The 144,179-nt window shown below is 42.9% G+C and overlaps 6 protein-coding genes across 12 annotated transcripts in view; 2 read left to right on the top strand and 4 right to left on the bottom strand.

Annotated features, from left to right (window-relative positions):
- Nucleotides 1–31,988, bottom strand: part of LOC106588464 (E3 ubiquitin-protein ligase RNF19B) — a 32,542-nt gene extending 554 nt beyond the window's left edge. The window contains exons 1-9 of the mRNA XM_014177529.3: nt 31,712–31,988; nt 15,410–16,740; nt 11,133–11,332; nt 10,624–10,768; nt 8,726–8,888; nt 6,113–6,368; nt 4,128–4,317; nt 3,720–3,854; nt 1–3,366 (exon numbers count right to left, since the gene is read on the bottom strand). The exon at nt 1–3,366 is cut by the window's left edge and continues 554 nt beyond it. Coding sequence (XP_014033004.1) covers nt 2,937–3,366; nt 3,720–3,854; nt 4,128–4,317; nt 6,113–6,368; nt 8,726–8,888; nt 10,624–10,768; nt 11,133–11,332; nt 15,410–16,095 — 2,205 coding nt within the window. The 5' untranslated portion in view covers nt 16,096–16,740; nt 31,712–31,988 and the 3' untranslated portion in view covers nt 1–2,936. The remainder of the gene's footprint in view (nt 3,367–3,719; nt 3,855–4,127; nt 4,318–6,112; nt 6,369–8,725; nt 8,889–10,623; nt 10,769–11,132; nt 11,333–15,409; nt 16,741–31,711) is intronic.
- A 625-nt stretch (nt 31,989–32,613) lies between these two features.
- LOC106588465 (adenylate kinase 2, mitochondrial-like) lies at nt 32,614–37,893 on the bottom strand. Of its 2 annotated transcripts, XM_014177531.3 has the most exons (7): nt 37,714–37,893; nt 36,222–36,347; nt 35,889–35,999; nt 35,589–35,683; nt 35,226–35,298; nt 34,235–34,439; nt 32,614–32,830 (listed from the first exon to the last, which is right to left on the bottom strand). In XM_014177531.3, exons 1-7 carry the CDS (start codon nt 37,810–37,812, stop codon nt 32,823–32,825), a joined length of 717 nt encoding a protein of 238 aa, XP_014033006.1. In that variant the 5' UTR covers nt 37,813–37,893; the 3' UTR covers nt 32,614–32,822. The 2 variants fall into 2 exon arrangements, with proteins under 2 accessions (XP_014033006.1, XP_014033005.1); XM_014177530.3 differs by lacking the exon at nt 32,614–32,830 and having other exon boundaries at nt 34,078–34,439.
- Nucleotides 37,894–39,596: 1,703 nt separating this feature from the next.
- Nucleotides 39,597–43,311, top strand: LOC106588291 (C-type lectin domain family 4 member E). The gene is made up of 7 exons (XM_014177125.3): nt 39,597–39,840; nt 40,822–40,908; nt 41,235–41,357; nt 41,808–41,861; nt 42,270–42,421; nt 42,720–42,850; nt 43,050–43,311. The coding sequence occupies exons 1-7, from the start codon at nt 39,774–39,776 to the stop codon at nt 43,240–43,242; spliced, it is 807 nt and encodes a 268-aa protein (XP_014032600.1). The 5' UTR covers nt 39,597–39,773; the 3' UTR covers nt 43,243–43,311.
- A 12,160-nt stretch (nt 43,312–55,471) lies between these two features.
- Nucleotides 55,472–64,621, top strand: LOC106588466 (C-type lectin domain family 10 member A). 3 transcript variants are annotated; one of them, XM_014177532.3, is made up of 9 exons: nt 55,472–55,621; nt 59,137–59,223; nt 61,805–61,927; nt 62,278–62,349; nt 62,462–62,536; nt 63,016–63,078; nt 63,427–63,590; nt 63,701–63,828; nt 63,928–64,621. In XM_014177532.3, the coding sequence occupies exons 1-9, from the start codon at nt 55,552–55,554 to the stop codon at nt 64,103–64,105; spliced, it is 960 nt and encodes a 319-aa protein (XP_014033007.3). In that variant the 5' UTR covers nt 55,472–55,551; the 3' UTR covers nt 64,106–64,621. The 3 variants fall into 3 exon arrangements, with proteins under 3 accessions (XP_014033007.3, XP_045565653.2, XP_045565652.2); XM_045709696.2 differs by having other exon boundaries at nt 55,498–55,621; nt 59,143–59,223; XM_045709697.2 differs by lacking the exon at nt 59,137–59,223 and having other exon boundaries at nt 55,484–55,621.
- Nucleotides 64,622–79,211: 14,590 nt separating this feature from the next.
- Nucleotides 79,212–89,029, bottom strand: LOC106588482 (C-type lectin domain family 4 member E). The gene is given in 8 exon segments (XM_014177572.3): nt 79,212–80,023; nt 80,026–80,050; nt 80,150–80,277; nt 80,388–80,551; nt 81,648–81,742; nt 82,097–82,219; nt 85,228–85,314; nt 88,872–89,029. Coding segments are annotated over 4 exon segments (459 nt in total). The 5' UTR covers nt 80,529–80,551; nt 81,648–81,742; nt 82,097–82,219; nt 85,228–85,314; nt 88,872–89,029; the 3' UTR covers nt 79,212–79,858.
- A 17,938-nt stretch (nt 89,030–106,967) lies between these two features.
- On the bottom strand, nt 106,968–141,708 carry LOC106588467 (zinc finger MYM-type protein 4). Of its 4 annotated transcripts, none has more exons than XM_014177533.3 (28): nt 141,139–141,708; nt 138,922–140,788; nt 137,047–137,196; nt 136,786–136,847; nt 136,445–136,597; nt 136,141–136,192; nt 135,038–135,302; nt 134,666–134,855; nt 134,221–134,424; nt 133,803–133,953; nt 133,519–133,634; nt 133,161–133,331; nt 132,817–132,967; nt 131,465–131,637; nt 130,979–131,129; nt 128,515–128,649; nt 128,218–128,255; nt 119,116–119,251; nt 118,699–118,811; nt 118,253–118,454; nt 114,514–114,723; nt 114,035–114,159; nt 113,693–113,870; nt 113,290–113,441; nt 113,096–113,210; nt 112,611–112,868; nt 108,735–108,867; nt 106,968–108,512 (listed from the first exon to the last, which is right to left on the bottom strand). In XM_014177533.3, the coding sequence occupies exons 1-28, from the start codon at nt 141,169–141,171 to the stop codon at nt 108,278–108,280; spliced, it is 5,919 nt and encodes a 1,972-aa protein (XP_014033008.3). In that variant the 5' UTR covers nt 141,172–141,708; the 3' UTR covers nt 106,968–108,277. The 4 variants fall into 4 exon arrangements, with proteins under 4 accessions (XP_014033008.3, XP_014033009.3, XP_014033012.3 ...); XM_014177534.3 differs by having other exon boundaries at nt 136,445–136,588; XM_014177537.3 differs by lacking the exon at nt 137,047–137,196.
- Between the last annotated feature and the right edge of the window lie 2,471 nt (nt 141,709–144,179).

The following is a 144,179-nucleotide window of genomic DNA, read 5'->3' as shown; positions in this document are numbered from 1 at the left end:
GGGTGCGGCCATAGAGTTACATTAGAAGTGCCCATCCAAGAAAGCTCAAGGTCATTGGCCACAGATAAAATGACGTCAAATCTCGTTATATCTACCGTAGCTTTGATTGGACTGATCATGTCAATATCATACTTTCAAAATCTTAGCTAGCAAGCTAGACAAGCAGTCATCATCAAGAATCACATTGACAATCTACTGGCAAATCCTTTTCAATCCTTGTCATATAAAGAAAAATTATAGATAAAACGTATCGGTGCTCATCTGTGATAGGACATAAACATTACACAACAAGTTGGACATCGCAAATTCAACAATGAGTGATTTGGAAGGAATCAGTGGCTAACTGCAAGCGTTGCAAAGCAATCACTAGCCTGCTATTCAGTGGAGAGGGTGTGTGGTCCATGTCTGGGTTTAAGGGTCTCTTTTCCAAGATTAAAAGGATAAACATTCATGCTGTCAATCCAGCATGACTTCTGCCACGTTCAAAACATCTGGAAACTAGGAACTGGGAAATCTCAGACTTCAGTGAGTTCAAGACAACTGGGAAAAAACTAGCTCCGACTGGAAAAATATGTTTTGAACGGTCATCAAACTCAAAATTCCAAGTCGGGAACCCAGGCCTCTTTCTAGAGCTCCAACCGGAAGATCACTGGAGGTCATGATTCAACCTTGTTTTTTTCAGAGTTCCCAGTTGTCTTGAAAGCACCATAAATCCAGAGAATGCCAGACTTTGATGACAAAGTTTGATAAGGAATGCTGTGCCAACTTCCTTGGTCCCTTTCCCCCTCATAACTTAGCCTACTGTTCTGACTTGGTAGTTCACATATAGCCTATAGCCTGTTTTAGATAAATGTAATCATTGAATATTGTAAGAGCTTTCATTGTCTGCTTATATGCCCTCTTTATTTATCCTACAGTTTGACTTGGTGTACAGGGAGAATACTGTAAGAACGGACCCTGTTCTGAATTCTGTAGCTGTACATTTCAAAAGTCCAGAACAAATAGTTCTATTGACTACGTCCGTATTAGCTCGCTCATCAATGTCTTAATCAAAATTACAGATTGCCTCTTATCCGCTCGTCGTCCCCTTATGCCATAGTTTGTACATCTTAATTGTCAGAAGAAACCACATTTGTTTTAAGCAAGTCAGCCATATCAGCTATGTTTTTTTAAGAGGCTGAATGAACTGTTTCGCTGCCGGACAAGGCTCTGCTGATACCACTGCTACACCTGGCTAAGGATTCACTCCATGGTGCTGAAAAGAAAGCTCTGCTGTTGGGACAGCTTTATGTAGACCTTAACAGTTTGTGGGCACCGTTTGTCACCATTATAGTGCTGTTAATGTATTGTTTAGTGTTGTGTAGTAGCTTTGCTGGCATGCATCTAAACATTTTGGGGGAGTTTGCCCCACCAAGATTTACATGCTAAAATCGCCACTGTCCACATCTAGGTGTGTTATTAATGGTAAATCCTCCTTTTATATTTAGGAAGTTCTGTTTCAATCCGTGGTACATTCATGTGGTTTCTCATAGGCAGAAATAAGCCAAAACTGAATTACATCAACAGACCATACTAAGCTCTGCCCAATCGTATGATTTGACCCAATAAAGCTTATTTGAAATGAAACAATGTTCCCATATAGAGATTTCCCATGATGTCTATAGTAAATGGGGATATGTTTAAGAACTGAAACTGAAGCACATGGTGTGTAAACAGCAAAAATAAGCTCTAGTAATTATTCTTGAAGAAATTAAAATGAGTCTGCAAAATGTTGTTACACTGTAAAAGGTTTCTGAAAATCAACATTTGGCTATGATTGTACAAATGTGATTTTAAGCAATGGACGAACACTTGACAATGAATAGCAAAAAAGCTGAATATTTAAATAAAGTGCACAAGTGCTCATTCATAAATTCACTCGATAGTGGGACAAACAAATACAATCACAAGAAGTCCTTCCATTCTACTATCATTTTCTACTGAAAATGTATATTGTGTCTTTGTCTTTATAGTCTTTGTGAGTGAGTAGCACACACTTTCAATCTCTCATTCACATTCACTCATACTCTCTCTCTCACACACCATTCGAGTGGGTCAGACAGCTAGCATGTCAGAAAGCCAGTGTTCGTCAGTGAGTGCGTCATCACTGTCTGTAAGGCAGGCAGTCAGTCATTCAAGTGGAACTGTCTGCTGGTTAAGTACTTGTCCATCTTCCACGGCATCGGATCTCATTAACCCCTAATTTCTTCTTCTCTGTGCAGGTGAGATTCAAGTGCAGATCGCATCTAAAAGTCATGTCTCTGTACAAACTACTGTAAACTCCACCAGTGTATTAGGTACGTATTATGCTTGTAGGCCTATACACCCATACAAAACGCAGTTCATGCAGACTCATGGACACAGCAAATAATTCAATTTCAAGATCATTCAAGATCATTGAATTATAAATAGGGGGAAAAAAAGGAAATCAAGCCAACAAAGTCCAGTACAAATGCCACACTCACACATCCCTTAAAACATCCCTTTCCATAGTACAAACCCTATTCCCCACAACCCTTCACTCATTGGTGTACTTGGTGACATTTCACCTTGTTTCCTATTTTTTTTGCAGTATTTCTTGTGGCAAATTTGTACGTCTTGTTTAAAAAAAAAAAAGTTTGCTTAAGTAGCCAAGGCATTTTTGCACCAAGAAGTAAACAAAAATTGTTGTATTAAATCTCAGAGAGGTAGAACCCTGCCAATTCTCTGCAAGGAGATCGACATGTTGATAGAAAGACACACATGTAGATAGGTGTTGTCTGCAGGTCAGATGTTTTGTAAACAAAAAAAGCAGCAAAGAAATTACTGAAACGCTCAATCAATCAATGGAGAAAAGCTAAAACAAAAACATTTTGGATTTGTGCAATCTTTGAGAGGTCTAAAAGTCAGTCGGACTCTTAAACATAGAGGATGACGTTATCCGGGGGACAGTGCAGGCTGTCGGAGGTGACAAGGGGTCTGCAGGTGGCCTGGGGTTGAGAAGGCCGGCAGCTTTTAAGATGAGGCGAATCACAGTCGTCTGACGTCAGCTCGGCGATGTCGTCTGATTGGGTGTCGGACATCTCCAGGTCGCTGCGGATGCTCTCGGGCTGGGCCAAAGTGACATCGCGAAGCCCCTCCCTGAGCGACGCCCCTGGCGACAGGCCTAGTGCTGAGCCAAACAGAGCCCCGCCCCTTCTGGAGCTGCAGTCCTGAGGCTCCTCCCCCCCTGAGCCGGTGCATGCTGCCATAGCAGCAGGGGGCGTGTTTAGGTCTTCCTCACTGGTCAAGCAGAGATGGCTGGGTTTAGTCTCGATGTCCACCTGGATCTCCAGGTTATTACAGTCCCTAGGAGAACAAAGACGTTTAGATTCACTAGTCACCATATCATCTGCTGTATCCAGTGTCACCTTGCCTACCATTATAAATTAACTCAAAGTTGGTTTTAAAACGTCTGTCAGGAACTAAATCAATGAAAAAATATATATATTTCTGAACCACAAAGTGCTACCTGCATACCACACAGACTAAAGACAAGTCAGACTCAAGAGAGATTCAAGGAAATTGAGGAGTTGCATCAGAGACAACAACGGCAGACCGATAGAAACAGATTGAGACTAGATTGTAAATCAAGGAGGAGGAGCAGATTTTCTCAAAATCGTGTGTGTGTATGTAAGAGAGAGGGAGATTGTGACACTCACCTGTCAGGTAGTGTGTAGGAGGAGATAATGGAGCCTGCCATGCCCCGGGTGCTGGCACAGTCACTACCCGCTCCCAGACTACCTGTCTCTCTCTGGGCATCGTCCTTCCCCAGCTTCCCTCCCTGGAGCTCCAACCTGAAACAACACAAAACATGATTATTATATGGTCATACCAACAACAGTTATTACACTGTTCAACATAATATCACATTACATTTACAGCAGAGGTTATAAGAGCAATCCTCATACAACCAAGATACATAACTTTCAAAGGGACAACAACAACTGTAGTTAGTTTGTTTAAGTCTTACTTGGCCCCTATTTATACCGTCTCCCTGCTTACAATACACATTCCCCTCCATAAGACGTACAGAACAGGTTCTCTTCCCTGCTGGGTCCCCTCCATACCTGTTGTATTTGCCAGTCCTGGCTCCAAGGGCACCCCCTGCCAAAGTGTTAAAGTGGGGGGTGTCCCCCAGGGCCCCGGGGGCCACAGAGAGACCATCACTGGGGGAGGTGGTGCTGAGGCCGCTGGCTGCCCCCTCCAGGCTGCTCTCACCCAGGCTGGGGGACTTGAGGGCCCGCCACGCATCAGCCACTGGGGGACAATTATTTGATATTTTTATTTGATGCATGAGATATTTGTCAATTCGATTCAATATTTCTTATCTCAATTCATTTGCAGTTTAATATCGTTTGTAACATAAAAGAGAGACATACAGTTGAAGTCAGAAGTTTACATACACTTTAGCCAAATACATTGAAACTCAGTTTTTACCAATTCCTGACATTTAATCCTAGTAAAAATTCCCTGTCTTAGGTCAGTTAGGATCACCACTTTATTTTAAGAATGTGAAATGTCAGAATAATAGTAGAGAGAATTATTTATTTCAGCTTTTAATTCTTTCATCACATTCCCAGTGGGTCAGAAGTTTACATACACTCAATTAGTATTTGGTAGCATTGCCTATAAATTCTTTAACTTTGGTCAAACGTTTCAGGTAGCCTTCCACATGCTTCCCACAATAAGTTAGGTGAATTTTGGCCCATTTCTCCTGACAGAGCTGGTGTAACTGAGTCAGGTTTGTAGGCCTCCTTGCTCACACATGCTTTTTCAGTTCAGCCCACACATTTTCAATAGGATTGAGGTCAGGGCTTTGTGATGGCCACTCCAATAACTTGACTTTGTTGTCCTTAAGCCATTTTGCCACAACTTTGGAAGTATGCTTGGGGTCATTGTACATTTGGAAGACCCATTTGCGATCAAGCTTTAACTTCCTGCCTGACGTCTTGAGATGTTGCTTCAATATATCTACATCATTTTCCTTCGTCATGATGAATCTATTTTGTGAAGTGCACCAGTCCCTACTGCAGCAAAGCACCCCCACAACATGATGCTTCACGGTTGGGATGGTGTTCTTCGGCTTGCAAGCCTCCCCTTTTTCCTCCAAACATACCAATGGTCATTATGGCCAAACAGTTCTATTTTTGTTTCATCAGACCAGAGGACATTTCTCCAAAAAGAACGATCTTTGTCCCCATGTGCAGTTGCAAACCGTAGTCTGGCTTTTTAATGGCGGTTTTGGAGCAGTGGCTTCTTCCTTGCTGAGCGGCCTTTCAGGTTATGTCGACATAGGACTCATTTTACTGTGGATATAAATACTTTTGTACCTGTTTCCTCCAGCATCTTTGGTGCACTTTTCGCACCAAAGTACATTCATCTCTAGGAGACAGAACGCGTCTCCTTTCTGAGCGGTATGACGGCTGCGTGGTCCCATGGTGTTTATACTTGCATACTATTTGTACAGATGAACGAGGTACCTTCAGGCATTTGGAAATTGCTCCCAAGGATGAACCAGACTTGTGGAGGTCTGCAATTTTCTTTCCTGAGGTCTTGGCTGATTTCTTTTGATTTTCCCATAATGTCAAGCAAAGGGGAACTGAGTTTGAAGGTAGGCCTTGAAATAAATCCACAGGTACACCTCCAATTGACTCAAATGATGTCAATTAGCCTATCAGAAGCTTCTAAAGCCATTACATCATTTTCTGGAATTTTCCAAACTGTTTAAAAGGCACAGTCAACTTCGTGTATGTAAACTTCTGACCCACTGGAATTGTGATACAGTGAATTATAAGTGAAATAATCTGTCTGTAAACAATTGCTGGAAAAATTACTTGTGTCATGCACAAAGTAGATGTCCTAACCGACTTGCCAAAACTATAGTTTGTTAACAAGACATTTGTGGAGTGGTTGAAAAACGAGTTTTAGTGACTACAACCTAAGTGTATGTAAACTTCCGACTTCAACTGTACATGTAGGTAAGAGTTGTTGTTGTATTTTACAGTATTAAGTCTATTAAAGCAAAAATTATAGCTATTGAAGTCTTGCTCACCTGTGATTGGGCCATCGTCCTCGTCAAAGTCGATCCGCATGCCACGCCCCTTTCCTCGGCTGACACCACAGCCTCCTCCACGGCACAGAGAGATGGGCACAACACCATAGACATACGCCAACATGATGGGCACACCAATACCCACGCTGACGGCTGCAATCACAGGAGCTGTGATGATTGACAGGGCCACTCCCCCTGTGATGGCCAGGTTCCTCCTGTGGCGACTGGTCTTCATCCCGTCATAATGGGCGTGAATCTATCACAAAAAAAAGATAGATCTTAGTGAAGGTGAAGGGAAGTTATACAGGTAATACACATCCTGAACTTTCACAACGGTCAAACAGTGTAGCCTGGTCCCAAATCTGTGTGTGCTGTTTTGCACAATGAGTTGGCAAAACAGCACAAACCGATCTGGGACCAGGCTAGCAAAAAAGGGCTGTTGCAGATAAAATGTCTGTACTGTGATTCAGATACAATTATATTATAAAACACTTGGGAGAAGTAGGTCATATGTCGTGAAAGGGGATTTCTTTTCTTTTTTTTCACAGACTTACAGTGCCTTCGGAAAGTATTCAGACCCCTTAATTTTTTACACATTTTAGACATTTTTGCTAATTTATTACAAATAAAAAACTGAAATACCTTTATTACATAAATATTCAGACCCTTTGCTATGAGACTCGAAATTGAGCTTAGATGCATCCTGTTTCCATTGATCATCCTTGAGATGTTTCTACAACTTGATTGGAGTCCACTTGTGGTAAATTCAATTGATTGGACATGATTTGGAAAGGCACACAGCTGTCTATATAAGGTCCCACAGTTGACAATGCATGTCAGAGCAAAAACCAAGCCACGAGGTCAAAGGAATTGTCCGTAGAGCTCCAAGACAGGATTGTGTCGAGGCACAGATCTGGGGAAGGGTACCAAAAAAATGTCTGCAGCACTGAAGTTCCCCAAGGATACAGTGGCCTCCATCATTCTTAAATGGAAGAAGATTGGAACCACCAAGACTCTTCCTAGAGCTGGCCGCCTGGCCAAACTGAGCAATTAGGGGAGAAGGGCCTTGTTCAGGGAGGTGACCAAGAACCCGATGGTCACTCTGACAGAGCTCCAGAGTTCCTCTGTGGAGATGGGAGATCCTTCCAAAAGGTCAACCATCTCTGCAGCACTCCACCAATCAGGCCTTTATGGTAGAGTGGCCAGACAGAAGCCACTCCTCAGTAAAAGGCACATGACAGCCCGCTTGGAGTTTTCCAAAAGGCACCTAAAGACTCTCAGACCATGAGAAACAAGATTCTCTGGCCTGAATGCCAAGCGTCACGTCTGGAGGAAACCTGGCACCATCCCTATGGTGAAGCATGGTGGTGGCAGCATCATGCTGTGAGGATGTTTTTTAGCGGCAGGGACAGGATCGAGGGAAAGATGAACGGAGCAAAGTACAGAGAGATCCTTGATGAAAATCTGATCCAGCATGCTTAGGACCTCAGACTTGGGCGAAGGATCCCTTCCAACAGGACAACGACCCTAAGCACACAGCCAAGACAACACAGGAGTGGCTTCAGGACAAGTCTCTGAATGTCGTCTCTGAAAATAGCTGTGCAGGAACACTCCCCATCCAACCTGACAGAGCTTGAGAGGATCTGCAGAGAAGAGTTCGAGAAACTCCCCAAATACAGGTGTGCCAAGCTTTTACGTCATACCCAATAAGAATAGAGGCTGCAATCGCTGCCAAAGGTGTTTCAGCAAAGTACTGAGTAAAGGGTCTGAATACTAATGTAAATGTGATATTTCCGTTTTTTTTATTTGATAAATTACCAAAAATGTCTAAAAACCCGTTTTTGCTTTGTCATTATTGGGTATTGTGTGTAGATTGATGAGGAAAAAAACTATTTAATCAATTTTAGAATAAGGCTGTAACCTAACAAAAATTTTGAAAAAGTCATTAGTACCACCATCAAAGTTACTTTACCTAGGCCTATTACAGCATTACATCTCTGGTTGAGAGTGGATGGTAGGGAGTTGGCTGAGTACAACTGGTAATACTCTGAAAGGTATTTCTACAGCTGGTAAGGCTTAGGGGCCTGGAACAATAAAGTATGTGTTGGAGGGCTATAGTACATCATTCAAATGAGTTTAAATTCAAACTCGCAGTTACATTGTATTTCCACAAGGGTGCGCTAAAGAGATATCCTTCAAATGAGGTAATTCTGCAATTCTGTCATGACACAACATTTCTTCACAACTATGTTGTTTCCATAGAACAGTTGTAGCGTCATACTGAAACTAAAAAAAAGAGTTTCCTATGGTTTGAAAGCTCATCTATTTCAGGAATTGTATTTCTCAATTACTGGAATATAAGGAGGAAATGAAAGTACCACCATGAAATTAAACATCAAATTGACACTAACTAAATGTTTAAGAACAGCACGGTCACATTTCATTTCTACAATGGATTGCTTTTCTGTTAAACTTCATGAAAAGTAAATACTTTCATTATTTTCCTTTTAATGTATATGCACTCACAGTAAACCACTCTAGATAAGAGAATCTGCTAAATGACTGAGTGTAGTCCTAAATGTGAGTGGGGGGGTTCAGTAAGGGGTTGCCCACCTTGCGCCCCACATAGACGGGGAGCCCAATGACCATGGCAGGCACAGCGATACCAGCGATGAGGGTGATGCCCACTGGGGCTCCGATCAGAGTGCCCAGCTGCCACAGGATCTTCTTCTTACGAGTCCACGGCTTCTTTCCCCAGAACGTACACCCTGACGGACTGAGAGAAAGAAGAGAGAGAGATGGAGGGTGGGATATGGAGGGTGGGAAAAAGTAAGAAAAAAGAGAAACGATGGAATGGGTAGAAAATACAGAGAGAGGGAGAGAGATTGTGAAAGAGAAAGAAAAAGGAGGAATGAAGAGCAAACATATAGAAAGAAAGGGGGAGAAATAGGTGAATAGCAAGGGCAGAGGGGTAGACAGAAGACTGATTAGTTCTGGAAAGGGAAAGGGGGATACCTAGTCAGTTGTACAACTGAATGCCTTCAACTGAAATGTGTCTTCCGCATTTAACCCAACCCCTCTGAATCAGAGAGGTGTGGGGGGGCTGCCTTAATCAACATCCACGTCTTCAGCGCCCGGGGAACAGGTACACCGCAACAACAGAGGAGTTGAGGTGAGGTAAGGCTGTGTCATTATGAATTCAGAGCCCTCTGCTAAACGTCGCACAGCAGTGAGACATGCATCACTGCCTGTTATCCACTGTTACAGGATGCTCATATGATGTAAGGAAAATCTGTGGAAATGTTCATTCATTTTACTGTATGAATATATACTGAACAAAGATATAAACGCACAAGAAATGTATTTCTCTCTAATTTTGGCCACAAATTTGTTTACATCCCTGTTAGTGAACATTTCTCCTTTGCCAAGATAGTCCATCCACCTGACAGGTGTGGCATATCAAGAAGCTGATTAAACAGCATGATCATTACACAGGTGCACCTTGTGCTGCAGACAATAAAAGGCCACTCTAAAATGTGCAGTTTTGTCACACAATACAATGCCACAGATCTCAAGTTTTGAGGGAGTGTGTAAATGGCATGCTGACTGCAGGAATGTCCACCAGAGCTGTTGACAGAGAACTGTATCTTAATTTCTCCACCATAAGCCGCCTTCAACGTCATTTTAGAGAACTTGGCAGTACGTCCAACTGCAGACCACGTGTAACCACGCCAGCCCAGGACCTCCACATCCAGCTTATTCACCTGTGGGATCGTCTGAGACCATCCACCCGAACAGCTAATGAAACTGAGGAGTATTTATGTCTGTAATAAAGCCCTTTTGTGGGGAAAAACTAATTCTGATTGGCTGGGCCTGGCTCCCCAGTGGGATAATACAGTGGGATAATACACCAAGTATCAATTTCAACAATTTTACTGAGTTACAGTTCATATAAGGAAATCAGTCAATTGAAATAAATAAATTAGGCCCTAATCTATGGATTTCACATGACTGGGCTGGGGCGCAGTTTATTTATTTCAATTGACTGATTTCCTTATATGAACTGTAACTCAGTAAAATTGTTGAAATTGATATTTTGTGTAGCCTTATCAAAAACAATAACACTTTTAACTCAGTTATGTTTGTGTCAGTATTTAGTTTGATCTTAATTCCATAAAATGTGTAGGTATTTCTTTTTTAAAAGAATTTCTGGAGGAATGAAAAAAAAGCACCAGTAATGACAATCATGCTTTAAAATTGGGTGGATGTCATGTAGGCCTAAACCTAATGTAGCAGGCGTAAACGAAGGAGTTCCGGAGTTCCCACATCCGCTTTTCAACAGAAATGGAAGCTCGACTAAACTTGCTGTATCCCTAAAAACCGTATGCATCCAGCTGTTGGCAACTCCACTAAGGGTGGGTAGGCCTATACGTATTTTTGGCACATGGAAAGTAGTCTACTACTACGTTACATACTGTGTTGACGCGAACTGCCGTAGTCTTGAGAGTTACCTGAGGTAGTGCAGGTCAGAGATCTCCTTCATGCAGAGCCAGCAGAACTCACAACCACACACTGCACAGGTCATGTGGTTACAGCTGCCGTCGTTCATCTTGATTATGTAGGCACCACATCGTGGGCAGGGCTTGATGTCATCAGCTAGAGACGAGAGAGAGTGGGTAGGTTGATTAGTGGGAGGAGGATTCGGGACAATGTTGATCTGAGGTCAGTTTTATGGTTTCCCGTTAGGATTTGGGGAGGGAAAACTCATTCTAGATCTGTGTCTAAAAGGGACTTCTACTTTTACCAGAGACAGAGGAGAATTGGTTTGGAGACATTGACTGCCAACAGCTAGTATAAGAGACAGGCTGAGACAGATAACAGGTTGTGGTAAGGGCTAATTTATACAGACTTTTTGTTCTGTCCTTTGGAACCTGAGAGGTCTGAAAATTGCTTTATGAGAAGAGGGCGACTAATACAGAGACATAATAATAACATTATGAAGAGTCATCAAAGTACTTACCAGGCCCGTGCTCCTGCATGTAGCTGGGTGAGTGGTTGCTATGCGTGTGCAGGAAGAACGCCCTTTGCTGGCGGGCCGAGTCACAGGTCTGGTTGGGGTGCCACGCCTGCTTGCAGTGGTAACAAAACTCAGCCAAGCAGCCCTCTCTACGACACACCAGCCTGGGGCAGCTGGCACAGCCCGAAGCGATCACTGCAAACCTGGCAGAGGGAGAAAGAGGGAGATGTTTGATTTTCAGAAAACCTTTATAGGCACAATTCGGCTAATGCGAAATCAATTGCAAAGTGAAAACTACATCACTGCACTGAGAAAGAGAGAGGGAACACAGCAGCCTTGGAGGAAGTGGTTAAGGTCAAATGTAAATACACTGTAGCCGGACAAATGGTTACATTTACTGAGCCGTGGAGAGAGTATGTTAGAACAAAGGGTAAGAGTTAAGGAAAAAGAGAGGCAGGAGAAATAGGCAAAAGGTGATTTCAGGCTGTCTAGAGTAACCTAAATAAAGGGCATGAGGGGAAAACGACCAAGAGCTAAACTTCATAGCATATTATCAGAATTGCATCTACACAACCTGATCTCAGAGCATTTCGTATTATTCTGTATGTAAATCCGAGACACTCCATTTAGTATGATATGTTACGGTATGTATTATTTTCTGGATGTCCATCACCCATTTCGTATGATATGTTTACGAATTACAATTCTTATTACATATGTTACGAATTCGCAAATCGTACAATATATTATGAATTTGCAAAGCGTAGTACATGTTACGAATTTGCTAAACATATGATATGTTAAGAATTCTAGCTAGGTGGCTAACGTTAGCTAGCTGGCTAACATTACCTAGGCTAGGGGTTAAGGTTAGGTTAAAGGGTTAAGGTTAGAGGAAGGGTTAGGGGAAGGGTTAGCTAACATGCTAAGTAGTTGCAAAGTAGTAAGTAGTTGAAAAGTTGCTAATTAGCTAAAATGCTAAAGTTGTCTGTGATGAGATTCAAAGTCACAACCTTTTGGTTACTAGATGGTCGCGTTATACGCCCACCCATCCACCCCGACCAACTATTATTTTTGGGTTAATCAGTTTTAATATTGCAGATAGATTGTGGCTTCCATCAATGTAATTGTCTGCATCATTTCCAATCCCCCATATATTTTTTTGTAAATATATTTTCCTTTATTATTTTCCCTTAACCCTACCATCCCTCCCCTAATTGGAGTAAACTAATGGACAGCAACAGTTAGGCTTCTACTTCCAGCTTATAAATACTATATAAATTGTACGGACACAGTGTATTTTACAATAGTTATCTTTTGTTTGTTTTTAGTCCCATCCTTCAGCTCCACTCAACCCCTCCCATCGATCTCTGAAGACCATTCAGTTTTGATTTCTATTTGCCATATATTTTTAACTGTGCTGTTTCACAAAAGTTCTGAACCTGTACACATTTTACAGACACAGTATATTTTACATTAGTAATCTTGTTGTTTTTAGTCCGACCCTTCAGCTCCACTCAACCCCTCCCATCTATCTCTGAACACCATCTGTCTTATGTAACCATACCAAATGTAACATATCATACTAACTTGAGTGTCCCGGATTTACGTTTACTATGTTACGTTTAGTCTATGAGACCAGGCTGATCTGCATGACACCATACACAAACATCTCAATACCAGTGGATGCTGCTAAGGGGAGGACAGCTCATAATAATGGCTGGAACAGAACAAATGGAATGGCATCAAACCATGTGTTTAATGTATTTGATACCATTCCACTTATACCACTCCAGACATTACCACGAGCCCGTCCTCCCCAATTCAGGTGCTACCAACCTCCTGTGCTCAACACAGGAAGTAGGCTGCCACATCACCATGAGGGGAGGCAGGGTTCTTATATTTTCGACAATGTAACAAGATCATTAAGCACTGTATGTAAAGATGAAATGGTATTTAATCTAATACAACACTACTAGTGAGTGACAGTGTTCAAAGACAGACTGAGCAAAACTGAATTTAATTCGGAAGTTACTCTCTTTCTCATCAGAAAACAATGCTAAAAATGACATACGATCCGTCACACAACTATTGCTTTGAAAGTAGGTACTGGTATTCAAGCTGAGCACTCAATCTTATTGACCACCGCTCTCTTAAAGGCCTCCAGCATTCCATTACACAGGCAAACCAGATGTCAAATACCGAAACTGTTGAATCCCTACTCTCTCTTTCAAAACCTCAAACTAGGGGAAATGTTTCCAGCACTATGGGTTTTCCCCTTTAACACAGTTTCTAGCAGCCCCTTAAATCCAGTTTGAGCTAGTTTCTTTCCCAATGACTGTTTGTTTATTCAATCTGGCAACATGTCTTCAAGCCGAAGCTCAATGACTTGTTGTAACAGAGCAGAGACACAAGTTGCCAAGGCAGCCTTTTCCCTGTAGGAACATTCCATGTTAACGCTGCATTTGAGTAGTCGGTTCTGCTGCGGTGGAGCACGATAATGACTGACATCATGGCTTTGACCGGTGGCAATCTGAGGAGTACAATGCTTACAAGCTGCACCTTCGGAGCAAATGCACTCTGACAGCCACATCTAGTGTCCAAGATTTCATTGCTTTAAATGGTGTGAAACGGCTTTGTTTTCAACATTACAAATGTAATACAGATACAAAAGTGAGATAGACAGAACCCTCAGAAACACACATACACTGTCTGTAACTCTGTACACACACACACACACACTCAGTCCAGTGAGTGTGTAATGATCACTTCAATTATAGAAATCCCAACCTCTCTGTTACCCCTGGTAACACTGGCTACCTCTATGCCACATCACTAGTCACCATAGCAACCGACAGCCTGCGGAGCGACCGGTGGACCGATCACTGATCTGATTGGTTGTCTCTCACTGTCAATCAGGTAGAGTGAGGTCTGATTGGGGAATGGAAAGGGAACTGACCGATGAGACGAAAGGACAATGAAGCTCAAGAGTTAAAGGAGCCGTTCACAAAAGTAATTGATTGAGTCTGTGTATCTGTGTGTGTCTCTGTATATGTGTGTATGTGTGTGATCATTCTAGTGAGAAAGAGATAAGGAGTCTGTGGTTTTTGTGACAGTGAAAAACAGATTAAAAAAGAAGAAGTGAAAGACAAAGAAAGAAAGAAAGAAAGAAAGAAAGAAAGAAAGAAAGAAAGAAAGAAAGAAAGAAAGAAAGAAAGAAAGAAAGAAAGAAAGAAAGAAAGAAAGAAAGAAAGAAAGAAAGAAAGAAAGAAAGAAAGAAAGAAAGAAAGAAATTGAGACAAATATATCCCAGCGACTCTATTGCCAGAGACAATCCAGGCCAATTTACAATAACCAAGACCACATATTCCTTACATGACAATGTAGTTAGTACCATTATAACATACATGTGTATGGAATCTGCACTCTTCAAGTGGGTCAATGATGAGACATATACACGCGTGCACCTGCGCACACACACACACAATGTACTGCTTTGGAAACCTCCACTCTAGGTGGCACAAACCACACTAGACCTTTCCATGGTAGGACTGTAGGAAGGGAATGGTAGTGTATTGAGTCACTCTGGTTTCTTTAGAATGTAGGTCATCTATAGTCCAGCCCACTGTCTAGGTCCTTCCCCTTGTCTGACAGGATTCACATTATCAAACAGACATGTTTCCTTTGAATATAACCATCATAGAGAATCTGTGCTTTCCCTCCCTCCCACACACACACACACACACACACACACACACACACACACAAACATGCTCATACCAGCTCATCAGAAATTTCCCCATATCACATTAAACGATCAGCCTCCGAGCATTGTCATTCCCCTTGTAACCACATAATAGTCTGACATTCTAACCCACTTAGAGAATTCTAGGCTATAAACCTTTCCTTTCACCCTCATAGTGCCAACTGTCACCTCTGCCAGAGCCAATAAAGCTTGTTATAATACTGTAGGTCATTCCAGTTTACGACAATCAGCCTCGGACTTATGATATAATTTGCAGAACACTGCTTTGAAAGCATGACTCTGCAAAAAAAAAAAAGGTTATGGTTAGTGTTCAGGGTAGGGGTTAGGTAAAGGTAAGGTTTAAGTTCGGGGTTAGGGGTTGAAATCCTATTTGTGGTCAGAAAGAGCTTTAAGGTTCTTCCACTCCTTCCTGCATGGCTAGACAGTGATGACTCTATAGAGCTAGGCTTAAGGTTCAGGTTTACACCCAGGTTCAGATTAAGGTTAAGGCCAGGAAACAATGAGAGTTGATTCTTACCCGCAGTCGGGCGCGGGACACCAGCGGCAGTCTGGGTCGGAGGCCAGGCAGCGTCGCAGCAGAAACTCCTCATACTTCTCCAGCAGCGCTGCGTCTCCCAAGATGTCCGCCACCTGATGAGGCGCCAGTCGCTCCGAGCACTCGGGGCAGCTGAGGTGGACGCGGCTCTCAGTGATCTCGATGCGCAGGTACTGGCGCAGGCAGCACAGGCAGGAGCGGTGGCTGCAGCCCAGCAGCTCAGGGAGCTGTTCGGGGGGCTGGGGCACCAGGCACAGGGGGCACTCCAGGAAGTCTGCTGGAGGAGAGGCGCTGGAGGTGGTGGAGCTGGAGGACTGGGGGGGACCCAGGGAGGTCTGGCTAGAAGAAAGGGGCTCTGCTGGGGTGGAGGTCTGAGCAGTGGCTGGGCCCTGGGGAACGTCCGTGGTGGTGTTGGTAGGGGCTGGGTTAGGTGTGGAAGGGACTACGGGGGGAACAAGGGGGGCGAGTTGCTGTTGTTGATGCTGTTGGTTGTGGAGCTGGGATAAAGGGGTGGCTGCCCCTGTTTTGGCACTCCGGGAACCCCGTTTGCTGTGGAAGAGGCTGTGGAAGGAGATGCGTCCGTGGCGTTTTCCCGGTGCCCGGCATTTGGGGTTGGGAATGCCGCTCACCGAGGAGTGGGGGGATTCCGAGTCCTTTTCCGATCCCATTTTCCCAGAAAGTGACACACGGTAGTGTCTTTCCTTTTCCGCTCTTATTATAGTCTTATATGACCGTAAGGAAGCTTGCCTCACACACACTAACACAAACACACTCCAATTCACACTCGGGAGTACTTGTCCTCGGGTGAAACCAGAACGGAATGTCACTGATACCCAGTTGGAAACCCTTTTTCTCTTCCTCTTAAACCCACAAATGGAACGATAGGCGAGAAAACGAAAGAGAAAGAAAGAAATAGACAAAATTCCCCTTCCCTCCCACTAGCTTTCACACCTCTCACACTCAGATGCTCCAAATCAAGAATGTGAGAAAAGTCACAGGTGTGCTTTCGTCCAAACCGACATTGGGGTCCAAAATTACAGTAAACTGTTACTGTAAACCACAAAGAGGAGAATGAATACAACAGGAAACGTCACTGTCACTCCTTAGTAAATGGTTCTCAATTCAAACGAGGAGGAAAAAAATATAGAGGAACGTTATAAAATGTATAGAACGACCTCTTTGTGGGTTATTCAAAATGTCTTAAATCCTTCTTGGTGGCTGCTCCGGTCCGATTTTCTTCTGTAGTCCTTTTCTCTCTTTTTCTTCTCCTCTTCTCTTCTGTGTGTGTGTCTCTCACTCTCTCAATCAACCGTCTGTGAGGTGGAAGAAGAGAACAGGAAGTTAGCAGAGCAGAGAGCACAGGGAGCATGCTCAGTATGACACACCTCTCCCCTCCTTCCTCATTCTCTCTCTCTCTCGCTGTTATTACTTCACAATTAACTCTTGGCGCAGATAGTCAGGAAGAATAAATAAATGACACTATGCACACACATAGACACCTGGCATAATCACTGATAAAGACATGCTCATTGACTCACACTTCCTCATTAGATACAGCCATTTGGAAAGCGAAATACTTGCATTTTTTACTTACTAATGATGATGAGATAATGTGTCTTGAAGAGGAAGCAAACTTATTCATCAGTCCAATTAGCTCCTATATTATTTATCCTCTCATTCCTTCTCTTTCTCTCATCTGCTCTTCTCCTTTGTCTCTCTCCGTCAATATGAAACCCTCTCTCTCACACACACACACACACACACACACACACACACACACACACGTCGCAAGCTGCTCTCCACTTCACACTGCGCTTCTACTGCGGTTGCCATGACGATGCGCACTAGGAGCCGAGCAAACAGCGACCCACTCAGTGACTGTGGCACTTATGTATGCACTGACACACACACACACAAATAACACATGTACTCTTGTCATTTACTCATATATATAATGCAGACACTGGTAATTATAGCACTGATTAATGTATGTGTGTATTGATACAGTGTTATAGGTGAGAGGGTGTGTGTATGCAGAAAGTAATGTCATGCTAAGATAAGAGGAAAGGGCAAGAGAGAATCAGAGGGAGGGTTATGAGGGTTGATATTCAGAATCTGTGCCACTGTCTTTAAGGTAGCCTATATATACCCACCTTCTAAGCACACACTGTGTCATAACAGCGTCATAACTGTGTCCTGGCCTGTTTTCCTCCTCCTAAAGTATGCCTGGTCTATGACAGGTCTATGACAGGTCTATGACAAGGCAAATCTGATTCTGATTCCAGTAGTAGCCTTTGAGTGCAGGAGGCTGAGAGACAGACACAGACAGAGGATCAACCAGTATGAGTCATAAAACATCAGACTTCGGCCCTTGTTGACAGAAGGGTATATAGGAAAAGGGCTGGGCTAACATAGATACTGCATATAGCTAGCCCTGATTGATTGAAATACTATTGGGTCAGTGATTGACAGATAGCAGCACCAATCGATAAGAGACTTTGGCTGAAAGAACTGGATGTTGTCTGTTTGCTTGCTCTCTTGCCTTGCACAACCCTTAATAACAGCCAATAGCCACAGTTAAGACAGGTTGACCCATAGGGATAGCGTTAGACAAAGGCTACAGGCTATCATCCCAGGTTGTGTTGAAAGAAGAACATTTAACTATATTGATGAAACTGTAGTAGATTTCCACCACGTTACAGACGTACACACACACACACACACACACACACACACACACACACACACACACACACACGCGATGAGGTGGAAATAAACATTCTATGTTATCCCAGCAGCAGTGCAGTAACCATGGTGCCTCTTCCCTCCCTGATCTGCTTGGCTGGCGGGGTGAAGTGAAAGGGCCACTGTTGAATCATGGATAGCTACGGAGTATAAAAATAATGGCAATTTATATACACTATATATACAAAAGTATGTGGACACCCCTTCAAATTAGTGGATTCGGCTATTTCAGTCACACCTGTTGCTGACAGGTGTATAAAATCGAGCACACAGCTGTGAAATCTCCATAGGCAAACAGTAGAATGGCTTTACTGAAGAGCTCAGTGACATTTAACGTGGTACCGTCATAGGATGTCACCTTTCCAACAAGTCACTTCGTCAAATTTCTGCTCTGCTAGAACTGCCCCGGTCAACTGTGAGTGCTGTTATTGTGAAATGGAAACGTCAAGGAGCAACAACGGCTCTGCCGCGAAGTGGTAGGCCACACAAGCTCGCAGAACGGGACCGCCGAGGGCTGAAGCATGTAAAAATCTTCTGTCCTCGGTTGCAACACTCACTACCGGGTTCCAAACTGCCTCTGGAAGCAATGTCAGCACAATAACTGTTCATCGGGAGCTTCAAGAAATGGGTTTCCATGGCCGAGCACCCTCACACAAGCCTAAGATTACCATGCACAATGCAGAGCGTCGGCTGATGTGGTGTAAAGCTTGTCGCCATTGTACTCTGGAGCAGCGGAAACGCGTCCTTTGGAGTGATGAATCACTCTTCACCATCTACCCCAATGCATAGTGCCAACTGTAAAGTTTGGTGGAGGAGGAATAATGGTCTGGGGCTGTTTTTCATGATTCGGGCTAGGTCCCTTAGTTCCAGTGAAGGGAAATCTGAACGCTACAGCATACAATGACATTCTAGACGATTCTGTGCTTCCAACTTTGTGGCAACAGTTTGGGGAAGGCCCTTTCCTGTTTCAGCACGACAATGCCCCCATGCACAAAGCGAGGTCCATACAGAAATGGTTTGTCGAGATCGGTGTGGAAGAACTTGACTGGCCTCCACAGAGCCCTGACCTCAACCCCATCAAACACCTTTGGTATGAATTGGAACACCAACTGCGAGCCAGGCCTAATCGCCCAACATCAGTGCCCGACCTCAGCTGTTCCAACATCTAGTGGAAAGCCTTCCCAGAAGAGTGGAGGCTGTTATAGCAGCAAAGGGGGGACCAACTCTATATTAAATTACCATGATTTTGGAATGAGATGTTCAATGAGCAGGTGTCAACATACTTTTGTCATGTAGTCAGCAGAATTGGTAATTGCCCTCTCATCATACACTCTTAGAAAAAAGGGTTCCAAAAGGTTCTTCGGCTGTCCCAATAGGAGAATCCTTTTTGGTTCCAGGGAGTACCCTTTTCTGTTCTACATAGAACCCTTTTGGATTCCATGTAGAACCCTCTAGCGATGGTGGAAAAAAACAGATAGTTACATATCGGGATATTATTTTTGATGATATATCATACCGTTTTGACAATATCGCAAAATTATTTTTGCGCTAGTTTGCTGTACCTGCAACAAAATTCCAATAGTTTTCCTTTATAGCTTGTTCTCCATCTTCTTTTTAAACAGGGAGCCAATTAGCTTTCTGCACTTTTATTTCTATGACTCATCAAAACTCGTTTTCTCATGGCTCTCTCCTGTCCCTCTGCAGGAATATGTTTGGAACAATGAATCGCTAAAAAATAAATTAAATTAAATAAAAATCACAATACTGAATCACAATATATATCAGATCGGCACCTAAGTATTGTGATAACATTGTATCGTGAGGTCCCTGGCAATTCCCAACCCTAGAACCCTCTGTGGAAAGGGTTGTACATGGAACCAAAAAAGGTTCGACCTGGAATCAAAAAGGGTTCTTCAAAAGGTTCTCCTATGGGGACAGCCGAAGAACCCTTTTAGGTTCTAGATAGCACCTTTTTGTTTCTAAGACTGTACCCTCAGGTTGGCACTAGCCCCTACTCTCCTATGATGAAACATAATTGCAATCTGTGTGTGTGTGTGTGTGTGTGTGTGTGTGTGTGTGTGTGTGTGTGTGTGTGTGTGTGCGTGCGTGCGGATGATAGCTTTATATAGCCCTGCGTGAGTGCCTTTTTATGTCTACATGACTCTGTGAGAGTTGCCATACACCCAAGTGTGTGTGTGTGTGTGTTCGTGTCACTTCAAGCTGAACTTGATGACAAAAATAGATTGTCCCTGGAAACTGTGTAAAAGTGTACTACACTGACTGTCAGAAAATAATTCTGTTCATATGTCTCCTATGAGATTCCTTTTCAGAGGTAAAGGAAAATGCGTGATTCTGTAAAAGGCTTTCAAGAGAAAAAGCTCTTATGAAAATACCCTTTTTCCCTTTGGTAACAAATTAAAATGTTAAAAAGCATAAAGAAGTTCCTCATCTGGTTCTCCTTCAATCTATACTGAACAAAAATATAAACGCAACATGCAACAATTTCAAATATGTGACTGAGTTACAGTTCATATAAGAAAATCAGTCAATTGAAATTAGGCCATAATCTATGCATTTCACATGAGTGGGAATACAGATGAGTCTGTTGGTCACAGATACCTTTAAAAAAAGTAGGGGCGTGGATCAGAAAACCAGTCAGTATCTGGTGTGACCACCATTTGCCTCATGCAGCGCGACACATCTGCTTCATATAGAGTTCATCAGGCGGTTGATTGTGGCTTGTGGAACGTTGTCCCACTCCTCTTCAATGGCTGTGCGAAGTTGCTGGATATTGGCGGGAACTGGAACATGCTGCTGTATACGTCGATCCAGAGCATCCCACACATGCTCAACGGGTGACATGTCTGGTGAGTATGCAGGCCATGGAAGAACTGGGACACTTTCAGCTTCTAAGAATTGTGTACAGATCCTTGCGACATGGGGCTGTGCATTATCATGCTGAAACATGAGGTGATGGCAGCGGATGAATGGCACGACAATGGGCCTCAGGATATCATCACGGTATCTCTGTGCATTCACATTGCCATCAATAAAATGCAATTGTGTTCGTTGTCCATAGTTTATGCCTGTCCATACCATAACCACACCGCCACCATGGGGCACTCTGTTCACAACGTTGGCATCAGCAAACCGTTCGCCCACATGACGCCATACACGTGGTCTGCGTTTGTGAGGCCGGTTGGACGCATTGCCAAATTCTCTAAAAAGACGGAGGCGGCTTATGGTAGATAAATGAACATTAAATTATCTGGCAACAGCTCTGGTGGACATTCCTGCAGTCAGCATGCCAATTTCCCCCCCCAGGTGGATGGATTATCCTGGTAAAAGGAGAAATTCTCATTAACAGGGATGTGAAGAAATGTGTCCACAAAATTTGAGAGAAATAAGCTTTTTGTGCGTATTTGGAACATTTCTGGGATCTTTTACTTCAGCTCATGAAACATGGGACCAACACTTTCATGCTGCGTTTATATTTTTGTTCAGTGTGGGTATTAGAGCTGTACTCAGTTACTGTTCTGTGTAAATGGCATTATATAACTTTCATTACATTAACAAATGTGTCATCTCTGGCATTAAGAAAGTATTCTTGTCAAGTAACAATATATTTGGAAGGGTTTTGATAGTTTAAGCATCTAGTATCCAAAGTTAGACCTTTTCGGATAATTTTTGTGGGATATAAAATTAATGTAGCCCCTACATGACTTGGGAGAGAGAGAGAGAGACAGGGAGACATAAATAGAAAGAGGGATGAGTGTGAGTGAGGAGGCATGGCAGATGGGCATGAACAGGCTGAAGACTCAACGGTCTAGGTTCTGTGATCGGCACACGCTTTTTCCCTCACTTGTCCTCCCACTCGACTGCTGCTCGCTCGCTCGCGCGCACACAAACACACGCACACACGCACACACGCACACACGCAATCTCTCGCTGTGATGTACAATTACCCTAATGACATTTTATTTAGCCTCTAAGCAGCTCTAGTTTCTTGTCTTCTGAATTAAAAACCTCTCAGACATGTCAGATATTGTTATGCTTGCTGCTGCAAGGTGAGTCAACTGTATGCAGAGCCTCTTGACAGAGACATTACTCTTCTTGGACATTAAGTGGGGCCAGTTTGTGCTTTCAGTTTGTTTGGCCTAGTCTCAGCAATTCTATTTCCACAAGACACTGAAACTGTACAGTCTAAGTACTTTAGGATCCTCCATCCTTCCCAGGAACCCTATGAACCTACATACTGCCTCTATGCACGCACACACCAACTTACTGTAAGTCAATTTGATATAATACCGATGTGCCACTGAAAAACCCGATAGTTGTTACACAAGCCGCTGAGTCAGAGCTGTTTTGGGGTTACACTTTACAAAGCCTCTGCAAATACATAATGCAAAATGAAGACAATAAAACCATGGGTCTATTTTTGACCAGGGACTTCCAACCAAAGTAAAAGGGAAGACTGGGGATGTCCCTATTATACCGTTGTGCTATATTTCACCTTGGCAACTTTGATTATGCTTAATAAAATCAATATGTTTTGTGTGTGTGTAAATGTCATATTATTCAGGGATATAGTCGATATTCAGAGATATGGCTGACACAAACTAACACAAAGGGGCATAGTAGGCTTCTGATACAGTACTATACTCCAGTAGGCTTCTGATACAGTACTATACTCCAGTAGGCTACCGATACAGTACTATACTCCAGTAGGCTTCTGATACAGTACTATACTCCAGTAGGCTACCGATACAGTACTATACTCCAGTAGGCTTCTGATACAGTACTATACTCCAGTAGGCTTCCGATACAGTACTATACTCCAGTAGCTTCCGATACAGTACTATACTCCAGTAGGCTTCCGATACAGTACTATACTCCAGTAGGCTACCGATACAACTCTATACTCCAGTAGGCTACCGATACAACACTATACTCCAGTAGGCTACCGATACAGCACTATACTCCCGTATGCTACTGATACAGTACTATACTCCAGTAGGCTACTGATACAGTACTACACTCCAGTAGGCTACTGATACAGTACTATACTCCAGTAGGCTTCCGATACAGTACTATACTCCAGTAGGCTACCGATACAACTCTATACTCCAGTAGGCTACCGATACAGCACTATACTCCAGTAGGCTACCGATACAGCACTATACTCCCGTATGCTACTGATACAGTACTATACTCCAGTAGGCTACTGATACAGTACTACACTCCAGTAGGCTACTGATACAGTACTACACTCCAGTAGGCTTCTGATACAGTACTACACTCCAGTAGGCTACTGATACAGTACTATACTCCAGTAGGCTACTGATACAGTACTATACTCCAGTAGGCCTAAGTAATTAAAGCTCACCGTCACACAAACAATCCAATTCATGTCACTGTGTGGTTGTTCACAAAGACTGACAGCCAGTGGGGTAGGCAGACGAGCTGGTAAACCCTCTGTAAGCCCTGAGCTCTAACTGAGGACTGAGGCCTGTGTCTCTGGGATGAGTCTCTGGGAACTCAGGTTTACTGGTTTAATAGACTAAATTCATTAGAGCAGAAGGGCGCAATAACAGGTTAATAAAGGGCCTCCCGAGTGGCGCAGCGGTCTAAGGCAATGCATCTCAGTGCTAGAGGCGTCACTACAGACCCTGGTTCAATTCCAGGCTGTATCACAACCGGCCGTGAGTGGGAGTCCCATAGGGCGGCGCACAATTGGCGGCCAGCGTCGTCCGGGTTAGGGTTTGGCCGGGGTAGGCCGTCACTGTAAATAATAATTTGTTATTAACTGACTTGCCTAGTTAAATAAAGGTTAAATAAAAATAAAAACAATAAATAAAAATAATGAAGGTGGTGACAGCAGCATGAGGCAGTGAGATGCCTCTCAGTGTGTTGTTCTCTTTATCGACATCTTTCAATCTCTCCTGGCAGAAGTTAAGATAGAGGGAGGTAACAGAGTGAACTGCCCCTGTGGCTACGACACAGTTACACCTCTCTCTCAACCTCTCCCTCTCGTTCCTCTCTCTCTTCCCCTCTCTGTGACGAGGCCATCGCCGTGTCTCGCTCACATGCTGGGCAGGCCAAGACTGCTGCCGCCTTCAAACACCAGGCCAGTTGAGTCATGTCGTGATGTGATGAGACTAGGTGAAAACTGGGTTAAAAAGGAAACATGTCCTTCTGTTCAGCTAAAAGCGCCATTATCTGGCTACCTACTGATTCATAGTGTTTGGCGGTCATTTGGAGGCCATTTGGAGCCCCCCCACACTATCAGTTTTATAAGGCAATGGAAGATGTGGGAGTTTTAAAAGGAGTTGAGAGCCAGAGACAGTCGTTGGCCATTCTGTGGAAGCACCTAGAGAAAGCAGACTTTGTGTTTCCTCTGAATTTACCTCAGAACTGAAGCTGGCAGAGAGGAGTGGTCAGCCAGTCTCGCATCCCTTTTCAAAATAAATGAAGCAACAGGAATACCCTGGAATAACCCCATTACAAGCACTCGAACACACACGCCACGCACCCACATACTTATACACCCAGTCATTCACACACTGACACATCGTCAAACAAAAACACACACGCACACACACTTATGTATTGCATAAGAGATACACACGTATGAATGCCCCTCTGATTCAGTGAGATAAAAAGGGAGAGTCAGGCTACGAGGTTCTATAATTAGAGGAGCATTCAGGAAGCAAACTGCTGAGTTGTTGAATGTTTAATGTGAAGCCTGGAGGCGTCAGAGTGGCAGAGAATAGGCCCAGGTCCCAGCAACCACAGCCCCCTGAGCCCCAATCCACCAACACAGACCAGGGCCTACCAACCAACCAGTGGGTATGAAAGACAGGGAGGGGCCGGGTAGTTTGAGGGAGAAAGAGAAGGAGGTGAGAAGGAGGTGAGACATGTCAATGAGGACAGTGCATGTGAGTGGAGATAGATACAGTATGTCACACAGGCCTAATATGGTTGAATGTTAGGCTGACTTCCAGTGGACTGTAACCTGAAGCGGCCTTAGCAAACTATGATTACGAGAATAGTTCTAGTATGTGGGACCAGAGACCACAAATGAAGTCAGTGTTTCCAATAAATAGAGGTAATATAGTTGTGGGGTAGTGAGTGTTGACTTCCCTATTAGTTGTTGAGGACAGACGGTAACTAGAGCAAGCAGATGAATACCAGGCTTTCATGGTTGCATGTCGTCACCTCTTTCCTCTCTCTCTCTCTCTCTCTCAATGGAATGATATTAATATCCTGGCCTCAATAATGCTTTCGGGACAAACAGGGGAGCGGTGGGACAAGGAACGAATGAGTGAGAGGGGAGAGGAGGAAATTGAGAATGAGAGGGCATTCGACATGACGGGCATTTTGGAATAGAGATGTCAAAGAACGCTCAGAGGTGTTAAACAGTAGCTCACCACTTCCTACAGGCTACTGTAGCAACATGCATGTACATAAACAAACACAGATGCACACACAGTAGTTATGTACTATGGTACTCTATCATCAGCCTTGACTCACTGTTAGATTACTGTGCACTTGTTTTATACTCAAGAATGAGGAGCAGTCAGAACATGCAAAATAATATGGGATATATACACAATATATTCAAAGGTATGTGGACACCCCTTCAAATGAGTGGATTTGGCTTTTTTCAGCCACACCCATTGCTGACAGGTGTATAAATTTGAGCACAGAGCCATGCAATCTCCATAGACAAACATTGGCAGGAGAATGACCTTACTGAAGAGCTCAGTGACTTTCAACGTGGCACCGTCATAGGATGCCACCTTTCCAACAAGTCAGTTCGTCACATTTCTGCCCTGCTTGTGCTGCCCCGGTCAACTGTAAATGCTGTTATTGTGAAGTGGAAACGTCTAGGAGCAACAACGGCTCTGCCGTGAAGTGGTAGGCCACACAAGCTCACAGAACGGGACCGCCGAGGGCTGAAGCGAGTAGCGCATAAAAATTGTCTGTCTTCAGTTGAAACACTCACTACAGAGTTCCAAACTTCCTCTGGAAGCAACATCAGCACAAGAACTGTTCGTCGGGAGCTTCATGAAATGGGTTTCCATGGCCGAACATCAAATCAAATTTTATTTGTCACATGCGCCGAATACAACAGGTAAATTAATGTAAAAAATTATAAAAAGTAACACAATAAAATAACAATAGCGAGGCTATATACAGGGGGTACCGGTACAGAGTCAATGTGCGGGGGTACAGGTTAGTTGAGGTCATTTGTACATGTAGGTATGGGTAAAGTGACTATGCATAGATAATAGACAGCGCGTAGGCCAGTGGCGCCGCCAAGGGGTGGCCAGGGGGACCACGGGGGGCCACGGCCACCCTGATTCAATCGCTGGCACCCCCACCGAGTCCCCTCGCAAGTTGCATATGCATAACATGCTTCTATCTGATATTTTACATTAGGTACTATTCATTTAAATCAATAATGTATATTTTTCATAATAGTTCATGTGAAAGAAAATAACAAATGCATAGCCAGCCAGACGCTTTTGACCGTCCGGAACTGCGTCACACTCCGACCCGTCACCCCTTCCCGGCCTGCTACTGCACAGTGCACTGCCAGATGACAGTCTGCCTCATGGACAGCAGCAGCTGAGCTCAGCCTCGTGTCTCTGATAGCATCATCGGAAGCTAGGCTAGCTGGCAGATGCCTGCAGAGTTGAGACCACCAGACTGCTAACGGGTAAGTAAGTCATACAATACAATACCAGTTATAGTAAACTGTTCGTTTTTTGACGGTGTCGAATTACCTAGCTAGCTAGCTAGCTAGCTAGCTTATGTTAGTTAGCTAGTTAAATTAGGTATTGGGGAGGCTTAGCTAGCTATTTTATGCCTTAAGGTTACTCTGCAGCATAGAGAGTGTTAGCTAACTATAGTTAGAGTTATCGTAGCTTTCTAGAATGACTTTCAAACCACTTGATGAACTTAGGACTGCCAGAGCATCTAGCTAGCTGACGTTATGGGCTGGTATAGCGTTAGCTACAGTGTCTAATCGTAGCTAGTAAGCTATGTCAATTTGCAGACAATGAAGAGAAAGTCCACGGATATCTCTTCTTTCTTTAAGAAGAAAAGTAGTACAGGGGAGATACAGCCGACGGGGGACCAGCAGCAGAGGGTTAACGTTAGTGAGGATGCAGTCGAATGATGACAACATCATTGAGCAAGCCAATGAACAGGCAGAGGCAGCGAGAGAGCATGGCAGCACATGACAGCGACAAACTGGCACAGGCAGCATCAGTGACAGAGCACAGTGAAGAACACCAGACAGCAGCACGGCATGAAAGTGCGGAACAGGCAGCAACAACAGTCCCAGAGGTCGACCACCAAGCGAGGCAAGACCCAGCTAGAGCTATTCAACCTGTTCCTGGACCAACAGGTGAAGTTATGACAGCATGACAGTGCCCCTGATAATGAAATGGATGGCTAGAGAGTAATGTTATCTGGGTCATGACATAATCACATAAAGCCTTCCGATTCATGTTTATTGGTAGTTGAGTTTGAATAGTCTGACTTGTCTGTAGGCCGATATTACAAATTAGCCCAAATAGATCTACAGTGTGTCGGCCTCCTTGTAACATTCACCAATGTTTTTGGTGAGATAAAACATCTGTCAGATATTTTACAGTCCCCACAACTCAATTTGGGCACGGCTGTTACCCTTGTTGATTCTCTTGTTGACACATTGAACAGTTATAGAGAGGGCTCTCGCTTTAATGAAATTTGGGACAATACTGTGACCTCCAGGCCGTCCAGGGCGTCAGATCACACCAAGCTCAAGGCTTGATGGGTATTACATTTCCACTCCAATAGTTCAAAGACAGGTCAACACAGATAAGGAGTCATTTCGGGCAGGATCATTCATTCCAATTGTTGATGTGCTTCTCTCTGAGGTGAAGAGAAGATTTTCTAAAGAAAATTGTGTCATAATGCAAGGGATACAAAACCTTGAATGCCTGCAGTCCCACATTTTGTGAGAAAAATTAAGTGTTTCCATTTGCCTCAGAATACAACTGCAGCACTGAGGATCTAGAATATGAGATCCCTCAGCTTAAGCAAATCCTTGATAGGAAGCAAACTAGTGGCTTGCAAACACCAACCAGTTTAATAGAGCTCACAGTCTTCCTTGAGCCATTTAGGGAGGTGTTCCACGAGATGTTTAAACTTTGCAAAATTGCACTTGCATTACCTGTGAGCACTGCAGCATGTGAGCACATTTTTTCTGTGCTAACGTTAATCAAGACTGTCTTGAGAAATACAATGAGTGACGAGCGATTGCTCAATTTGGGGGTGTTAAGCGTAGAGTCAAGAAGGGCGAGGGCCATAAATCTTGATTTTGTGGATGTGTTTGCCAAAAAACACAGCAACAGGCGAATAAAGCTGCATTGAAAAGAATGTAGCCCTTAAAGCAGGGATAAGAATAGGTTGTGAGTAGACTATAGTAAAATGTACATTGTACATGATAATGCTTTTTTTTTTTTTTTTTCATTTTTGGATATATACAGTTGAAGTCAGAAGTTTACATACACTTATGTTGGAGTCATTAAAACTCGTTTTTCAACCACTCCACAAATGTCTTGTTAACAAACTATAGTTTTGGAAAGTCGGTTAGGACATCTACTTTGTGCATGACACAAGTAATTTTTCCAACAATTGTTTACAGACAGATTATTTCACGTATAATTCACTGTATCACAATTCCAGTGGGTCAGAAGTTTACATACACTAAGTTGACTGTGCCTTTAAACAGCTGGGAAAATTCCAGAAAATGTTGTCATGGCTTTAGAAGCTTCTGATAGGCTAATTGACATAATTTGAGTCAATTGGAGGTGTACCTGTGGATGTATTTCAAGGCCGACCTTCAAACTCAGTGCCTCTTTGCTTGACATGATAGGAAAATCAAAAGAAATCAGCCAAGACCTCAGAAAAATAAATTGTAGACCTCCACATGTCTGGTTCATCCTTGGGAGCAATTTCCAAATGCCTGAAGGTAACACGTTCATCTGTACAAACAATAGTACGCAAGTATAAACACCATGGGACCACGCAGCCGTCATACCGCTCAGGAAGGAGACGCATTCTGTCTCCTAGAGATGAACGTACTTTGGTGCGAAAAGTGCAAATCGAACCCAGAACAACAGCAAAGGACCTTGTGAAGATGCTGGAGGAAACAGGTACAAAAGTACTATATCCACAGTAAAACGAGTCCTATATCAACATAACCTGAAAGGCCGCTCAGCAAGGAAGGAGCCATTGCTCCAAAACTGACTATGGTTTGCAACTGCACATGGTGACAAAGATTGTACTTTTTGGAGAAATGTCCTCTGGTCTGATGAAACAAAAATAGAACTGTTTGGCCATAATGACCATCGATATGTTTGGAGAAAAAAGGGGGAGGCTTGTAAGCCAAAGAACACCATCCCAACCGTGAAGCACAGGGGTGGCAGCATCATGGTGTGGGGGTGCTTTGCTGCAGGAAGGACTCATGCACTTCACAAAATAGATGGCATCATGAGGGAGGAGAATTATGTGGATATATTGAAGAAACATCTCAAGACATCAGTCAGGAAGTTAAAGCTTGGTCGCAAATGGGTCTTCCAAATGGACAATGACCCCAAGCATACTTCCAAAGTTGTGGCAAAATGGCTTAAGGACAACAAAGTCAAGGTATTGGAGTGGCCATCACAAAGCCCTGACCTCAATCCTATAGAAAATTTGTGGGCAGAAATAAATCATTCTCTCTACTATTATTCTGACATTTCACATTCTTAAAATAAAGTGGTGATCCTAACTGACCTAAGACAGAGAATTTTTACTAGGATTAAATGGCAGGAATTGTGAAAAACTGAGTTTGAATGTATTTGGCTAAGGTGTATGTAAACTTCTGACTTCAACTGTATAATATTTTCGTTTACAAAGAGACACAGCAACAGCTGAATAAAGCTGTATTGAAAATAATTGGAGGCCTCTGTGTGATGTTTTTAAACTTGAGTAGGCTTGTTCCCAGTAAATGTTTTGTTCCTTACAATCAATGTACTCCTTCAAATTAAAGCTATATATTTGTAAGTCGCTCTGGATAAGAGCGTCTGCTAAATGACTTAAATGTAAATGTATTTTTAAGGAAAAGGACAACTAGCCTATTTGAAGAACAATGAATCGCCTAACACATTTATACAGATAATTAACACATTAAAACAGGATTGTTGTGGAACTCAAAATGTTAACTGTACCAGTATTAGTCTATGCACATCAGATCAATAGTAACATTAACTGTAAAATAAGAAACCAAAGTATATCAGTAGGTGATTCCTTAACTCTCATATTGACATAGTTTTTAACTAGCCTATATACTACAACAGCATAACAGAATTCCTGAATTTCAGTTATGGCTTTTGGTTTTGGTGTGCCACCTCAAGATTTTCAGTGGCTCAACCTGGCCACCCCCATGAAACATTTGGGGCGCCACTGCTTGTAGCAGTAGCAAAAAACAAATGGGGAGGTCAATGTAAATAGTCCGGGTGGCCATTTGATTAATTGTTCAGCAGTCTTATGGCTAGAAGCTGTTAAGGAGCCTTTTGGTCCTAGACTTGGCGCTCCGGTACCGCTTTCCATGCAGAAACCTAAGATCACCATATGCAATGCCAAGCATAGGCTGGAGTGGTGTAAAGCCATTGGACATTGGAGCAGTGGAAACGCGGTCTCTGGAGTGATGGATCACGCTTCACCATCTGGCAATCAGACGGACAAATCTGGTTTTGCCAGAACACAAGCTGCCCCAATGTATAGTGCCAACTGTAAAGTTTGGTGGAGGCGGAATAATGATCTGGGGCTGTTTTTCATGGTTCATGGCTAGTCCCCTTAGTTCCAGTGAAGGGAAATCTGAACGCTACAGCATACAATGACATTCTAGACGATTCTGTGCTTCCAACTTTGTAGCAACAGTTTGGGGAAGGCCTTTTCCTGTTTCAGCATGACAATGCCCCCATGCACAAAGCGAGGTCCATACAGGAAATGGTTTGTCGAGATAGGTGTGGAAGAACTTGACTGGCCTGCACAGAGCCCGACCTCAACCCCATCGAATACCTTTGGGATGAATTGGAACGCCAACTGTGATCCAGGCCTAATCGCCAAACATCACTATTGCTCTTGGCTGAATGGAAGCAAGGCCTTCCCAGAAGACTGGCGGCTTTTATAGTAGCAAAAGTGGGATCAGCTCCATATTAATGCCCATGATTTTGGAATGAGACGTTCGACGAGAAGGTGTCCGTCCACATACTTTTGGTCATGTAGTGTACCTTTGGCAGGTCATATAAACTGACCAGGTAGCAAACGAACACTTCCGTTAGCGATAGGTTACTAACCTTAATGTAGCCTAGTAGGCAACTGAGCGACATGACATTGACATGACAAACCACAAGACTCATGATGAAATGCGTAAAAATCGAACTCTTGGACATGTTGCAATTAGTATCAAGGCCCAATACGGCAGACTTTTCTTACCTCGGGGTGGAATGAGACCGTTTTCTGGTACCCGTTGTGAGTGTTCTCCCGTGAGTGGCGATGCGCAGTGATCGATTGCTTTGGGCGTGTTGAAGTCCTCGTTATGTCTAGGCTATTTCATCTCAGCGTCCAATACGGGACCTGACACCATTCCTAAAATATCTATGGACAAAAGTCAGTCCGTATAGACTGAATATACAATACAGCTGGGAAACCCTAGTCTGTGCCGCTACCAACATAGAACACGGAAACCCCACCCGTCCGTAGTGACGTCACCTTTGGAAGCTCAAAATGCACTTACTGGGTCTTGACGAAGGGAAACTGATGTCAATATTTTGTTTGTGGAATGAAATCACCTGGAACTTGAACATTATTTTCTGTAGAGGTCCCAGAAATAAGTCAAATCCTAAAGATTGTGCTGAGCACTGTCGATGGCGAATTTCATCCAACTTTACAGCAAGTCAGTTAATAAGATCAAATTCCTCTTTTCAATGACAGCCTAGGAACAGTGGGTACACTGCCTTGTTCAGAGGTCTCGGAGAGTCGATCTTGCAACCTTTCGGTTACAAGTCCAACGCTCTAACTACTAGGCTACCCGCCGCCCCTGAACAAGGCAGTTGATTGAGTGTTGGAGCAATGTACTTGGATTCATGTTCTCAAAGTACATCTTTCAGTGTCTATAATAATTTACAGATTTTCCTGACCAGGTAACCTGATTACACATTTGACAAGTATGAACATTACCTACTATACAGGCTAATTCATTATGTTCCATAAAGACATACGCCCAATATGCAAAGTAAACCATGACTAAATTCACATTGAGATGGCAGTTGAGTGTTATACTAGTTAGCAAGTAATATTATAAATGGTAGTCATTAACACAAAGGGAGGCTACAAAATTATGCCATGATTGTAGAACAGCGTCTTCATTTTATTAGAAGAGTAACATAATCAAAGTCAATTCCAAGATGGCTCCACTTATTCCTTGTAGAATGGAGTACATTAAACTCACTCCTCCTCCAGCAAGATTCCAAAATTAAGTGCTATAGTACAACATTTCCTCTTTCCCCGCCCTCGTTTCCATTGCTAGGATTGGAGAAGCAGGGATTCAAACAGCTGAAAAAAAAAAAAAAAGAAAGTCTTGGGTGAATTTAAAGACATGCACACAAACATTAACAAAATACTGAGTTTTGGGTCATTCAAAGCTGCGCGAGGCAGAACGTATAGCTAGTCAAGTTGCCCCCTTGGACATCTACAGGTCGTTGTGCGTGTTCAACTTAACAATCCTGTCCATCTATAGTGCAATTAGGCTTCCAACATACATTTCTAATGCATTAACAATCAAAAGCGTCAGCCGTTAGGCTTCACATAAGTTTAAATTAACACTGAACGACAACGGTGACTTAGCAGTACATTAACAATAATTTGGCCAGTAGAAAACTTGACTACATGAACTAAAGCAGCATTCAATGCAGTGGTGTCATTGTTGTGATGCTAGATAAATTCTAAAAGTTTGACTAGATCATGTTAACAGCAGGCCGACTGGCCAATACAGCGTCACATAATACAACTGCTAGCGTTTTCCGACTACCCTGAGAACATCGTGCATTCACATTCAGAGGAGAGCAGTCAGTCTAAAGAGAGGGGACAAATCTAGACAGGAAAAAGGAAAGTAGTCAACTGGTAGCCTAGTCATAGTGTGGAATATAAATCACATCAATAGGAACAAAAACAAGTGTTGGTTAACAGGAACTAAATGTACATTGTATGACAGGTATTTTGACTATGCTCTAGAAAAAAAGTGGCATGCTTTCACTAACCAAAGCACACAAGCTGTCAAAGTAGAAGAGAAAATAGATTCATAATGAATTCCTGAGTACACTTCTGACATTAGCTACCTCTGTCATCTATCCTGGACTCATTACATTCAGATGAACTGTAATTCATTCTTAATCACATCCCTACTTCTTCCTCAATTTAATCCAAGTACAGGGACCATCAATGAAGCTACATTATATAGACATGTGTATATAGCCAAGTTATCGTTAGTAATTGTGTATTTATTCCTTGTGTTATTATTCATCTTTTTTTCCCTCTGCATTATTGGGAAGGGCCCGTGAGTAAGCATTTCACTGTTAGTCACATTCTTTGTAAACAGGTGTAGACTAAGAAACATGCATTTGATTACCACTGATATGTATACCTGGCCCAAGGAGAAATTACACTCATCTTATACACTCCATTATAACCAGCTAGTCCAGTCTCTGTAGTTTCCAGGAGAAGTCTATTCAATTCCCAGTAGTGGAGAGCATTCAAGTACAAGGGAGAGACACCCCACCACAGAATGAAGAAAGTTGAGAGCAGAGAGACGAAGAGGGGGAGGAGAACGGAGCACAGACTAGTCCCGAGAGTGAAAGAAAGACTTTAAAAAAAAGGAGAGTTGGAAAGCTAGACGATAGGAGCGTGAAGGAGAGACCGAAAAGGAAGAGGGAGCTTAGACGAAGAGCACCAGGTCTTTACAGGTGGCGGCTGTGGCCGAGGAGAAGGCGGCGAGGATGGAGGCGAAGACGACGTCGGGGGACTGGCCAGCGTCGACTGCCTTGTGTAGGCCGCGGGCACTGTAGTATTTGACCAGGGGCACCGTCTGCCCGTGGTAGGCCTCCAGCCGTGAGCGCAGCGTCGACGCATTGTCGTCGCTGCGGCGCATCAGCGGCTCCCCTGTCACCTGATGGGGACAGAGAGAGAGAAAACATCAGGGGTCATGAGTGAAAAAGGGCAATTTTGGTTTCCTTCTCTGATCAGGTCTTTTTCCCCACCCCTTTGAGTTCACAGATCTGAAAGACTTGGATCGATGTAGGAAATATGGCGATGGCGCCCCCTAGACCTCAAGTTGGGCAAATGCATCTGTCATATTAAATTCTCTCCTATCCAGTCTTGTCAGAGCTATGATGAACACAGAAGGGCTTGTGAAGGTTTGAAGCTGTGTCAAATAGTTTTCCCAGCCAGTAGCACTGAGCTACATCTCTAGGTACACCACACACATTACAACCCCTTGTGTGTTGAAAGCCATCTGTGCTGAGCATCTGAAACGGTCCCATGTGGCTCAGCTGGTAGAGCATTGCAACGATAGGGTTGTGGGTTCAATTCCCACGTGGGACCAGTACAGAGAAGGGGGGGGAAGTATGAGATGTAGGCTCTGTCGCTCTGGATAAACGCATCTCTAAATGACTAAAACGAAACAAGAGCTCAAAGCCATTAGCACAGAGAAGCTCCTAGCCAAGGGGTTTCACAACACTTGTGAAAGACTGAGTGCAAACGAGCCACTGCTTTCTTCATATTTCAAGCATAGACACTTGTTAAGTGCATCTTTGAGCACAGACACACACACACACTTTTGAAGTGCAAGTTGACCAAGAAATGCATTTGAACACCAGTGAGCAGACTGGGATCTACAATAGAAGTAGGATTTCCAGACTCAGGAAGGGGGACGTCCATTGACAAAGATACTTACGTCGTCCTTCATTGGCTCTTTGGGTGGGTTGAACTCCTCGTGGTAGGAACGACCGCTGGGCTGGTGAATTAGTCTGAGGGGGAGAGGAGAAGGTTAGTCCTCCACCCACACTGCCCTTGGCCCACTTCAAAGGCTTACACTATATCCCACCATCGCCACACAAAGAACCCCTTTTTGACATGCTGATGTGACCATTTGAATGGACTACAGGTACATCATTTCCTCTCTATGAAGCTGTGTCCTCAATACAGAGCATTGTTTGTTGTGGATGAGGTGGTATTGCTCTGCAACATTATTTGTCCAACAAAATGGTCAATAATAACTAGCTCAGACCACAGGGCACCGCAGAATACTTGGTCCTACCTGCCACAGATCCTGCGCACCAGTAGGGAGTCGTCGACGGAGAACTCAATCACAGAGTCCAGCTTCTCTGTGCGCTTCTCCAGCAAGTCATCCAGCTATGAGACAGAGGGAGTCATGAAACATGGGAGCAGGGAGGTAACAGGTTCATATGCCCAGTGGTATAGTGGAGGGTAAACATAGTTCACGCACCACATTCATTTTGCGTGATGTTTACCACTGCATATGCTTGACTAAAAGCAAGACAAACTTTTGCTCTGGGGATTGACAGCAAAATGGAGTCAGGCACCAACCAATCCTCACCATCTCTGCTTGTTTCACTGTGCGGGGGAATCCATCCAATAGGAACCCCTTCTTACAGGGAGGCGTGTCCAGGTTCTTTTCTATGAGTTCTACCACCATCTCGTCACTGACCTATGAGTCATTTGACAGGAGTAAATTCACCGAGTGATGAGCAGTGAAAGGAAATGCATGAGAACACACAATTAGGACAGAGGCCCAAGTAAACCGGTCTCTAATTACCACTAAGTTACATCACCAGTGACACAAAAGATTAATTCCCATTAAAAAAAAAAAAAAAACGCACACACAGAAACATGTTCAGAACTAACATGAAAAACACACTACACAGCTTACCAGTTTCCCGGCATCCATGGTCTCCTTGAGCCTCTTGCCGAGCCCAGAGCCAGACGCCACCATGGCCCTCAGCATGTCCCCCGTGGCCAGATGACACACGCAGTACTGCTCTGCCAACCGAGGAGCCTGGGAGGAGAGGGGGAGAGCGTGGGTATTGGCATCAAGCCTCATGTTATAAGGGCAAAAGGTGTAGCATTTATGTAGTCTACGTCTCGAAAATCGCAACTTGACAACTCTGAGGAGAAGAGTATGGCCAAGCATATGCGCATCCCAACCTGGCAAACGACTACAACAGGTGGGAGCCCGTCAAAGCATTAAAGTCGTGCTGAATTGTAAAACGGCTGGTTGTTATCCATACTCTTGGCACAGTCGAAGCACAAGATTCCTTCCGCTACAGAACATAGCCTCCACACATGACATGAGACTAATGTCTGAATGAGTGTGGGGGAAGGAATGGGACACTTTTGGAAAAGCAAAAATAAGTGTTGAATAATTCACTTCATAGCACATGCATTACTGTAGTTTCAAGGACACAATCATGTTGCCATTTGGTTTTTACATTTCAATGGGATGTTCAGGTTGTGCCACAACAGAAAAAAAAAAGACCAAACCCTCGGGGGAGTGACTAAATAGTTGGGATCTTCAAAGCTAGACCAAAAGTATGTGTCTGAAAGCCCCCTACAGTACTTGTACTAGCCTGTGCACATTTCTTTTTTGAAAATACAATACTGAGTACACACTGTAGTGTGTGTATTTACAAGGCTATGCAGCCACTATAGCCATGAAAGACATATGGATACAGGACTGTAAGGAAATACAGAAGTCCCCAGCTCTGGTCGTGGGAAGCTGCAGGGTGTACCAGCTTTTGTTCCAGATCAGCCTAAACACATCTGACATAATTACCTCTAACAAAACCCTGCACAAGCTGTTGCTCTCCTGGACCACATACCCCCAGAAATTAAATAGGAACTACATTGAGCTTATTGACAGGGAAGTCAAGAGGTAACACGTTTTCATTGAACCTGGTTAGATCAAGTGAAAGCAGTTGGCTCTGGCCAGCTGGGGAGTATGATTAGTATACAGTCCCTAATGTGACGTTGAAAGGGCCCTCTTATCTTTAGGACCCTTCACACAAACGGTTGGCATGCGACTCCAGAGACGACTACCACATTGTGATCTTGCAACACCTTGGCAAACAGTCAAACTTGCCAGCACCAGATAGTGGGAGCCAAGAGGGAATTAGTTACATTCAACTTGACAGACGCTCATAACTGGTTAGCGAGCTAGCTACAACTTTTATGATACTTCCTTATTCGTCTGATCTAGCTACCCAATTCATTACACGCGACTTAGTCAAGCTAGCAGAGATAGCCATCTATGCAAGCCATTTCAGAATGAACTTCAGGACAGGGTGTATAAAGTTAGTTGGCAGTGTTGGCCAAGCGGTTTCCCACTCATACACTTCCTTAGCAAGTTAGCATAACTCACTCACCTGTGTTCCTTTCCCAGCACCAGGGGGTCCGAGCAGGATTGCCCGAATTCCCTTTTTTACGTCGGACACAGCTTCATTCCGTTGCGTGCTGGGGGCCATGTTCACTTCAGTCGTCCTTGTACCACTTTTCTTATCCGCCAACTCGCCCAAGAAAGGAAGTGTCACCGCATTCTTCCTGGATGACCTTCTCTTTATCAGAAAATACTTTCATCTCATTGGCCATTAGATAGCTCAGTCAAGCGTCCTACACACTGATTTGCTGAAATAGTAAGTTTCTTGATATAACATCCGGGTTGTGCATATGCAATTATGAATCTTCTTTGGTCAGGGACCATCAAAATGAAAAAGAACATTGTTATTAGTTACATAATCCTCTATTATTATTATTATTATTTAATTGTTCATATAATTATAATTATAAATGAATTATTATTATTATTATTTCATCTGTCGGGAAGTATTACAAGTACTGCAGGATGTGTCCAGAGATGGCAGAAGAGGCTCAGGGACTGTTCTTAACCACTGCCAATATGGGGTTGCTTTTTGTGCGATTTTCAGCTGCAATGGTTTCACATAGGTGGGCGCTACATGTTCGGCAATGCAGGACTAGTACCCACGGAGAGGGACTGACCGTCGGAGAAGCAGATGTGGTGCACTGACGAAGCGTTCTGGGCCAGTTTGTCAGACTGTCTTTGTTTCACCCTGGCTGTACGGTCGAAACCCCCGTCACTGAAGCTACACTGTCTCTCTAATCCGAACTGCCTCAACACCCAGCCTTACATCTGAAACCAAATATAGACATTCAATCTCCATCTGTACCATATCAATTTTAATTAGTTGTTTGTTTGTTTTGCTTTTTATGTGCTTTGAGATTATTTTCTGTAATGAAAAGCGCTATATAAGTTAAATAACTAATAATTATTATTAACATTGTTATTTGTGTCTAAATATAGGTGTTTGTTGGAAGCTCACTCTATAATGAAATGAATGAGTAGTCAAATGGTAGGAAACTATTAGCTGTGGAAATGATTCAATCGTGTTCAATGCCCCATCTACAGTTTAAAAGTCTAAACAGGGATCATTGGGACGTCCCAACTCTGATGTCACCCCATTAAAAATGACATTTAAATGGTTATGTTAAGGCTTAGGGTTAAGTAAGGGTTATGGTTAAGGTTAGAGTTTAGTGTTTAGGGTAGGGATGTCCCAAGGATCCCTGATAACACGAACACTGTTTATGCACACTACACTGGGAGATCAGTCATTACATTATCAAATTCATATCCAATTAAGACAGGGCTGATTAGATGGTAAAGATGGAATGACGGATTAGATGGAAAGACTGAGAGTTGTCATAATGTCCACACAGTGTATCTTCATCACGTGCCATCGATGTACTGGTACCATATCAATCTTGTTTGCATTTGTCACACAACAGTATTGTAATTCTATTGTTATTCTAAAACACAAAGATGACTTGAGGAAATGTTTGCACCAAACTTGATATTCTTATTTTGTCTCTAATGAGCAAGCATTAATGTAGATACTTTTAACGCTGTAATAAAATATAAAATGGCACATTGTCTTTGTAGACAAACCCTTAATTAAAGGTTGTTCAAATAATAATTTTCCAACTAACATGAAAACCAACAGACTTCTAATAAAACCACAGTAGTTATCTTAACTAAGAGCTTTTAGAAGCAAACAAGAGAAACATACTATTAATCAAACTAATGAGATTCCAAAGTCTCATGTAGTTCAGCTACATGTCAATTGGAGATTGAACTGTGTGGATGTAATTGATGACCAATGATAGGAGTAGGCCTACCATTTATGAATTCATAATGATAGCTAACATATTAGTTTGTTAGTTGAATGAATGCCCGAAACAGTGAAAAGAGAAGTGTCATTGCGGAACTTTTTTGCTGCTGTTTTTAACATATTCCTTCCCTCAGTTCCCATCATATAGAAGAAATATCTATTTTGGGTTGTGTCTGGTAGCAGTGTTTAGGATCAGTAACCACCTCGACCCACTGAAAGACAGACAATTGCAATAGCTAATTATGTCTGAAGGAATAGTCTACGCTGATGTAAAGTTCAAAAAGCAACAAAGAACTGAAGGAAAAGATGGTATGTTCTAAACTAAAATATGTCATTCTTTTTTAAATTTTTATAGACATGCTGTATGCTCAGGATGTGAAGAATGTTCAACAAAAAGCTTCTACCTGCATAAATATCTAATGTTAAAGAGGCAATCTGCGATTGTAAATACATTTTAAGACTTTTATATTAATGATATATAGACATTGATTCTTGAAGAATATTACTTATAAATGCCTCATGAGCTTAGTTCAACTGTATTATCCCATCAGAACCCCAAATGTAAGCTTGTTGTACAACGTTGTTTGTTCACAATGTAATTGTAAACAAACACTGTATAGCCTCAAAACATGGTTAAAGCTATCATTTTGATCTCATGGCCATCCAGCCCCACCTCTCAGAGACGAGTACCACATTCTCAATTTCCAGATTATTCTGAAATTATATTAATACTGTATTGACTTTATTTGACAACGCGTATTGTCAACCTATTTCAAAACATGTTCACTAAGACAAAAATGACTTCCCACTGGGCACAGATGACAGTTCAACGTCTAGTTTTGATTTACATTTGGTTTAGTTGTCAACTAACCATGTCATTGGATTTAGGTTAAAAGTTGGGTAAAAAAAAAAGACAAATTGCCCTCACATTGATGACTTTTTGCAAATTCAATCGGTTTTCCACGTTAATTTATTGTCATCACACTGACTTTTTTGGTTGAAATGATGTGGAAACAACATTGATTCAACCCGTTTTTGCCCAGTGGGTTACATCACAAAGAGATTTTAGGGATTTCAATTAGTACTTTGTAGGTATATTAAAAGGGTTTTCAACAAACCTATTTTTAGCCAGTTGTAATAAACATTTTTAAGCAGGCCTCATGCTTTATCGGTGATCTGTGCCGATTCTTTTACATTAACAAATTGAGTGTAAAAAATGCTTGTTCTTGAACAGCCAATGTGAGGAGAGGAGTTTTGTCTTATTATCACACTGTCATGGTTACATTTCAGCAACAGCATCCACAGCGAATGATACCACACACTCTGAAATCTCAATTTCCAGAACCAGACGCAACCAGCCATCTATCAACCCTAATGGTAAGTGTGTGTGGGTGGGTGAGTTTCTGCGTGTGTGGTTACGTGTGCGTGCGTGAGTGTGGTGAATGTGTGCGTGGTTGTGTGGGTCAGATGAAGTCAGTGAGAATTGCAAGCAAGGCAAAACAATGAGGACGTTTTCTTTCAGGAAACGGAACATTTCTCAACCACATATGGTTGAGAAAAAAAGTTCATCATCCTTGTCTCCATAGCCTCAAAAACCATGTTCCTTGTTCCACGAATCATACATTTTCTTAATGTTTTGATGATTTCATGTCTAACATAGAATAAAACTAAGTAGTATTCCTATTCTCTCTCTGTCCCCTCAGCTGGTGACCCAGATTCTCAGGAGGGGTCAAAGGTCAAACCAAGTGGATGTGACCCTGTCAGAGTTGTTCTGGTGACTCTCTGTGTTCTTCTGATGGGTGCTGTCATTGGACTTGGGGTTCTCTGTAAGTACTATAGAGTAGACCCATAGTGGAGTCTAGAGTAGGAGTTGGAGTCCCAAACTGGCTGTTCACATATGAGGCGGGATAGGATAGCTACAGGAAAGTTGGGACAAACTCATTACTGTACATTTCAAATGTGTCTTTTTCACACTGCTACAACTAGCCCACAAACCCAGTGCAGCGCTCTTCAAAATCTCAAAGATTTGATTGAAAATAATCTTACAGCAGGTGAGTTTTGGATCATCTGACTCACGCTAAGATGAATACTAAACAGCACATTTCCATTGACATTTTCATCCCTATAAAAAGTGTATTGTATATGAACTTTACCCTCTCAGTTATGAGGAAATTATTGATGTCACGATGCAAAAAAGTTACATCTGATTTAACCAGAAGAGAGAAGGGGAAGTCTGAGTACAAAATGTAACTAGGTTTTTTCTTTTTTCTCAACAGTTTTGAAACATAATCAAGAATTGATTGAGCAGAGAACTTGCTGTACAATCACAGGTACTATGCGAGAATGTCCAAATAAATAGTGGCACAAGATTCAGACATTCCAAAAAGTGCTTTGTTACACAGGTCTATGTTTTATATTATAGAATGAACTCCATTAAGGAATTGGAATTAGTATAAGAATTTCCATGGTAAAAAAAGAAAATGGAAGTCACTTCAAACCTCATTTTATTGCCTAGGTTTCAGTCTATTTCTGCTTTTTTCTTATCCCACTTAGGCTGAGGCTAAGTATATGCATAGTAAATCAATGTGTTTTCATGTCAGTATGGATCGTATACAATCAGTAAGATAAAAAAAATTAAAAACTATTCATACAGTATGTTACAAATACTTGATTTTGATAAGGGACTATAGACAAAGACAAATATATCACCAGGTTATTTCTGTTCCCTTCCTCCACAGAGGATAAGCGTCCAATATGTGCTCATGATTGGATGTGTCAGGGGAAAAACTGCTATTATTTTTCCAATGATACTCTGACCTGGGTTGAGAGTCGGGATAAATGTGTCTCCATGGGAGGACAGCTGGTCATCATAGACAGCCAAGATGAGCAGGTAGTTATCAGAACTATTGAATGGGAATTAAATAATACATTGCATCTGTCCTTCCATATTATCTTTCATTAATTAAGGCTGTGGTCGGCAATAGATTTTGTATCCACAAATTACAGATTGAGCCAATGGGTTTAAAATATTTAAAAGTGCTTTACATTTTATTATGAGGGCTCAGTACCATGTCAGTCTAATGGAAAAAAAAATATATATATATAAAGCACATGCAATTAAACATGCAATCTACAAAAATTCAATTACACCATCTAATATAATTTGTCAATCAATGTTCCTGGTGAAGAAATTCTTAGATAAGAAAGTTGGTGCGATAATGAGTAATGGTGAAGACAAGTTCTGGATCGGACTGACAGACCAAAAAGAAGAGGGAAAGTGGTTATGGGTGGACGACACACCTCTAGATTCAAAACACAGGTCAGAAGTTATTTTGAATAGTAATACATTTACGAAAGTATGATCATTCAGTATTGCTTCTACAGTATTAGAGTATTGTGATGTGTTCTCATAATTGACAACACACAAAAATACAGGTGAAGTGATGAGGATTCCCAAACAATGCAGTTAATATGTGGACATGGATGGCTGAATTAATTATAATGTAATTCCTCTGTAGCTTCTGGTTTGTTGCCAAAAATGGCAAGAAAGAGCCTGATGACTGGCAAGGAGACAACAAGGGGGGAAAAAATCCAGACGGTGAGGACTGTGCTAGAATGGGAGAAAAAGCTGGTACTCATAATGGCAAGAGTTGGTTTGATGTCAATTGTGGTTGGTCTCACAGAAGAATATGTGAGAAAATGTTATTCTGAAATTTCATTTTTGGCCCCCCCACTTTTATCATTGGAATGTGATACAAAACAGGCAATGGTGTGCGTTAGGACCGTGGACGCCTCCGAGCAGTCGGGTAGTCTGTTTGAAGTGTTTATCCGACTGGATAAAATAAAAAATACTTTATGTCCCTCCCACTTCTAAAACCAAAGTTGCGCCCCTGTAATACAGTATCAGTGTGAAACTAAAAAAAGTATTGAATTTTGCTATGAACACAAAAGTATCTTTACATACATTTATAACAAGAAGTGAGGATAAACTGTATTGGTAAATGTATTACAGTAGCTTACTGCTGATGTTTACAGACTGCTTGTTATCAACAATATGTTTATGCTTTATGCGTTTTATGCTATAATGTGACAAGCCACATCTACAACTGAGCCTAACAAAAAACATGTCGGATATCAACGCCAGCATGGTGTGTGCAACGCCAGGTTTGTGGGTTCGATTCCCACGGGGGGCCAGTACAAATTATTTTATTTTTTTAAATGCATGAAATGAAATGTATGATATGTATGCATTCACTACTGTAAGTCGCTCTGGATAAGAGCGTCTGCTAAATGACTAAAATGTAAATGTAAATATCTTCAGTTCAGCATTTTCTTTATTAAAGAAAAACTCCACCCTAAAACTATCTTTTGGTATTTATTTCATTAGTCCATTGTTGATAGAAGTTAGGTTTCCGTCCAATTGGTGACAGATGTTCATGCAAATATTTAAAAAAAAATTGGTATAAAAATAGTATGCGCATTTTCCCACCAAAGATGTTTCCATCAAATTAACATGTTGTGGATAAAAGGCTGTGGGTGATGACCTAGTGCACATAAAATCACTTTTGTGGTTAAATTCCCATTCCCAAATAAAAAATACAAGTTAAATGAGTTTCCGTAGTATTTTCATCCCTACTGATGGTTTTGTGAAGAAAAAAAAGAAGTGTTTTAGCAGATGTGCCCACTCTAGTATTGGCGTGTGCACTAAATAGCCAATTATTATGGACAAAAGAGTGAGATATTTTTTATTTGTCAAATGACAGCCAAGCATTGATCATCATGCCACCAAAATAAGACCCTCGATATTATTTCTGTAGGCGCATCAAGCGTATCACCTTGAACTTTCACCACCCTGTGAAGTTCATTATAATTTATTTTGCTAAGACTTCATTTTAAGGGGTCCGTATTACAGTGTAATAAATGTGTAATTACACTAACAAATATTGTAGTTAATTTGTAATAACTCATATGACAATGACAATGCCACTAGCCATACTGCTTGGTCTGTGCGTGATTTCCTGCAAGTCAGGAATGTCAGTGTTCTGCCATGGCCAGCGAAGAGCCCAGATCTCAATCCCATTGAGCACGTCTGGAACGTGTTGGGTCGGAGGGTGAGGGCTAGGGCCATTCCCACCAGAAATGTCCGGGAACTTGCAGGTGCCTTGGTGGAAGAGTGGGGTAACATCTCACAGCAAGAACTGGCAAATCTGGTGCAGTCCATGAGGAGGAGATGCACTGCAGTACTTAATGCAGCTGGTGGCCACACCAGATACTGACTGTTACTTTTGATTTTGACCCCCCCTTTGTTCAGGGACACATTGTTCCATTTCTGTTTGTCATATGTCTGTGGAACCTGTTCAGTTTATGTCTCAGTTGTTGAATCTTGATATGTTCATACAAATATTTACACATGTTAAGTTTGCTGAAAATAAACGCAGTTGACAGTGAGAGGACGTTTATTTTTTTGCTGAGTTTATATTATTCGTAGCCGTCTATTTACCACCACAGACCGATGCTGGCACTAAGACCGCACTCAACCAACTCTATAAGGCCATAAGCAAACAGGAAAATGCTTATCCAGAAGCGGCGCTCCTAGTGGCCGGGGACTTTAATGCAGGCAAACTTAAATCAGTTTTCCCAGATTTTTACCAGCATGTCACATGAGCAACCAGAGGGGAAAAAAATCTAGACGACCTTTATTCCACACACAGAGATGCGTACAAAGCTCTCCCCCGCCCTCCATTTGGAAAATCTGACCATAATTATATCCTCCTGATTCCTGCTTACAAGCAAAAACGAAAGCAGGAAGTACCAGTGACTTTCTCAACACGGAAGTGGACAGATGACGCGGATGCTACGCTACAGGTCTGTTTTGCTAGCACAAACTGGAATATGTTCCGGGATTCATTCAATGGCATTGAGGACTACACCACCTCAGTCATCGGCTTCATCAATAAGGGCATCAATGACGTCGTCCCCACAGTGACCGTATGTACATATCCCATCCAGAAGCCACGGATTTCAGGCAACATCCGCACTGAGCTAAAGGCTAGAGCTGCCGCTTTCAAGGAGTGGGACACTAATCTGGACGCTTATAAGAAATCCAGCTATGCCCTCAGACGAACCATCAAACAAGCAAAGCGTCAATACAGGATTAAGACTGAATCCTACTACACCAGCTCTGACTACACCGGCTCCTACAGTGAGGGAAAAAAGTATTTGATCCCCTGCTGATTTTGTACGTTTGCCCACTGACAAAGAAATTATCAGTCTATAATTTTAATGGTAGGTTTATTTGAACAGTGAGAGACAGAATAACCAAAAAAAATCCAGAAAAACGCATGTCAAAAATGTTAGAAATTGATTTGCATTTTAATGAGGGAAATTTGGGTGACTGGAGTCTCTGACAATTTTATGGGCTTTCCTCTGACACCACCTATTATATACAGTGAGGGAAAAAAGTATTTGATCCCCTGCTGATTTTGTACGTTTGCCCACTGACAAAGAAATTATCAGGCTATAATTTTAATGGTAAATTTATTTGAACAGTGAGAGACAGAATAACAACAAAAAAATCCTGAAAAACGCATGTCAAAAATGTTATAAAATGATTTGCATTTTAATGAGGGAAATAAGTATTTGACCCCTCTGCAAAATATGACTTAGTACTTGGTGGCAAAACCCTTGTTGGCAATCACAGAGGTCAGACGTTTCTTGTAGTTGGCCACCAGGTTTGCACACATCTCAGGAGGGATTTTGTCCCACTCCTCTTTGCAGATCTTCTCCAAGTCATTAAGGTTTCGAGGCTGACGTTTGGCAACTCGAACCTTCAGCTCCCTCCACAGATTTTCTATGGGATTAAGGTCTGGAGACTGGCTAGGCCACTCCAGGCCTTAATGTGCTTCTTCTTGAGCCACTCCTTTGTTGCCTTTGCCGTGTGTTTTGGGTCATTGTCATGCTGGAATACCCATCCACGACCCATTTTCAATGCCCTGGCTGAGGGAAGGAGGTTCTCACCCAAGATTTGACGGTACATGGCCCCGTCCATCGTCCCTTTGATGTGGTGAAGTTGTCCTGTCCCCTTAGCAGAAAAACACCCCCAAAGCATAATGTTTCCACCTCCATGTTTGACGGTGGGGATGGTGTTCTTGGGGTCACAGGCAGCATTCCTCCTCCTCCAAACACGGCGAGTTGAGTTGATGCCAAAGAGCTCCATTTTGGTCTCATCTGACAACAACACTTTCACCCAGTTGTCCTCGGAATCATTCAGATGTTCATTGGCAAACTTCAGACGGGCATGTATATGTGCTTTCTTGAGCAGGGGGACCTTGCGGGCGCTGCAGGATTTCAGTCCTTCACGGCGTAGTGTGTTACCAATTGTTTTCTTGGTGACTATGGTCCCAGCTGCCTTGAGATCATTGACAAGATCCTCCCGTGTAGTTCTGGGCTGATTCCTCACCGTTCTCATGATCATTGCAACTCCACGAGGTGAGATCTTGCATGGAGCCCCAGACCGAGGGAGATTGACAGTTCTTTTGTGTTTCTTCCATTTGCACATAATCGCACCAACTGTTGTCACCTTCTCACCAAGCTGCTTGGCGATGGTCTTGTAGCCCATTCCAGCCTTGTGTAGGTCTACAATCTTGTCCCTGACATCCTTGGAGAGCTCTTTGGTTTTGGCCATGGTGGAGAGTTTGGAATCTGATTGATTGCTTCTGTGGATAGGTGTCTTTTATACAGGTAACAAGCTGAGATTAGGAGCACTCCCTTTAAGAGTGTGCTCCTAATCTCAGCTCGTGACCTGTATAAAAGACACCTGGGAGCCAGAAATCTTTCTGTTTGAGAGGGGGTCAAATACTTGTTTCCCTCATTAAAATGCAAATCAATTTATAACATTTTTGACATGCGTTTTTCTGGATTTCTTTGTTGTTATTGTGTCTCTCACTGTTCAAATAAACCTACCATTAAAATTATAGACTGATCATTTCTTTGTCAGTGGCAAACGTACAAAATCAGCAGGGGATCAAATACTTTTTTCCCTCACTGTACATGTGTGATTTTTTACCACTCAAGAACAGTGTTATACTGTATTTTCTTTACCATGTCTTCACTGTGATATTCAGGGGATGTAGGCTAGTCAGAATGGAACAGGAAGTTGCAGTTGAGGTTTATTTGATACCAAAAATAGCTGTGAGGTAAAAACTAGGACATTTTCTTCTGACACAATCTCAAGTAATTCCTTTTTTACCAGTAGAAGGTCTCAGGGGGAACTCCAAGTCGGTATGACTTTATGTCTACCTCTCTTTTCAAAACATTGGCTGTGACAGGACAAATCACAATGTGCTATAACATATTATATAAATCCTACCCTTTTGGCCCTGGCACTTGCACGCGTCACACTTAGCCACCTGAGTGAGGAGACAATCATGATGTAGAAATACCAGTTACAGCGTACCTCATAGAATAAGAACCCACATAACAGCTAAGGGCTGGCACAATTACAGTTTAACCCTGTGACCGACGGTTATGGATGAAGACCGCCACAAAAATAAAATAACCGCCATAAACGGGGAAGCTGGGCATGAGTGTGTTTGAGTCTGTTTCTGTGGTGACATAGACTCTTGACAAAGTGATGAAACCTTTGTTGCTCTTTGCTGAAACAAGCAAGGCGTTTTAGCAAACAGTGTTTGTTTTTAGCATCCTATAGGGACCTGACAGGAAGTGATCTAAGCAGCTAGTTGAGTTAGTGTGTTTGGGTGTGTGTGGTGGTGTTAGAAGAGGAGAGTAGAGGAAGTTCTCTCGGCACGCAGCAGCATACATCACAACCACAGAGGGAGAAGATCAGAACATAAAGATGATATCATTGGTTCTGTTATGAATTTGAGGGGATTTCTCAGCAGACCAAATGTAGACTAAACTTAAATAGCACATAGTGCAGAGTCTAATGAGGAAACCTGACAGGATGGGATACAGGAGCTGCATTAATGCGCAGCAAACAGTATAAACCAAAGGATTTTCATCAACCCAGTATAAAAAATCATGGTCTTTGCTCCCTTGACTTTACAGTGCACTATGGGGAGATTAAAGGTATGCAGTATTTGTGTACGTGTCACTCACCACAGGTAGAACTCGTACAATCGGACAGAACAGCGGTGGGGATTCTCACTGTTCTCCCGCACCTCCTCTTTCTCCTCGTCCTCCTCTTCGCTGCCACACCGTCTGCATCTGTTACACACAAAGGTCCATGATTACATGTGAATCAAATTTGATCTATATCATTTTACTAAATGCATTACTAAAAACAGCAACCCACACTTAAATCCCCGTTGCCAAGGCAACAGTGGCAAGGGAATAACTCCCTAGGTAGGAATAAACCTTGAGGGCAACACTCTCACATGACAACAGAAACATATGCAAAACACAGTATCAGAAAGCACAAAAAATGCATGAATGAGACAAGACACAGATTTTTCCTTTAATGAGTCGGACGGGAATGATATAATCCAAACACCCGTATAGGCCCTCATCCCCGTCATTTACTGGAGAAAGAAACAGAGATTTCGCAGAAAGAGATCAGGGTGCCTTGTGAGGATCAGGCTACAAGTGGCCTCACACAGGAAGCGGCGCAGGTCCTAATCCAGGCATTTGTGATCTCCCGTCTGGATTACTGCAACTCGCTGTTGGCTGGGCTCCCTGCCTGTGCCATTAAACCCCTACAACTCATCCAGAACGCCGCAGCCCGTCTGGTGTTCAACCTTCCCAAGTTCTCTCACGTCACCCCGCTCCTCCGCTCTCTCCACTGGCTTCCAGTTGAAGCTCGCATCCGCTACGAGACCATGGTGATTGCCTACGGAGCTGTGAAGGGAAAGGCACCTCCATACCTTCAGGCTCTGATCAGGCCCTACACCCAAACAAGGGCACTGCGTTCATCCACCTCTGGCCTGCTGGCCCCCCTACCTCTGAGGAAGCACAGTTCCCGCTCAGCCCAGTCAAAACTGTTCGCTGCTCTGGCACCCCAATGGTGGAACAAGCTCCCTCACGACGCCAGGACAGCGGAGTCAATCACCACCTTCCGGAGACACCTGAAACCCCACCTCTTTAAGGAATACCTAGGATAGGATAAAGTAATCCTTCTAACGCCCCCCCCCCCCCCCCCCCCTTTAAAAGATTTAGATGCACTATTGTAAAGTGGTTGTTCCACTGGATATCATAAGGTGAATGCACCAATTTGTAAGTCGCTCTGGATAAGACCGTCTGCTAAATGACTTAAATGTAAATGTAAATGCCTATCTTCCTTTGCCTTTCGTACTGTTAGCTAATGTTCAATCACTGGAAAATAAATGGGACGAACTAAAAACATGTATATTCTATCAACGGGACATTAAAAACTGTAATATCTTATGTTTCACAGAATCGTGGCTGAACGACGACATTAGTAACATAAAGCTGGCGGGTTATACACTCTATCCGTAGGATAGAACAGCAGCCTCTGGTAAGACATGGAGCGGGGAACTATGAATATTTGTAAACAACAGCTGGTGCACGATATCTAAGGACGTTTCAAGGTTTTGCTCGCATGAGGTAGAGTATCTCATGATAAGCTGTAGACCACACTATCTACCTAGAGAATTTTTATCTGTATTTTTCATAGCTGTCTACATACCACCACAGACTGATGCTGGCACTAAAACCGCACTCAATGAGCTGTATACCGCCATAAGCAAACAGGAAAATGCTTATCCAGAGGTGGCGCTCCTAGTGGCCAGGGACATTAAATCAGTTTTACCTAATTTCTATCAGCATGTTAAATGTGCAACCAGAGGGGGAAAAAAAACTCTAGACCCCCTTTACTCCACACACAGAGACGCGTACAAAGCTCTCCCCCGCCCTCCATTTGGCAAATCTGACCATAATTATATTCTCCTGATTCCTGCTTGCAAGCAAAAATTAAAGCAGGAAGCACCAGTGACTCGGTCTATAAAAAAGTGGTCAGACAAAGCAGATGCTAAACTACAGGACTGTTTTGCTAGCACAGACTGGAATATGTTCTGGGATTCTTCTGATGGCATTGAGGATTACACCACATCAGTCACTGGCTTCATCAATAAGTGCACTGATGACGTCGTCCCCACAGTGACTGTACCTACATACCCCAACCAGAAGCCATGGAATACAGGCCGCTTCCAAGGAGCGGTACTCTAACCCGAAAGCTTATAAGAAATCCCGCTATCCCGACGATCTATCAAACAGGCAAAGAGTCAATACAGGACTAAGATTGAATCATCCTACACCGGCTCCAACGCACGTCGGATGTGGCAGGGCTTCGAAACTATTACAGACTACAAATGGAAGCACAGCTGAGAGCTGCCCAGTGACACAAGCCTACCAGATGAGCTAAATAACTTCTGTGCTCGCTTCGAGGCAAATAACACTGAAACATGCATGAGAGCATCAGCTGTTCTGGGCGACTGTGTGATCACACCTTTCGCAGCCGATGTGAGCAAGATCTTTAAACAGGTCAACATTCACAAGGCCGCAGGGCCAGACGGATTACCAGGACGTTAACTCCGAGCATGTGCTGATCAACTGGCAAGTGTCTTCACTGACATTTTCAACCTCTCCCTGACCGAGTCTGTAATACCAACATGTTTCAAGCGCACAACCATAGTCCCTGTGCCCAAAAACACTGAGGTAACCTGCATAAATGACTACCGACCCGTAGCACTCACGTCTGTAGCCATGAAATGCTTTGAAAGGCTGATCATGGCTCACATCAACACCATTATCCCAGAAACCCTAGACCCACCCCAATTTGCATACCGCCCCAACAGATCCACAGATGATGCAATCTCTATTGCACGCCACACTGCCCTTTCACACCTGGACAAAAGGAACACCTATGTGAGAATGCTATTTATTGACTACAGCTCAGCGTTCAACAACATAGTGCCCTCAAAGCTCATCACTACGCTAAAGACCCTGGGACTAAACACCGCCCTCTGCAACTGGATCCTGGACTTCCTGAAGGACCACCCACAGGTGGTAAGGGTAGGTAACAACACATCCGCCACGCTGATCTTCAACACGGGGGCCCCTCAGGGGTGCGTGCTCAGTCCCCTTCTGTACTCCCTGTTCACTCATGACTGCATGGCCAGGCACGACTCCAACACCATAATTAAGTTTGCCGATGACACAACCGACAACGATGAGACAGCCTACAGGGAGGAGGTCAGAGACTTGACCGTATGGTGCAAGGACAACAACCTCTCCCTCAACGTGATCAAGACAATGGAGATGATTGTGGACTACAGGAAAAGGAGGGTCGAGCATGCCCCCATTCTCATCTACAGGGCTGTAGTGGAGCAGGTTGAGAGCTTCAAGTTCCTTGGTGTCCACATCACCAACAAACTAACATGGTCTAAGCACACCAAGACAGTCGTGAAGAGGGCACGACATAAGCTATTCCCCCTCAGGAAATTGAAAAGATTTGGCATGGGTACCCAGATCCTCAAAAAGTTTTACAGCTGCACAATCAAGAGCATCCTGAAGGGTTGCATCACTGCCTGGTATGTCAACTACTCGGCCTTCGACCGCAAGGCACTACAGAGGGTAGTGCGTATGGCCCAGTACATCACCGGGGCCAAGCTTCCTGCCATCCAGGACCTCTATACCAGGCAGTGTCAGAGGAAGGCCCTAAAAGTTGTCCAAGACTCCAGCCACCCTAGTCGAAGACTGTTCTCTCTGCTACCGCACGGTAAGCGGTACCGGAGCGCCAAGTCTAGGTCCGAGAGGCTTCTAAACAGCTTCTACCACCAAGCCGTAAGACTCCTGAACATCTAATCAAATGGCTACCCAGAGTATTTGCATTCTGATATAGAATGCAGTGATGTGTACTGAACCTATCCGCCATAATAAATAAATACCAGTGGCAGCTGCATTCACATAGACAATATTGCCATAGTTTATAATTGGTATGTTGAATGACTGCTATTTAATGAAAGCCATGATCTATTCCTATTAAAGAAGCCCACTTTAAATCTTCATTTCTTATGTCATCAACAAGCTTTTTGAAAGACAGCAGTTCGTCAATCCAGATACCCAGATTTTTATAAGCGGGGACACTATCAACGAGGGCATCATCAAACGTACATATGCATAAATCAGATACATTTTTACGTGATTTGGAGAATAACATAGACTTGGTTTTACCTGCATTAAGTACCAATTTCAGTTCAACAAAGGGTTTCTGCAAAGCAATGAAGGTAGATTGAAGCTCCAAAAGAGCCTGGTCAGCTGTGGGGGCAACAGCATACACAACAGTGTCATCTGCATACTGGTATATGTAACATTTCTTTGCAGATAGACCAACATTGTTTAAATTAACCAGAAAAAGTACAAGACCTAAAATCAATCCCTGTGGGACGCCTTTCGTAATATCTAGGAAAACTGACTTTACACCATCAGAAAAAAAACTTTTTGCCAGTGATTACAGATGTCATTCAGCCATGTCAGCCACGTTGTTTTTGTAATCTTCGAACCAATCATGATGCCTGATCCATACTGATTGCAGACAATCTTTGAATCAATAAAGAGTGGTCAACAGTATCAAAAGCCTTCAATAAGTCAATAAAGAGGGCAGCACAGTGACTCCTCCTATCCATACCCTTTACCACATCATTTAACACCAAGGTTGCAGCCGAGATGGTGCTATGACCCACCGTGAAACCAGACTGGTGAACAATTAGAATACATCTCGTAGCTAGGAGGAATCTAAGACGACAGTTGATTAATGATTCTACCATTTTTACTAAGCAATGTTAGGGCTGCGTCAATTCAATTCTGGTATCAGAACAAAATTTAACACTAGGCTACTGAATATAGCAGAATAAATGGTAAATGCAATCTTCGTATATACGGGTTCACTGTAACACCTCGCAGGGCAAACAGAGAACTGAAAATGACATAAGTTCTTCATTAAATACTCTGACAGAGATAGTTCCTGTTCACTGCTGGTCTGTCAGAGGGAGGATGAGCGTGGTTTAAACTTACTCATCCTATCGTTGGCGTGCAGGCTGGTCCCAGCCTCTAGACGCATCTTTGTTGCCAAGCATAGTTGTCTTCTAGCTTATCTTCATGTGTGTACCCGAGAGTCAGACACCCAAGGACAGTGCCTGTTTTTATGCTACAGCTAGGACAGTTTCTGCTTTTGTGCTGGTCCCAGCCATCTTCCATTCTACCAGCCCCTCCCGTACACCTGTCCTTGAGCGGCCCCACAACCAGGCATTGTGTGTGTGTGTGTCAAGAGTCTACTCAGCCTACTTTCCTACTAGCCAGCAACCCTCCAGTTAGTCATGTCTATTATATGTTGCTCAATCTATGTTAATACAATATAAACCTCTTAGTGCATTACAGTCCATTCATACTTAGGCCTACATCTACTGTAAATGGTAATGCATCACATCTAATAAGTGAAATAAAACCCAACAATAAGACAATTTCAAGATAGGGCGATAATTATTTAGGTCGGGGGGGTCACCACCTTTGTGGAGAGGGAGCACATGGGCTGCCTTCCAAACCCTGGGGATAGCACCCGAGATAATCAGATAAATGTGTCAATGACTCAGCTGCAGCAAGAAAGGATCCAGCAAATGAGCCCCAGTTGATTCTTTCTTAAGCAAGGCATCTAGCACATCACAAGTAAAATGTTGCTGAACTGAAAAATATTCTCTAGAAGTTGGCTGATCTTCCATCCAGCCAAGTAAAGGCTGAGAGAGGAAAGAGCAGTCGACTCAGTGACCTGTGTCAAGTAAACCACAATGTCTTTCAAATAAAAAGCTTGCCAAGATGAAATGCTGATTAAAAGCATCATAAAATGCTGATTTAAAGAGTCTGAAACAACTTGCTTAGGCCACGCTTCAGTGCATTAACTATTTTCCAACATTTTGACAGATCACCAGCAGACTCTGAGATAGAGCTTAGAAAGTAGCTTGAGGTAGCTTTCTTCATTGAGGATGTACATCTACAGTATTATACAATAGCCTGAAACACTGCCAGTCAGTTACCGAGTCTGTCACGGCTGTCGTAGGAATGAGCGGACCAAAGTGCAGCGTGTGTCGTTTCACATTTTATTTAAACTGTGAAACTATGCAATACATAAATAAACTGAATGACAAACAACAAACCATGACGCAGAGGTGAAACATACACCACTCAAAATGAATCTCCCACAAACCCAGGTGGGACAAACACCCACTTAAATATGACCTCCAATTAGAGACAACGATGACCAGCTGCCTCTAATTGGAGATCATCTCAAACAAAGTCCAACATAGAAATACAAAAACTAGAACAACCCCACATAGAAATACAAAACTAGAACATAACATAGAAAAACTCAACTAGAAAAAAACCCTGTCACGCCCTGACCTACTCTACCATAGAAAATAGCAACTTACTATGGTCAGGACGTGACAGAGTCAGTTTTTCAAGCCTTATCCCAGGCCTAATTTCTCATCATAATGAGATCTGAAAGTTCTATAGGGAACCAAGGATTTGTTCTATTTTGAACACTAAGGTGTTTAAAGGGAGTGTGATTGTCTACCAGAGATATAACAATAGATGAGAAGTTCTAGAGCCAATTCAGTGTCAGGCAGGAAAGCTCTATCAGCTCTGTGTGTGTGTGTGTGTGTGTGTGTACCTCTTGCTGTTATGGTAGGTTTACAACAATAACGCCTTTCAGCAGCTTGGTGATTTCCAGTGTGGAATACAAGGTCGCTACGTGTTGGGTTAAGGTCTTTACAATATCAATATGCCTACCACTTATTAATTAGTACTTGTATTAATAACTGAATTTAGTTGGTTAGTTAAATTAATGCTGCAAAGAGAAAAGAGAAGTCATGTCATTGTGCAACTGCTGTTTTTTTCTTTCAACACATAGTTCCTCCCTCTGTCCCCATCATATAAAATAAGTGTCTATTTGGGTTGATGTAATAAGTGTCTGGTATAAGTGTTTAGATCAGTATGTCTGAAGGAATAGTCTACGCTGATGTGAAGTTCAAAAAGCAACAAAGGACTCAAGGAAAAGATGGTGGTAAGCACTAAACTAAAATCTGTCACTAAAATCTATTTTTATAATCATGCTGTATGCTCAGGATGTGCAGAATGTTCAACAAAGAGGAAGCTTTATCTGCCTATATAGAGAGAGATATATATATATCTCTATCTCTATCTCGGATCCGTTTTTTAAATGAATGCTATATAGCTGTTGATTCTTGAAGAGTATTACTTATAAACGCCTCATCAGCTTAGTTCAACTGTATTACCCCATCAGAACAAATGTAAGCTTGTTTTACACCATTGTTTATATACAATGTAATTGTAAACAAACACTGTATGGCTTCAAATCATGGTTAAAACTATCATTTGTATCTCATGGTCATGGGTGGTCCATCCTTGCTCCCATAGCTCCATCTATGAACTTGAGTGGTTACATTCCTCCAGCCCCATCCCTCAGCAGTTTACCAAAAAATCCCCAGATGGCCCCTTTAAAATTATATTTATACTACATTGACTTTATTTGACAACACATATTGATACCCGAGTTCTAAACATGTTCGCTAGGACAAAAATGACTTGCATCACAAAGAGATTTTAGAGACTACAATTCAAAGGGTTTGCAGGAAACATATTTGTTAGCTGGTTTGCATGCAATACTTCATGTACGCTTCATGCATTATCAGTGATCTGTGCTGATTATTTTACATTACAGTTTTACTTTGTCGCTTTGGTCAAATTTTCACAAGTATCTGGTACATTTTCACAACTCTTAGTACACAACTGTTGTTAGGTTCTTATTTTTCAGAGTAAATAACCCACAGACACTAGAGAAGCTTTAACCAAGTTTAATTCTTCCCAAAGGTTCTGTACAGCTGTAATCAGACAGCAAAACTTCTCACATCACAGTTATATACATCCTACTTAAGACACTCCCTCTCTCCAATACTTAGTTTATGCCCAAGAGAAAGAAGGTAACCAGATACTAACCCTGATTACTCCCTTAAGGGGAACTGACCTCAGCCCTCACCTCCTGACCTCAACCCCTCCTTCACCTAATCCCCAGCTATTCATCTATCTTCCCTATATCAACACGTCGTTCTCTTCTCCTCCATCAAACACATTCCAAAGCCTTCTGGCTTGCTACACTCTTTCTATTCAAGGCTTTGTCTCTATCATTTATTTAATATCTCAATGTTCAAAGTTTAGCCGATTCCAACACTCTAAACTGGTCACATTTGTAACTCAGTCAGTCTTTCACTCAAAACCTGTCATTGTGCATTAATTTGGATTGTAAACATCTCTCACCACACAGCCATTGATTCAAAATATATGTTTATTGTGAAATGTAATGAGAACATTGGTTTAATCACCATAAAATAATAATATATTTTCTATTTAGTTATTTTAACTACCAGTTAATCCAATAGAAAACAAAGCAAGACACGTGTTTCAAATCGCCCTTAGAAGTGCTGAAAGTAAAATGCTGCAGTACTGTAAATTACAGTTTTCACGTTAGGCAATACACTTAAATGACCCAACAAAATTGACAGAAATGCTATAATTTCCATAATATCTATCCAATGTGTAATCAAAGGTGTGATCAATGAAGATATCCTCTACAATTATTCATGCAAAAAAAAAACATGTTTTTCCCAGATATAGTTGCAAATGTAAATGAAACTAAGTAATTAAATGAATGAAAATAAAACATAAGGTTTAGCACCCAATCGTTTGCATGAAGCCTGTCTTGAGCATTTGGCCATAAATTCTCATCCACATCACAGTGAATGTCCTCATTATTCATGCACCGCAGGAAAAACCTTTTGACATGGCTAATCCAAGCTTGACATTGGTCTGCATTGATGTCGTCGAATGCCTCATTCATGGCCAGAAGTAGGGCGGCACGCTCATAGGGATGGCGATCTTACAGCGTCCACCTCCATGCTGAAAAAGATTCCTCAATAGGCTTGAGCAAAGAAGAGTATAGGGCCATGAATTGGGGATGGGCCCAAAACCATGCCTGAACCACCTCTGCAGGGGGGAACCTGACATTGTCACACTCAGTGACAGGTTACCCCTTAAGCTTGACAGGCCTGCTCAATTTCATTGAGAAACACAGTGAGATGTGCAGTGTTGTAGGATCTAAGTAATGCCCTACATCCTACCACACCATCCTCAGAAATAGCTGCGTACATTGAGATGTTTCCCCCACATTGTCCAGGCACATGGACGGTTGCCCGTTGGACGATGAGTTTCCGCCCATGGCAATGAGATTTGGCCAGGTTGAAGCCCACTTCATCAACAAATATATATTTGTGATGGTTCACAGCAGCATCACCCTCTAAAATATATTTTGGTTAGTTCTTTTTACAGTATAGTTATTATATGATATTGTGGTGTAGCATGTAATAGTAATACAGTATATAGTGCTGTACCTGAACATACTCAGACTGCAGTTGTTTCACCCAGTCGTTGTTTCTCTCAAAAGGCACCAGGTACATGTGTTTCATAGATACCTGGTGCCTCAAAAGGTGGGCCATTGTTGGAAGGCTGATGAATGTCACATTGGCAAAGGGGTCATCGTTCTCCCCAATGGCCTGCTTTATTTCGGACAGCCGTATGTCATGTTTTTGTGAATTTACATGCATTACAATATGTAATTTACTGTAAATGTAAAGGTAAAGTATAGTGCATATCCTAAAGACTTACCGGTTTTCTTGATGACATTTTCTGAGGATCAAATTGACAGTTGATCTTTTCAGATTGGGGTGAACTAATCTGTCAGCCTCTGCCATGGTAAGGCCTCTGTTTATCACATGTTCAACGAGGATGACCCTGATTTCATTAGACACAACAGTTCCCTGCCGTCTACCTCCCTCTCTCTGATGTCCACCTCTTTGATGGGGCCCATGCCCACCTCTCTAACAGGCCCCTTGTCCACAAGCTCTTTGATTTCCACCTCTCCCTTGCTGTCTTTCCTGCTCCATGTTGAAATCAATTAGCAATAACTAGTAGTCATTATGTATGGTTATTATGCATCATACATGTCATTTAGATGTTTATACTTTACAAACACACTTTATTTCTGTAGTTCTCAAAATCCATTGATAGTGGACAAACCAGTTTAAAATTCATAGGTTTAAGTGGTCAGCCATTAAGCGCAGTTGGATTAAGTGATGGTCAAATGTATTTAAACAAATGAAAAGAGAATCATATGAAAAGTATTGTGAGCATTGCATTGTGAAAAGGCAATGACTTTATATGAAAGGTATTTCTAGATGAAACAGTGATCAGGTTTGGTGAAAAGGTTACTGTGTGATTTGTGTGTTGTACTTAGTCAATTGAAAATGTGCTTAACGTTTTGAAACGACAGCCTTTTTCATGATCTGTTTTGAGTTTGTACAAAATTTTACTGCATTCTTGTGAAAACAGGACCAAGGCGCTAAAAACAGAAACGAATAAGCTGAGTGTTAAAATGCTGGTTCAGGAACAGCCAATGTGATGAGAGGAGTTTTGTCTTGTGCTCACACTTTCATGGTTGCATTCCAGCAACAGCATCCACAGCGAATGACGCCACGTACTCTGAAATCTCAATTCCCAACGCCGGACACAACCAGCCATCTACCAACACTAATGGTATGTGTGTGTGTGGGTAGGTGCGTGCGTGGGTGAATATGCGTGGGATTGTGTGGGTCAGATGAAGTCAGTGCAAAGTGCAAGCTAGGCAAAACAATGAGGAAGTTTCCTACATATGGGTGGAAAAAAGGTTTACAAGATGCAGAACAGATTCTATTTTAGCTTTTGTCAAAAACCATGTTCCTTGTTCCTACGTGTCATACACTGAGTGTACAAAACATGAGGAACACCTTCATAATATTGAGGTGCACCCACTTTTGCCATCAGAACTGCCTCAATTTGTTGGTACATGGACTCTACAAGGTGTCAAAACGTCCACAGGGATGCTGGCCCATGTTGACTCCAATTCTAGTGTCAAGTTGGCTTGATGTATTTTGGGTGGTGGGCCATACTTGATACACACAAGAAACTGTTGAGCTTGAAAAACCCAGCAGTGTTGCAGTTCTTGACACACTTAACCCGGTGCGCCTGGCACCTACTACCATACCCCGTTCAAAGGCACTTCAATATTTTGTCTTGCCGATTCACCCTCTGAATGGCACACATCCACAATCCATGTCACAAACGTCAAGGCTTAAAAATCCTTCTTTAACCTGTCTCCTCCCCTTCATCTACACTGATTGGTGGATTTAACAAGTGACAGCAATACTGGATCATAGACTGACCAGGTGAACGCTATGTCATAGAAAGAGCAGGTGAGCAATCCCAGGTACTTCTCTGCTGCTGCCACAACTATTTTCTGTGACTTTCAATTCATTTCTGCGGTACAATTAACAACCATGCTAAAAAGCCCACCGTACTGAAGCACCTATTCTTCCCATCACTCTTGATCTCCGCCTACTCACAGGAATGCCCTCACCCTGTACCCATCTTTCTCACCACTCTCCTCACTGCTTAGGCATACAACACTTTCTGTTCTATTCTAACCCTGGCAACCTCAATCTGCCTTTCTCTCACCGGACACTTCTCACATCTGGGCATGTCCCTCCTACACACTGCTGCAATATGCCCATAAATATGACAGCTAAAACACAGTAATATTTTTGTAACAAACTCTCACGTGATAACTGACACTTCCTACCTTGACCTTATTTGGTAACGACTCTGCATCAAAACTCAGCATGAGAGATGATGTCTTCTCCGTTTGCCCACCGTATCTACGTCTCAAGTGGTGGGTGTCACAGACACTAGGAATCTTCCATTTCAACTGCTCCTCCTCAACACTTAATGCCACTCTCGTCATCACTCCTTTCAACAGCGCCTTGCTCCGGAGAGCAAAGCACGGCACAATTCTTGTCCCTGATCTCGTAATCCGGAGTGCCCTCTCCCTCTGGGGGGAGGAAACATAATAAATCATCGAGTCCATTCCAAGTTACTTTCGCCAACTCAACCTCTCCTCCACCCAACCTGACACCACATATGTATCAACCAAACAACAAGGATCCATTCCCTTCGGGCTCCCGAGTGGAGCAGAGGTCTAAGGCACTGCATCACAGTGCTAGCGGTGTCACTACAGACCCTGGTTTGATTCTGGGCTGTATCACAACCGGCTGTGATCGGGAGTCCCATAGGGTGGCGCACAATTGGCCCAGTGTCATCCTGGTTAGAGTTTGGCCGGTGTAAGATGTCATGGTAAATAGAATGAGTTCTTAACTGACTCTACCTAGTTAAATAAAATAAATCAATTCTCTCTGCAAATCTCACCCCCACTGGGCCAAAATCATCCTTATCAGCCTTGGGACAAAGCCCGAACTCCACAATCTTCGCCGCAGGTACCTCACTCTCAAGTTCCATCTCTGAACTACTTGAGAACGTATCCCTGTTTCTGCACTTGACGCCCACCTTCTTCACCTCACTACTTCCCTCTACACTCAACTTCTACGCAGCAGTCATCACTGCACCTTTCGCCACATTTAATTGATCCTCACTCTCCTCCTGTCCCATTTCCTCCTCAAGCTCTTCCAAAAGTTCTGTGTGATCCTCCATTAAATGTTCACTAAAAATCTTCCATGTCTCTCCTTTTTATCTGTCCTTCTTCTCCTTCACCAGATCTTTCAGAAGGCCTGTGTAATCCCCCACTCCATGTTTATTCATAATATGCTGCACTTTCTTCCTTATTTCCTTTTCCGCCATCTTCCCCACCGTGGCCTTCGCCCAACACCCCGACCGCCTCTCTGCCCACTACGGATTGTTTGTCGACTCAATGATTTAGCCGAAGTTTTTTTTTTTTCTTGCTTCAGTTAAAATAATGGCCACCATAGATTAAGAAATGTTACGTCATTTTTTTACGTGGTTGCCTCATACTTCGTTGCATACTTTCTGTTGAAGCTTGCATCGATGCATGCTTCAAAGTATGTACAAACGGAGTACGCATTTGAGAAGTGCCCTCCATGCTCCATTTGGAATCATACTCTGACCCTCCCTTGCTCCAATTTGCGTGCACTAAGTACGGTAGTATGCATTTTGAAAAACACCCACAGCGTACCTTTTCTTCATGTTTGATGATTTCATGTCTAACATACAATAAAATGAAGTAGCGAGTCTTATAGGTCAGTTTAATTCATTCTCTCTGTCTCCTCAGCTGGTGACCCTGATTCTCAGGAGGGGTCAAAGGTCAAACCAGGTGGATATGACCCTGTCAAAGTGGTCCTGGTGACTCTCTGTTTTCTTCTGATGGGGACAGTCATTGGACTTGTGTTCCTGTGTAAGTGACCTAGATAGTGGAGGTGGCTAGTCTAAAGCAGACTATATCGGAGACAGATTCATAGAGGCTCTTGTCCAGAGCTATGAATATACAGAAATATCTAGGCACATTTTTAGCACAAGAGCTGGAAAATCCCCACAGTACTTCTTCAAATGGATAAACGTTTCATGCCAGGTCATTGTCTAATTTCTTTAACAACGTAACTGATACAAGATCCCGTATAAAAATGTTGGTGAATAAAATGAATAGCTATTTAATACTTTTCACAATCAACTAATATTACATTATTATGCAGAAGAATGTTGGGGTCAGATTCCTACAATTTAAAATGTGTGTATTTTTGCAATCAGATATCAGCAACCTGCCAACCGAAAACACAGAGCTCCAAATTCTGCAAGCGGCTTACACTCGAAATCTTACAGGTTTGGAAAAAGATTAAAGAAAATGATCATATCGGTTTTCTAATATAACTGTTGTTTATATGTAGCTGGATGTAGGGAACATGAGTCAGAGTTGTTATCTTTTGGCAACTAGATTTAATGATCAAAAACAGAGAGCTTCAAGAACTGCAAGTCAAAATCAAAGATCTTCAGGAGAAGGAACGTGCAGGTGAGTGTTGACACAGATATGACCCTCCAATTAAATTGTATTGTCTACCACTAATACAGCGTTTCCATTGAATCCAGTGACATTGTCATCCTTATAAAATAATATTAGAAAGAATTGCAGGTTTTGTTATTGCTAAAACACTCAGTGTTGGATAATTCCAAAAAGTATGGATTCCTATGTCACGCTGGGAAAATGATGCAGGTTGGCATTTATTGTCATGAATCTTGCCCTGGAGGCAGCTCTGCAGCATGGTCACCAGCTGGCACAGCCACAAAGTCATAAAATCTGATTCTAAACCTAACCCTAACCTTAAACACACTGCTAGCCCAAACCTTAAATGAAGACCAAACAGCTCATTTTGTTTTCATAATCTTTGTGTGGCCCAACTAGCGGAAATCGCTCAGTTCTGCCTTCAGGGCAGGATTCATGGCAATAAACTTCAACCTGTGAAAAAGCATAATTATCTTTATTCACAACAGTTCGGCAACAAATGGAAGAACTGAGAAAGCAGAAAACTGCACCCTCTTGCCCTACAAACGCAGGTGAGATTATACTATGAGGGAATGTGTTTACTCATAGATGTAGTAGGTTGTATTATGACCAAAGATAAAAACCTGTTTCAGATAGCAATCCTGAGTTAAACTCAACCACTTCAAATCAAGTTGTCAACTTCAGAGGCAGTCTATTTTTGTTTTAGGCCCTCCTTATTCATTGATGCAACAATATAGCATACTTGAATAGTTGTGAGATAATCCTACAGTATGTCTCATATCCACATGGATTGTACACCATCAGTAACATAAAAACAAAAGGCATTTGACTGTAGGTAGGCATAGAGATCAGTGTAGTGTACGGGGCACTGACAATGGTTATATCTGTTCTCTCCACAGGGAATAAAGACTGTCCTAAACCTATGAACTGTGCTAAAGACTGGGAGTATTATGAGGGGAAGTGCTATTACTTCTCCCCTGATGAACTGACCTGGGCTCAGAGTCGGGATGAGTGTATCACCAGGGGGGGGGACCTTGTCATCATAGGGAGCCTAGAGGAGCAGGTATGACTATTATTGATTCTCTGTTGTTTTGATGCACATTTTTCCTTTCCTCTACTAACATACAAATGACAAATCTTGACATAATTCTCCAAACAATGTTTCTGGTGAAGAAATTCTTGGATCAGAAAACTGGTACAAAAATAACTACGGAGCCTGAGGAGAAGTTCTGGATTGGGCTGACGGACAGTATAAACGAGAATGAGTGGTTATGGGTGGACAATTCATCTCTAAGCACAAGGTTTGAATGCATGTTTAAATCAATATCATAATACAATCACCCTAGATGAAAACGTATTATGATCATACCTCTTATGTATTATCATCCTTCAATCCATAGCTTCTGGCTTGGTAACCGTGAGCCTGATAACTGGAAAGGAAATCATGGAGAATATCCCGACGGTGAAGACTGTGCTAGAATGGGGGAACCGGGTGGTACTAAAGACGGCAGGAGTTGGTTGGATGTCAACTGTAATAGGACTCAAAGAAGAATATGTGAGACAAAATCCCCCTTGTGAAACAGTATCTTTAAGAAACTCAAAAGTTCCTTAAATATGTCTCTGAACAACAAGTATTTTTTCTGGCATTGATAAAAAGAAGGAGAAACTGTAATGTGACTGGTTTACAGTAGATTACTGCTGATATTCACATCTTTATTTGTACATACATTTTTTATGCTATGGTGTAAAACAAACCAAATCTCCAACTGAGTCTAATGAAAAACATGTCAGATATATTCAGTTCACGCCTCTTCACTTCTCAGTAGGCGACAGGTGTTGGATCTTAATTGTCCCAGTATTGTTACAGCAACAGGATTTGAACTTTAGTCCTTAAATCAAATGTTGGTTGATTGGTGGTTAAGCTGTTACCTGGCCAAATTTAGGCTACATGAAAAGTGCAATACTGTTAATTAACCATGTTAGTGTGGGTTTTCAATAAAATGTATGTAAATCATGTAACATATCTGCAATTTGGGGTGCAGAAATCTTCTCAGAAACAAGAGTGATAAAATAAAATCCTACACCGGTATATAATCCTCAGTGTGTTTTGTACATGTATATTTCTGCTTATCAGTGTTGTCTCTAGGCTAGTTATTTGAGAAAAAAAAGTGTTTATCCGAACATCAGGAAACCATTGAATGAATAAAGTGTCAAAAGTAAAATTTGTTTTTTTCAGCAGTGTATTTAGTATAAAGACTTGTCTTACCTACAGTAGTTCAGGGGCTAGTAAAAGTAGATGCCAGAATGCCTACTGTACACTTCTCTAGTGGTGTATTATGAGTATTCAAAAGGTAGATAATAAATAATTGTCATTTGAGGTTTGACACAAATCATTAAAGTTGGTGTATTAAAGGGATATTAGTGTCCCCATACCCACCATTTACATGCTGCTTTCCAGTAGAGATTACTATTCATTATTAGATTACCAAGATGGTGAAATGGAGCCTCATACATGGTCAGTGGCGATTTTAGCAGGTAAATAACTTTTGTTGATGCATGCCAGCAAAGCCAGTACACAACACAACTTGCACTATAACGGTGGCAAATAAACTGTTAGTGCCTACATAAAGCTGTCCCAACACCTTATCACTGCTACACCTGGCTATCAGCGGAGTCTTGTCTGGCAGTGAAACAGTTCATTCAGCCCTATTTACTGCCTTTTAAAAAAACAAAGCTGACATGGCTGACTTGCTTAAACAAATGTGGTTTCTACTGATAATTGAGATGTACAAACTATGGCATAAGGGGACGAGGAGCGAATAAGAAACAATCAGTAATTTAGATTAAGACATTAATGAGCAAGCTAGGACAGACGAAGTCCGTTCAGGAAAGTATTCAGATCCATTTCCTTTTTCCATATTTTCTTTCGTTACAGTCGTATTCTAAAATGGATTCAATTGTTTTATTATATCGGTCTACACACAATACCCCATAATTACAAAGCGAAAACTGGTTTTCAAAATTTTGAAAAAACCCAGAAAGACACTTTGCTATGAGACTTGAAAAATGAGCTTAGGTGCATCCTGTTTCCATTGATCATCCTTGAGATGTTTTTACAACTTGATTGGAATCAACATATGGTAAATTCAATTGATTGGACATGATTTATAAAGGCACACACCTGTCTATATAAGGTCCCACAGTTGACAGTGTATATCAGAGCAAAAACCAAGCCATGAGGTCGAAGGAATTGTCCGTAGAGCTCCGAGACAAGATTATGACGATGCACAGATCTGGGGAAGGGTTCCGAAAAAATGTCTGCAGCATTGAAGTTCCCCAGGAAGACAGTGGCCTCCATCACTCTTAAATGGAAGAAGTTTGGAACCACCAAGACTCTTGCTAGAGCTGGCCGCCCGGCCAAACTGAGCAATCAGGAGAGAAGAGCCTTGGTCAGGGAGGTGACCAAGAACTTGATGATCACTCTGACACAGCTCCAGAGTTCCTCTGTGGAGATGGGAGAACCTTCCAGAAGGTCAACCAACTCTGCAGCACTCCACCAATCAGGCCTTTATGGTAGAGTGGCCAGATGGAAGCCACTCCTCAGTAAAAGGCACATGACAGCCCGCTTGGAGTTTCCCAAAAGACACCTAAAGGACTCAGACCATGAGAAACAAGATTCTCTGGTCTGATGAAACCAAGATTGAACTCTTTGGCCTGAATGCCAAGCGTCACATCTGGAGGAAACCTGGCACCATCCCTACGGTGAAGCATGGTGGTGGCAGCATCATGCTGTGGGGATGTTTTTCAGGGGCAGGGACTGGGAGACCAGTCAGGATTGAGGAAAAGATGAACGGAACAAAGTACAGAGAGATCCTTGATGAAAACCTGCTCCAGAGCCCTCAGGACCTCAGACTGTGGGCGAAGGTTCAACAGGACAACAACCCCAAACACACAGCCAAGACAACACAGGAGTGGCTTCGGGACAAATCTGAATGTTGTTGAGTGGCCCAGCCAGAGCCTGGACTTGAACCCAATCAAACATCTCCAGATAGACTTTAAAATAGCTGTGCAGCATTGCTCCCCATCCAACCTGACAGAGCTTGAGGATCTGCAGAGAAGAATTGGAGAAACTCCTCAAATACAGGTGTGCCAAGCGTGTAGCGTCGTACCGAAGACTCGAGGCTGTAATCGATGCCAAAGGTACTTCAAAGTACTGAGTTAAGGGTCTGTTTACTTATGCAAATGTCAGATTTCAGTTTCTTCATGAAGTTGAAAAGAATACTAAAAACCTGTTTTTTGCTTTGTCATTATGGGGTATTGTGTGCAGAATGATGAAAAAAACTATTTGCTCCATTTTAGAAAAAGGCTGTAAGGTAACAAATGTGGAAAAAGGTCAAGGGGTCTGAATACTTTCCAAATGCAATGGAACTATTTGTTCAGCATTTTTTAAATGTACAGCGACAGAATTCAGAACATGGGCCGTTCTTACAGTATTCTCCTTTCTAAGACAGTCTATAGACTACATGTGCATCACCAAGTCAGAATATTAGGCTAAGTTATGGACCAAATTATTAGGATGAGGCACGTGGGCTACTAACAGTTAACAACATACAGTTAAAATTACTTTCTTAAGTACAATTTACATATCTCCCTGGCATATTACGTCATTTATGCAGCAGCATACAGTACATTTTTGGACTCACCTTGTTGTGCTACTGTTACGATGAGCGAAGGGGGGGGGGGGGGACCCAAGAGCAGACTCAGAAGAGGAAGACGGGATGAATGCACAAAAAGGTTTATTGATCAAAGAAATGGGGAGTGCAGAGAGAGGAGGAGCTGAGATGTGTAACAAAAACGAGGAGTGTAGAGTGAGGTTGGAGTTGGCTGAGTAGAACAGGGGATCAGGTCCCGAGGGGAATCCAAGGTAATGGTGGTGAGTGATATCCAGAGAAAGGTGGTTGGTGGTGAGATGTGGAACAGGAGCCAGAGACAGAGCGGTAACTGCAAGGAGAGGACAAAAATGGTGTAAGGCAGGAAACCGAGCAAAGCAGCACAACATGATCTTGACAAAAGGCTAGAATGATAACTGACTGAGCAGAGATTAGGATCTGGCAGGGATGAGTATATGTAGAGGTCTTGATTTATGGGATGATTTGCAGCTGGTCTGACTCCAGCACACCTGTCTCCAACCACACAATCACACCAAGGGAGAGAGAGAGAGAGAGAGAGTGTATACAGGGGGAGAACTGAAGGTTAGGAAGACACCAGATGAACACCAGAGGACGTAGTGGGCGCGGATGTGACAGCTACAGTATGCTCACATGAACAAGAACGTTGGGCGGCGGTCCTTCTTGGTCAAATTTTGTCATCAAACTTTGTCATCAAAGTCTGCCATTCTCTGTATTTATGGTGCTTTCAAGGCAACTGTGAACTCTGAAAAAAACAAGGTTGAATCATGACGTCAGTGATCTTCAGATCGGAGCCCAAGAAAAAGGCCGAGTTCCCGACTTGCAATTCTGAGTTGGATGACCGTTTAAAACTTATTTTCCCAGTCGGAGCTAGTTTTTTTCCGAGTTCCCAGTTCTCTTGAACTCACTGAAGTCTGAGATTTTCCAGTTCCTAGTTTCCCGTTGTTCTGAGTGTGGCAGAAGTCATGCTTGGGGTCAACGATGCAGAAGGACCAATTGATGGTCTGGTAGGCACTCAACCGGCGTGGAACCACAGGGTTCCCAGGCGATGACATCCTGGTCCCCAGGCGATGATTTTCCTGCTCGACCATAAGATGGTGGGGTTGTGATGTTGGAGCCACGGGAGGCAGAGGATTACCTTGTGTACGGGTGCGGTGGTAATGAAGAAGGGAAGGCTTTCCTGGTGCATGGGTCCCATGGTGAGGGTGAGTGGTGCGGTGATGTGCGTAATTGTGCCGGATCCCAGTGTTCGCTTATCCAGGGGGCCGCCCCTCTGCTCTAGTGGACCCCAGGTTAGGGCGCACCGGACACCGCTGAAGAGCCATAAACAGCTCCTCCTCTCTCCCAGACGGCCATAGCCATAGCCCACGCCAACGGCCGTACGGTCAGCAGGAAAATGACCGTGGCAACGATTTACAAAGTGATGACACTTGGTGATAATTAATTTATTATATATTTAATCATTAGTTGGAAAACAGGGAAATGAAGATGTTCACACTTTACTAACATGAACAACAACAGATAGAGCAGCACAGAGGTCAGCACAAATGAGGAAGTTATCTCTGCAGACATCAAACATCTTAACCATATGTGCGAGGAGAAAAATATGAGAACATTCACAAAAGAACATTGGTCCCCCAATTATACAGTATGTCACCTCTGAGATGGGGCAGTATCAAAAACCTATGTGTTGGTGCTGTACAAGTCCAATATACTGAATAATGTAAAACCAAATAATAACTCACACATAAATTCTTATTATGAGTTGCATGTGAGGTATATACAGTACCAGTCAAAAGTTCGGATACAACTACTCATTCATGGGTTTTTCTTTATTTTTACTATTGTCTACATTGTAGAATAATAGTGAAGACACCAAAACTATGAAATAATCAAAAAAGTGTAAAAAAAAAAATATATATATATATATATATTTTAGATTCTTCAAAGTAGCCACCCTTTGCCTTGATGACAGCTTTGCACACTCTTGGAATTCTCTCAACCAGCTTCACCTGGAATGCTTTTCCAACAGTCTGGAAGGAGTTACCCCATAGGCTGTGCACTTGATGGCTGCTTTTCCTTTACTCTGCGGTCCAACTCATCCCAAACCATCTCAATTGGATTGAGGTCATCTGATGCAGCACTCCATCACTCTCCTTCTTGGTGAAATAGCCCTTACACAGCCTGGAGGTGTGTTGGGTCATTGTCCTGTTGAAAAACAAATGATAGTCCCACTAAGCGCAAACCAGATGGGCTTGTGTATCGCTGCAGAATGCTATGGTAGCCATGCTGGTTAAGTGTGCCTTGAATTCTAAATAAATCACAGGCAGTGTCACCAACAAAGCACCCCCACACCATCACACCTCCTCCATGCCTCACGGTGTGAACTACACATGCAGAGATCATCCGATCACCTACTCTGCGTCTCACAAAGACATGGCAGTTGGAACCAAAAATCTCAAATTTGGACTCAAAAAAGGACAGATTTCCACCGGTCTAATGTCCATTGCTTGTGTTTCTTGGCCCAAGCAAGTCTCTTCTTCTTATTGGTGTCCTTTAGTAGGGGTTTCTTTGCAGTAATTCGACCATGAAGGCCTGATTCACGCAGTCTCCTCTGAACAGTTGATGTTGAGATGTGTCAGTTACTTGAACTCTGTGAAGCATTTATTTGGTTTGCAATTTCTGAGGCTGGTAACTCTAATGAACTTATCTTCTGCAGCAGAGGTAACTCTGGGTCTTCCTTTCCTTTGGCGGTCCTCATGAGAGCCAGTTTCATCATATTGCTTGATGGTTTTTGTGATTGCACTTGAAGAAACTTTCAAAGTTCTTGAAATGTTACACATTGACTGACCTTCATGTCTTAAAGTAATTATGGACTGTCGTTTCTCTTTGCTTATTTGAACTGTTCTTGCCATAATATGGACTTGATCTTTTGACAAATAGGGCTATCTTCTGTATACCACACCTGCCTTGTCACAACAAAACTGATTGGCTGAAAACACATTAAGAAGGAAAGGAATTCCACAAATGAACTTTTAACAAGGCACACCTGTTAATTGAAATGCATTTCAGGTGACTACCTTATGAAGCTGGTTGAGAGAATGCCAAGAATGTGCAAAGCTGTCATCAAGGCAAAGGGTGGCTACTTTGAAGAATATCGAATATAAAATATTATAACACTTTTTTGGTTACTACATGATTCCATATGTGTTATTTTATGGTTTTGATGTCTTCACTATTATTCTGCAATGTATAAAATAGTAAAAAATAAAGAAAAACCCTTGAATGAGTACGTGTGTCCAATCTTCTGACTGGTATTGTATAATACAGTTGAAGTCGGAGGTTTACATACACCTTAGCCAAACACATTTAAACTCGTTTTTCACAATTCCTGACGTTTAATACTAGTAAAAATTCCCTGTCTTAGGTCAGCTAGGATCACCACTTTATTTTAAAATAATGGGAAATGTCAGAATAATAGTAGAGAGAATGATTTATTTCAGCTTTTATTTATTTTATCACATTCCCAGTGGGTCAGAAGTTTACATACACTCAATTAGTATTTGGTAGCATTGCCTTTAAATTGTTTAACTTGGGTCAAACGTTTCGGGTAGCCTTCCAGAAGCTTCCCACAATAAGTTGAGTGAATTTTGGCCCATTCCTCCTGACAGAGCTGGTGTAACTGATTCAGGTGTGTAGGCGTCCTTGCTCACACACGCTTTTTCAGTTCTGCCCACACATTTTCTATGGGATTGAGGTCAGGGCTTTGTGATGGCCACTCCAATACCTTAACTTTGTTGTCTTTAAGCCATTTTGCCACAACTTTGGAAGTATGCTTGGGGTCATTGTCCATTTGGAAGACCCATTTGCGACCAAGCTTTAACTTCCTGACTGATGTCTTGAGATGTTTCTTCAATATATCCACATAATTCTCCTCCCTCATGATGCCATCTATTTTGTGAAGTGCAACAGTCCCTCCTGCAGCAAAGCACCCCCACAACATGATGCTGCCACCCCCGTGCTTCACGGTTGGGATGGTGATCTTTGGCTTGCAAGCATCCCCCATTTTCCTCGAAACATAATGATGGTCATTATGGTCAAACAGTTCTATTTTTGTTTCATCAGACCAGAGGACATTTCTCCAAAAAGTACAATCTTCGTCCCCATGTGCAGTTGCAAACCATAGTCTGGCTTTTTTATGGCGGTTTTGGAGCAGTGGCTTCTTCCTTGCTGAGTGGCCTTTCAGGTTATGTCGATATTGGACTCGTTTTACTGTGGATATAGATACTTTTGTACCTGTTTCCTCCAGCATCTTCACAAGGTCCTTTGCTGTTGTTCTGGGATTGATTTGCACTTTTCGCACCAAAGTACGTTCATCTCTTGGAGACAGAACGCGTCTCCTTCCTGAGCAGTATGGTGGCTACGTAATCCCATGGTGTTTATACTTGCATATTATTGTTTGTACAGATGAACGTGGTACCTTCAGGCGTTTGGAAATTGCTCCCAAGGATGAACCAGACTTGTGGAGGTCTATAAATTTTTTTCTGAGGTCTTGGCTGATTTCTTTTGATTTTCCCATGATGTCAAGCAAAGAGGCACTGAGTTTGAAGGTAGGCCTTGAAATATATCCACAGGTACACCTCCAATTGATGTCAATTAGCCTATCAGAAGCTTCTAAAGCCATAACATCATTTCTGGAATTTTCCAAGCTGTTTAAAGGCACAGTCAATTTAGTGTATGTAAACTTCTGGCCCACTGGTATTGTGATACAGTGAATTATAAGTTAAATAATTTGTCTGTAAACAATTGTTGGAAAAATTACTTGTGTCATGCACAAAGTAGATGTCCTACCAGACTTGCCAAAACTATAGTTTGTCAACAAGAAATGTGTGGAGTGGTTGAAAAACGAGTTTTAATGACTCCAACCTTAGTGTGTGTAAACTTCCGACTTCAACTGTATATACCTATATCAAATATTACTGCCCACTTTAATATGATTCAACAAGAATAAGATTAAAAAAACTGAAGTCTGAGGTACAAAACATAAAAACAATCTAAACAGTTTGAAACGAAGCCAAGACTTGATTGAGCAGAGAATTCCACTCATTTGTCGTACAGACACAGGTGAGATTCTAGTGTGCAGGAATGTTGCCTAGACTGTATGTTTCAATGTTACAAATATCTAGGCATATCATTTATCACTGCACAGATCACTGAAAATAGTAACAGGATTTCTTTTCCCATTCTCTCCAAAGGGAATACATGTCCAATATGTACTAAAGGCTGGGAGCATCATGCGGGAAAGACCTGGACTCAGAGTCGGGATTTGTGTGTCTCCATGGGGGGGACAGCCAACAGGGGGGGACAGCCAACAGGAACAGGTACAGGTATGACTGACTATTGAATGACGTTATATTAAAGTACACCTAAATCACCTTTCACTAAGGCCTCATATATCTCAAAGGGTTAACCTAATTCATAGCAGCACTCTAATGTTAATCTCCAATGAATGATTCTGGTTAAGACGTTTTCAGATGAGCAAGTTCATAAAAGGATGCCTGATCATGACCTCAAGTTCTGCATCGGGCTAACAGATACACAACAAGAGAAAACGTGTTTCTGGGTGGACAACAGACCTCTAGACGTCATGATATGTTGTATTCAAATAGTTATTCATTTACTTTAGATCACAACACTATATATAAATCATGATCTTTCAGTTAAATATTGCTGTGTAAGTATATTGTGATGTGTTTTCCAAGACTGACACAACACAAAAAGACTCGGCAAATCATGAGGGTTCATGTTACCCAAACAAAATTGTTTATTTATGTGTTACCAGCTTTTTTCCCCTAGCCTGATAACTGGCCAGGAAAATTGAGAAAATCCCAATGGTGAAGAAAGACTGTGTTAGAATGGGAAATTGTGGTACTAAAGACCTCAAGTGTTGGTTTGATGTCAACTGTGATAAGCCTCAAAGAAGAATATGTAAGACAATGTCAAGTGTATGAAATTGTATATTTGTGAAACTTAAAAGTTTCTTGAATTTTGCTCTCAACACAAAAGTATTTTCAAATATTTTTTGCTCGCATTGATAATGAGAAAAAACTGTATTGGTGAGTGGATTACAGGAGATTACTGCTGATGTTCACAGACAGCTTATTTTATACATACATTTTAAAAAAATTAAAAATACACTATGGTGTAACACAAACCAATACTGTAAATCAGCCTGGCAAAAAACATGTCAGATATCTTTTGTTCACACCATCTTGAATGTGTTTTGTACATTTGTATTTCTGCTTTTCAGTGTTGTTTCTAGACCAAGGTCAATTGAAAACAACAATGTTGTGTGCATACAATATCTAAACATCATTAATAAAGTGTAAAAGGTTTGTTATTCAGCATTTTATTTAAAAATTGTTTTAAGATTAGCTACAGTAATAGGGACAACAAAAACTAGAGATGACTGAATGCCTACAGTACACTTCTTCTATGGTCATCCCTGTGGCTCAGTTGGTAGATCATGGTGTTTGCAATGCCAACCTGGTGTGTGTAAGGCCAGGGTTGTGGGTTTGTATTCCCACGGGGGCCCAGTACAAAAAAAAAGAAGAAAAAAAATGTATGAAATGTATGCATTCACTACTGTAAGTCGCTCTGGATAAGAGCGTCGGCTAAATTACTAAAATGTAAAATGTGATGTATCAAGAATATTCAAAAGGTAGGAAATTCAATATTGTGTTGTAGGATTTGACTCAGCTTCAAAGTTAAAATGTATTTCAGTTTGCTGCTTTGTAGTAACCTGAGAGGTCACACTATTCATTGTTAGATTACCAAGTTAGTAAAATGGAGTTTACACCTTCAGAATGTATTCATAACCCTTCACTTATACCACATTTTGTTAAGCTACAGCCTTATTCTAAAATGTATTAAATCGTTTTTTCCCCTCATCAATCTACACACAATACCCAATAATGACAAAGTAAAAAAATGTTTTTAGAAAATGTTTCAAATTTAATGAAAATGAAATACAGAAATATCTACACCCCTGAGTCAATACATGTTAGAATCACCTATGGCAGTGATTACAGCTGTGAGTCTTCCTGGGTAAGTACAATATTGTACAATATTTGCACGTTATTCTTTTTTTTTAAATATTCAAACTCTGACAAGTTGGTTATTGATCACTGCTAGACATCCATTTTCAAGCTGATTTAAATCCAAACTGTAACTAGGCCCCTCAGACACACTCACTGTCGTCTTGGTGAGCAACTCCAGTTTATATTTGGCCTTGTGTTTTAGATTATTGTCCTGCTGAAAGGTGAATTTGTCTCCCAGTGTCTGTTGGAAAGCAGTCTGAACCAGGTTTTCCTTTAGGATTCTGCCTGTGCTTCGCTCTATTCTGTTTCTTTTTATCCTAAAAAACGACCTACTGTAGTTCTTGCTGATGACAAGCATACTCATAACATGATGCTGCCCCCACCATGCTTGAAAATATGAAGAGTGGTGCTTAATGATGTGCTGTGTTGGATTTGCCCCAAACAGAGCGCTTGGTATTCAGGACATAAAGTTAATTTCATTGCCACATTTTTTGCAGTTTTACTTTAGTGCCTTATTGCGAACAGGATGCATGTTTCTGGAATATTTGTATTCTTTATAGGCTTCATTTTTTAAACTCTCATTTAGGTTAGTATTGTGGAGTACCTACAATGTTGTTGATCCATCCTCAGTTTTCCCCTATCACAGCCATTAAACTCTGTAACTGTGTTAAAGTTACCATTGGCCTCATGGTGAAATCTCCGGCAACTGAGTGAGGAAGGACGCCTATATCTTTGTAGTGACTGGGTGTACAATTAGGTGCCCTTCTTTGTGAGGCATTGGAAAACCTCCTTGGGCTTTTTTTGTTGAATCTGTGTTTGAAATTCACTGCTCGAATGAGGGACCTTACAGATGCCAGCAGCATACCAGCCTGCACCCCACTGCTGGTTTGCTTCTGAAGCTAAGCAGGGTTGGTTCTGGTCAGTTCCTGGATGGGGGACCAGATGCTGCTTGAAGTTGGAGAGCCAGTAGGAGGCACTCTTTCCTCTAGTGTAAAAATATATCCCAATGCCCCAGGACAGTGATTGGGCACAATTTTGCTGTGTAGGGTGCAGTCTTTCAGATGGGATGTTAAAACAGGTGTGGTCTTTAAAGATCCTATGGTAGGGGTGTTAACCCTGGTTTCCTGGCTAAATTCCAAATGTGTCCATCATACTATTATGGCCAGCTAATCATCCCCAAATTGCAATTGGCTCATTCCTCTCCCCTGGTTGTTGTAAATGAGAATGTATTCTCAGTCAGCTTATCTAGTTAAATACAATTCAACAGATCATTGTGTGTGTGGGGTACAGAGATGAAGACTTCAAAAAAGAATTCCACACAGAGTCCATGCACTTGTTTTGCACATTTTCATTCCTGAACGTATTTAGTCTTGCTACAACAAAGGAGTTGAATACTTATTGACTCAAGACATACCAGCTTTTTGTTTTTTATGAATTTTATAAAATATTCTAAAAACATAATTCCGCTTTGACATTATGAGGTATTGTGTGTGTAGGCCAGTGACACAACATCTCAATGTAATTATTTTTAAATTCAGGCTGTAACACAAAATGTGGACAAGTTTCAGAGGTGTGAATACTTTCTGAAGGCACTGTATTACAGAGAATGAGAAGACCTGCTATAGAGGAACTGCTGGGGTGTTTTGTTCTGGGGAGATGTATAGGCTTCTGTAAGTGTCTCTGCATTGAGTGTTTAGAACTAGTCTTCATCTTGACTTACTGAAAGGCAGAGAGAATCAACAATGTCTGAGACTGCAAGTGTCTATATTAATACAATAAATCGCCAAAGGACTGAGGGGGAAGATTAAGATTAGTTTTAAACTCAGAACTTGATGATAATGCCTATGTATATAGCAATACATACTGTGCATTCGGAGAGTATTCAGACACCTTGACTTTTTCTTAAGTTACAGCCTTAGTCCCTCATCAATCTACATACAACACCCCATAATGATGAAGCAAAAAACGTTTTTTTAGGAATTTCTGCCAATGTATAAAAAAATTCTGAATACTCTTATTCAGACCCTTTACTCAGTACTTTGTTGAAGCACCTTTAGCAGCTATTACAGCCTCAGGTCTTCTTGGGTATGACGTTACAAGCTTGGCACACCTGTATTTGGGGAGTTTCTCCCATTCATCTCCGCAGATCCTCTCAAGCTCTGTCAGGTTGGATGGGGAGCGTCGCTGCACAGCTATTTTCAGGTCTCTTCAGATGTTCGATCAGGTTATACTGTAGTATGGATAGTTACAACTTCACAATAAAAGGTAACCAAGACTCTTAAATAATACTTAGTTTATAATGTATATAAAGTGCACACAAGCAGTATTAGTACTCAGTCACCTAATATAAATGAATAACATTGGAGAGTGTCCTTCTTTCTCAACCTGTTTTAAGAGATGTCACCTGGACAAAGTTACACGCCCAAACGGAGAAAATGCAAAATTCGACAGTCCAAACATACTGTTCTTTGAACTCAAGTCATATTGCTTTTTGTCAGGCTGTTGGTCTATTGTTGGGTTGCATGTCTTGATTTATATAGTGATGACAATGGTATAGGTAGGCCTAGTTGGAGGGGGAATCAAGATTACACCTCTCTCAACTAACGTGAACTACCATCACAAAAAAATCATGAATTAATGGGTTTGTACATAGTGTGATTGTACTTTGTAGCGCAAATGGAGAAGTTCTTTCTGCAACCACATGGGCGGGGAAGAAGAATAGGAGAACATTCACATGAGAACATTGGTTCCCTTATTATACGGACCACAAACACAAGAAGGGTCTCTCTCTGTCACCTCTAAGATGGGACAGCACAGTATCAAGAGCCTTGGTCTTGCTCCCTAGAATCATAGGTTTTGGAAAGTGTTCAGACCCCTTGACCTTTTTCACATTTTGTTACGTTACAGGCTTATTCTAAAATGGATAAAAGTTTTTCCCCCTCATCAATCTACACACAATGACACAAGTATTTAGACATTTATGCAAAACATTTAAAAAAAATTAAACACTGAAATATCAGATTTACATAAGTATTCAGACCCTTTACTCAGTACTTTGTTGAAGCACCTTTTGCAGCGATTACAGCCTTGAATCTTCTTGGGTACGACGCTACAAGCTTTGACACCTGTATTTGGTGAGTTTCTTCCATTCTTCTCTGCAGATCCTCTCAAGCTCTGTCAGGTCGGATGGGGAACGTCGCTGCACAGCTATTTTCAGGTCTCTTCAGAGATGTTCGATCGGGTTCAAGTCCTGGCTCTGGCTGGGCCACTCAAGGACATTCAAAGACTTGTCCTGAAGCCACTCCTGCATTGTCTTGGCAGTGAACTTAAGGTCATTGTCCTGTTGGAAGGTAAGCCTTCGACCCAGCTCTGGTGCAGGTTTTCATCAAGGATCTCTCTGTACTTTGCTCTGTTCATCTTTTCCTCGATCCTGACTAGTCTCCGAGTCCCTGCTGCTGAAAAACTTCCCCAAAGCATGATGCTGCCACCACCATGCTTCACCGTAGGGATGGTGCCAGGTTTCCTCCAGACGTAACACTTGGTATTCAGGCCAAAGAGTTCAATCTTGGTTTCATCAGACCAGAGAATCTTGTTTCTCATGGTCTGAGAGTCCTTTAGATGCCTTTTGGCAAACTCCAAGCGGGCTGTCATGTGCCTTTTACTGAGGAGTGGCTTCCATCTGGCCACTCTACCATAAAGGCCTGATTGGTGGAGTGCTGCAGAGTTGGTTGTCCTTCTGGAAGGTTCTCCCATCGTCACAGAGGAAGTCTGGAGCTGTGTCAGAGTGACGAGCAGGTTCTTGGTCACCTCCCTGACCAAGGTCCTTCTCCCCGATTGCTCAGTTTGGCAAGGCGGCCAGCTCTAGGAAGAGTCTTGGTGGTTCCAAACTTCTTCCATTTAAGAGTGATGGAGGTCACTGTATTCTTGGGGAATTTCAATGCTTCAGACATTTTTTTGGAAGCCTTCCCCAGATCTGTGCCTTGACACAATCCTGTCTCGGAGCTCTACAGACAATTCCTTCGACCTCATGGCTTGGTTTTTGCTCTGACATACACTGTCAACTGTGGGACCTTATATAGACAGGTGTGTGCCTTTCCAAATCATCAAGGATGATCAATGGAAACAGGATGCACCTAAGCTCAATTTCTAGTCTCATAGCAAAGGGTCTTTCTGGGGGTTCAAAATGTGGAAAAAGGAAATGGGTCTGAATACTTTCCGAATGGACTACGTCTGTCCTAGCTCACTGCTTAATGTCTTAATCTAAATTACCGATTCTTTCTTATTCGCTCCTCGTCCCCTTATGCCATAGTTTGTACATCTCAATTATCAGAACAAACCACATTTGTTTAAGCAAGTCAGCCATATCAGCTATGTTTTTTTAAAAGGAAGTAAATGAGGCTCCACTGATAGCCAGGTGTAGCATTGGTAAGGTGTTGGGACTGCTGTTGGAATAGCTTTATGTAGGCCCTAACAGTTTGTTTGTCACCGTTATAGTGCTATTTATATATTGTTTAGTGTTGTGGCTTTGCTGGAAAGCATCTAAAAAAAAACAAATGGATGAGTTTATCACATTAAGATTTACATGCTAAAATCTCCACTGACCATGTATGAGGCTCCATTTCACCATCTTGGTAATTTAATAATGAATAGTGATCTCTACTGTAAAGCAGCATGTAAATGGTGGGTATGGGGACACTAATAAATCCCTTTAATACAAAAACTTTAAAGCTTTGTGCCAAACCTCAAATGACAATTATTTATTATCTACCTTTTGAATACTCATAATACACCACTAGAGAAGTGTACAGTAGGCACTCTGGCATCTCTACTTTTTCTAGCCCCTGAACTACAGTAGGTAAGACAAGTCTTTATAATAAATACACTGCTGAAAAAAAACCGAATTTTACTTTTGACACTTTATTCATTCAATGGTTTCCTGATGTTTGGATATACACACAATATTTTTTTTTTCTCAAATGACTAGCCTAGAGACAGCACTGATGAGCAGAAATATACATGTACAAAACACACTGAGGATGGTGTACAGGTGTAGGATCTTCATTTTATCTCCCTTGTTGCTGAGAATTTTCCTGCATCGCAAAATGCAGTTATGCTTCATGATTTACATAAATTAATTGAAAACCCACACACTTAACAATACTGCACTTTTCATGTAGCCTAAATTTTGCCAGCTAATAGCTTAACCACCAATCACGCAACATTTGATTGAAGGACTAAAGTTCAAATCCTGTTGCTGTAACAATACTGGTAAAATTAAGATCCAACACCTGTAGCCTACTGAGAAGTGAAGAGGCGTGAACTGAATATATCTGACATGTTTTTCATTAGACTCAGTTGGAGATTTGGTTTGTTTTACACCATAGCATAATATTTGTTTTACAAATAAAGATGTGAATATCAGCAGTAATCTACTGTAAACCAGTCACAATACAGTTTCTCCTCCTTTTTATCAATGCCAGCAAAAAATACTTGTTGTTCAGAGACATATTTAAGGAACTTTTGAGTTTCTTAAAGATACTGTTTCACAAGGGGGATTTTGTCTCACATATTCTTCTTTGAGTCCTATTACAGTTGACATCCAACCAACTCTTGCCTTCTTTAGTACCACCCGGTTCCCCCATTCTAGCACAGTCTTCACCGTCGGGATATTCTCCATCATTTCCTTTCCAGTTATCAGGCTCACGGTTATCAGCTCGCGGTTATCAAGCCAGAAGCTATGGATTGAAGGATGATAATACATAAGAGGTATGATCATAATACGTTTTCATCTAGGGTGATTGTATTATGATATTGATTTAAACATGCATTCAAACCTTGTGCTTAGAGATGAACCGTCCACCCATAACCACTCATTCTCGTTTATACTGTCCGTCAGCCCAATCCAGAACATGTCTTCAGGCTCCGTAGTTATTTTTGTACCAGTTTTCTGATCCAAGAATTTCTTCACCAGAAACATTGTTTGGAGAATTATGTCAAGATTTGTCATTTCTATGTTAGTAGAGGAAAGGAAAAATGTGCATCAAAACAACAGAGAATCAATAATAGTCATACCTGCTCCTCTAGGCTCCCTATGATGACAAGGTGTCCCCCCCTGGTGATACACTCATCCCGACTCTGAGCCCAGGTCAGTTCATCAGGGGAGAAGTAATAGCACTTCCCCTCATAATACTCCCAGTCTTTAGCACAGTTCATAGGTTTAGGACAGTCTTTATTCCCTGTGGAGAGAACAGATATAACCATTGTCAGTGCCCCGTACACTACACTGATCTCTATGCCTACCTATAGTCAAATGCCTTTTGTTTTTATGTTACTGATGGTGTACAATCCATGTGGATGTGAGACATACTGTAGGATTATCTCACAACTATTCAAGAATGCTATATTGTTGCATCAATGAATAAGGAGGGCCTAAAACAAAAATAGACTGCCTCTGAAGTTGACAACTTGATTTGAAGTGGTTTTGAGTTTAACTCAGGATTGCTATCTGAAACAGGTTTTTATCTTTGGTCATAATACAACCTACTACATCTATGAGTAAACACATTCCCTCGTAGTATAATCTCACCTGCGTTTGTAGGGCAAGAGGGTGCAGTTTTCTGCTTTCTCAATTCTTCATTTTGTTGCCGAACTGTTGTGAATAAAGATAATTATGCTTTTTCGCAGGTTGAAGTTTATTGCCATGAATCCTGCCCTGAAGGCAGAACTGAGCGATTTCCGCTAGTTGGGCCACACAAAGATTATGAAAACAAAAGTGAGCTGTTTGGTCTTCATTTAAGGTTTGGGCTAGCAGTGTGTTTAAGATAGTGTTAAGGTTAGGGTTAGGTTTAGAATCAGATTTTATGACTTTGTGGCTGTGCCAGCTGGTGACCATGCTGCAGAGCTGCCTCCAGGGCAAGATTCATGACAATAAATGCCAACCTGCATGATTTTCACAGCGTGACATTGGAATCCATACCTTTTGGAACTATGCAACACTGAGTGTTTTAGCAATAACAAAAGCTGCAATTCTTTCTAAATATTATTTTATAAGGATGAAAATGTCACTGGATTCAATGGAAAGGCTGTATTAGTGGCAGACAATACAATTTAATTGGAGGGTCATATCTGTGTCAACACTCAGCTGCACGTTCCTTCTCCTGAAGATCTTTGATTCTTGACTTGCAGTTCTTGAAGCTCTCTGTTTTTGATCATTAAAGCTAGTTGCCAAAAGATAACAACTCTGACTCATGTTCCCTACATCCAGCTACATATAAACAACAGTTATATCAGAAAACCGATGTGAACATTTTCTTTGTGTGAACTTAAACTCACCTGATGTAAAATCTTTTTCAAACCTGTAAGATTTCGAGCGTAAGCCGCTTGCAGAATTTGGAGCTCTGTGTTTTCGGTTGGCAGGTTGCTGATATCTGATTGCAAAAATACACACATTTTAAATTGTAGGAATCTGACCCCAACATTCTTCTGCATAATAATGTAATATTAGTTGATTGTGAAAAGTATTACAAATAGCTATTCATTTCATTCACCAACATTTTTATACGGGATCTTGTATCCGTTACGTTGTTACAGAAATTAGACAATGACCTGGCATGAAACATTAATCCATTTGAAGAAGTACTGTGGGGATTTTCCAGCTCTTGTGCTAAAAATGTGCCTAGATATTTCTGTATATTCATAGCTCTGGACAAGAGCCTCTATGAATCTGTCTCCGATATAGAGTCTGCTTTAGACTAGCCACCTCCACTATCTAGGTCACTCACACAGGAACCGAAGTCCAATGACTGTCCCCATCAGAAGAAAACAGAGAGTCACCAGGACCACTTTGACAGGGTCACATCCACCTGGTCTGACCTTTGACCCCTCCTGAGAATCAGGGTCACCAGCTGAGGAGACAGAGAGAATGAATTAAACTGACCTATAAGACTCGCTACTTCATTTTATTGTATGTTAGACATGAAGAAAACGTACACTGAGGGTGTTTCTCAAAATGCATACTGTGCTCAGAGCACACAAATTGGAACACGGGAGGTTCAGAGTATGATTCCAAATCAAAGTATGCAAAACGGAGCATGGAGGACACTTCTCAAATGCGTACTCCGTTTGTACATACTTTGAAGCATGCATCGATGCAAGCGTCAGAAAGTATACAATGAAATATGACGCAACCACATAACATTATTTTAACTGAAGCGAGAGAAAATACACTCCGGCTAAATCATTGAGTCGACAAACAATCCGTAGTGGGCAGAGAGGCGGTCGGGGTGTTGGGCGAAGGCCACGGTGGGGAAGATGGCGGAAAAGGAAATAAGGAAGAAAGTGCAGCATATTATGAATAAACATGGAGTGGGGGATTACACAGGCCTTCTGAAAGATCTGGTGAAGGAGAAGGACAGATAAAAAGGAGAGACATGGAAGATTTTGAGTGAACATTTAATGGAGGATCACACAGAACTTTTGGAAGAGCTTGAGGAGGAAATGGGACAGGAGGAGAGTGAGGATCAATTAAATGTGGCGGCAGGTGCAGTGATGACTGCTGCGTAGAAGTTGAGTGTAGAGGGAAGTAGTGAGGTGAGGAAGGTGGGCGTCAAGTACAAAAACAGGGATTCGTTCTCCAGTAGTTCAGAGATGGAACTTGAGAGTGAGGAACCTGCGGCAAAGATTGTCCCAAGGCTGATTTTGGCCCAGTGGGGGTGAGATATATTTATTTAACTAGGCAAGTCCGTTAAGAACAAATTCTTATTTACAATGACAGCCTACACCAGCTAAACCCTAACCAGGATGACACTGGGCCAATTGTGCACCACCCTATGGGACTCCCGAATCACAGCCAGTTGTGATACAGCCCGGAATTGAACCAGGGTCTGTAGTGACACCGCTGGCACTGTGATGCAGTGCCTTAGACCTCTGCGCCACTCGGGAGCCCGAAGGGAATGGGTCCTTGTTGTTTGGTTGATCCATACGTGGTGTCAGGTTGGGTGGAGGAGAGGTTGGGGACTGTTGAGTTGGTGAAAGTAACTTGGAATGGACTCGATAATTTATTATGTTTCCTCCCCCCAGAGGGAGAGGGCACTCCGGATTACGAGATTAGGGACAAGAATTGTGCCGTGCTTTGCTCTCCGGAGCAAGGCGCTGTTGAAAGGAGTGATGACGAGAGTGGCATTAAGTGTTGAGGAGGAGCAGTTGAAATGGAAGATTCCCAGTGTCTGTGACACCCACCACTTGAGACGTAGATACGGTGGGCAAACGGAGAAGACATCATCTCTCATGCTGAGTTTTGATGCAGAGTCGTTACCAAATAAGGTCAAGGTAGGAAGTGTCAGTTATCACGTGAGAGTTTGTTACGAAAATATTACTGTGTTTTAGCTGTCATGTTTATGGGCATATTGCAGCAGTGTGTAGGAGGGACATGCCCAGATGTGAGAAGTGTGCAGGAGGGCATGAGACGAAGGAATGTGTGCTATCGGTGGAGAAAGTTGTGTGTGTTAGTTGTGAGGGTGATCATGGGGATGGAGAGCGGAGGTGTCCGGTGAGAGAAAGGCAGATTGAGGTTGCCAGGGTCAGAATAGAACAGAAAGTTGGAGTCCAGGCTCTGTCGCAGCCGGCCACAACCGGGAGGCCCATGGGGCGGCGCACAATTGGCCAAGCATCGTCCGGGTTAGGGAGGGTTTGGCTGGCAGGGATATCCTTGTCTCATCGCGCACTAGCGACTCCTGTGGCGGGCCGGGCGCAGCGCACGCTGACCAGGACGCAAGGTGTACTGTGTTTCCTCCGACACATTGGTGCGGCTGGCTTCCGGGTTGGATGGGCAGTGTGTCAAGAAGCAGTGTGGCATGGTTGGGTTGTGTTTACGGAGGACGCATGGCTCTCGACCTTCGCCTCTCCTGAGTCCGTACGGGAGTTGCAGCAATGAGACAAGACTCTAACTACCAATTGGATACCACGAAATTGGGGAGAAAAAAGGGGTAAAAAAAATAAAAATAGAACAGAAAGTGTTGTATGCCTAAGCAGTGATGAGAGTGGTGAGAAAGATGGGTACAGGGTGAGGGATCCTGGGAGCATTCCTGTGAGTAGGCGGAGATCAAGAGTGATGGGAAGAATAGGTGCTTCAGTACGGTGGGATTTTTAGCATTTATAGCCATGGTTGTTAATTGTACTGCAGAAATGAATCGAAAGTCACAGAATAGTTGTAGTGGCAGCGGCAGAGAAGTACCTGGGATTGCTCACCTGCTCTTTTTATGACAGACTGACCAGGTGAAAGCTATGATCCCTTATTGATGTCACTTGTTAAATTCACCAATCAGTGTAGGTAAAGGGGAGGTGACAGGTTAAAGAAGGATTTTTAAGCCTTGAGACATTTGAGACATGGATTGTGTATGTGTGCCATTCAGTGACTGGGCAAGACAAAATATTTAAGTGCCTTTGAACAGGGTATGGTAGTAGGTGCCAGGCGCACCGGTTTGAGTGTATCAAGAACTGCAACACTGCTGGGTTTTTCAAGCTCAACAGTTTCTTGTGTGTATCAAAAATGGCACACCACCCAAAATACATCAAGCCAACTTGACACTAGAATTGGAGTCAACATGGGCCAGCATCCCTGTGGACGTTTTGACACCTTGTAGAGTCCATGTACCAACAAATTGAGGCAGTTCTGATGGCAAAAGGGGGTGCAACTCAATATTAGGAAGGTGTTCCTCATGTTTTGTACACTCAGTGTATGACTCGTAGGAACCTGGTTTTTGACGAAAAAGCTAAACTAGAATCTGTTCTGCATCTTGTAAACCTTTTTTTGACCCATATGTAGGAAACTTAATTGTTTTGCCTAGCTTGCACTTTGCACTGACTTCATCTGACCCACACAATCCCGTGCACATTCACCCACGCACACACATACCATTAGTGTCGGTAGATGGCTGGTTGCGTCCGTCTTTGGGAATTGAGATTTCAGAGTACGTGGCGTCATTCACTGTGGATGCTGTTGCTGGAATGCAACCATGAAAGTGTGAGCACAAGACAAAACACCTCTCATCACATTGTGTCACGCCCTGGCCATAGAGAGGGTTTTATTCTCTATTTTGGTTAGGCCAGGGTGTGACTAGGGTGGGCATTCTATGTCCTTTTTTCTATGTTTTGTATTTCTTTGTTTTGGCCTGGTATGGCTCTCAATCAGGGACAGCTGTACATCGTTGTCGCTGATTGGGAGCCATACTTAGGTAGCCTGTTTTCCTTTGGGTTTGTGGGTGGTTAATTTCGGTTTTGTATTTCTTACCTGACAGAACTGTTTGGCTGTCGTTATTGGTTTCTTTGTTTCAGTGTTCAGATCAAATAAATACATGATGAGCACTAACAGCTGCGCCTTGGTCTACTCCTTCAGACGGCCCTTACACATTGGCTGTTCCTGAACCAGCATTTTTAACACTCAGTTTATTCGTTTTTGTTTTTAGCACCTTGGTCCTGTTTTCACAAGAATGCGGTAAAATGTTGTACAAACTCAAAACAGATCATGAAAAAGGCTGTCGTTTCAAAACTTTAAGCACATTTTCAATTGACTAAGTACAACACACAAATCACACAGTAACCTTTTCACCAAACCTGTTCACTGTTTCATCTAGAAATACCTTTCATATAAAGTCATTGCCTTTACACAATGCAATGCTCACAATACTTTTCATATGATTCTCTTTTCATTTGTTTAAATACATTTGACCATCACTTAATCCAACTGCGTTTAAAGGTTAACCACTTAATAGTTTGGCAAACCTATGAATTTTAAACTGGTTTGTCCACTATCAATGGATTTTGAGAACTACAAAAATAATGTGTGTTTGTAAAGTATAAACATCTAAATGACATGTATAATGCATGATAACCATACATAATGACTACTAGCTATTGCTAATTGATTTCAACATGGAGCAGGAAAGACAGCAAGGGAAAGGTGGAAATCAAAAAGCTCGTGGACAATGGGCCTGTTAGAGAGGTGGGCTTGGGCCCCATCAAAGAGGTGGACATCAGAGAGAGGGAGGCAGATGCCAGGGAACTGTTGTGTCTAATGAAATCAGGGCCATCTTTGTTGAACATGTGATAAACAGAGGCCTTACCATGGCAGAGGCTGACAGGTTAGTTCACCCCAATCTGAAAAGGTCAATTGTCAATTTGATCCTGAGAGAATTTCACCAAGAAAACCGGTAAGTCTTGAGGATATGCACTATGCTTTACATTTACAGTAAATGACATATTGTAATGCATGTAAATTCACAAAACATGTTACTGTATTCTTCCAGTATGATCTATTGACAGTATACTCTGTTCTACCCTCAGAACCGACAGAAGACCCCATGGCCGTGGCCGTGTGCTGACCGACCAGAAGGAGTGGGCAGTGGTGGAAATGGTGAGGGCCAGGAATGACATATGGCTGTCTGAAATAAAGCAGGCTAATGAGGAGAACGATGACCCCTTTGCCAATGTGACATCCATCAGCCTACCAACAATGGCCCACCTTTTGATGAGGCACCAGGTATCTATGAAACACATTTACCTGGTGCCTTTTGAGAGAAACAACGACCAGGTGAAACAACTGCAGGCCGAGTATGTTCAGGTACAGCACTATATACTGTATTACTGTTACATGACAATATCATATTGTAACTATACTGTAAAAAGAACTAACCAAAATATATTTTAGAGGGTGATGCTGCTGTGAACCATCACAAATATATATTTGTTGATGAAGTGGGCTTCAACCTGGCCAAATCTCAGCGCCGTGGGCGGAAACTCATCGTCCAACGGGCAACCGTCCAAGTGCCTGGACAATGTGGGGGAAACTTCTCAATGTACGCAGCTATTTCTGAGGATGGTGTGGCAGGATGTAGTGCATTACTTGGATCCTACAACGCTGCACATCTCACTGTGTTTCTCAATGAAATTGAGCAGGCCTGTCAAGGTGAAGGGGTAACCTATGTCACTGAGTGTGACAATGTCAGGTTCCCCCCTGCAGAGGTGGTTCAGGCATGGTTTTGGGCCCATCCCCAATTCATGGCCCTATACTCTTCTTTGCTCAACCCTATTGAGGAATCTTTTTCAGCATGGAGGTGGAAGCTGTAAGATCGCCATCCCTATGAGCGTGCCGCCCTACTTCTGGCCATGAATGAGGCATTAAGGAAACATCAATGCAGACCAATGTCAAGCTTGGATTAGCCTGTCAAAAGGTTTTTCCTGCGGTGCATGAATAATGATGACATTCACTGTGTTGTGGATGAGAATTTATGGCCAAATGCTCAAGACAGGCTTCATGCGTGCTAAACCTTATGTTTTATTTTCATTCATTTAATTACTTAGTTTCATTTACATTTGCAATTTTATATGAAAAACATTTTTTTTGCATGAATGATTGTAGAGGATGTCTTCATTGATCACACCTTTGATTACACATTGGATAGATATTATGGAAATTATAGAATTTCTGTCAATTCTGTTGGGTAATTTAAGTGTATTGCCTAATGTGAAAACTGTAATCTACTGTAATTTACAGTACTGTAGCATTTTACTTTCAGCACTTCTAAGGGCGATTTGAAACACGTATCTTGCTTTGTTTTCTATTGGATTAACTGGTAGTTAAAACGACTAAATAGAAAATATATTATTGTGTTATGGTGATTAAACCAATGTTGTCATTACATTTCACAATAAACAGATTTTTAATCAATGGTTGTGTGGTGAGAGATGTTTACAATCCAAATGAATGCACAATGACGGTTGAGTGAAAGACTGACTTACAAGTGTGACCAGTTTAGTTGTACTAAGAGTTGTGAAAATGTACCAGATACTTGTGAAAATTTGACCAAAGCGACAATGTAAAACTGTAATGTAAAATAATCAGCACAGATCACTGATAAGGCATGAAGTGTACATGAAGTATTGCATGCAAACCAGCTAACAAATGTGTTTCCTGCAAACCCTTTGAATTGTAGTCTCTAAAATCTCTTTGTGATGCAAGTCATTTTTGTCCTAGCGAACATGTTTTGTAGTAGGGTATCAATATGTGTTGTCAAATAAAGTCAATGTAGTATAAATATAATTTTAAAGGGGCCATCTGGGGATTTTTTGGTAAACTGCTGAGGGATGGGGCTGGAGGAATGTAACCACTCAAGTTCATAGATGGAGCTATGGGAGCAAGGATGGACCACCCATGACCATGAGATACAAATGATAGTTTTAACCATGATTTGAAGCCATACAGTGTTTGTTTACAATTACATTGTATACGAACAATAGCATAAAACAAGCTTACATTTGTTCTGATGGGGTAATACAGTTGAACTAAGTTGATGAGACGTTTATAAGTAATACTCTTCAACAATCAACAGCTATATAGCATTCATTTAAAAAACGGATCCTAGTTTGCCCCTTAAAGATTATAGATACATATATATATATTGGCAAATAGAGGAAGCTTTTTGTTGAACATTCTGCACACCCTGAGCATACAGCATAATTATAAAAATAGATTTTAGTGACAGATTTTAGTTTAGTGCTTACCACCATCTTTTTCTTCAGTCCTTTGGTGCTTTTTGAACTTCACATCAGCGTGGACTATTCCTTCAGACATACTGATCTAAACACTTATACCAGACACTTATTACATCAACCCAAATAGACACTTATTACATCAACTCAAATAGACACTTATTTTATATGATGGGGACAGAGGGAGGGACTATGTTGAAAAAAACAATTGTGCAATGACATGACTTCTCTTTTCTCTTTGCAGCATTAATTTGACTAACCATCTAAATTCAGTTATTAATACAAGTACTAATTAATAAGTGGTAGGCATATTGATATTGTAAAGACCTTAACCCAACACGTGGCGACCTTGTATTCCACACTGGAAATCACCAAGCTGCTGAAAGGCGTTATTGTTGTAAACCTACCATAACAGCAAGTGGTACACACACACGCAGACGCACACACACACACAGCTGATAGAGCTTTCCTGCCTGACACTGAATTGGCTCTAGAACTTCTCATCTATTGTTATATCTCTGGTAGACAATCACACTCCCTTTAAACGCCTTAGAGTTCAAAATAGAACAAATCCTTGGTTCCCTATAGAACTTTCAGATCTCATTATGATGAGAAATCAGGCCTGGGCCAAGGCTCGAAAAACTGACTCGGTAACTGATTGGCAGTGTTTCAGGCTATTGTGAAATACTGTTGATGTACTTCCTCAATGAAGAAAGCTACCTCAAGCTACTTTCTAAACTCTATCTCAGAGTCTGCTGGTGATCTGTCAAAATGTTGGAAAATAGTTAATGCACTGAAGCGTGGAAATTCCTCTCCTTCCCTGCCTAAGCAAGTTGTGTCAGACTTTCTTTAAAGATAAAATAATGGTTAAAAGCCTGGGCAAAAGACTTGCTGGCGCGAATGACCAGTTCCTGAAGGAAATTGCAGAACGGCACAAAGTTCTATAACCAATTTAAGGAAAATAGATTGAAAGGGAAACGCGTAGCTCTCGTCGTCGATAAACTGTATATTGATAACCAGTTGTTCAAAGACAGACTACTCCATGGCTATTTAAAAAATTACAAAGTTCTCAGAGGCAAATAAGGAAACACAGAATTCTAGCCCGGTTATGGATTGTAATAATAGAAAAGCAATTTTTTTATTGTTGTATCTTCAGAAATAACTAATTGGACCACAAAAGCACTAATTCAACATGGTGGAGATAAAAACTCAGTAAACAGAAGGAACCGTATGTGTGGATGGATGGTGTGGTGTGTGTTTGTTGGTGTGGCGTTGAGTGAGAAAGGAAATGGTTGCATATCCCAGAACCAATGTATTGCTGTGAGCGGGTGTGTGAGAGAGCTTTCAATGTTGTTCAGATGAGGGATACATTTTATAATGAATTATACATCTTATTTATTGTCCTATCATGGGGAACGAAATGTTAAAAATAATTTATACATCTCATTTATGATCCTATATTGATGGAACGGTCCCCAGATACTAAGGAGAAGTCCCCAGATACTAAAGGAGAAGTCCCCAGATACTAAGGAGAAGTCCCCAGATACTAAGGAGAAGTCCCCAGATACTAAGGAGAAGTCCCCAGATACTAAGGAGAAGTCCCCAGATACTAAGGAGAAGTCCCCAGATACTAAGGAGAAGTCCCCAGATACTAAGGAGAAGTCCCCAGATACTAAGGAGAAGTCCCCAGATACTAAGGAGAAGTCCCCAGATACTAAGGAGAAGTCCCCAGATACTAAAGGAGAAGTCCCCAGATACTAAGGAGAAGTCCCCAGATACTAAGGAGAAGTCCCCAGATACTAAAGGAGAAGTCCCCAGATACTAAGGAGAAGTCCCCAGATACTAAGGAGAAGTCCCCAGATACTAAAGGAGAAGTCCCCAGATACTAAAGGAGAAGTCCCCAGATACTAAGGAGAAGTCCCCAGATACTAAGGAGAAGTCCCCAGATACTAAAGGAGAAGTCCCCAGATACTAAAGGAGAAGTCCCCAGATACTAAAGGAGAAGTCCCCAGATACTAAGGAGAAGTCCCCAGATACTAAAGGAGAAGTCCCCAGATACTAAGGAGAAGTCCCCAGATACTAAGGAGAAGTCCCCAGATACTAAGGAGAAGTCCCCAGATACTAAGGAGAAGTCCCCAGATACTAAAGGAGAAGTCCCCAGATACTAAAGGAGAAGTCCCCAGATACTTGAGAAGTCCCCATCTGTTTTATGGGCCTGCTGTAAGCGGCCTGTATGCAGACAAAATGCGGTCAGAGACCTAGAGCAGCACTGTCCCCTCAAGATTCTGAGACTGCCTGGTCCTGCAAAGCCAAAGCCCCCTGAAGGGAGAGGATAATATAAAAGGAAATTCTCAAAGCTGCTAATGAGAACCTTGAACCTAGCCGGTGGGGGATTCCGGTGGGGTGCCCCCACCCAGGCAGTGGCAGTGCTGGCAACACTAGCTGCAGTAACCCATGGGGGGGGGGGGGTCAAACAGACATTCAGAGGGGGCATATTGTTGTGGCCATGGTGGCACACAATCAATTGTCTGACTGCACAGAGATGCTTGGGAATATGGTCAATACGGGGGACCATGTGGGTGTTTCAGGGGAAGGGGGTATATCTGACCATCATCTAGGACGTGACAATGGTTAATAATTACCCATTCCTGCCCATAGTTTTTGCACAGTTTTGCAGGCCTTCTCATACAGCTGCAACTGTATATGCAGTCGTAAATCAAGACCTTTCTTGAGTTGGGCTCTGGAATGGTGCAACTGTTGAGAATGTGAGTCTATGGTTGTTGTGGGGGAAAGGGGTTTAGTGTGTATGAGTGTGTGTATCCCACAACTGTTGCGAGGGAGTAAAAGATGTTAGGGACGATATAGGATTACAGGATGATTCACAATAATTGTTTGTTAATATAATAATTGCTTGCCATAATGTAATTTTGGTCATGGTGAGAGGTACAAATCCTTTGCATAAATTGCCTACATTACTACAAATATTAATAGCTAATTATGGAAAATAAGAAACAGGATTTAAAATATATGGCTACATATAATACGAGGTGAGGGCGATGGAAATGCATTTCACGGTTGATCTGCTTCTGTTCTGTGGGGAGCACACTGCCATTTTCAAAGGACGGATCCCGGTCTCTCCAGGGCTATGGGGAGTCGGGGGTGGTCTGCCGGGCATTGGGATGACAACCCAACTCAGGATGAGGAGGGCTTTTAGCGGGTGGAATAGTAGGGACCAATTGGAGGTTGACTTAGTAGCTATGCAAATATCATGGTACAGCTATATAGACACTCAATCATCATGTTACTTTTTAATGGTACGTTCACAAACATATATATTTTGATAAATAGAATTGAAAGTTGTATCTCATTATGGTAAGTGGTGAAATAAGTATAGCCAGTTACAATTGTAATGGCTTAGCAGATAACAAAAGACGTATTTACCTGGTATAATGGCACAGGGCAAGACCCAGATGCAGACACGGGAGGCAGATGGTTTGAGTCTCTGATATTTATTATAATCCAAGGGGCAGGTAAGAGAATGGTCGTGAACCGGCAACAGATGATAAACAAGGTCAGAGTCCAGGAGGTACAGAGTGGCAGGCAGGCAGTATGGTCAGGCAGGCGGGTTCAGAGTCAAAGCAGGCAAGGGTCAAAACCAGGAGGACTAGCAAAAGAAAGATAAGAAGAAGCAGGCACACCGAAAAACCCACTGGTTGACTTGACAAGACAAACTGGCAACAGACAAACAGGGAACACCGGGGACTAATGGGGAAAACAGGTGACACCTGGAGGTGGGTGGAGACAATCACAAAGACAGGTGAAACAGATCAGGGTATATGACACCTGGCTAAAAGAGAAGGAATATAATATCTATTGTTTACAGGACTAGGGGGATAAATAGAAATCTGTTATTGGACAATAAACAGATATGGCTTATTAACCTATACGGTCCAAATAATGATGATCCAAGCTTCTTTGAAAATATATATAAGAATTTATCAACTCTACAAGCAGCACTAGACTCTATTATTATGGTGGGGGATTTTAATACGGTCTTAAAAACCTCTATGGACCGTAAAGGAAATCACACTACAAACTATCACCCTCATGCAATTAAGGAAATCATGAATGTCAAGGATATTGGAATTAGTGGATATACCCTGCTTAAATACCCTGACCTTGTGAGATATACATGGCAGAGGCTAAATCAAGCTAGTCGTCTTGATTACTTTATTATATCATTATATCTGGCACCAAAAGTTTAAAAAAAAGTGTTGATAGGGGACAGAATGCGGTCAGATCATCAAATCAAAATCAAATCAAATCTATTTATATAGCCCTTCGTACATCAGCTGATATCTCAAAGTGCTGTACAGAAACCCAGCCTGAAACCCCAAACAGCAAGCAATGCATGTGAAAGAAGCACGGTGGCTAGGAAAAACTCCCTAGGAAAAACTCCCTAGAAAGGCCAAAACCTAGGAAGAAACCTAGAGAGGAACCAGGCTATGAGGGGTGGCCAGTCCTCTTCTGGCTGTGCCGGGTGGATATTATAACAGAACATGGTCAAGATGTTAAAATGTTCATAAATGACTAGCATGGTCAAATAATAATAATCATAGTAGTTGTCGAGGGTGCAACAAGTCAGCAACTCAAGAGTAAGTGTCAGTTGGCTTTTTCGTAGCCGATCTTTGAGCACGTCCGGTGAACAGGTCAGGGTTCCATAGCCGCAGGCAGAACAGTTGAAACTGGAGCAGCAGCACGGCCAGGTGGACTGGGGACAGCAAGGAGTCATCATGCCAGGTAGTCCTGAGGCATGGTCCTAGGGCTCAGGTCCTCCGAGAGAAAGAAAGAAAGAGAGAATTAGAGAGAGCATATTTAAATTCACACAGGACACCGGATAAGACAAGAGAAATACTCCAGATGTAACAGACTGACCCTAGCCCCCCGACACATAAACTACTGCAGCATAAATACTAGAGGCTGAGACAGGAGGGATCAGAAGACACTGTGGCCTCATCACATAATTGACATATATATTACTCTTACATAATTTCCACGTGGGTGAGGATATTAGAAACGTAATCAAAGCCTACTTGATGATAACTTGCTTATAACGAGGACGGAATAATTTATAACTGACTTTTTCCGACATAACATAGATCCCCTTATTGTATGGGACACTTTTAAATGTGCCTTTAGAAGCCATGCAATTCATCTATAAAAAAAGCAATTTAGATCAAAATAATCCATATTAACAAAGGAAATTGAAGGACTAAAGGTACAGTTAGATAGCAATAAAAACTGTACCATAGAAGCTCAGAATAAGTTGGAGGAACTCATTCAAGAAAGATCCAGTGTAATACACTGCTCAAAAAAATAAAGGGAACACTTAAACAACACAATGTAACTCCAAGTCAATCACACTTCTGTGAAATCAAACTGTCCACTTAGGAAGCAACACTGATTGACAATACATTTCACATGCTGTTGTGCAAATGGAATAGACAACAGGTGGAAATTATAGGCAATTAGCAAAGACACCCCCAATAAAGGAGTGGTTCTGCAGGTGGGGACCACAGACCACTTCTCAGTTCCTATGCTTCCTGGCTGATGTTTTGGTCACTTTTGAATGCTGGCGGTGCTTCCACTCTAGTGATATCATGAGAGGGAGTTTCAACCCACACAAGTGGCTCAGGTAGTGCAGCTCATCCAGGATGGCACATCAATGCGAGCTGTGGCAAGAAGGTTTGCTGTATCTGTCAGCGTAGTGTCCAGAGCATGGAGGCACTACCAGGAGACAGGCCAGTACATCAGGAGACGTGGAGGAGGCCGTAGGAGGGCAACAACCCAGCAGCAGGACCGCTACCTCCACCTTTGTGCAAGGAGGAGCAGGAGGAGCACTGCCAGAGCCCTGCAAAATGACCTCCAGCAGGCCACAAATGTGTATGTGTCTACTCAAACGGTCAGAAACAGACTCCGTGAGGGTGGTATGAGGGCCCGACGTCCACAGGTGGGGGTTGTGCTTACAGCCCAACACCGTGCAGGACGTTTGGCATTTGCCAGAGAACACCAAGATTGGCAAATTTGCCACTGGCGCCCTGTGCTCTTCACAGATGAAAGCAGGTTCACACTGAGCACGTGACAGACGTGACAGTGGAGATGCCGTGGAGAACGTTCTGCTGCCTGCAACATCCTCCAGCATGACTGGTTTGGCGGTGGGTCAGTCATGGTGTGGGGTGGCATTTCTTTGGGGGGCTGCACAGCCCTCCATGTGCTCGCCAGAGGTAGCCTGACTGCCATTAGGTACCGAGATGAGATCCTCAGACCCCTTGTGAGACCATATGCTGGTGCGGTTGGCCCTGGGTTCCTCCTATTGCAAGACAATGCTAGACCTCATGTGGCTGGAGTGTGTCAGCAGTTCCTGCAAGAGGAAGGCATTGATGCTATGGACTGGCCAGCCCGTTCCCCAGACCTGAATCCAATTGAGCTCATCTGGGACATCATGTCTCGCTCCATCCACCAATGCCACTTTGCACCACAGACTGTCCAGGAGTTGGCGGATGCTTTAGTCCAGGTCTGGGAGGAGATCCCTCAGGAGACCATCCGCCACCTCATCAGGAGCATGCCCAGGCGTTGTAGGGAGGTCATACAGGCACGTGGAGGCCACACACCACTACTGAGCCACATTTTGACTTGTTTTAAGGACATTACATCAAAGTTGGATCAGCCTGTAGTGTGGTTTTCCAGTTTAATTTTGAGTGTGACTCCAAATCCAGACCTCCATGGGTTGATAAATTGGATTTCCATTGATTATTTTTGTGTGATTTTGTTGTCAGCACATTCAACTATGTAAAGAAAAAAGTATTTAATAAGATTATTTCTTTCATTCAGATCTAGGATGTGTTTTTTAAGTGTTCCCTTTATTTTTTTGAGCAGTATATATTATCAAAATAAAGCGAACTGGATGGAATATGTGGAAAAATGCAACAAATTATTTTTCAATCTTCAACATAGAAATGCTACCAAAACAAAATGCATAGAAACTTGTTACAAATGATGAAGTCACGCATGATTCACCAAATTATATTTTGAAAGAGGAAGTTGTCACGGTTGTCGTAGGGTAAAGCGGACCAAGACGCAGCGGGGAAATGTGCACTCATCTTCTTTAATTTCAACGGACAAAGAAGGTAAACCAAAATAAACATGTACACAACAAAAACACAACGACTAATAACAGGCCGGTAAGGCAACAAAGCTATACCCAGCACAATCTCCCACAAAACACTAAAACAAACACATACCTATATATAGGACCCTGAATCAGAGGCAACTAGAAAACACCTGCCTCCAATTGAGAATCCAATCCCCAATTAACTAAGCATAGAAATACAAAATACTAGACTAAACATAGAAATACATAACCATAGAATATTGCCCGAAACCCGGAATAATAAATCAAACACCCTACTAAACACACAACCACCCCGAACCACATAAAACAAATACCCCCTGCCACGTCCTGACCAAACTATAATAACAAATAACCCCTATTACTGGTCAGGACGTGACAGAAGTAAAGTACTTTAAGAATATGTTTTCGTTTCAGTCTCCTCCATCTCCACTAACTGAAGCTAATTGTATGGATGTTTTTCCTATTAATAATGTAAAATTGCTTCCTACAAGTAAGACATTATATTCTGAAGAGCACCACCTTAATTGGCAATCCTGATATGTCTGTCATTGAAAGAATGCTTTTCTTCCCACAAAGGGAAATGTCTGTAAGGACGTGACAGTACCCCCCCCCCCCCCCCGTGACAGTACCCCCCCCCCCCCCCTACACCCTCCCTCCCCAACCCACCTATCCTGGAGGTGGCTCGGGTGCGGGACATGGACCTCGCTCCACCTTCGGCGTCGCCCACTTCGGTGGCGCCGATAGCTGCGCCGGGCAGACGGGCCACTCGGGCTGGGCCGGAGGGCAGGCGGGCCACTCGGGCTGGGCCGGAGGGCAGGCGGGCCACTCGGGCTGGGCCGGAGGGCAGGCGGGCCACTCGGGCTGGGCCGGAGGGCAGGCGGGCCACTCGGGCAGCTCCGGGCAGGCGGGCCACTCGGGCAGCTCCGGGCAGGCGGGCCACTCCGGCAGACCCGGGCACGGCGGGCCACTCCGGCAGACCCGGGCACGGCGGGCCACTCCGGCAGACCCGGGCACGGCGGGCCACTCCGGCAGACCCGGGCACGGCGGGCCACTCCGGCAGACCCGGGCACGGCGGGCCACTCCGGCAGACCCGGGCACGGCGGGCCACTCCGGCAGACCCGGGCACGGCGGGCCACTCCGGCAGACCCGGGCACGGCGGGCCACTCCGGCAGACCCGGGCACGGCGGGCCACTCCGGCAGACCCGGGCACGGCGGGCCACTCCGGCAGACCCGGGCACGGCGGGCCACTCCGGCAGACCCGGGCACGGCGGGCCACTCCGGCAGACCCGGGCACGGCGGGCCACTCCGGCAGATCCGAGCACGGCGGGCCACTCCGGCAGATCCGGCTCAGGATTCACCAGGCTGGGGAGACATGAAGGAGGCCTGGCTCTGGGCGCAGGCCCTGGACTCACCAGGCTGGGAAGACCCGCTGGAGGCCTGGTTTGAGGAGGTGGCACAGGAGAGACCAGGGTGGAGGGATCCACCGGAGGACTGGTCCTTGGAGGAGGCACAGGCTTGACCAGAGGATGAAGTGAGGATGAGGTGACCCACTGGAGGACTGGTCCGTGGAGGAGACACGGGCTTGACCAGGATAGGGAGACCCACTGGAGGACTGGTCCGTGGAGGAGACACGGGCTTGACCAGGATAGGGAGACCCACTGGAAGACTGGTCCGTGGAGGAGGCACGGGCTTGACCAGGATGGGAAGACATGCAGGAGGCCTTGTTCTGGGCGTAGGCACAGGACGTGCAGGGCTGGGAAGACATGCAGGAGGCCTGTTTCTGGGCGCAGGCACAGTCTTTACCAGACAACCAGCACGCACCTCAGGACGAGTATGGAGAGCTGCCTCAGGTGACATCAATTCCATGACACGCTCTGTAGGGCGAATGCCGTGCCTTATGCACCAAACTAGCAGCTCTCTCATCTCTCTCTCCTTTAATTTCCCCATTAACTCCGTCACAGTCTCTGCCTCGTACCCCTCGCTCACCTCCAATGTCAGCCCGACTGGCTCTGGTTCCGCCCTCGGCTCCGCCGACTGTCCCGTGTGCCCCCCCCAAAAAAAGTATTGGGGCTGCCTCTCGTGCTCGTTGCGCTCTCTCTCCTCATAGAATCGCCTCTCCGCTCTCGCCGCTTCAATCTCCCACTGCGGGAGGCGATAATCCCCAGCCTGAGTCCATGGTCCCTCTCCGTCCAGGATTTGTTCCCATGTCCACGAGTCCATAACGCTGTACTCCTGTTGCTCCTTCCTCCTCCGCCGCTTGGTCCTGGTTTGGTGGGTAATTCTGTAAGGGCTGTCTGAGGAAGTGGACCAAAATGCAGCAGAGTTAGTGTTCATCATCATTTAATAAAGAACGAACACTATACAATTTACAAAACAAGAAAACTGACAGCCAAACAGTCCTCTCAGGTGAAACACACTAAACAGAAACAATTACCCACAACCACAAGGAAAAACACACACTACTATATAGGACTCCCAATCAAAGGCAACTCAACACACCTGCCTTCAATTGGGAGTCCAACATCCAACTCACACGTAACACAAACAACTCTGCCACGTCCTGACCAAAACTAATACAATTGCTCCCTCTGCTGGTCAGGACGTGACAAATGGTAAATAATGGCTACATCTCAGAAAGTTTTAAACTGTCAAGAGGAGTAAAACAAGGTTGTCTACTATCGGCATATCTATTTATTATTGCTATCGAATTGTTAGCTGTTAAAATTAGATCCAACAATAATATTAAGGGATTAGAAATTTGTGGCTTAAAAACAAAGGTGTCATTGTACGCTGATGATTCATGTTTTCTTTTAAGCAATTAGAATCCATCCACAGCCTCATAGAGGTTCTAGATACTTTTGCTAACCTCTCTGGATTAAAACCAAATTATGATAAGTGTACTATATTACATATTGGATCACAAAAAAATGCAACATTTACATTAGCGTGTAGTTTACCAATAAAATGGTCTGACGGTGTCATGTTCGTTGTAGGAAGGAGACCAAAGTGCAGCGTGGGTATCGTTCCACATCTTATATTTTAATGTGAAACTTTGCAAAACAAACAATAAACTACAAACAAAACACAAACAAAACACAAACCGTGACGAAAGAGGTGCAACATGCACTAACTCAAAATAATCTCCCACAAACACTGGTGGGAAAAACAACTACTTAAATATGATCCCCAATTAGAGACAACGATGACCAGCTGCCTCTAATTGGGGATCATACAAAATCCCAACATAGAAAAAAGAAACTAGAACCAAAACAACATAGAACTAAATAAACTAGATAAACCCCCCCAGTCACGCCCTGACCTACTCTACCATAGAAAATAAGAGCTCTCTATGGTCAGGACGTGACAGACGGGGATATGGACATACTCGGTATACAAGTCCCGAAAGAAAGAAATGATCTCACTCCAATACATTTTTATAGAAAGTTAACAAAAATAGGTAAGATCTTGCTACCATGGAAAGGAAAAAACCTGTCTATTTGTAGAAAAATCACCATGATTAACTCTTTAGTCATATCACAGTTTACCTATTTGCTTATGGTTTTGCCTACGCCTAGTGACCTGCTTTTTCAATTATATGAACAAAAAACAATTTTACTTGGAATGGCAAGTCAGACAAAAATAAAAGGGCCTATTTATATAATGAATAGGAATTTGGAGGGCAGAAATGATTAAATATCAAAGCATTAGACCTCTCACTAAAGGCATCAGTCATACAAAAGTTATACTTAAATCCGAAATGGTTCTCTAGTAAATTGGTAGGAATGTCTCACCCCATGTTCAAGAATTGCCTTTTTCCCTTTATTCAGATTACAACTGCTCACTTTTGGTTGTTTGAAAACAAAATAATCTCCAAAATATCGTTATTTTTTAAACAAGCCATAGAAAGTTGGTTTCATTTTCAGTTTAATCCACCTGAAAAGACAGAACAAATAATACAACAAATAGGGGTTAAACTCAAATATACTAATTGATTAAAGAAAAAAATATTTTTCGATACAAAATTAAAAAAATGTATAATGTCTGTAAATGATATCATAAATAGGACTGGTGGAGTGATGTCACACATGCAGCTAACACAGACATATGTAAATGTCTGCTCTACTCAAAATCACAACCAACTAATTGCAGCATTACCACAGAAATGGAAGAGGCAAGTAGAAGGGGGAAAAAGTAAGGAACTTGTCTGTTGGCCCTGCATTAAAGTAGCAGCAATCGACTCTGACATCCAACATTTCTAAATTTGGGGACTACCACATTAAACCGAGGGTTGAGAATCTCCCATTTTATGTCAAAGACACTAGTCACATGATCTCATTGATAGAGGGCTTAGGAAGGATACCAGAGGACACCCTGCTGTCCACGTTTGATGTACACTAACATCCCACACACTGGAGGCTTGCAGGTGCTGCAGCACTTCCTTCAGTAGAGACTCTACCCTTGCTCCATCCATCTTACAACTTACTGAACTGGTATTATCCAATAACTACTTTGTCTTTGAGTCAGACTTTTTCCTTCAAGTTCAGGGTGTAGCAATGGGCTCCCCTTTTCCCCCAACTATGCAAACCTGTATGTGGGACAATTTGAAGAAGCATTCCTTTCTAAAACAGAGAGACACCCCTTACTTTCTAAAATACTCCTATGGAAGAGATACATTACATAGATTATGTCTTTGGGCTCTGGGAAGGAAGTCAGCAGGAACTAAATTAATTCCAAACTCTACTAAACGAGAGCTCTGAATATCTCAAATTCACCATGCAGACTGATGAGAGAAATAAACTACTTGGACCTATGGATTACCAAAGAGAAAGATGGATTATCAAAGAGAATGATGCATTACACACAGACTTAAACACAAAGCCCACAGATCGCAATACCTTGCTGTGTGGATAGTATGCATCCCCTTCCCCTCAAGAATGGTCTACCATATAGCCAGTTATGCAGGGTTAAACGAATCTGTGGCCACCAGACAGATTTTGACAGCAATGCTAAAAAAATGACAGATAAATTCAAAATGAGAGGCTACAAGGACAAAACTCTTGATGCTGCAATGATGAAAATATCTCAAAAACCAAGAAGAATTACTTAAAACTGAACCAAAGAACAAAAAGACGATTTGCGTTGTTTTGCACTAAGTACACTGAGGGTTCGGAGAAAATGAAAGCAATCCTGAAAAAGCTGGCATATTCTGCAATCAGACAAAAAAATATATGTATATAAAACATTTTTTTGATAAAAATAAAAATCGCACACCCCTTCAAGGAACCCCCACTGGTGGTCTATAAGCGTGGTCACAATATTGTAGATAGCTTGGTGAGATCTGACCTGTCCCCTGAGCCCACTCAGACACTCTTGACACCTATCCCAAATGGGAACTACAAATGTGGCTCATGCAATAGCACAATAAAAACGTCTTTCTTCAGACACCCACATACAGGTCAAAAAATCCCTGTTAGGGGTATCATCTCATGCAAGACCAAGGGAGCAATCTATCTCATCACCTGTTCATGTGGAAAAGCCTACGTAGGACAAACGAAAATACAATTAAAACAACGCATAGCTGAACACCGCAGCTCAATCAGGTGTAAGAACATTGACAATCTAGTAGCAGCTCACTTTGTTGAAGCTAACCATCCCATCTCCTCCCTCAAATACACAGGCATTTAGCATGTTGCTCTACCAAAGAGAGGAGGTAACATCAAGATCCTACGACTATAAAGGGAGTCTTACTGGATATTCTATCCAAAAACATTGACCCCTAGCGGTCTGTATGTTGACTTTGATCTCAGGCCCTTATGAACAAATCTTTCTTTTCATGGGCAGCTAGTTAGCTAGTTAACATTAACCTTCTACATCTAGCTATTGAACTTCCATCCTCTCAGGCCAGAGGCACAACAATGTATGAATTAATGGTTGGATCAGAACCGCCGTTATAATCATTGGCCAGTACAGAGAATTAAGTAAAACCCCAAGTCCAAATCCCTATCGTCATCCATGGCTAATTTAGGAAAGGGACAATTTTAGCTAGCTAGCCACCGGAGGATAACAACACAACCAGATGCAACAATTAGTTTGTCAATGACGTATGCTCTCAATGGAATTTGATAGAAGTGACGCCAAATCCAAGCTGACTTCTGTTGACACTTTTTTTTTGGTGCGCCAGGACCATTCACAGTTGAGCTCGCTCATTTTAGCTCAACACTGATTGGCCATTTTTTTATACTTTTTTTTATCAAGGGAGGCCAGATGCTCACTGCCTTCCCTTGCCTTCAATTATACAAGCCACAACAATGTCATACTCGTTTGGACCAGACAGCATCAGATAGATGGCCTGCACATAGAGAGACAGAGGGGCACTGTTTCACTCGGTCGGATGCTTTCTCCTGTGCGATACATTCAGCCTCTTGCGAATTGAAAATTATGAAACAGAGAGAAAAATATTCATTATTTTATGTGAAGCCTGGCTTCCCTTGGCATCTATGAATACACACCACTGCTTCTTGAAGGTTCTCCCATCTCCACAGAGGAACTCTGGAACTCTGTCAGAGTGACCATTGGTGTTCTTGGTCACCTCCCTGACCCTCCCAGGCCCTTCTCCCCCAATTGCTCAGTTTGGACAGGTGGCCAGCTCTAGAAAGAGTCTTGGTGGTTCCAAACTTCTTCCATTTAAGAATGATGGAGGCCATTGTGTTTTTGGGGACCTTCAGTGCTGTAGACATGTTTAAATACCATTCCCCAAATCCGTGCCTCGACACAATCCTGTCTTGGAGCTCTACCAACAATTCCTTCTTGGCTTGGTTTTGGTTTTGACATGCATTGTCAACTGTAGGACCTTATATAGACAGGTGTGTGCCTTTCCAAATCATGTCCAATCAATTGAATTGACCACAAGTGGACTCCAATCAAGTTGTAGAAACATCTCAAGAATGGTCAATGGAAACAGGATGCATCTGAGCTCAATAACTTAACAAAATGTGGAAAAAGGGAAGGGGTCTGAATTATTTCTGAATGCACTGTATAATGTCGAACCAATTAATAAATCCCCTATAGGTTGGTGGTAGTTTAATTCATCATATTATTTATCTGTCTCCTCAGCTGGTGACCCTGATTCCCAACATCAAGTGGGGTCAAAGGTCAGAGCATGTGGATGGGACTCTGAAAGGGGTTCTGGCGACTCTCTGTGTTCTTCTGATGTGTGCCGTCATTGTTCTGAGAATTGTCTGTGAGCGTTGACCCTTCTGGAGGAGCTGGCTAGTGAGATGTAGAGAATTGACTAGTGAGCACTATTCTTTTACAGGAGCTTTATGGGACAAAATATTGTCATTTATTTCCTAAAATAAGTGCTTTTGACATAATGCATCTGGATGTAGAGAAGATGGGTCAAGCTCCTATATATTTCTGATGGACTGTATGTATTTCAGCAACTAGCTTTAACTATCAATAATGGCGAGCCACAAGATATGAAAGCCGAGAGCAGAGCTCTTAAAAATCACTAAGACTTAATGTAAAATCTAACAGCAGGTGAGCAATCAGCTTTCTACTCGAGTATGCTCTGCTATGGTAAACAAATAGTATTGTCTGTCATCAATAGAGCATTTCAATTGAACTCGGTGACATTTTCATCCCTAAAGTGTATTAGAAAACGGTGCTACCATGTTATGGCCTTAAGTAGAACACATGCAATGGTTCCTTGAATTATTGTAGAACATGTACACTATCATGATTTTCGCATAGCTCACATGTAACCTTGTATACTATGAGCAGTCACACACTCTATCATTGCCATGGCAATGCGAGTTGTCTACAACCTATTAAGTATAGATATGAGGCTAGAGAATATGGTGCTGAAATACAGATTCAAAAATTCCAAACAACCGGAATTCTTGAGCAGAGCTCTCACACAATGTAAAGCCCCTTTGAGGCCGTAGTGAAATGGGCTATATTGGACTACTGTACTGTATTACATGATCTGTCAATAGTCATGCTTGTCCTGCTTGCGATGAACAACTATGAGTCCAGGCCACAAGAAGTAATGGTACTTTCCCACATGCTACTTTCCCAGCCAACAGCACATTTCCGATGATGTTCACTCCCTGTGTGATTGGGAAAATAAATACCCCTAAATGTTAATTTCAGTGTCCTGAATCAATATATTGTGTAAAGGCCCATATCAAAAGGGAATATAACATGGAAATATGAAACATTCGTGCGTACTAGAATCTCACTCACCCGTGTTTGTACAGCAAATGGGTAGAATTCTCAATTCTTGATGTTTTAAAAACGGTTGAGAATTAAGCAATAAAGTACCTTCCCCTTTTCTCTTCTGAAGAAATCATATTTAGCATTTGTACAGTGTGAAATCATCATTTCCTCATAACCCTGAAGCGGTTAAACCATAGTAGCACTCAGAAATGATTTATGTTTTTTAAGACATTTTTAGATGAGCAAGTTGGTGCAAAGAGCCATTACCTTGAAGACCAGTTCTGGATTGGGTTAACAGATGAACAAGAGGGAGCGTGGTTATAGTGAGGGAAAAAAATATTTGATCCCCTGCTGATTTTGTACATTTGCCCACTGACAAAGAAATGACCAGTCTATAATTTTAATGGTAGGTTTATTTGAACACAGAGACAGAATAACAACAAAGAAATCCAGAAAAACGTATGTCAAAAATGTTATAAATTGATTTGCATTTTAATGAGGGAATTAAGTATTTGACCCCTCTGCAAAACATGACTTAGTAGTTGGAGGCAAAACCCTTGTTGGCAATCACAGAGGTCAGACGTTTCTTGTAGTTGGCCACCAGGTTTGCACACATCTCAGGAGGGATTTTGTCCCACTCCTCTTTGCAGATCTTCTTGAAGTCATTAAGGTTTCGAGGCTGACGTTTGGCAACTCGAACCTTCAGCTCCCTCCACAGATTTTCTATGGGATTAAGGTCTGGAGACTGGCTAGGCCACTCCAGGACCTTAATGTGCTTCTTCTTGAGCCACTCCTTTGTTGCGTTGGCCGTGTGTTTTGGGTCATTGTCATGCTGGAATACCCATCCACGACCCATTTTCAATGCCCTGGCTGAGGGAAGGAGGTTCTCACCCAAGATTTGACGGTACATGGCCCCGTCCATCGTCCCTTTGATGCGGTGAAGTTGTCCTGTCCCCTTAGCAGAAAAACACCCCCAAAGCATAATGTTTCCACCTCCATGTTTGACGGTGGGGATGGTGTTCTTGGGGTCATAGGCAGCATTTCTCCTCCTCCAAACACGGCGAGTTGAGTTGATGCCAAAGAGCTCCATTTTGGTCTCATCTGACCACAACACTTTCACCCAGTTGTCCTCGGAGTCATTCAGATGTTCATTGGCAAACTTCAGACGGGCATGTATATGTGCTTTCTTGAGCAGGGGGACCTTGCGGGCGCTGCAGGATTTCAGTCCTTCATGGCGTAGGGTGTTACCAATTGTTTTGTTGGTGACTATGGTCCCAGCTGCCTTGAGATCATTGACAAGATCCTCCCGTGTAGTTCTGGGCTGATTCCTCACCGTTCTCATGATCATTGCAACTCCACGAGGTGAGATCTTGCATGGAGCCCCAGGCCGAGGGAGATTGACAGTTCTTTTGTGTTTCTTCCATTTGCGAATAATCACACCAACTGTTGTCACCTTCTCACCAAGCTGCTTGGCGATGGTCTTGTAGCCCATTCCAGCCTTGTGTAAGTCTACAATCTTGTCCCTGACATCCTCGGAGAGCTCTTTGGTCTTGGCCATGGTGGAGAGTTTGGAATCTGATTGATTGAGTGCTTCTGTGGACAGGTGTCTTTTATACAGGTAACAAACTGAGATTAGGAGCACTCCCTTTAAGAGTGTGCTCCTAATCTCAGCTCATTACCTGTATAAAAAGACACCTGGGAGCCAGAAATCTTTGATTGAGAGGGGGTCAAATACTTATTTCCCTCATTAAAATGCAAATCAATTTATAACATTTTTGACATGCGTTTTTCTGGATACTTTGTTGTTATTCTGTCTCTCACTGTTCAAATAAACCTACCATTAAAATTATAGATTGATCATTTCTTTGTCAGTGGGCAAACGTACAAAATCAGCAGGGGATCAAATACCTTTTCACCTCACTGTATAGGTGGACAACATACCTAGCTCCAAATAAAATAACAGAATATTGTATTGAAATAGTGATGCACTCACTTTAGATGAAAACTATAAACCATGATCATTCAGTTGCACATATTGCATCAATTAAAGTATATTGTGAAGACTTTTCTATGACATACGCCCCCCCCCCAAAAAAAAATTGGAGGAAATCAAAGGTTCATTCAAACAATGTCGTTTGTTTGAGGACATGGATCATATGAATTGTCATTCCTCTGATTATGCGTTACCCATCCTTCTACTCTAGCTTCCAGTGGGGTAATCATGAGCCTGATATGTGGAAAGGAGTCCAAAGATAATATCCCAATGGTGAAGACTGTGCTAGAATGGGAGAAAAGTACCTCGTAAGTTGGAAATACCCAAGAGTTGGTTTGACGTCAGCTGGGTTTTACCAAACAGAAAAATGTGACTATGTCAAGCGCATGACACAGTATCTTTGTTTAACTCTCAAGTGTCTTGAAATGTGCTCATAAAGCCAAAGTACATTTCAAGTACTTGTTTTCTTGCTAACATTGATGAATGAAGAGTTAAGGGGTTTCTGGGCTGATTACTGACATCTTACTGTATCTGAAGTTTTAGTTAGTGTTTTATACTCTGCTAGGGTGTGAATCTAGCCACCTTCAACTGGCTAACAGAATTGATCAGAGATCTTCAAGCCTAAATCATATGACCACAAGAAATGTATTATTTTAAAACAATCTGGAATTAACTGGATAAATAAATCTTCAAAAACTAAACATGAGTTTTTTGGCATTTATTTAAAAATAATATTTAATACAAAAGTTTCTCAGAACAAAGTCGAAGAGACGCACCTCTGTAAACCATTATGGGGGGCACTTAATGTAAAATTGCTCGTCTTTGCAGATAAACTGTCAATATGGCCTCAAACTATCGCATATTCATTTCTAATTCCACTTTGAGGATGCAGGGTTCTCTCCGTATTCCTGATATCACACCAAAATCACAAGTGTTTGGATGTTCTACATAGGGAAACACAGAATGACAAATGTTTTCCCCCCAAACGACATTATACATGCTTTCTTGTGTATGCATGTGGGAGCACTAATGTGACAAAGCATTTTTGGCAAGTTCAAATGACTCCAAATATAACGCAATAGACAGTTAATGGCATGGGTCTGCCTCCCACCAATTTTAGTAGGCAATGGACTTGGACAACGCTATTGACAGCTAGTTATATCCCTCTGCATTTGGTCAATGTTCTCATTCCCATAAACAACAGCAAACCGCAGCCAGAAATAGTCATAATATATCCTTTAACATACAAAATCACTAAAACAACTTTGTTGACATGGCTGAATGACATCCGCAATAATAAAAACCAACATTTTCAAAGCGTCTTCATATTTGTAGTGATCCCAGAGATAAGAACTCTGCATAAGAAAGGACTTGGTCAGATATAGCATAAGTCAATGTGATAGGCAACTTCTTAAAAGCGTCTTCCCAATCGGAGTACATATTGAATGGGCTGGAGAGCATTGCATCGTATTGTGAAGTGAAGTGAAAGAACTTGAAAAGATCTTGTTAACCAAACTTGTTTCTCTCTATGACCACAATTATGCTCGCCAGGGTTGGGGTCAATTCTATTTCAATTCAGGAAGTACACTAAAATTCTAATTCTCTTTAATGCTTTTCAATTGGTAACATTTTGAATGGGAGTTTGGTTCACTTTCTTAATTGACTGGAATTTAAACGGTATTGACCCCAACCACGCTCACAAATGCAGTAATGTGATTCTTCTTAAAGTGATTCCTTCTACTGTTTCCTCCACTTGATTTTGAAAGACCAGACAGCCTGAACAGTGTCTCTCTTCAGTCCCAGTTGTGTGGTTGAGCGTCAGTTCATAACTGCGTTTACACACATTCCCTACACATTGTGTACACGACACATTCTCAGTCTATAGGTGTGCGAACACACTACTCTTCGCACATGGCTGGAGTCCTTACGGATCAACACGTAGTGTATGTGTGTGTATGTATGCAAACAAGAGCTTCTAACTGTGTATGTGTGTGTGGGCACCACTCCTCATAGTTAATCAGTCTCGTCACTGTCTTGGTCAGGGGTCCACTCAGGGTCCTTGGATTGGGGCTCGTTTCTTTGGGGGTCTCCCAGATGGATCTCCCTGACGGTGAGGATGCGTGTCAGCATGGTGTCCAAGGTGTGGTCGTCCAGGCCCTGGGAGGAGAACCACATGGGGCTGTTGGGGACGCACGAGCGTTCCGGGAGCAGGAAGAACACGTTGGTGCGCTGTTTCACTGAGTCCGAGCTGGAGAGAAGAGGGCGAGGAGGAGAGAAGAGGGCGAGGAGGAGAGAAGAGGGCGAGGAGGAGAGCTCCGTGTTCGAGTTTTTAAATGATATGAGGAAAGATTTCAGAAAAGCAGTTTTGAAAAGCAATTTCAAGAACAAGATTTTAGGTTACAGTACTTGGTTAGATTGGCCTGCAGAATGGGGAGATTAAAGGTATGCAGTATGTGTGTGTGTCACTCACCACTTGGAGAGGTAGAATTCGTACAATCGGACAGGACAGCGGAGGGGATTCTCACTGTTCTCCATCATCTCCAGCACCTCCTCTTTCTCCTCGTCCTCCCTCTTCCTCTTCGCTGCCACACCGTCTGCATCGGCTACACACACACACACAGGCAATGAATACATAAAAATCAAATGTGATCGATATTGTACTTTTCACATTAGTAAAAACAGCAACCCACACTTAAGGCTCATTGTTTTAAGCTTGCTAAATAAATAGCTAGCTACAGAAATGGATTGACATCTTTAGGCTAACTCAATCAGCGCACAGGCCGTATTGAAAAAAACAACGAATTCGCGGACCAGACATAACCTATTTGTTTTGACCAACTACAAAAAATGTTTTCTAAAACTTGCAACTGCGACAAACTGGCCATGGTTTAATTAGAAAAAATGTGTCTCTTTATAATGTCCACTCATGTACATAGGATGCTGTATGTAGCATTTTAACATAATAAAACTAAAGAGATAAATATTTGTCCAGCCTTTGCTGCTATGCTTGCAAATGTGCATAATATGCTGCGACCCAAATCAAAAAGTATTGAACTCCTCCACCAAATAACATATTTATTTTTTTTTCCCGCACTGCATGGATCACCAGTGAGGTCGAGTGCAGCGTTGCGGTTTGGTGCACTCAAACTGTCTTGTAGTGGAGTAGCCAGCCTAGGCTACTGCTCAAATGTTGCTGTCATAGACCTACATGTTTCTACTTGGCATGGTGTTTTGTTGCAGGTTTCGTTTTTTGGTTATTCATTTGTCAAGCTTTAAAAACCGAAGACAGACTGCAACATTTTGGTAGCCTAGCTAGGACTGTGTGTTGCATGTGTCTGTACACTCACCCTCCCCTGAGGCTGAACGGGACCAACAAAAGCAGCGCAATTGAAGTTCAATTCACGGATGACGCAAGCGCATGTTGCTGTAATTTCATAAAGTAGATGACAAGTGTTGACTAGCTTGTGTCCCCTATTCGGCCCGCGGGCCTTGAGACACATGCGCTAGCGTATTAGCCAAGTTATGACTGACTTGTTATCAGTCCTTGCTAGTTTGATTGTACTGAGATACTTAGAGTCGTCCGTTTTTGTTCAAAATATTGAGTCATTGAAACAAACGGTGCATCCCGAAAGGGTGGCGGCAGCAAACACTGCACCAGGACAGCTGTGATTTACAACCTGATACCAATATTTTTGGGATTACCAAGAAATGTATTGGTGAATTATATTAATCATGCATTGAACTGCATCCATCCATTGTGCAAACAATACCTTACTGTACGTCATGGATTTTTTTGTAAAAAATAACCTATTTTTAAAGTCTGTTGGTTTTGTAGCATAAACTGAGAATTTGATATTTTTGACTGATATGATTATATGTTTGTTTCATATCTGCAAAGTATTTAAAACACGTTCTGTTCCACTTTCAGTTTCAATATGGCAGATATTGCATTCATTGTGTATCAAGTTTACAAACTATAATTTCAAGTTCATCAAATATATATACAGTATCAGTCAAAAGTTGACACTCATTCCAGGGGTTTTTCTTTATTATTACTATTATCTACATTGGACAATAATAGTGAAGACATAAAAACTATGAAATGACACACATGGAATCATGTAGTAACCAAAAAAAAGTGTTAAATCAAAATAAATGTGATTTTCTTCAAAGTAGCCACCCTTTGCCTTGATGACAGCTTTGCACTCTGTTGGCATTCTCTCAACCAGATTGCATTTCAATTAACAAGTGTGCCTTGTTAAAAGTTAATTTGTGGAACTTAATGCGTTTGAGCCAATTAGTTGTGTTTTGACAAGGTAGGGGTGGTATACAGAAGATAGCTCTATTTGATAAAATACCAAGTCCATATTATGACAAGAACGGCTCAAATAAGCAAAGAAAAAACGGCAGTCCATCATTACTTTAAGACATGGTCAGTCAGCGCGGAACATTTCAAGAACTTAACGTTTCTTCAAGTGCAGTTGCAAAAGCCATCAAGCGCTATGATGAAACTGGCTCTCATAAGGACAGCCACACTAAAGGAAGACCCAGAGTTACCTCTGCTGCAGAGGATAAGTTCATTAGAGTTACCAGCCTCAGATATTGCAGCCCAAATAAATGCTTCAGAGTTCAAGTAACAGACACATCTCAACATCAACTGTTCAGAGACTGCGTGAATCAGACCTTCATGGTCAAATTTCTGCAAAGAAACCACTACTAAAGGACACCAATAAGAAGAAGAGACTTGCTTGAGCCAAGAAACACGAGCAATGGACATTAACCGGTCTGATGAGTCCAAATATGAGATTATTGGTTCCAACCGTCGTGTCGTTGTGAGATACAGAGTAGGTGAACAGATGATCTCCGCATGCGTGGTTCCCACCGTGACACATGGAGGAGGTGGTGTGATGGTGCTGTGCTGGTACCACTGTCAGTGATTTATTAACAATTCAAGGCACACTTAACCAGCATGGCTATGGCTACCACAGCATTCTGCAGCGATACGCCAGCCCATCTGGTAAGCGCGTAGTTGGACTATAATTTGTTTTTCAACAGGACAATGACCCAACACACCTCCAGGATATGTAAGGGCCATTTGACCAAGAAGGAGAGCGATCGAGTGCTGCATCAGATGACCTGGCCTCCACAATCACCCGACCTCAACCCAATTGAAATGGGATGAGTTGGACCGCAGAGTGAAGGAAAAGCAACCAACAAGTGCTCAGCATATGTGGGAACTCCTTCAATACTGTTGGAAAAGCATTCCAGGTGAAGCTGGTAGAGAATGCCAAGAGTGTGCAAAGGGTGGCTACTTTGAAGAATCTCAAATATAAAACATATTTAGATTTGTTTTACTCTTTTTTTGGTTACTACATGATTCCATATGTGTCATTTCATAGTTGTGATGTCGTCACTATTATTCTACAATGTAGAAAACAGTAAAAATAAAGAAAAACCCTGCAATGAGTAGGTGTATCCAAACTTTCGTACAGCAAAACGGATAACACCATCGCGTTCGTGACTCTCATCTTTCCATAGAGGGGTAGTTGTACGTTCGGACGCTACAGAAGTTTTTGTGAGAAGACCGATTTTCGGGATGTCTCATGGTCTGACAAACACCGCTCTAGCTCTGTCACCACAGATGCATAAGTGCGACAGGCGGATGCGAAACGCATCCTATGCAAAAAATGAGATCCCTCGCTTAAACTCACAGGTTTTTAAATTATTTTATTTAAATTATTATTATGCCAATTAGATTAGTAGGCAAAACCAAATTGCTGTTTTTGTCACAGTCCTAACGCGTCCTGCATGTTCTGTGAGCATCAGATGGTAATTCCAGAGAATCTTAGCTTAGCCCAAACGGTTCAAACGCTAGAGTGAAATTCATAGGAATTCATGGCTTCAGAAACTGCCAGAGACCTGTTATCACAGATCGTTTGATTCTATCTATTCTCTTCTACCATTCCTTGCCGGAAAAGTAGCAAGATATGGTCTCTGGTTTTGAATCAATCTAGAGAACTGAATCTGAACGCATCTGAGGAATTGAAAATTAAACTTTAGAAAACTTGAAATGATAGTTCATGAACTTGATACAGACAATGAATGCAATGCCTACCATATTGAAACTGAATATATAAATATTATATTTGAAAAGGTAATTACATAGAAATGTTATGCACTATTTATCCAATTCAGTTTCAAATCATGAAATACAAGGTACATTTATGAATTCAATGATTCAATATGTGCGTTTAAAATAAAAACATATTGAATTCAAATACAGTTTCTGTTGCAACTGAACTTGCTCCATAGAGCGAAGGAGGAGAAAACCAAATAGGCAAAGCACCTGCTGTCTCAGTTGCAAGGTCCTTCTTCGGGATGGGCGGGTAGAAGCGCAGGAAGTTGGACTTGGTGTTGTCGTGGATGGACTTAGTGCAGCGCATGACGTGGGCGAAGGAGAGCTGGCGGTGCTGAGCCACCGTCTTGAACTGGAAGAACTTGGTGCAGAAGAAGAGCAGTGTGTTGAGCAGCACGATGGGAGAGTAGGCCCCCAGCTGTTTACAGTCCCACAGGTACTCCTCCTCCACCCGCGAGTGCAGGTAGCCTGGGAGAGAGCAATTCCAACATTAAAGACCTTTCAATAAGCATACTAATAACACATACCTAACACCCTCAAATACATGAAAGGAACGCAAGAGAGGGGGAGAATGTGAGTTAAGGTGAAGGATGACAGACGACAAGTGGGAGGTCATTCACAACAGTGGAGTAAGCAAAAGGCCTTATTACAACCTTTAAGTTATACACTGTTTACGAGTGTGTGTGTTTTCTTACCACTGGCAGTTATGGTAGGTTTGAAGTCTTTCAGCAGCTTGGTGATCTCCAGTGTGAACTTGCCATAGAAGAGATCAGTGAATATGTTCTCCATGCGCCCATTCTGAAATAAGTACTGCAGAAGGAGAGGCAAAAATCAACAGAATGATATCATCAGAAGTGAGAGTGTTTGAACGTGTGTGTGTGTGTCCTACCTGCTGGATGCCGAGGCAGAGATAGAACAGACTGTCCTGGCTGTAGGACTCGCCGTTGGGTCGTTTGACTTCACAGATAAACCGACAGAGACCGTAGCCCAGCTCTGCTGTTGTGCACTTTAAAACATCCTCCTTTATCTCCATTGGCCGCGCTGTAACAGGGGGAACAGAACGTTATTCAGTGTACCGACTTACATGATTCCCGGAAGCAATTAAGGAGGCAGGTTTAATTCTATAAAGAGGCAGTCAATTAAAGAAGCAAAGCAACAAAATGTGTGATATCAGGGTTTTCAGGAAATGAAAAGTTAAAATATAGTCATGTTTGCCTGTGCTTGAGTGTGATATGGTCAGGGCAGGGGGTGGGTGCGCGTGCATGCACAAGTGTATCAGTGAGCAGACCCACAGCCAAATCGAGGCTTCTCCAGGTCAGGCTGGGTCTTGCTCCACTGGACCCATCTCTTCCAGGCGTCCACCCCGTACATGTGCTGCAGTTTGGGGGGCTCGCCGGGCACCACGTCACTCTTGGCCGCACCCAGCGAAGGCACCGCTGACGCCGTCTCTGCTGCTCTCGACTTACGCTTCTGTGGGGTCAAGGGGGGAGAGAGAGAGAGAGAGAGACCCACAGACAAAATATTTACAAAGTATTTTAAAAAAGGAGCACTGCTGGGAGTTGAAATATGGAAATAAATGGCTGAAGGCGCCCGTTGAAAGGAGTCTTATTTAGACTACTCTTTTGGGCTCGTACCTTTTTCTTCTGTGGCAAGCCATCCCGAGCTTTCCTTCTGGCTCTTCGTCGTGGAGGAGAAGGAGGTGGACTGGGACTTCTATCCCTCTCCTGATCCCTCCAATGGGCCATCAGCTCCAGGGTTTCTGACAAAACCGATGCAGATATTTGAAAACAACTGACGACAATGAGAATGAGGCCAGCTGAATTGTAGTGCGTTGAATGAAAGCGTTTTGACTTACTGATGCTGGTTACATGTTCAAAACATAACAGGACAGTTGAAAGACGGAACGCCACAGAGCTAGAAGCCATTCAATATAAAGTCTCAATATGTTTTGACTATATAATTACCTTCAAAAAAAGATGGACAGTCTTCAACCAACTTATACAAGTTATACTTCAGGGAAAAAAAGTCTAAAACCAGATTGGGTCCATATAAATATTGCTAAAATCAGGAATCCCTAATAAGTGTGGAGGTGTAAAAGTCGAGCATCACTCACGGACTGGGAAGTCAGCCTCTATGTCCATGACGGGGGGTGGGGGGGTGGCGGGGACATTGATGTCCACGATGGGTCGGAGCGTCTCGTGGGCGTAGGGTCGACTGTGGCGCGATGAGACGCCAGGGGTGGGAGGTGGCTCGTCATCCCAAGTGGTGAGGAAGTTGCTCAGTTCGTCTGTGTCCAGGTCTCCACTGTAGGTGCTGCCCTGGTCTGGTCCCCAGAGAGAGAGAGAGAAAAAAAAAAGCATTTAAGTTATGGGACAGCTCTCAAAATATGTCGGAAACCCTCTCTTTAACCGCCCGTTATTTTCTTGACAGTGAAGTAGGAAGTGCTTGTTAAAATGGTGCTATTAACATTTCAGTTTCTTTGAGATTTATTGATATCACCATGTAGTTACTATTGTTCTGAATTATTTCAGATCAGTTCTAGAAACTATTGTTACTACATAGTCCTTAAAGTCCCATCCTGGCCCACATACCACCATGGCCACCAAATCACCCCTAGCTGTCCAATTGGCTCATTCATCCCCTCACCTCTCCCCTGCAAGTATTCCCCAGGTTGTTGCTGCAAAGGAGAATATGTCCTCAGTGAACTTACCTACAATAAGGGTTAAAAAAAAAGAGGTATCTATAGTAATGAGGCAAAGCAAACTTCTAAGCTCAATTAACTAATACTAGTGAGGCACCGATATGACATTTTGAGCCGACACCGATATCTGATATTTTCCTTAGCGGCCTTTTAAGAATTCTAGTAGTTAAATAGTTAACACACACACACAGCGGTCTAAGGCAATGCATCTCAGTGGAAGAGGCGTCACTACAGTCCCTGGTTTGAATCCAGGCTGTATCACATCTGGCTGTGATTGGGAGTCCCTTAGGGCTTGGCCCAGCGTTGTCCGGGTTTGGCCGTCATTGTAAATAAGGAATTGTCTTAACTGACTTGCCTAGTTAAATAGAAAGTTACACACACACACACACACACACACACACACACACACACACACACACACACACACACACACACACCAAAAAGTTATTTTGTTGGCATTTACGCATGTCCCCATTGCCAGTAAAACATAATCAAAACACATTTCTTTCACTTACTTGCTGTGCTGTTTCATTGTTCATTTGTTCAGTCGTTTCATTCTCAACCAGGATTTCTATGGAACACCATTTGGGTCTTTGACATGTCAAATAAGTTTAGTGACCAATCAGGACCTGAATATGACTGCATGTCACATAACAATTGAACGTGTTCATACATTTTTCACGTAGTTATTATACATTGATTACACTATCACTTGTATTTCATGTCACAACGATTCATTGATACGTATGCTATGATGATGGTAAAGTTCTCGCGCACCTACAGTGCTGGTCATAAAAAAAGCTAGCTAGCCATTGGATGCAAACAATGTTCTTCCCCAAAAACGACAATCTGTTTCAGTAGCTATCTAGCTAGGTGTCATCTAAAATAACCCTAATTTATAAGACAGTTCTTATTTGATTAATGGTGGTCGGACCCATCTATGTGAAGCTTGCCACAATAGGAATTAGCCACAGGAGTGGACTTTGCATTTAGCCTTCAAAATAAAACTGCCATTGACAGTGATGCAAATTATTACAAATAGTAGAATTATGCCATAATTGAATAGATCATGCTAAACGAGGTTGGAATGTTATGTAAAAATAAAAAAAATACAATAATTTGTTAATTTGACAAATCGATTGAAATTACACTGGATCTATTATACTTTAGAATTGCATTGGGGGCATACTTATTTCACTGTACAGCCCTACCTATGGATTGTGGATCAATGTCATAGGGTATCAGTCTAGTCAGTGACACCCAGAGAAGATTAGCGTCATAGCTCTTATTGCGGGATTCTGAAACAACTGAATTGAGCCACAATTATTGTCAACCTGTGTGTATTGAATACTATTCCAGAGGATAAACAATACTGCGTGGATGTTTTGCAGTCTGATAACTCTGAGGACTTTGGGAATAAAGAACTTGGGTACTGAGTAGACTGATACACCATTTCATTGATCCCCAATCCTTAGGTAAAGCTGTGCAATATGAAGGGGGAGGTGATTTCACAGTCCCGCAATAAGAGCTACAATGCTAATATTTGCGTAAACTCTTCACAGATGTGTTCTGTGGGTGTCACCGAGTAGACTGACACCCATTTCAATGTTCCACATTCCAACCTTGTTTAACATTATCTAGTCTAAATATGGTTTTCCATCAATTGTAACCTTATGCATCCCCTTCAAAGAGGTACTTTTATTTTGAAGGCAAACCACAAATCCACTATTGTGCCTCATCATTTTTGTGGCTAGCTTCACAACACATAACCCAGGCAGGTCAAGCCTCACTAGCCAGATGAAGCTAGCTGGCTGCTTATAACATTAGCTTTAGGCAACAGGGTTAAGTAGCTGGCTAGCTATTTATTTTCATGAACTGAAGTTCAATTTCAATAGGCAAATAATAATTACTCACAAGGATTCCTAAATCATTGCTAAAGAATAATGAAAATGACTGCAGTTTCCACTGGGTCATTGCTTTCAGGCTGGTTGTATTGGTGCTAGCTAGGTACCAAGCTAAAGCTAGCTACCCCAGAAGTTGCGGTCGAACAAATTATGCTTTATTACCAACGCAGTATTGTAAACACATTGTTCGTGGCCGGTGTTTACAGACTTTTTTTGTACAGCTTTGACAGTGCTACTGATAGTGGTGGCGCTTGGCTTGCACGTGCAAATTCATAACACACAACATTCTATAATAGAATGGTGTTATTTGACGTGTCAAATTAAAAGCTTATTTAACTCATTCAAATAGTGTTATTTGACGCCTATCTTTTTTGACATGCAAAGACCCAAACGGCGTTCTATAGTATGTCGTGAAGCTAATAGCAGTGATGCTATTACTGTGTAACTCAGGTAAGGCAACATGTGAATAATTGCGCACTTAGTAATGTGTACCGGTGCTCGACCAGTTGCGAAAGCCGACATCACCCACGACAGAGAACGGTTGATTGTCAAGGGCAATGAATTCCATTATCTTGGCTTTAATGGATTTCGCCTTTGCGTTGTCTCACTGACATTTTCTAACTCTTTAAAATGACTGTTTGACTTGTTGACTGCTCGATCCACACAGCAGACATTGTGGGCTAGGTTAGGAATGCTGTGTTGCACGTGTAGCACAACATTTTACGTGCCGTCATTACGTCATGTACCCACAATATATAGGTATGCATGTCAGCTTCGACATCGGTTTTGCACATCAGCGTTAAACTAGACATCGGGCCGATACCGATGTTGGAATTTTCAGCTAATATCGTCCGATTCTGATATGTTCACCAATATATTGTGCAGCCCTAACTAATACATTACCTGAAGTCATAATGCAGAATTCAAATTAATAATAGCTTTTTATACTCTCATTCAGCTGTAAATTGCATTTAAACGAGACTTGGTGGAAGAGCAAAGAAACCCAAGTTATAACAAGCTCTCAAAGCTGTAGCTTGGCCTATGAAGCCATAGAGAGGGTCTCACAGGTTCAAAGACAGTGCTTACTGTCTGATTACCGAAATAGCTTATGCTCATAAGGCTACGCAACAGAACATGTTTTGCAAGTCCAGGTAATCCCTCCATGTTTCAGTCCGTTTTCTTCCATTTGGCGCCTAATGAACATGACCCAGATCTTATTCAAATCCCTGTCTCCCTCCCCTGGTTACCGTCTTGTACTACTGGGGCTGGAGGCCTTTCAGGGGGTCGCTCAGGGGACTTCTCCCTCCCCTCGTCGGCCACCATCTCGGCCATGAGGATGAGGTCGGCCTCGAACGGGTCAGAGGGGATCTTTTCCTTGATGTCCTGGATAGTCTCCACAATGCGCTCGGCGTTATCCAGGGTCACCGGCAGGAACATGGGCACGGGCAGCTGGAAACAGGACAAATAAAGGGTTAGACGTGGAGGATATGAGGGATGCAATTCTTTGTTCATGTTGCTCTTCTGTTCTGCAAGAGCATGTACCAGCCAACCTCCAACTACTATTAAATAGCAGTTGGTTTCAAATTAGTCCAGAGCACACAGCTCTTATAGAGAATTTGAGGAGAAATCTGTGTGACTATGTGACTGACTGAGGTGAATGGTAGGTAGTGCTAGATGTGGGGTGTTAACATACCGGTATGGGAAGTCCTACAGGCTGGGGTGTGTACTGGGTGTACAGGTTCATGGGGACTGGGACATACACTGGCACTGGGACAGGCACTATGATCACCTTGGGGAAATCGTCATCTGTGGACCAACAAACAATTTCAAGATAAATAGAAATACAAGTAGAGTGTGTCTCTGAATATCTATATACAGGCTACACGTGTGTGTGTGTGTGTGTATATTCAGTGGCCTGTATCATAAAGCATTCATTTTTATCATGCATTTTAATAAAACACTTTAAAAATACTTGTTTTGTTTTACAACCATTTGAAAGGGCGAGGTGCCTTAAGCCTCTTGTTTGACCTTTCCTGCATGTTATTTATGTTTTGTATATTTGTATATAAACTGTGTGGTATAAAGGCTACGTGTGTGTATGATGTTGTACCTGTCTGGCACCCTATGGTAGTGAAGTTGGGTTTACACATGATGCCCTTGTTCTGGACCATGGGTTTGCAGAGCAGGGCCTTGTTCTTTTGAGCCCTGGGTGGAGGGGCCCGGGGGGTCTGTGTCTGGGTGCTGGCCTGCCACACAATGAAGACAGACCGTTAGTAACCATAGCGTAAATTAGGTTTGGCCTCACTCAAGGGTTTTACATTATTTGTACTATTTTCTACATTGTAGAATAATAGTGAAGACATCAAAACTATGAAATAACACATACGGAATCATGTAGTAACTAAAAAAAAAAAAGTGTTCAACAAATCAAAATATATTTCAGATTCTTTAAATTAGCCATCCTTTGCCTTGATGACAGCTTTGCACAATCTTGGCATTCTCGCCAAATACATTTAAACTCAGTTTTTCACAATTCCTGACATTTAATCCCAGTAAGAATTCAATGTCTTAGGTCAGTTAGGATCACCACTTTATTTTAAGAAGGTGAAATGTCAGAATAATAGTAGAGAGAATGATTTATTTCAGCTTTTATTTCTTGCATCGCATTCCCAGTGGGTCAGAAGTTTACATGCACTCAATTAGTATTTGGTAGCATTGCCTTTAAATTGATTAACTTGGGTCAAACGTTTTTTGGTAGCCTTCCACAAGCTTCCCACAATACGTTGGGTGACTTTTGGCCCATTCCTCCTGACAGAGCTGGTGTAACGGAGTCAGGTTTGTAGCCCTCCTTGCTCACACGCGCCTTTTCAGTTCTGCCCACACATTTTCTATGGGATTGAGGTCAGGGTTTTGTGATGGCCACTCCAATACCTTGACTTTGTTGTCCTTAAGCCATTTTGCCACAACTTTGGAAGTATGCTTGGGGTCATTGTCCATTTGAAAGACCCATTTGCGACCAAGCTTTTACTTCCTGCCTGACGTCTTGAGATGTTGCTTCAATATATCCACATAATTTTCCTGCCTCATGATGCCATCTATTTTGTGAAGTGCACCAGTCCCTCCTGCAGCAAAGCACCCCCACAACATGATGCTGCCACCCCCGTGCTTCACGGTTGGGATGGTGTTCTTTGGCTTGAAAGCCTCCCCCCTTTTCCTCCAAACATAACGATAGTCATTATGGCCAAACAGTTCTATTTTGTTTCATCAGACCAGAGGACATTTCTCCAAAATGAACGATCTTTGTCCCCATGTGCAGTTGGAAACCGTATTATGGCTTTTTTTAATGGCGGTTTTGGAGCAGTGGCTTCTTCCTTGCTGAGCGGCCTTTCAGGTTATGACCAAGCTTCCTGTCATCCAGGACCTGAGCAATACAATGCAAAATGTATTACTTAAAAATAATACAATGTGATTTTCTGGATTTTTGTTTTAGATTCCGTCTCTCACAGTTGAAGTGTACACATGATAAAAATTACAGACCTCTACATGCTTTATAAGTAGGAAAACCTGCAAAATCGGCAATGTATAAACTACTTGTTCTCCCCACTGTATACTAGGCGTGTCAGAGGAAGGTCCAAAAAATTGTCAGACACCAGTCACCCAAGTCATTGACTGTTCTCTCTGATACCGCACGGCAAGCTGTACCAGAGCGCGAAGTCTAGGTCCAAAAGGCTCCTTAACAGCTTCTACCCACCAGCCGTAAGACTGCGTAACAATTAATAAAATGGCCACCTGGACTTTTTACTTTGACCCCCACCCACCCCCTTGATTTTTCACTGCTGCTATACGCTGTCTTATCTATGCATATTCACTTTACCCCTACCTACATGAACAAATTACCTAGACTAACCTGAATCCCCGCACATTGACTCGGTACCGGCACCCCATGTATATAGCCTCGTAATTTTAGTGTGTTACCTATTTTATTTAGTAAATATTAATCTTATCTCCTTCTTGAACGGCATTGTTGGTTAAGGGCAAGTAAGTAAGCATTTCACGGTAAAGTCTACACCTGTTGTATTCGGCGCATGTGAAATTTGATAGTTAACCAATAGCTAGCCGGACTAACTATTTAGAAGTCTTATGGCTCGGGGAAGCTTTTCAGGGTCCTGTTTGTTCCAGTCATGGTGCATCAGTATAGCTTGCCGTGCGGTAGCAGAGACAACAGTCTATGACTTGGGTGGTTGGGGTCTCAATTTTTAGGGCCTTCCTCTGACATCGCCTGGTATAGTGGTCCTGGATGGTAGGGAGCTTGGCCCCAGTGATGTACTGGGCCTTACACACTCCCCTCTGTATCACCTTGCAGTCAAATGCCAATCAGTCACCATACCAAGGGGTGATCAAGCCAGTTTAGATGCTCTCAATGGTGCAGCTATAGAACTTTGAGGATCTGAGGGCACATGCTGAATCTTTTCGGCCTTCTGAGGGCGAAGAGGCATTGTCGTGTCCTCTTCACGACTGTGGTGTGTGTGAACTAGACCATGATAATTCCTTAGTGATGTGGACACCGAGGAACCTGAAGCTCTCGACCTGCTCCACTACAGCCCTGTGGATGTGAATGGGGGTGTGCTCGGCCCATGGTGTTGGAGTCATGTGCGGCTATGCAGTCGTGGGTGAACATGGAGTAAAGGAGGGGGCTAAACATGCACCCGAGGGGCCCCTTGTTGAGGGTCAGCGTTGCGGATGTGTTGCTGCCTACCCTCACCTGAGGGCGGCTCTTCAGGAAGTCCAGGATCCAGTTGCAGAGGGAGGTTTTTAATCCCAGGATCCTTAGTTTAGTGATGAGTTTAAGAATGCACTATGGTGTTGAATGCTGAACTGTAGTCAATCAACAGCATTCTCACACAGCTGTTCCTTTTGTCCAGATGGGAAAGGGCAACGTGGAGTGCAATAGAGATTGTGTAATCTGCGGATCTGTTGGGGCGGTATGTGAATTGGAATGGGTCCAGGGTGTCTGGGATGATGGTGCTGATGACCAGCCTTTCAATGCATTTCATGGCAGGTTACCTTGCTGTTCTTGGGCACAGGGACTATGGTGGTCTGCTTGAAACATATAGGTATTACAGACCGGGTCAGGGAGAGGTTGAAAATGTCAGTGAAGACACTTGTCAGCTGGTCAGGGCATGCTCGGAGCATGTGTCCTGGTAATCCTTCTGGCCCTGCGGCCTTTTGAATGTTAACCGGTATAAATGTCTTTCTCACATCGGCTCCAGAGAGTGTGATCACACAGTTGCCCAGAACAGCTAGTGCTCTCATGCATGCTTCAGGACCAAGCCTGGCCTGTTGAGGAGTGACGGACTCCATCCTAGCTGGAGGGGTGCTCTCATCTTATCTACGAACATAGACAGGGCTCTAACTCCTCTAGCTCCACAATGAAATAGGGTGCAGGCCAGGCAGCAGGCTGTTAGCCAGCCTGCCAGCTTAGTGGAGTCTGCCACTAGCACAGACAGTGTAGTCAGCTCAGCTTTCCCCATTGAGACCGTGTCTGTGCCTCGATCTAGGTTGGGCAAAATTAAAAATGGCGGTGTTCGCTTTAGCAATCTCACTAGTATAAAGACCTCCTCCATTCCTGCCATTATTGAAAGAGATTGTGATACCTCACATCTCAAAATTGGGTTACTTAATGTTAGATCCCTCACTTCCAAGGCAGTTATAGTCAATGAACTAATCACTGATAATAATCTTGATGTGATTGGCCTGACTGAAACATGGCTTAAGCCTGATGAATTTACTGTGTTAAATGAGGCCTCACCCCCAGGTTACATTAGTGACCATACCCCCCGTGCATCCGGCAAAGGCGGAGGTGTTGCTAACATTTACGATAGCAAATTTCAATTTACAAAAAAAAACCCAACAATGACGTTTTCGTCTTTTGAGCTTCTAGTCATGAAATCTATGCAGCCTACTCACTCACTTTTATAGCTACTGTTTATAGGCCTCCTGGGCCATATGCAGTGTTCCTCACTGAGTTCCCTGAATTCCTATCGGATCTTGTAGTCATAGCAGATAATATTCTAATTTTTGGTGACTTTAACATTCACATGGAAAAGTCCACAGACCCACTCCAAAAGGCTTTCGGAGCCATCATCGACTCAGTGGGTTTTGTCCAACATGTCTCTGGACCTACTCACTGCCACAGTCATACTCTGGACCTAGTTTTGTCCCATGGAATAAATGTTGTGGATCTAAATGTTTTTCCTCATAATCCTGGACTATCGGACCACCATTTTATTACGTTTGCAATCGCAACAAATAATCTGCTCAGACCCCAACCAAGGAGCATTAAAAGTCGTGCTATAAATTCTCAGACAACCCAAAGATTCCTTGATGCCCTTCCAGACTGCCTCTGCCTACCCAAGGACGTCAGAGGACAAAAATCAGTTAACCACCTAACCGAGGAACTCAATTTAACCTTGCGCAATACCCTAGATGCAGTTGCACCCCTAAAAACTAAAAACATCTGTCATAAGAAACTAGCTCCCTGGTATACAGAAAATACACGAGCTCTGAAGCAAGCTTCCAGAAAATTGGAACGGAAATGGCGCCACACCAAACTGGAAGTCTTCCGACTAGCTTGGAAAGACAGTACCGTGCAGTATCGAAGAGCCCTTACTGCTGCTCGATCATCCTATTTTTCCAACTTAATTGAGGAAAATAAGAACAATCCGAAATTTCTTTTTGATACTGTCGCAAAGCTAACTAAAAAGCAGCCTTCGCAAATGGAGGATGGCTTTCACTTCAGCAGTAATAAATTTATGAACTTCTTTGAGGAAAAGATCATGATCATTAGAAAGCAAATTACAGACTCCTCTTTAAATCTGGGTATTCCTCCAAAGCTCCATTGTCCTGAGTCTGCACAACTCTGCCAGGACCTAGGATCAAGGGAGATACTAAAGTGTTTTAGTACTATATCTCTTGACGCAATGATGAAAATAATCATGGCCTCCAAACCCTCAAGCTGCATACTGGACCCTATTCCAACTAAACTACTGAAAGAGCTGCTTCCTGTGCTTGGCCCTCCTATGTTGAACATAATAAACGGCTCTCTATCCACCGGATGTGTACCAAGCTCACTAAAAGTGGCAGTAATAAAGCCTCTCTTGAAAAAGCCGAATCTTGATCCAGAAATTATAAAAAACTATCGGCCTATATCGAATCTTCCATTCCTCTCCAAAATTTTAGAAAAAGCTGTTGCACAGCAACTGACTGCCTTCCTGAAGACAAACAATGTATACGAAACGCTTCAGTCTGGTTTTAGACCCCATCATAGCACTGAGACTGCACTTGTGAAGGTGGTAAATGACCTTTTAATGACGTCAGACCGAGGCTCTGCATCTGTCCTCGTGCTCCTAGATCTTAGTGCCGCTTTTGATACCATCGATCACCACATTCTTTTGGAGAGATTGGAAACCCAAATTGGTCTACATGGACAAGTTCTGGCCTGGTTTAGATCTTATCTGTCGGAAAGATATCAGTTTGTCTCTGTGAATGGTTTGTCCTCTGACAAATCAATTGTAAATTTCGGTGTTCCTCAAGGTTCCGTTTTAGGACCACTATTGTTTTCACTATATATTTTACCTCTTGGGGATGTCATTCGAAAACATAATGTTAAATTTCACTGCTATGCAGACGACACACAGCTGTACATTTCAATGAAACATGGTGAAGCCCCAAAATTGCCCTCGCTAGAAGCCTGTGTTTCAGACATAAAGAAGTGGATGGCTGCAAACTTTCTACTTTTAAACTCGGACAAAACAGAGATGCTTGTTCTAGGTCCCAAGAAACAAAGAGATCTTCTGTTGAATCTGACAATTAATCTGGATGGTTGTACAGTCGTCTCAAATAAAACTGTGAAGGACCTCGGCGTTACTCTGGACCCTGATCTCTCTTTTGAAGAACATATCAAGACTGTTTCAAGGACAGCTTTTTTCCATCTACGTAACATTGCAAAAATCAGAAATTTTCTGTCCAAAAATGACGCAGAAAAATTAATCCATGCTTTTGTTACTTCTAGGCTGGACTACTGCAATGCTCTACTTTCCGGCTACCCGGATAAAGCACTAAATAAACTTCAGTTAGTGCTAAATACGGCTGCTAGAATCCTGACTAGAACCAAAAAATTTGATCATATTACTCCAGTGTTAGCCTCCCTACACTGGCTTCCTGTTAAGGCAAGGGCTGATTTCAAGGTTTTACTGCTAACCTACAAAGCATTACATGGGCTTGCTCCTATCTATCTTTCCGATTTGGTCCTGCCGTACATACCTACACGTACGCTACGGTCACAAGACGCAGGCCTCCTAATTGTCCCTAGAATTTCTAAGCAAACGGCTGGAGGTAGGGCTTTCTCCTATAGAGCTCCATTTTTATGGAATGGTCTGCCTACCAATGTGAGAGACGCAGACTCAGTCTCAACCTTTAAGTCTTTACTGAAGACTTATCTCTTCAGTAGGTCCTATGATTAAGTATAGTCTGGCCCAGGAGTGTGAAGGTGAACGGAAAGGCTGGAGCAACGAACCGCCCTTGCTGTCTCTGCCTTGCCGGTTCCCCTCTTTCCACTGGGATTCTCTGCCTCTAACCCTTTTACAGAGGCTGAGTCACTGGCCTACTGGTGTTCTTCCATGCCGTCCATGGGAGGGGTGCGTCACTTGAGTGGGTTGAGTCACTGACGTGGTCTTCCTGTCTGGGTTGGCGCCCCCCCCCCCCCCCTTGGGTTGTGCCATGGCGGAGATCGTTGTGGGCTATACTCGGCCTTGTCTTAGGACGGTAAGTTGGTGGTTGGAGACATCCCTCTAGTGGTGTGGGGGCTGTGCTTTGGCAAAGTGGGTGGGGTTATATCCTGCCTGTTTGGCCCTGTCCGGGGGTATCATCGGATGGGGCCACAGTGTCTTCTGATCCCTCCTGTCTCAGCCTCCAGTATTTATGCTGCAGTAGTTTATGTGTCGGGGGGCTAGGGTCAGTCTGTTACATCTGGAGTATTTCTCTTGTCTTATCCGGTGTCCTGTGTGTATTTAAATATGCTCTCTCTAATTCTCTCTTTCTCTCTTTCTGTCTTTCTCTCGGAGGACCTGAGCCCTAGGACCATGCCTCAGGACTACCTGGTATGATGACTCCTTGCTGTCCCCAGTCCACCTGGCCGTGCTGCTGCTGCAGTTTCAACTGTTCTGCCTGCGGCTATGGAACCCTGACCTGTTCACCGGACGTGCTTGTTGCACCCTCGACAACTACTATGATTATTATTATTTGACCATGCTGGTCATTTATGAACATTTTAACATTTTGACCATGTTCTGTTATAATATCCACCCTGCACAGCCAGAAGAGGACTGGCCACCCCTCATAGCCTGGTTCCTCTCTAGGTTTCTTCCTAGGTTTTTGGCCTTTCTAGGGAGTTTTTCCTAGGGAGTTTTTCCTAGCCACCGTGCTTCTTTCACATGCTTTGCTTGCTGTTTGGGGTTTTAGGCTGGGTTTCTGTACAGCACTTTGAGAATATCAGCTGATGTACGAAGGGCTATATAAAAATAAATTTGATTTGATTTGATTCAGTGTTGCTAGCCTTGACGCGACCATAAAATAGATATTTAGTTTGTCTGGTAGGCTCGCGTCACTGGACAGTTCACGCCTGGGTTTCCCTTTGTAATCCGTGATAGTTTGCAAGCTCTGCCACATCCGACAAGAATCAGATGGTTTGTCAGAGGACGTAGCATGATTTCGGATTAGTGTTCCGTCCCTGAAAACGGCAGCTCTATCATTTAGCTCAGTGCGGATGTCGCCTGTAATCCATGACTTCTGGTTGGGATATGTCCGCATGGTCACTGTAGGGACGACGTCGTCGATGCACTTATTAATGAAGCCAGATGTGGTAAACTCCTCAATGAGATGGGAATAATCCCAGAAAATATTTGAGTCGGTGTTAGCGAAACAGTCCTGTAGCATCGGACCACTTCCATGTCGAGCGTGTCATTGGTACTTCCTGTGAGTTTTTGCTTGTAATCAGGAGGATGTGAATTGCTGTAAGATTTGCCAAATGGACAGTGAAGAAGAGCTTTGTATGAGTCTGTGTGTGGAGTACAAGTAATTCCTGTCTAGTCCTGCCCCCCCCATACTGTCCTGGTCATGCAACAGTTCTATAACCCCGGAATTTTACTTTCCCGTCCCGATAAAAATCACTCTGTTAGCTACTAGTCTGTCTGTCCCCCGCTCTACGAGCAGAATTGCCTAAGTGGAATCCAAGACCGCTCTCAGGGCAGGCCTGGTTGTAGCTAGATATGTTTGAGTCACGTCAGGGACAATTGTTGCATTTTAGCTAACCCTTTCCCTAACCTAATTATCCTAACCTGCCAAGTTAATTCTCCTAACTTTAAATGAAAAGTCACTTCTGCTCGTCCAAACTGGCAGACCTGCCATGTGAGCAGTGTGAGTATCCACTAACTCGATAGCACACTCTGCGTGCGAGTAGCCAAAGCAACTGCACCGTTTGGCTGCTGCTCAGCGCTCACTAGACAGTTGCCTGCACAGTGCCACACACAGCAGATGACAACCACATTACGAGAATTTGGCAATAAAGGAAGCCCTTCTACTTAGCCAGAGTCGGATGAACTCATGATATGGACATTTGTGTATGTCTCTACCTGCATCGGAGGTAAAGTCAATGGGTAAAGTAGTGACTAGCTACAACTGGAGCAAGGCGCAGAAGACTGAGCCGATGGAAGGGGAGGGGGGGAAATTACCTTGTAATATATATAGACTTTTATTTTCTTAACTATATTAGCCTAGACAGTTTTTTTTTACGGAATGCGCCACACATTCCATATTTCTACAACCCAAGTTTATAACTATTCCGATACTGCCCGCTCCTGTGGACTGTCGATCCTGTCCTGAACTTAATTCTAGAACTTCACTCCCGTTCCTGGCCGGAATCCCGTGGAACCCGCAAGACCCACAGAAATCCTGTTCCCGTGTCAACCGCTAGTGTTGCGTAAAGGTGATCTAGAGTTTTTTCGCCTCTAGTTGCACAGGGGCCATGCTGGTAGAAATGAGGTCAAATGGATTTCAATTTTCCTGCATTAAAGTCAAATTAAGAGGAAGTTACAATTCGCCCCCATACGCATAATACATAAACATATAGACAAAAGAACGCATATGCACAACTTACATTTCCAACATACTTCACATGTCTGCTGGGAACAGTCCCTGTCATGAAGCAACAGAGCATGAGTCAGTATAAAAAAAACACAGCCAGTCAGGCCTGCTAATTAGATCATTTTTAAATTTAAATTCAGCTGTAATTAACCTGTAGCTTAATGGGTGTCAACAGGCTATGGTATTAGCAACGACAACTCAAACATACTCAGAGATGATTACGGATGGTTTAACCCCTCTGTGGTTGAACTTGATAGTCTATACACACACAAGGTCTTAAACACTAACTGGTAACAGAGTGTGTGTATACCTTGCAGGGAAGTGTTGGAGTAGTTGGGCTGGCCAGTGGGGGAGTTGGCTAGTGAGATGACGTTGGCGATGACCGGATCAGACACACTCGTAGCAGTGGTAGTATTGGAGGGGGATGGAGCAATTGAGATGGCCACTGGAAGGATGTGTGCAAGAGAAAGAATGAGATAAATGTTGCAGTCATTATTATACAATGCCTATGGAAAGTCTACACCCCCATTGGATTTCATCACATTTTATTACATTTAGTTACAAAGTGGGATTAAAATGGATTTGTTATTTTTTGTCAGCGATCTACACAAAATACTTTTTTAAAGAATTTAATGAAAAATAAAACACCAATATACCTTGATTAGACAAGTATTCACCTCCCTGAGTAAGTACATGTTAGAAACACCTTTGACTGCGATTACAGGGTTGAGTCTTCTTGGGGGGGACAGAGGAAGGGGTAGTCAACCCCTATAATTTCACAGAGTGAGTCCTTATAACTTATGTCAATTGTTAAGCCAAATTTTACTTCAGAACAAATTTAGGCTTGCCTAAACAAAGAGGGTGTATACTTATGCAACAACTATATATTTTAGTTATTTATTTTTTATTAATTTGAAAATAAAAAAAACTGTCAAATTCTCTCACTTTGACATTATGGAGTATTTTGTGTAGATCAATGACGAAAAATTACAATGAAATATATTTCAATAACACTTTAACCTGTTGGGGCTAGGGGGCAGTATTTTCACGACCGGATAAAAAACGTACCGGATTTAAACTGGTTACTACTCTTGCCCAGAAACGAGAATATGCATATAATTAGTAGATTTGGATAGAAAACACTAAAGTTTCTAAAACAGTTTGAATGGTGTCTGTGAGTATAACAGAACTCATATGGCAGGCCAAAACCTGAGAAGATTCCATACAGGAAGTGCCCTGTCTGACAATTTGTTGTCCTTCTGTTGCATCTCTATCAAAAATACAGCATCTGTGCTGTAACGTGACACTTTCTAAGGCTTCCAATGGCTCTCTAAAGCCGCCAGAAAGTGGAATGGGGTGTCTGCTGTCTCTGGGCAAAGTATAGCAGCAGAGTTTGTAAGTGGTCAGCCTGGGGACAGTGAGACTGAGATGCGCGGTCACGAGACGTCTCCATTTTTTTCTTTCAGCCTTTGAATGAATACAACGTTGCCCGGTTGGAATATTATCGCTATTTTACGAGAAAAATAGCATAAAAATTTATTTTAAACAGCGTTTGACATGCTTCTAAGTACGGTAATGGAATATTTTGAATTTTTTTTGTCACGAAATGCGCTCGCGCGTTACCCTTCGGATAGTGACCTGAACGCACGAACAAAACTGAGTTATTTGGATATAACTATGGATTATTTGGAACCAAAACAACATTTGTTGTTGAAGTAGAAGTCCTGGGAGTGCATTCTGACGAAGAACAGCAAAGGTAATCCAATTTTTCTAATAGTAATTCTGAGTTTAGTGAGCCCCAAACTTGGTGTGTCAAATTAGCTAGCCTGTGATGGCCGAGTTATGTACTCAGAATATTGCAAAATGTGCTTTCGCCGAAAAGCTATTTTAAAATCTAACATAGCATTTGCATAAAGGAGTTCTGTGTCTATAATTCTTAAAATAATTGTTTTTTGTGAACGTTAATCGTGAGTAATTTAGTAAATTCACCGGAAGTTTTCGGTGGGTATGCTAGTTCTGAACATCACATGCTAATGTAAAAAGCTGTTTTTTGATATAAATATGAACTTGATTGAACAAAACATGCATGTATTGTATAACATAATGTCCTAGGAGTGTCATCTGATAAAGATCATCAAAGGTTAGTGCTGCATTTAGCTGTGGTTTTGTTTTTTGTGACATATATGCTTGCTTTGAAAATGGCTGTGTGATTATTTTTGGCAGGGTACTCTCCTGACATAATCTAATGTTTTGCTTTCGCTGTAAAGCCTTTTTGAAATCGGACAATGTAGTTAGATTAACGAGAGTCTTGTCTTTAAAATGGTGTAAAATAGTCATATGTTTGAGAAATTGAAGTTACAGCATTTTTGAGGTATTTGTATTTCGCGCTACGCGATTCCACTGGCTGTTGACTAGGGTGGGACGCAAACGTTCCACCTAGCCCAGAGAGGTTAATGCAACAAAATGTGAATAAAAGTTCAAGGGGGTGTAGACTATCTTTACTGTGATATACAGGGGATGTAGACTAGTCAAAACAGAAAGTTGCAGTTGAGTTTAATTTGACACTTAAATAGTTGTGATTAAACAAGGAAAATTATCTTCTTACACAATCTCAAGTAATTATTATTTTACCACAAACGTTAAAGCGGGTGGGACTCCAAGTCTTTATGACAATTTGTGTACCACTCAAACATGAGCTTTGACAGGCAACATAACGACATGTAATAACCCATGATGACATCACAATGTGCTATAACATATTACATAAATCCTACCCTTTTGGCCCTGGGGTTTGCCCTGGTTCTGGGTCTGCAGGCTGCAGAACTGGAGCAGACACTGGAGGTTGCAGAAGTGCTTCACCTCGCCCAGCATCGGCAGGGTCTCAATCAGCTTCCCCTGGCGCTCGCACGCGTCACACTTAGCCACCTGAGTGAGGAGACAAGCATGATGTAGAAATACCAGTTACAGCGTACCTCATAGAATAAGAACTCACATAACAGCTACTCTACTTGCCATACTGGATGTAACATTTGGCACGTTCAATGAATTCACTCATAAAATGAACGTGTTTCCTATCCCCACCGTTCTCCCTCCTGCACTAATATGAGAGAACTGTACAGTAATCTAAGCAGAATGTATTTTCTAGAAAAGTATTTTCAGATCAGTGTTAAAAACGAAAAGGACACACGCACAGGAGACGAGTCCTAAGTATTGAGCCCTAGGTGCCTTGTTCAGTTCCTTAGCGTGGTTCCTTCTTTTACCTGGCAGAAGAGCAGGGTGTAGTGGGACTTGCACTCGTCCGAGCAGAACTCCTCCATCTTTCCCCCGTACTGGCCTGTGACGGCCTTCTGCGCAGTGGAGGCGCAGTAGGCACAGATTCTGCAGTGTTTCCCCCAGCGCTTGGTCAGGTCGTGCTTGTAGAGCAGCTTACAGCCTGGGTATGGAGGAGAGAAGGGAGAAAGACAGGGAAGTTGAGCTTTGTACACCAAGTCAAGATTCTTATCAGGTCGACTATGATGATCAGAATAGTCTTCAAATGAAAAAAAAGTAACGCTTATTACTGATAGCCATGACACGACTAGGGAATTGCCAGGGACCTCACGATACGATATTATCACGATACTTGGGTGCCGATATGATACGCATTGCAATTCTCACGATTCTATATGTATTGCGATTTGATACTGTGATTTCATTGCGATTCGATGTTCCAAATATATTGCTCACTATACTATGCCTGCTGCAGAGACAAGAGAAAGCACAAGAAAATGAGTTTTGATCAGTCACGGAAATAAAAAGTGTTGAAAACATGTCGGCTCACAACTTAAAAAGATGGAGAACAAGCTATAGGATGAAAAACTGAGTTTTGGCGCAGGTACAGCCGACTAGCGCTAGCTAACGCTACCTGGAAAAATATATAAATACATCTCTATTATGATCAGTATGGTCTTTCTTGCCATCTGTCGGTGCCATCAACCACTGGACGCTCCCACTGCTCTAGGTCCTCACTCTCTGCTCGCCTTGTCACGCTCCGCCTCATATGACACAGGTCCAACACAGTCAGACTGCAACACCTCAAGGGGGGTATAGTAGTTTTCCAAATAAAGACTTAATACCCATTTCTGATAGACATAAATCCTGATGATAAAAGTAGAAGAAAAAAAAGTGACTTGTTGGGGGTGTCAACTTATTTTGTGTTATGATGACAAAGGAAACCAATAAATAAATACAAATTATACCTCTAGGCAGCAGACCTATTAAAACCCTTTCCTGCTGTCAAATGACCAAATCGCCCTCTAGTGGCTTCATAAACATTATTTTTTTTTACCTGCAGAAAATCTGGTGTTTCAATGTCAAACATTCTTGTTATTTCAGTCTTCTGTGGTGTATATAAAGTGTAATAGTGGGATGCAAACTCAAAATGGAATACATTTCAACTCCATATCTGACATGATACAGGTGTCTCCTTTTTTTAAGCACATAACCATGTGTGTGAGGTGTACGCTTTTGTTTCAAAGTAGATTTGTTTAAGACTACCCAGAAACACTGTGTGACCCTGACTTAGCCCACTGCAGTAAAAGGTTAAAGACCATGTATGCATCACCCTCCTAACCTTCGCTGCAGAAGGTGTAGTCCCTCTTATTGATTCTCTTGACCTCCTTGGCTGGCTTCTCAATCTTGCAGTACTCGCAGCGTGCCATCTCGTAGTTGATCTTCCTGTACTCCTCAGAGCAATTTACCGAACAGAGGAATACCATCTTATCCTGTAGGGTTGCGCAGACACATATTCAATCAATTCTATAGCAGTTTTAACAGGGAGTTTTGTCTACCTAAATAGAGGGGAGGTGTGTTTGTGAGGGAGTTCAACAAAATGGACAAAGAGGGAAAGGCAAAGAGAAAAGAGAGTCAGAATGAGAGATGGGATAGAGGCAGAGAAAGAAAACACCATTTAAGTACCTTGAACTGAATGAGCTCGGGCTTGGAGGAGAAGAGGCGGTGGCACTGGAAGCAGGGCAGTCGGGTCCCTTGGGATACCTTGTCCCTGGTCTGGGCCGCGGGCGGAGCTGTGGACCCTGTGCTGGGGGCCACATTAATCTGGCTCTGGGTGTTGCTCTTATTGAACTGATCCTACAGGCCACAGAAACATAACATTGTGGTGTCAGTGCAGGACAACAAAGAGTAGAGTGCAGGGTAAAAGAGGTGTAAAATATCAAAAGCAAGTGTTCGAGCCGCAGTGAATCATTAAGTTGCCGTCTTATCAATATTTCTATTCTAATTCAAGTGAGCTAATGGATGAACCCAGAGGAGGTGTTACCTGAAAGGTAACGACACAGTTCATGGTGCAGAAGTTCCGGATGGAGCCGTCCGACATGGCCAGGTGGAAGGAGGGCACCGTCTTCTGACCACAAGTGTTGCACTCTACCCGAGCACCTGGGTTGAAATGAAGGAAGGAGAGTGAGTTATGAATGAGTGCATGCTTGAAACAAACAGTGTGTGAGTGAGTGAATAAATGATAGAGAGAGAGAGAGAGAGTGAATGAGTGCGTGTTTGTGACAGTGAGGTGTATATATGTTGCTGAGGTGGTTAGCCTAGCTATACCTGAGGAGCTGACGGTCTGTACTTTGTAGGCTGTAACACAGCCAGTAGAGCAGAACATCTCCAGCTTGCCGTCAGAGTCGGCGCTGTCGACCATCTCCACCAGTGAGCGGAAGTTGCGGCACATAGCACATGCCACAGGCTTCTTAGCTTTCTGAAAAACCAGACCGGACACAAAGGAAGTGAGGGTGACTGCTTTTGCTTGCTTTAACTTCCAGGTAGATGGTTCTTACGTACTGGAGGAGAAGATCCAAGGTCCCTCCCTCGGACCTCCTCCTCCGAGTTTTGAGAGGAATTGAGAAAACAAGGGCGGTGGAAGCACGGCCTTAACAGATCGTAAGCGTTTTTAGAAACAGCCCTAGTTACAGTCCAACAGCTTCTTCTGACTGCGTGACCTGCATCTCGGGGATCCCATTCTTACCTGTTTGAAGGTGGTGACACAGCCGACGCTGCAGAAGGTCTTATTGACCCCCTGCACGACCAGCACGGTGACCTTGCCGTAGCAGTAGTTGTTGCAGCTCTGGCAGCTGTTCATGGACAGCTTGTTGGTGGAGCGGAAGCGCGTGAAGCACACCTCGCTGCACAGCTTGTGCATACTGCCCTGGAAGATCACCTCGTGTTTACTCTGTGGGGGAAGAGAACAAGAAGCAGATGTTGAGACGGCAATGGAAGAGGTGCAGGAAAGAGACGAAGGGCAAAAGTGAAGTTTTATACTTAATTATATCAAGTACGTCTCTGTGGCGTCGGCCCACTATAAAAGTGTAATTCATCCAGATTGTTCACTTCCTTGTCAGCTCTGGCATCGCCAATTTTGTTACTTCAGGCGACTACTACACTGAAATTCTCAAAGACCTTAAGTCCCTTACAACGCAGGCCTTCTTGCACATGCTGCACTTGACGGCCCCTGTCATGGTGGACAGGGAGGAGGAGAGGGTGGAGACGGCAGAGTTCCTCTTGAAGTTGAAGGAGGAGAGGCAGGTCTGGCTACAGAAGTCCTTCACCGTGCCCATGGTGTCCACAGGAGCTGTGATCACGTCCTTGGGGTTAGCAATCTCCCTGAGGGGGGATGATAAGCTCATAAAAACACAATTTACCTTTGTAAATAGTTTGGAATATATTCCCAGGAGAACAATAAATTACAGCTTAGCAATGTCAGAAGGCTTCTTATTTTACATTCCTTTATCTTATATGTATTCATTATGTACATACGCCATCGGCACGACAACAGCAGGACTCACTTGAGGCAGTAGTGGCAGGGTTTCTTGGCTGGGCCAGGGGCAGTCATCTTGACGCCGGGCGGGGGGCTGTAGGAGGTGAGGCAGGACGTGGAGCAGAAGAGGTCCGAGGAGCCCTTCCTCTGGTAGGCCGTCTGGCCCTTCAGCAGCACCTTCTTACAGGCCGAGCAGGCCACCCGCATAGCCATGGGGATCAGCGGAGGGATGGAGGCGGCGGCTGGGGCAGGCATTACAGTCTTGGGCAGGGCGGCCACTGGCGTGGATGTGGCTAATAGTGGAGAGAGGGATGGCGAGGATGGGTGGAGATTGAGGGAAGAGGGGATGTGAGAAATGCATAATCTGTAAGGTGGTAATCAGTCATCTTTTGCTCCTAGAGAGCTTGCGGTAGACTATAAAAATAGTGTAATAGTCTCCAAAGCCCAGGGACTTTTCTGTCATTGGAAGTAATTGGGCGGGCTTGCGTAAGGCCAAGCAGCGTAAAAAAGTTTTTTTTAATACATTTTGGGGATGTTAAAAACGCTTTCAGTGTAAACGACTAATACCAGATATAAAAGCATGTACAAAAGATAATGGCCTTATATCTTTTTTTATAACAATCTTTGAGAACTAACAATTACCAAAATAAGAGCTAGAAAGTGAAGGAGAATTAAAAATTACAAATACAATTTATTTAGCCGTATTAATTTTTGTTATTATGTTTGACCAAAAGAACACAGCATTGGCCATGGCAAAATGCATGGAATTGTAGGAAATTAGATGTAAAACTTCAAAGTTCTCACATCCATGGCAGAATACGTATAATCACAAGAAATTAGCTTTAAAACTACAAAAAATGTATCTTCATCTCCATGGAGAAAATTGTAGAATTGCAGGAAATGTAATTACAAATTAAACACTCTCTGTACACCGCCAAGATAAGGGCCTCCAAAATTCAGCTGCGCCTACAGGCCGACCTCACCCATTGGCACGCCCCCTGCCACGCCCACCACCTAAACCCCTTTCTCATTCAGGAAAGAAAATCTGCAGCCAGCTTAAGACATAGTTTAGGGCTTTGACCGACCACTAATGTGTCCTGTTGTGTACAAATATTAAAGTGCCCTCCTCACCGTTCGTAGTAGGGCAGCCACCCACAGAGAAGACGTTACTGATTTTCAACTCCTGTAAATAACAAAGTCGACATACATTTAACATGCACACAGGATTTGGGATTAAAAAAAACACACACACACACACACACACACACACACACACACACACACACACACACACACACACACACACACACACACACACACACAGCTTGAAGTATATGCATTGATGTCAACGGACGACTTTCATGTAACTGACAACAGAAATGTCCAGTTAGGACTTGGCCGTTGCTGAGGACCAGTGAGTTTAGAGATGCCGTACCTCTGCTGCGTCTGGTTCATCCTTGACGCCCTCTGAGAGGACCGCTGGAGCCAGGGCCTGATCATACTCCTCGTCTACGGGCTCATCCTTCACCTTGACCATGGAGATGGCGTCAGCGCTGGTGGACACAGGCTCAGCTGCCGGCTGGGCAGACTGGGTCGACCGCAGAGAACATTCAACAACAGACAAATTACCGAGGTATTCTGACAAAGCCTTCACAACACCTGGAGATCTTTAACACTCATAAGCAGTGACCAGATTTCTGCCACGCTTAAGCTCGTCTAGTCTCTTGGGCGGCAATTATTTCACTCTATCGTTTGTGATGGAGAGAGGATACTCACATCCACAACTTTGACTGGCTGTCCTGCCACTCCATTCTCCAGCCCTGCAGGACAGTCAGTGCCTGCAAAACAATAGGTCATTCAGCGTGTGAATTTAAAAACCAAAACAAACTGGAAAACCATTACTGAGGAATAGCAGTGCACTCATTAGCATCTGAATAATGTGAAGGACCACACTAACATTCAGGTATTCGGGTCATGTGGGAACATTATGCAGCCAAAGACCGTATATTCCAAAGACAGACCCTTGTGGCCTCTCACCTTCACTGTTCTGTGGGTGAATAGCTTCGCTAGAGAAGGTGGGACTGGGGTGAAACGGTTTGACATCTTCAGATTGGTCCTCCTCCATAAGCAGAGACGAGCCGCTAGCCTTCTCAAAGTTGGTCTCCTCAGCAGGTTGCTCTGTGTCTCCTGTCATGGAGACTTCATGTTTGAGAGGTGGGATAGTGTGTGTGTGTGTGTGTGTGTGTAAGGTGACGTTTGAACTGAGGACTTTCGACACTGGGGCATTCCAGTAGCAATGGAGTAGAGCATCCTTTCTTAAAGTATGGGTCGCGACGCACCTGTTAATGGTGAGTCGCGACGTGTCAGAGTAAATGTACAATTATTTAATTACTGGAATTGATTGGGCCAAGTACATCTGCGCTCTCTGTTCAGTTTGTCAGCTGTGCTGGTGTGAGGGAAATTCCCGTGTGCTTCACGGTTTACCGGATCTTTTTTTCTGCAGTCTCCTTGAAGATCACATGATGCAGCGCTGTCGTCCAGCAGCAGATGATGCGCTGTCTGCCACTGACTTGCCATCACTCACCGCGGTCATCAAATGGACTCATGCTCGCCACAAGTTCTGACTGAGCTCAATCGTCATGAAACGCTTATACAGCGATGAGTTTCTCCCTCTTTCATGCAAACTTATAACGAGGAGCGCCCACAATGTGTTTTGTGCGGGGAAGTGCTTAGTAACGAGTCTCTCTTAACGAACAAATTAATAAAACGGCATGACGGTAAACCCAGGGAGTTCTGTCAGAACAGGGCAGAATGCTTCAGGAAAGCGCTTCGACGTTGTAAAAGTAAGTCAGCGAGCAAGGCATTGTTGTCATTTTATAAACAGGTGATGATAAGCAGAAATAAGTGAATACTAGTACTAACTCTCATAGTAGTAGATGTGAGTTTCTCTTTTAAACAATCCCCTGGTCTTGTACATAGCTAATAGCTAACATTAGCCAAAGTAAGCTAGCTACTGATAGTGCAACCCTAGTAACAGTACAGATGAAGATGAAAAATGACCAGGCCTACTGTACATCTTACTGTAGAAAGTTGATGAAACCTAGTCTAGGTTGGAACTGTTGCTGTTCAAAATACAATAATATTTTTTACTCTTAACTGGAATAAACTGATTGAAGGGAGATGCTTTTTGAGGTAAACACACTCACACAGTTCTGGGTTGTTCATCTACAGCAGGAAGCAGTCTCTTGCCTGACTGAGAAAGCAGTAGATGTTCTGGTCCAGTTTTGGCACCACATAACTATGCGAGTCAGGGTTCTCAACTCTGACAAACTTAAAAAAACAAGTACAGAAACAGTTAAGGCTGAGCACGACCTGTGTTGCACTGTCAAAAACAGAGCCCAGAATAGACATGCTCTCATTAGGACTGTGTGTGTTTTCTGGTCTACATCTGTGTGATGTGATCAATCAGTTTATTCCAGTTCAGAATGAAAATGATTTATTGTATTTTAATAGCAACCATTCCAACCTAGACAGATACGTGAGAGTGTTTTTAATAGGTGGTAATAAACAGATATTTATATGGATATTTAATTTCATTGTTATTTGTTTTTGTCTATATTTCTTTTGTTTTAGGCATAACGGCAATGAAATGAACCAATATTTATGTATAGTTTTCATAAGCTTGGGTCCCAGGAAAACACAACATTTCTAATTTGGGTCCCAGGCTGAAAAAGTTTAAGAACCCCTGGAGTAGAGTGCCAAGCAAGACAACAGTGTTTAGGGTAGCAACACACAAAACACAAACAAATCCAACCTGAAGAAATGAATTCAGCAAACTACGGAAACAATTGAAAATCCTGATCCTAAGGTCATATAGCCAACAAAAAGCTGCAGGCAGCAGTCTCTTCTTACCTGTATCCATAATAGAAGGCATGGAATCAGTCTTCTCCACTTGCCCGGTCTTGCTGGGGTCCTCTACCTCATTCTCTGTCAGTGAGTCTGTCCCCGTGTCCATCTTCTCCACCTCATCCCCATGATCCAGGGAGTTGCTTCTAAAAGCATCCATGTTGCCTCCCTCTTCCACAGCCGTTATCACAGGCATCCCCTCCAAGTTGTCTTCCTCCTGTATCTGGTCATCCTCCACTTTGATAGCATTGACCTCCATCTCATCGTCAGCATCCACTACTCCCATGTCCAGGGGTATGTCTGTTTCTCCATTAGTCTGTGAACCATTTGTATTGCCTATTTCTTCCACAGTCTGGGGTGCATCTGTACCAACTTTTTCTCTGACTGTCTGTGAGGCATCCGCACGGGCTGTGTCCGTCAGTGAGGCACCCGCACGGGCTGTGTCCGTCAGTGAGGCACCCGCACGGGCTGTGTCCGTCTGTGAGGCACCCGCACGGGCTGTGTCCGTCTGTGAGGCACCCGCACGGGCTGTGTCCGTCTGTGAGGCACCCGCACGGGCTGTGTCCGTCTGTGAGGCACCCGCACGGGCTGTGTCCGTCTGTGAGGCACCCGCACGGGCTGTGTCCGTCTGTGAGGCACCCGCACGGGCTGTGTCCGTCTGTGAGGCACCCGCACGGGCTGTGTCCGTCTGTGAGGCACCCGCACGGGCTGTGTCCGTCTGTGAGGCACCCGCACGGGCTGTGTCCGTCTGTGAGGCACCCGCACGGGCTGTGTCCGTCTGTGAGGCACCCGCACGGGCTGTGTCCGTCTGTGAGGCACCCGCACGGGCTGTGTCCGTCTGTTCCGCACGGGCTGTGTCCGTCTGTGAGGCATCCGCACGGGCTGTGTCCGTCTGTGAGGCACCCGCACGGGCTGTGTCCGTCTGTGAGGCACCCGCACGGGCTGTGTCCGTCTGTGAGGCATCCGCACGGGCTGTGTCCGTCTGTGAGGCATCCGCACGGGCTGTGTCCGTCTGTGAGGCATCCGCACGGGCTGTGTCCGTCTGTGAGGCACCCGCACGGGCTGTGTCCGTCAGTGAGGCATCCGCACGGGCTGTGTCCGTCAGTGAGGCACCCGCACGGGCTGTGTCCGTCTGTGAGGCACCCGCACGGGCTGTGTCCGTCAGTGAGGCATCCGCACGGGCTGTGTCCTTCAGTGAGGCATCCGCACGGGCTGTGTCCTTCAGTGAGGCACCCGCACGGGCTGTGTCCTTCAGTGAGGCACCCGCACGGGCTGTGTCTCTTTCCGTCTGTGAGGCACCCGCACGGGCTGTTTCTCTTTCCGTCTGTGAGGCACCCGCACGGGCTGTTTCTCTTTCCGTCTGTGAGGCACCCGCACGGGCTGTTTCTCTTTCCGTCTGTGAGGCACCCGCACGGGCTGTTTCTCTTTCCGTCTGGGAAACATCCGCACTGGCTGTTTCTCTTTCCGCCTGGGAAACATCCGCACTGGCTGTTTCTCTTTCCGTCTGGGAAACATCCGCACTGGCTGTTTCTCTTTCCGTCTGGGAAACATCCGCACTGGCTGTTTCTCTTTCCGTCTGGGAATCCTCTTTACTGTCCATTTCTACCACAGTCAGCAAAGCATCTGTTTTTACAGCTTCTTCCACCATCTGTGAATGCTCTGCATCGGTTTCCCTCACAGGTCCTGAATTACCAGCATCCCCTGCCCCATCTATAATTGAGGAGGAACATGCACTGACTGCATTGGTAGCATCATCCCCATTGTTTCCATCTGCTGAGGCAGTATTGCGGTGTGAGGCTCCAGGGTCCACCGAATCCATTGATGTTCCAGCCTGAGATGGCTGCTCTGTCTCTTTGTCTGGCTCACCTTTATGCTGAAGAAAGTCAATATTCTATTAGTAATGGTCCTATAAGTAGTGCCCTGAGTTTTCCCTTACTACGTGACCTGACCAGGAAAAAGTAGACCCCAGTTGACAGATTGATCAAGTGTCATGGCTATTGAGGGAAAAGTCTAACGCATGCTTGCAATCAAATACCAACTTTGGGAGAACCAAAAAGAACCAAGTTGGAGAGTGCAGTGTTTGTTTAAGATTGTTGATTTGTTCACGCTTACTAAATCTGCGCGGGAAATGAAGGGGAGGGTCGACATAATTAGCTAGCTAGTTAAGTAGCAGAATAGGACATAGCTAGCTAACGTTAGTATTCATTCAAAAACGTAAATTACCTCTGAATGGTCCGCTTTCTGGGATTCAGCCATGGCTTGCTTGTAACGGCGAAAGTCGGCTAGCTCTTATTGTCACTCAGTCACAATATAGGTTAACCAACGTCCACCAAACTATACTAAAAACGGAACTGAGGCTTACTAGCTAGCTAACATGCATTAGCTACTTCCGCCCGCCTCCTTGTTGTGGAGAAAGCTAGCTAGCTAGCAACGATATGTAGCCAGCTAAAACGAGTCATAATTTGAATTACCGATTAAGGTTCTTAAGCTTTGCCATGCATAAGATATTAACTTCGATTATACCAATGCCGGTGAGTTATAACTTTACAGAAGTCAAGTCCTTTGCATTTTCACTCTGCAGAGATAAAGAAACTCGCAAAACACACGCCCGTCGCCTGCGTAAACATGGCAGACCTGGCTATGTCATTTCCTGTTTGACATCTAGCGCGCTACGAAAGAGTTTCTAAACCATACTGTACTGCAGGGCTATTAAACTGTTCCGTTTATCAATTTAAAAAGGCACGTTGATCACTTCCCCGCAAAACCCGATGTTTAGTGCCAAAAGGAGCCATTGTTAATATTCTCCAATGGGAGAATTTGTTTTCCTGTAGTCCCGCCCATTAAGTGCTGTCAATCAATATCACCCAACATCCCAGTTACAGCCAATCAGAGCTGCTAACAGGAGTACAGGGTCTTCCTGCCCGCCTATCCGCTCTTTCACAGCAGATTAGATCGTTCCACTGCTTGATACACCAGTGTCCTTTGCATGGTCAATCCGAAATTTGAAGTGGCGATGCAGCATTCACTGTTGATGGTGCCTTAGCAGACGTCAGACCTTTCATACTTCTTGCGTTTATACAGGATGTACCACGCCAATCATATCAATGCGGAGCTATATGGAGCCCTCCACATTATTACAACATTTGAGAGGAGCCCTGCGATGTGGTATAGAGCTGATTTGGCCTCTGCATACCTCCGGAGGCTCTGAAAATTGCGTCACACCCTCCGACCACACTTTCAGATCAAGTTTAATTTAAGGATTAGCCCCCTTTTTTAAAATGTTCGCCTAAAAACACATACCCAAATCTAACTGTCTGTAGCTCAGGCCCTGAAGCAAGGATATCCATATTCTTGGTACAATTTGAAAGGAAACACTTTGAAGTTTATGGAAACGTGAAAGGAATGTAGTAGAATATAACACAATAGATCTGGTAAAAGGTAATACAAAGAAAAAATCAACCGTTCTTTAGTATTTTTTTGTACCATCATCTTTGAAATGAAAGAGAAAGGCCATAATGTATTATTCCAGCCCAGGTGCAATTTAGATTCTGTCCACTAGATGGCATCAGTGTATGTGCAAAGTTTTAGACTGATCCAATGAACCATTGTATTTCTGTTCAAAATTTTGTATCAGGACTGCCCAAATGTACCTAATTTGTTTATTAATAACTTTTCATGTTCAAAATTGTGCACTCTCCTCAAACAATAGCATGGTATTCTTTCACTGTAATAGCTACTGTAAATTGGAAAGTGCAGTTAGATTAACAAGAATTTAGGTTTTCTGCCAATATCAGATATGTCTATGTCCTGGGAAATTTTCTTGTTACTTACAACCTCATGCTAATCGCATTAGCCTACATTAGATCAACCGTCCCGTGGAAGGGACACCAATCCCAAAGATGTTTTAAATTGGCTTTAACTCAGCAGCAAGTTAAAAACACCAAGGACTAAGTTATGGCTATCATAAACTTGATCAGATCAACATCTAGCCTGCAACATCCCTTGTTTTGCAACTACTCACATGCTAACCACACTGCTCGCGAGCATCTGCATAGCCGGGTGCTAAAATAGAACTTGGTTCTATTTGTGACGCTCAACTGCTGCAAGTCCTGCCTCTGAAATCTCCTCATTGGTTTTTAGGAACATATACCCATGTCCCATCTCCTCATTGGTTTTTAGGAGCATATACCCACGTGGGTGATTGAAAGATGAACTGAGATCCACACTCCCGTCGGTTGTAATAATGGACCATAAGGTTGGTTGACAATCGCCATATAAAGTCCAAATAAGAAAAAGAAGCCTGAAGGAAGGAGGAGAGATGATGAGAAACTCATTCGGTTTACCATTTTATCTATGGATTAATTGTCAGAGTAGAGGACCTTGTGCATTTCAGGTAAAATAACAACCCAATGTTATATCCCAGGACAAATTAGCTAGCAACAGCAAGCTAGCTAAATTGCCATCAATGTTTAATGCTTTTCGACCTGTTCCCCAAATCAATATAATTGGTTCAGAGTTTGTTTTGATATTTCAACCTCCGTGTCCTGATCGCGTCTGGTGTGGGGGGGACAAAATCAACATGTGCGGTCTGGTCAGCATGTCAGGTGTTTGTACTGTGGTTCTTCCTGTCTCGTCATCATTCGATATGTCATTGTCATCAAAGCTGTATTTATTTATCACCTCTCTAACTTTGCTGACAAACTGTACCACATTTGTTCTGTTCTGGCCCGTGACAGACTAGTTGCTTCAGCACTCCTAATGGAGAGAGTAGGGTGCCGCTTTAGGTAAGACAAGAACCAGTCTGCTCTCACCATAGAGGTCTCATCCCATGACTGAGGATGCTTGCAACCATATTGTACAACGAGTTGGTAGGCACATTTCCTGACCTGTAACAATAGAATCAAATGTTAAATACTTCCCCCAATTAATACTTTACATTAATAATTTACATTAGTACTCCCTCCCTTGACCTTAATTGCCACCAACATTAACTACTAACTTCGCCCTGATTTACTCCTCACTAATTCCTATCAAGTGCTTACCTCACGGGGAATCAATCCATAATAAAAATCAGCTGCCCTCAAGAGATACTCTGACAACTTCTGCTCCTGCTCCATGAAAACCCTGTTTCCACTACGTTAGCCAACATGAGGAAGCTCTCTCGACCCCTTCTCCAGTAGCTTCTTTCCCTCTTTACAGAATATGTACAGCGACATATGCCATACAACCGATCTAATTGACTTCCCATGCTCTGCTACATAATT

This window comes from Salmo salar, chromosome 27, assembly GCF_965601325.2.
Source record: "Salmo salar chromosome 27, fSalSal1, whole genome shotgun sequence".
Taxonomy (NCBI): Eukaryota; Metazoa; Chordata; class Actinopteri; order Salmoniformes; family Salmonidae; genus Salmo; species Salmo salar.
This window is presented reverse-complemented; position numbering and strand designations above follow the sequence as displayed.

Excerpts from the sequence above, each read along its gene's own strand:
- LOC106588465 (XM_014177530.3), bottom strand. The coding sequence starts at position 37,812 with ATGGCCCCCAGCACGCAACGGAATGAAGCTGTGTCCGACGTAAAAAAG. Across the intron at positions 36,348-37,713 it reads GTGCTGGGAAAGGAACACAG|GCTCCTCGGTTGGCAGAGCA; the intron begins GTGAGTGAGTTA and ends CTCTCCTCCCAG. Across the intron at positions 35,684-35,888 it reads CAGTGAAACAAGCAGAGATG|CTGGATGACTTGCTGGAGAA; the intron begins GTGAGGATTGGT and ends TCTGTCTCATAG.
- LOC106588291 (XM_014177125.3), top strand. The coding sequence starts at position 39,774 with ATGTCTGAAGGAATAGTCTACGCTGATGTAAAGTTCAAAAAGCAACAA. Across the intron at positions 41,862-42,269 it reads AACTTGCTGTACAATCACAG|AGGATAAGCGTCCAATATGT; the intron begins GTACTATGCGAG and ends CTTCCTCCACAG. Across the intron at positions 42,851-43,049 it reads CCTCTAGATTCAAAACACAG|CTTCTGGTTTGTTGCCAAAA; the intron begins GTCAGAAGTTAT and ends ATTCCTCTGTAG.
- LOC106588466 (XM_014177532.3), top strand. The coding sequence starts at position 55,552 with ATGTCTGAAGGAATAGTCTACGCTGATGTGAAGTTCAAAAAGCAACAA. Across the intron at positions 62,350-62,461 it reads TTACACTCGAAATCTTACAG|ATTTAATGATCAAAAACAGA; the intron begins GTTTGGAAAAAG and ends TTTGGCAACTAG. Across the intron at positions 63,591-63,700 it reads TAGGGAGCCTAGAGGAGCAG|AAATTCTTGGATCAGAAAAC; the intron begins GTATGACTATTA and ends TTTCTGGTGAAG.
- LOC106588467 (XM_014177533.3), bottom strand. The coding sequence starts at position 141,171 with ATGGCTGAATCCCAGAAAGCGGACCATTCAGAG. Across the intron at positions 128,256-128,514 it reads CTCCAACACTTCCCTGCAAG|GGACTGTTCCCAGCAGACAT; the intron begins GTATACACACAC and ends GCTTCATGACAG. Across the intron at positions 113,211-113,289 it reads TCTGCCTCGGCATCCAGCAG|TACTTATTTCAGAATGGGCG; the intron begins GTAGGACACACA and ends CTCCTTCTGCAG.